This window comes from Lipophrys pholis, assembly GCF_963383615.2.
Source record: "Lipophrys pholis genome assembly, chromosome: 20".
Taxonomy (NCBI): Eukaryota; Metazoa; Chordata; class Actinopteri; order Blenniiformes; family Blenniidae; genus Lipophrys; species Lipophrys pholis.
This window is the reverse complement of record NC_137648.1, coordinates 16,017,797-16,139,572: the sequence shown is the minus strand read 5'-3', so window position 1 is coordinate 16,139,572 and position 121,776 is coordinate 16,017,797. Positions and strand designations below refer to the sequence as shown.

Here is a 121,776-nt window from a genome sequence, read left to right as displayed (position 1 = left end):
TTCTGCAAAATATATAGTGGTGACATTTAAATTGGCTCGGTGATTGTTTAAAATTCATGAAGCAAATCTCATTTGTCTTCACTTGAAGAGCACAGCGATGAGAGCTGGTGTTACAGAGCTGCCGTGTGTTTCCCACGCTGTGGACCTCTCTGAGGGGAATTTGCATGTTCCCCCTGGGAGTTTTTATACTTCGGTTTTCTCCCACAGACATTGTTGTTTCTAGACTTTCAGGGGGCCTCAGGTAAGCGGAACCCAAGCATAACTCATGAACCATTTGTAATGATAGTTGTAAAAACATTTTTTTTTTTTTAAATTTTCATGTATGCTTTTAAAAGTTGAATACGCATAAGCCGTGAACATCAAAACAAAAAGCAAACTTTACTTTAAGTATAAAAGAAAACAAAATGCGCTTCATGTTCATCTCCCACCTCAGCCCATACCCACACAGGAACATCAAGCGGAGGGCTCATTAGGGGGATTCCAGACTTATTGCAGTAGTTGTGGACAATGTCTAAGTAAAAGCGCTCTAGCACATTAACACTGATATGGTTCGCCCCTTCCACCTTATCTACCAACACCTCTGCCCACAGCTCAAAAACATGTCTACAATGGATGAAATATATAGTTTTCTTTGCCTGCATTTTTTTTTAATAGCTTGCCATTCAGCATACTCAGTCTGGGTTGGATCTAATGTTGGTTTTAGGACATATTTTGTTCATACATATCGCCACATCTATCTATACATCTTCCTTCCTGCTTCCTATATGTAGATAAAGAAGCTCAGGCATCCCTGTCTAACTTACTTGAGCTCCTCTGGTTGACCTCTAGTGGCAAGTGACCAAATACCTTAACTGTTGCTTCTCAAAGGGGAGTTCAGTAGATTAGAGATTCAAGACATTTATTGTCATTGTATAGCTGTGGACATGAACACAACAAAATTATGGTAGCAAGATAAAGATCGAATAATAAGATAAAAAGGTAAGATAAAAATGGAATAAAATATAAATAGTAATCTACATATATACATACAATAAATTTGCAGTAATATTTAGTGCAAAATAAAAATAAAAAGAGTGAACTTTGAGTAACTCTGGGATAGCTCAAGTGCTCCCTTTTGTCATTTATATAGCAGGATACTAATTGGTATGATCAATAATAATTTATTACCTAACATGCTTGGACCTCTATTAATAAGTTATGAGAACTCCAAATCGCCTTCTCATTTATACACTGACTCATACACACGCGCATTCACACCAATGAGCAAGTCACTAATTAACCTCAAACGTGTGTTTATCAGAAAGAGGAAACCAGAGTAACAAGAGAAAACCACACAAACGTCGATAAAACATCTATTTATATATATATATATATATATATATATACATACATCCGCAAGTCTGAACACCAACCAGAGACGTTTTTGTTGTAACGAAAACTAAAAGCTGACAGAGGTTTAATCTTCTTGCTGTCACGATGGACAGAAACGGCCTTGAATTCATCACAAATGTTGCTGCACGTTGACAAATGTTTACATAGTTATATATCAAATCTGTCAGCTGTACATCCCCATGCAGTGTGTATTCCAAAGACGCTCTCTCTTGGATTGAGGCGACTGTGGAAGTCATTTGAGTTCAGGTCCAGAAAAAAAAGGAGCTTGAGATGACTGGAGCTTTGTGACTGCATATCATCCTCCTACACACTGCCATAAAAAGATGACATGGAAAGAGTTTTACATTCTTTATAGAGCATAATTTAACACTTGAGCAGGTCGAAAGTCCTTTACGTGATCTGTCATATTCACACATTGAATTATTAAAATAATTTAGATGCTCTGCAAGGTGCTGACATCTTGGAGTTCAGCCGGGTGTCCGAGGTCATTTTCATCACCAGATTTTGAATTAAGACAAAACTGACCGACTTACTCTCATAGGCTGCGGCAGTATGATGTCACTCTGCTGGTACAAAGAGGAACGAAGCAAAAGACGAAAGTGTGAACTATTTATTCAAGGAGTGAATCATTCATGCAAAACTCAGCTCTTACCATCGGACAGTAGAAACTGAGACTCAGTGGATTAGACACCGGTTGATCAATATTCTATTGAATACTTGTGGTCAGCTAAACTTGACAAGATCATAACCAGACTCATCTGCCTCATCATCAATATGCTTTATGTGATATTCTCATTCATATTGGAGTTAGTGCTGCTTTACTGTCAAAGCAAGCAAAGTCTCCCTTATTAGGACTCGTCCAATGGGTGCAAAACTCCTTCCGGTCTCATTGTATCATCCGTATGTTAGTAATTTTAGTGAGTACTACTATTCTGTTCTATTCGAGACAGAGAATTACTGCAAATTAGAATTTACAAAGTTTGGTGCAAGTAAGGAAAGAGGGCTAGAACGATAGAAGGATGGATGGCCATTGTGACTTTTTACATATATAATCCAACACGAGTGTTTATTCCATTTTTGGTGCTTGTATCACAAGATGTTCAATTATCTCCTGCACTTATTTCTGCTTTATGATTGGACACTTAACTAACTTCACTGAGGAGCAGCTGAACAGGTGTGATAGTGAATCGACTTCTTTTATAAACTATTGTTCTCACAGTTTCAGCAGTAAGGCCACGTTTACACGGACCCAGGATTTTACAAAAACGTATGTTTCCCCCTCTACGTTTACAAAGAAATCTTCATTGACACAGACCACACTGGTTCAGGGCTACTATGACCATGCCAAACCTGTAGGGGGCAGTGTAACGAGAAGCATGAAGCCATGAGAGCCAATCAGGATCCTGGAAAAAACGCAATGTTAAATGTTAAAATAAACTTTTCTGACTGGTGAGTCCATCTATAGGACAATGTTGTTGTTTTTTTTTCCCACATCACGATGAAACACAACTATATAATCAACAGACACATGACACATTTTATACCCATCTGTATTTTACGTGGCCATGAAGTTTTGCATGTTATCCTTCGGTTATCGTTCGGTGGTGCTTTTACCAGAACTCCTGTCAGTTGCTTGAGTAAATCATTAGTTTGGAGAGGAAACAGTGGAGTTCCTGCAAACACAGATGTGCCTTATCTAGCTACTGATGCTCAATATGCAGCAGAGACACACAGTTAACAACGTTGTATGTCACGTTTGAAACTGCCTGTGTAGGAGAGGTTATTGCTGTCATACTCAAACACTGTTTGATTCTGTTAGGCCTTTCTTCCTAATATCAGCAGAATGTTTCCAGTTTCCATCCAATACCTGAGTTGTTTCCTCTGTTTGGGACAACAAAACGTCTGTTTTCACCACTTCCATGCTGACCTGCCAACGCACAGCTACAAACAGGACATTGAGCATTTTGTCAAAGTGAAGAAGCAGACACAGGAGCGATTGCAAATGTAATTTCACACATTAAACTGTTGTTTGTTTCTTTTTTTAAATTCGTGTTAAACATACAATGTTTAAAAGGAATTGTTTAAACCTTCCTAATCGTGACACTGGCAGTACGATTGGCAAGACTGAGCCAAAATATAGTGGGGGAAAAAACACGGTTTTACTTTTATTGCTTCTGTGTGAACGAAATGAGGAAGCTGTCTTCAGATCCCGCTGCTCTGCTTTGACTTACAGGCTTCAAATTAAACATTTTAAATTGCTCAATAATGGAAATGGAAAGGGTGTGGGCTATTACGCTCGTCCTATTTTTAATCTCATGATAGATTATTATATAGCCGGCTTATGCCGACGAATGCGTGACCTCTCTCTCTCTCTCTGAGTCTCTCAGTTGCTCTTGAGCAAGGCAATTACACTGCAACCGAGCAACTCCAGCAACAAAGTGAAAATAGAAGACAAGAGAGCAGCTTCTCTGCACAAATGTGAGGCACAAAAATGCACCTGCGAGGCAAATTACTGTAAAGCTTTCATGGATCCCCGTTGGGCTATTAGCACAACAAAAAGCAACAAGCTGCACGTACACTGAGGAGGTGGATAAACAGTGAAAAAGTTAAAAGCAGTAAAATACACCGCAAGGAAAACACATGTACAAAGTAGAGCAGGCCACGTGGGCAAAATTCACAATCCACATAGCAGAGACAGGAATCTGAGTGAATGAGACATCGGATATGTGAAAACTAATACAAAACCTCTGAGAAGAACGCGCTGGGAATCACATTAACAGTGCCAGAGTGTGCTGCTCCTAATGTATGTGCAGGAATGATGGAGGAGATGAATGACACACCTTACAGATTTATTTCATTTCCAAGAAGGTTCCCATGTATGTAGAGCACGAACGTCGGAATAAAAATAAATCCCAGCGTGGCGATTGTGGGCTGACGAATTCTGCCAAGTGCATTTACATACAATGACTGAACACACGAGCCCGGGCAAACAATGCTGTCAAGATTAGTCTCCTGCATTTTGCTGTTGTAATTCTTCCCTCTTTTCTTCATCCCCACTTCTTCTTCTTCTTCTTCTTCTTCTTCTTCTTCTTCTTCTTCTTCTTCTTCTTCTTCTTCTTCTTCTTCTTCTTCTTCTTCTTCTTCTTCTTCTTCTTCTTCTTCTTCTTCTTCTTCTTCTTCTTCTTCTCCTTCTCCTTCTTTGCACACTTGTGCAAAGGATTTGGATGAATGTCAGAGTGGGAATGCCTGCAGGAACGTCTCTTTCTGTTTACTCCAGATTGTATTTAAATAAAAAATGGGGAGAAAAAAAATGAAAGGAGGTTGTGTGGTTCAGCTGTGAGCATCCAGCTTTGTCTTCCACAGGCTGCACATCGGATGGCATGGCTGGCATAACACAGATGACAGGAGAAGTGGCTGCGGTGGCCGGATGCTGGCGAACCTCTCAGCACCTCTCAGCACCCTTCTCCTGTTTCAACTTCCTCTCTCTGAGCAGACAGCCGTGCAGCCTGACAATTATCAGAATTCCCCAGAATAGGAAAATTATATATTTGTCACCATGGCGACAGAGGTCCCCGTCATCAATCTGCAATCAGTATAGTCACCAGTTTAAAAAGACATTTCTAAAAGACTTTACATTAGCTTCCAAAGGATAAAGCATAATGCGGAGTGGTTTCTTTCATTACACCATAAAATAAGAAAATACATTAATTATCACCTTGAAATTGCATTCACACACATCTGCCAAAACCCAGCGATCCGTTGACATGATGACGTACTTAAAGCGCCGTGGCGTATGCATCCGAGCGCGATGTCAGCGTCTTCAATTTTCCATCAACGCACAGATGAGGGATTCGCTTATTTCTGGGTTATTTCACCTGGGAAATGGCCAAATTTGAAAGGTAATGGCCAACCCACGTGAGCCTGCCAGAAACAGCATGATTATGTCTGTGCCCATATGGTAGATGTGATGTGACTGCCAGGATTTTCTGTTTCCAAATCACTGTCACAACAGCTTAATACTTTCAATCAACAATCAAATGTGAAAAGTACAAGTTTTTTGGCTGCAAAACTGGGGCAGAGCAAAGAGACAGAGTACAAGTACACCTTCTTCCAAAAACCTTTGTATTTTGGTTTTGTTTTCGATTGGCCTATATGGATGTAATGCAATACGATTAAAATGTATTACCACCTTGTGAAGTAATGCATGGTCAATTTTTGACATTTACATAAAGTTGCTTCATTCTTAAATTTTCTATAGTTTTATCATGAATCAAACATTGTTCACATCCAGAACCAGGAAACCCTTTCATCCATCTTCTTTGCTCCTTTGTCCAGTTCGGGGTCACACGACTGTGGAATCTATACCAGCTTAGAATGGGCAAAGTCACCTCTCCACTTGCACAGATGCACGCACAGGGAAAACATGCAAACTCCACACAGAAGCAGTCCGCTGGACCACTATGCTACAGAGCAGCACCACATAGAACTCAAGAGATTGAGTGAGTCAGCAAACATGAGCAGAGATTGGAGACGAAGCAGAGACTGTATATATGAACCATATATGACTTTAAATATGAATGACACCATTAATCAAAACATTGTTTGTGCAAAGGGGTCAAGTGTGAAAATCTCAGCACCATCGTTAAACGAAATGTCCCACATTGCGATTATACAATTCTACATTATGTAGTCATGAAAAAATATTTTAAAAGCTACTTTAGAATGAAGGAACACTATTATCATGTCATTATAACACGCTGAACTCCTAAGACCTGAAGTGTTACCGTACAAGCGCAGCTCAGCGTTGTGCTCAGGTCAGCGTTCGTGTGCTGCGCCTTGCACATTGTTACGCTCAAAAATGTTGGCGTCCGCGAACAGAGCAGCCTCTCCGCCTTCTTCCAGCCTCTCTGCCAAAAAGCCAACCTCGCCGAAATATGGCGAGGCTTTGCAACATTGCCCACACTCCATCAGGATCATCTTGCAACTCCGCCGGCGTGTAATTTATAGAGCGTCACCCTGCTCATTGTGTCATATGATCTGACAGTGGATGATCTATTCGTGCTGCCCTTTCATCCCCTCTTTGAAGGGCACGTTATCGTTCTGCCAGAGAAAGCAATTCATGTCCGTTTTTTTCTGCAGATTTGCTTTGTGAAGATTTATCTTGCAGCTGTACCTCTGACGTAATGTATTCACATAAATGTAAATGTTTTAAAGCATTCGAAGAGAACCTCACTTGAACTTTTTCCTAAGTATTACCCACTGCACGCCTGAGCAAATTTCAGTGCAAATCGACTCAGTTACAATTCTGGGTTACAATAGGTTTTAGTACAAATACGGTTCATACCTCTGGAATGACATCTGTGAACATAAGCCCAGGGCTGTAGCAGCTTTGGCTTATTGTTTTCCAACTGCTATTGATTGTCCGACCCTGCCCAAAGCACTCTATTTTGCTGTTTTAGGGGGCCAGAAGAGAAATCAATGGCCTGCGATACTCATGAGAGGCCGGGGATAAGTGGCGACCGGCCAGGTCTTGCAGGGTTTCATCAGAGCTGCAGAGGTGGAGGGGATCAGCTGGGAGCCGTCAGGGTGGAGGCAGTGGAGTGGAAGACTCACACAGAAAGAGAGGATGATGAATCAGAAGGACAACAACATTCTATGAAAGCCATTTCAGCGTATAGTAACTTGCCCTCTGGTGTTGAAGGAGTTTGTTCAGTGCAAATGAACCTGATAAAGAAGTGTTTAAACTATTGAGGAGTTTAATGTCTTCAATATGAAGTAGATTTTTGAAAATAAATTGTCCATTTGTGTTCTCTATTGGCACAACAAGCCCTGTGGTAGTCACGTCTCTTGACATTTTGGAGGCTGGTCATTAAAGCACGACCCGGCAGTTTATTTGGGAAATTGTAATGGAAACTGTCATTACATACAGAATCAGCTCGGTAAAATACAAAAGGAGCATGAAAGGTGCAATCAAAAATGACAAGACTTGGTGATTGGGCAGGTGAACACCGACCCAGCATGTCACGCATGACCAACTTTCATCTGAGCCAGCAGAGATCACATTTATACATGATGGAGGAGAAAACTGCAGGCATAGCAAGAGGTAGCAAACACAAAAAAAGTAAATAAATAAAAAAGAAATGAATAGAAACATCTACCTATATATTGCTTTTGAAGGAACGGCTAAGCATGTATTTTAATGAATCGGTGCTTTGCACAGAATACAATGACATGTTGTTGCATGTGGCGTAAGTTGAGTAATCTTAAAGTATTATTTCAAGTAGAATGTGTGATTTAAAAATCTAGTCACCCTATGCTACTTTTCACAGATAATTTTCATTGCTGCATGCTCATCCCTGCCCCCAGTGGCCAAATGAGGAACAGGCCTTTCTTTTTGGCAAAATTCCTTTTCATGTTTTCTTGACTGGTCTCTCTGGTGTGTTGGTACTGGGAACCCATCAGCCCTGTGTTTTAATACCCTGGACTAGATTAAAAACGTCGCCACAACAAGACTTGACTTGATCGGGATCTTGAAAATACAATGTCATGACATGAAAGGACATATTGATGTGCCAGACAGAACCTTTTGACATAAACCTGCTCAAAACCAGATGGTTCAGAAAGGCTCATGTGTCATGGCCTGACTGCAGAGTCCCGACACTGATAAGGGTCAAATTAGGTGCAAATACCAGCAGACTCAGTCAGCTTTCCATCAGTCTCAACAAAACAAATGGTTTCTTTAGACATCTTTCATAAGGGTTTATCTGAAATTACGGAACACTTGCTCCCTGTGTTGTGATTGGTTCCTTCTTATCATGAAGATCGTGGTGCCTCCCTTTCACCAGAAAACAGCCACTGATACAACGCTTCAAGTTGCACGCTAAAAAAAGTGAAGACGCATCCTGAAGGTAAGGAGGAACAATCCTTTGATTATCAATAACAAAAATATATGATACATCATATCGGTTAAAAAGTTTTCTAGAACTTTATATATGGAAAAAAAAATAGTTTTTTCTTTGCATATAAAAGATTTAATGTGTCAGAGTAACTTTCATCTTTTCGTGTTGTACAAAGTTCTAAAGTAGCTTTTCACGTGAAAACAAATATGAGGAAACTATGCAGATACAGTTACATCACAAATTCAAGCTCAAACATCACAGTCTATACCAAACTGCTTCCAACATCAACACCAACAGAAAGCTGCATTTCTATTTCTTTGATTGGGACTGCAGGCACGGAATGTTTTTGATATAATAAGAAACTCGCACACTATTTCCTGTTTGCACTGTGTGTCTGTGATGAAAACAGATGGCCCTGACTGTGGAGGACAGAGCCATCGGGGCCATTATTGGGGCAGCGGTGGCAGATGCAGCGGGTAAGATAAACCGTGTGTGATACAGATGCTGCAAGTGATAACAAGGGACAGTTTCCCACCAACTCTTTTCAACGTTCCCTACATTTTCCGTGAGGGATTAAAAAAAAGGATCTCCCCTTCAGGACTGGACAAAACACATCAGATGCATTTATTTTACAATTCAAGCAAACTGTCATCATCATTAAGAGTTTCTCCTTTAACAAGTAACTCTGAACTCACATGCTGCGTATGATTTACATCATCAAACTTATCAATTTTGGCAGAATTTAAACCATCAATTTAATTTGTCTTTGTTACATTTACATTGCATACGTTTTATTTTTCAAAATAAATACGATTTCGATCTATAATTCATATAAAGTTTTACAAAGAAAGGTGCCTGCTTGGAAAATATCAAAAAACTCTCATGTTTTTTTGTTGTTTTTTAGAAATCATATAATGTATACATGCAAGTTTTATAGTTTGTTTTTTTACTGCACTTGTGATATAAAAGTCTTTATGAAGCGTTTTTGGAGTTGTTTGCAATTCAAATTGTAAGAGATGCCTTTGTTGACTTTGTTTCTTATCATCTTTATCAGTTACCCATGAGAAACATCTGCACTTACAGATAAAGCAGAGGGGCGGTGCCTTCAATTCTGTAACAAAGCATGTTATGAAAAACACAAACAACTTTTTGGAATTTCTTTTCTGGGGGGGTACAAATTATATAATTTTCAATTCCAATTCATTGGGTTTGGAAATGTATGTCCTAATGGTTTTTTATTCAAATGTACTCAATAACAAGTGGTAGTAATTAGAATATATTTTTACATTCAATTTAACTGTATAAAATCTCTAGATTAAAAAGAATAACATTAAGAAAAAAAAATCTACACAATTCCCAAATGAAGTTAATTGGTCTTTGAACAAAACTACTTATTGGGTTTCAACATACAATAAAAGGTTTGAATTTTAAATCACATTCGGGGTTAAAAAAAATATTTTTTTAATTAAGTCTCCTTAAAGTACCCAAAATAATAAACATTATGTTGTTCCTCTTCCGTGCAGCCCAGCCCATGCACTGGATCTACAACCCTGACAAGCTGAAAGAAGTCCTCTCTGATCTGGAGCCCTCTCCTGAGTTTCGGCCTCAGTCAGCAAATCCTTTCTACCGCCGGACAACAGGCGAGCAGTCCTGCTACGGAGATCAGGCGTACGTCCTGCTGGAGTCCCTCAGTCAGTGTGGAGGTAGGACAAAAGCAGTGAAAGCTTGTCAGTCTGCATTTAGGCAAAAGTAACATTATAACAAGCTGAATGAATCGAGAAGGACACACAAGGGGTTTTCCATATTCCCTGTTGAGCTGTGTCCTGCCTTATGAATTAAATAAATCCTTTCCAAGATGTCCATTTATTGTGTTCAGTCTGTCTAATAGTCACAAATTGTTAGTGTCAAGTTAATCCCACGTCAGTCTGGTCAGAAGATTTACCTTCCTGCAGTATTTCTTCAGAAATCTTGCAGTTTGACGATTTTGTGTTTTATGTAGAAACATTCATTTCAGAGCTTGCCAACATATTGCAGGACCACCAATCGACAAGCTCTTGGGATCTTATTTGCCAATTTACTTCCAGATAAATATGCATTTTCAAATATGACATAACTACTCAAAATGTAGGATTTATCTTCTTGTCCTTCTTTGTTTTTCTTGTCTTCTTTTGTAATTTAAACATGTAACAACTGCTCAGCAGCAAGAAGCCCTCAATAAACAGCCATTAGCACGTCACCATGGCAACATTTTTATAGGAGAAAATGGTTTTAAATAGGGAGCTGTTATCTGTATTTTCTGTCACATGATGTTTCATAATACGTGCCAGAAAAGTTGGGGACATTAACATAATATCAAGGTCATTTCCCAAAAGCTTTTATAGGCTTCAACAAAAAAAGCAACTATCTGAAACATAATTCATTGAGGGGCTTGTACTTGCGCTGGTTTGAGGTTTGATAATTACAGTATATCAATAAGTTCTGGCTCTCTGCAGGCTTTTGGAAGTTTCCCATAAATCAGCAAAAAGACATGCATTTAAAGGGGGGACTTAAGAGAAATATCATTTACAGGCAGAAGGTATTTCGATTTTTCTTTTTTTAACCTGTGAATCATGCTGAATTACAGAGTTCTCGGATAAAATATAGAACTATGATCGCATTAAAATTGTGTCTGTTGGATAATGACAATCACATGTGCGATCATTCCTTCTACTTTTGACAGTCAGTGTTATATTTTCCCTTCGCTTGTTCATGTAAACTCAGAAACCTTGTATGCGGTGAACGTATTCTTTAACCTTCAGCAAAAGATTAAAAAGAAGAAGACGAGTATGTTACATGATCATGCTGTCGTCACGTTTCCTCAGATGTTAATGTGGAAGATTTGACAAAGCGCATCTACAAGTTCTTTGGCCCGGGAACGGTGTACGATCTGCCTCTCAACGACCCGTACAGGAAGAAAGGAGGTAAGCACCGTCACCAAACGTCACGTCAACATTATGATTTCCATACGTGTTAATGATCTGCTAACAGGCCTCAAAGGATGTGAGAGCCTCTGTTACTGTCTGATAACGCTGTGCGATGTGCGTTTCTGCCCATTGGGAGTTCACTTTCCGTGAAAATGCGCCACACAGAACTTCCCTGTTCTGGGTTAGTGTCCAGGGCTTTGAATATATGCTGCCTTTTACGGCCAGGATGTCATATAAACACAGTGCTGCAGTAAATCATCACATCACCACAGGGCACCTCTGGGTACACTAAAGTGCAGATGGCTTCATGTCGATCTTTATGTTGTCGAGACTAAACAGAGAAAAGACGTCCGCGTACACTAAACCTTGATTTGCAGGAGAGAGTCCGACCAAATGTTTCTTCTCTTTTGTTTATCTTCGTCTCAATGATATTCATGTGCACCTGTTAAACAGCTGTCTGTTGTATTTGCCAGGTCCCAAGGCTGTTCTCCCCATCGACGGCCCATGGAGGAACGGGTGCCTGAAGGCTTTCTTTAGAAATGTCGATGCCGGCAAAGAAGAATCTGGTAACAATCCCTCGTAGCAAAAAGTACAAAGGCTTCTGAAAGCATGACGCTCAGGGTATAAACTCTGTGTGTTTGTGTGTCTTTAAGGCTGTGACGTGGACTGTCAGATGGACGGGGTCACTAAGCTCGCGCCAGTGGTGGCCATGTACGCCGGGCGACCGGAGATGCTGGAGAAAGTGGAGAAAGCCATGAGGGTCATCCAGAACAATGACATGTGTGTGGCTGTGACTCTGGCAGCGGCAAGGTGAGGAGACCGTTCTCTGCACCAGGTTTTAGGACAGAGGAATCATTTCTGAAGCCCTGTCTGTCTTTGTCCGTTACGTCAGGATCCTGGAGCATTTCATTCTGAATGGTCCAGATCCCAACGCTCTGGACGCAGTTCTGGCTCAGATGAATGACCCCAACAGACAGAATCCTCAGGAGCTGGACAGGGCTGTCATTGGTATGAAGCTTTTATCATTTTTTTTAATCAAGCTGACTTGTTTGTTTTGGAATAAACTTTTCTGGAAATTATCCCATTGAACTTCCTTATTCATTCAAAAACATGCATGATATGAGTTTTTGGGATATTTCACTGTATTTTGCATCAGAATGTTTCATTAGAATTCGCTTTCTGTTGAGATTGTAGTGATTCATGGGTTTTCCAAAAATATAGCCATTTCCATCACATATACTCTGTGCCAAAACAAAGAAAAACTTTGAAGTTTAAAAATAAAAGGTTTTTATGACACTATTTCACAAGCTCGGCCCACTCAAGATGAGAGTTGCTGTATGTGGCCCCTGAAATAAAATGTGTTTTATCCAAATAACAAGAAAGAACTGAAAAGTGAGGTGATGATGCAAATCACTGCACCCCGATCCCTGTCCCCAAATCACATCAGAATGCATTTGTTCTGTTTTTGTATGGCAGGACTATGGACTACGTCTATGTTTTTGCAGGTTTGGTTGACGTTTTATGCTTTCAGAGCAAATGTTATTCAAAAGAGGAGACACTTTCATGCATCATAGTTTGAGTGTGCAGTACGGAGCAGAAACCTCGATCCGTCCTTTCATCAGGCACAGCAAGGGATAGTCAAAGCACAACCCAGAAACTCACAGGTCTTATGGGAGATGTGGTCAACGGTGTCTTCAAATGAATTACTTACTTCATGAACACGCACGATCTATCAAGTTTGCTAAGTCAACCTGCAGTTCGAGCGAAAGCAGGCCAACTAAACCGTTTCCTCTGTTTCTGCCTCAGCACATCTCCACCAGGTGAAGGACAACCTCGCCAAGTCGTCCCAACAGCTCGTACCGGCTGTGTTCACAAACACATGAGGTAGGCCAGGCGTAGCAGCAGGAGTCAGGTCTGCAGACTTGGCGTTGCCCGCATACTCTTCCTGTCAGTGTATCCGTTGGTGCGTCCTCCAGCCTTTGATCTCCTGGCTAATGGTCTCTCCCTCCGAGTTGCTTTTCATTTTTCCCATCCCGCTGAGTTCAGTGTCTCAGGTTTTACAAGCCCAAAAGGTCAAGATAGCTAACGTTTATGTGGCGAGTCTGTTTTTCAGATCTGCTCAGGTGCCTCCTACATGAGCAAATTGATGATAAAGTGAAGAAAATTACAGTGTTTTATATGGAAAAGATAATATGCACGGGGATATGATTCCATGTACATTACTGCTCTCCTCATACTGAATCTGGGCTTGTGTCCAGCTTTGCCCGGTGCGTTCCAGGGAGCGCTACACGGCGTCCTGACACTGAACCAGCTGGATGAAGCTGTCAGGGACACCATGCGCCGCGGGGGATGCACCGCCAGCCGATCCTCCTTCATTGGAGCCTGCTTTGGGGCGCAGGTACTGTAGGAATGGAGCCATCAGCCACATAGGCCAACCAATTACCACTGATCCATCTCAGTAGGGCTGCAAAAAATGTTTTTTTTTTTAAAAAGTCCCTGATTGTTTGCAAGAATAATTTGCAGCTTGTTCACATAAAATTGCACAAATATATATGTTTGGACAGTCTTTCAGAATTATGCGCATCATTAATCACAGTCTAAATGTTGGGGGGTATTATGGCTTTCTTGGCTTGCTACAAGCACCATCTGACCACAAATGTATCTGTGATGAAAGCAGGAAAATACATTAACTTTGCCTCGTACGTCCGACACCACATGAATATGAAAACACTCCAGATGCACGACTGCTAATAGTTGTTCAAGATCACGGCCACAACCTGAACGCTCACAGCAGAAAATGTAGAGATTTGCTTAACATTGGCTTAGTTTGTAGTTTCTCAGTCTGTCTATATACCAATGTGTGTTTATAAATACAGTATACAACTAAAGGTCTAAAATGTATAAGTGGAAATATCCTTGGTCTGATCTGATTGGCCAACGTGTGTGCCCTTCCACGCCTCATTGGTCCATAGTGATGCAAATCATTGAGTGCAGTTGAAACCTCTCATCATAAACAGGAAATAAAGAACGACTTATAGAACTGTGTTTTTCACTGTAAAATAAAAAAAATAAAGAACTGAAAGGTTATATACTGTGATAAATGACAATGCTCATATAATCTTGTTTTGCACCATGTAAACTGTTTAGAATTCTGCCGAATAGCTTACATCGAACAATGAAAAAGCAGATGTTAAAGAGAACAATACAGCCAGGGGGGACATGTCCAGCCTCTCATTAATGTTAACCGTGGAAAATAAAGGTGAGATGCACCTTCTTAACTCAGCCATCCAAAGAAAGACAAAGAAACTAACTAACTAACACTAACTGAGCCATTGAAACTTTTCTTGTTTCAATAGCAAACATATACATCAGCGGGAGTTTTCTCTCTTCCTTTGTCATTCTGTGGCAGTAAACTCCTGCTTGTCTTTTCTGATGTGCTTTTTTAGAGTGGTGTCCAGGGCATCCCGGAGTCCTGGAGGAAGAGGACGCTCAGATACCCTCTGCTTCTGGAGCTCGCCCAAAACATGGTCAAGAAACAGCAGTAATTAGCTCAGCTTCCCACGTGTTTAGAAAGTGTTGTATCTTAAAGGTATGTCAACAACTCTCTGAGGTTCTAGATTGACTTTGACGGAGGAATTAATGACAGTTGCATTCGAAGGCCTCGTGCTGAGTGAAACTCGAGTCCACTTCGCTCCGTTCAAAGCCTCTGGCTGTAAGGAAGTTTGTCCAAATAAAAACACTTCTATGTCACCGACATGTCTGAATTGTTATTGTCTTTTGTTGTGAAGGGGACTGCGGGGGTTTTATAATCCGAGGAAACAGAAAGTGGGTTTTCCGATGTCGAGTTTCAGCCGGGTTTCACTCTTCTCATTCCGTGGAGAACTGTCTGTTTTGGGTGAAGTGAAACAGCAGATTCGCACAGATTTACTACTGGAACAACCAGAGTCTGAAATCTATTCCTCCCTCCGAGGAGCTGTTCTGCCTTCCTAAAAGTGCTGACTTCCATATCCACGTTTTAAAGCGCCCGCCCCAACAGCCCTGAAAGTTAGCCAAGCATGAAGCACCGCCGCAGCCTTAATATCTTCGACACAGTGCGGCTGTAAGAAAAATGCAGGGAGTAGGCTACCGTTTGAGTCTTTGAGTTTACTTCACTGCTTATATTTGCCTGTTGAATGATCTGTACAAAGAGCCTTATTTAGAATTGAAAACATGTCATGGTTAACCAGATGTAGCAAGTAACAGAATACTTGACTCCCCACAGTAGAACACACATTTCTACTTTCCCCTCATTACATTCATTCCTCATTGCTCATCACTTGTCTAAAGCTCTTTGGATTATGATTCAGAGTTACTATGAGAATCCAAGCAGCTGACTGCAACAGTTGTTGACTTAAAAAGTAATCAACTTGTATTTACAACAATTGATAGTGTTTCATATAATAAATATTATACCATGTAATGCTGCAGCCAGCTTGCAGACCACAAGAAATGAGAACGACTGTGGAGGCGGCTCCGAAAGTTAAACGTTTATTAAATGTTTAGACCATATATAGTGCGGTGGGGCGTGGAAGTCAGCTTTAGTGGCGTGTGAAGGTGCGCGGACGTGTCGGAGGATGTGAGGCGCATGATGTCAGTGCAAAACAGAAGACCGGGGCGTGAAAACGGAAAGCAGCACGGCTCGAGGAGGGGGCTGACAGGAGTGTGGCCGCAAGCGACCACGTCTACAACAACTGCTATTGGTATCGCCAACTCCGTCCAACTGAGGCCCTACAAGACGCAGAGCACACACATACATTACAAACGGCAACTGTCTTTTCATTGAGAAAAGAATTAAGGTCAACAACTGACCTCACATAAATGTTTTTGGACTGTGGGAGGAAACTGGAGGACCCAGAGAAATCTTACGAATGCACAGGGAGAACATGCAACACAAAAAGGCCCCTGTCGGTATTTTAACCCGGACCTTCTCACTGTGAGGCAAGAGCACTGACCACTGCACCACAACATACATTAATAGTGTTTTTAATTGAATACATTTCAAACCTGTACTTTTACACAAGTAAAGACGCTGGATCTTTATTTAGACTTTGTCCTGTGTGTAATATAATAAACACAGTTTCGGCTTTGCAGCCTTGATTCTACACAGTAAAAACTGTTTGCATGAGGGAATCTGTGAGCCGCTGCTTAGGTGAGTGGAAAGGTTGCGGGCTGGGGGTGAGTTGGAAGCCTGCAGCGGGGAAGTCATTTGATTTCGCTCCCCGCTTGACTTCCTCCCACACAGCAGGTAGCGGGCTCGCTCTGGCATAATTAGAACCAGACCTGAGGATTGTTTGTGTTTTTTCAAAAGCTGCCAAACTCTACTCCCAGAAGACGACTGTACAGAAAGACGAGAGGGTTCAAAAGACATGGCGGATGAGTTACTGGAGGAACATCTAAGCATGTAAATCTTTCACAAGCACCACTTATATGAGTGATTTATCAAATGACCCAAGGAATCTCTCACTGGCTCCCGAAGATGTTTTATGTGTTCCGCTGCAGATTTGAGCTTTACTTTAACTTAAAGATGGGTGCTGCAAATAAATTCAAAGACAGAATTTATGAGCACAGAGTAAATGATAATAAAGTGTTGGAAATACTAGACCAGAGCATTGCACGACAAAACAAGACCAACATATTGAAAATGTGGTCACGAGGCCAAGCTTGACTTCTGTAACACTACTAAAAAGTTGTCCATGTATTTATAAAGTTATGATTCAGTCTTATCAAGGCTAGTATGACACGCTGACCTGAATGGTCACTCGTGAAGCATAAACGCTCCAAGACGAGTTAGCGAGGCGAGAAATGATGCCTGACTACAGACCCTGCTGCTGTAATCACTGACAGACATCTGACCACTCAGCGTTCAGAGCAGACACATAGAGGGGAAGAAAGGAAGACAAGAAGAGTGTTGGAATCCGCATCAAACTAAACATGTGAACGATTGTTTATGTTCATCTCTTCATCTGCTATTGATGTTCACCAACAGCTTATAAAGTTCTTAGTAGTGTTGCCTGTTTGTGCTCCAGAAGACCTTTGTCAATATTACATAAAGGAATCGACGGTAAAGGGTGTCAGAGGCGTGAAGTACAGGCAGCTTGGGTGTAGATCCAGGGCAGATAATAATTGAAATTCTCTCTGTCCTTTTACAGGGTCAAAATGTGAGAGTTAAAAATAACATCTATTGAATTTGCATTTTATACTGTTTGGTTCATTTTGTGTCAAGTGTGATGACAGATAACTTTTTACTTGTGTAATATGTATTATTTTTGGGGAGTTCCCATCTCCGTTGCATAACTTTTTTTTTTTCCACGTGTGTTTTTTTTTCCGCTTATTGATCCGTTTTCAATGTAAAAACAATATTTCCTGGTGACGTGAACGCAACCGAAGAGTATACGCTTCCATAGAAACATACGGAACAAGATACGTATATGCGCACTGGGTATAGTTTGCTTGAAAGCGCCGTGTCTCATCAGGGTTTTTCAATTAGGGCGTCTATTCTCCTGCGTTACCACCTTCACTTAAATCAAATACTATTTTTGCCTGGAATTTTATCAGCAATATATAAATTTTGTTTTGTTTTTTGATTACGTGACATTGAGCGCGTCGGATGTATGAGCATGCGCAGGATTTGGCCACAGCTGTCCCGTCGGGGTGGAGAGGGTAACTCTCTTGTCGCTCTTTCGTCTTTGTTCGGATCAACAGCTGGGTGGAACTCTGACAAAAAGTTGCTTCAATGACATTTTCTGTAGGGATGGCACTGTGAGTGCGAGCCAGGCCAGCTTTTTTTATTTTCTAACTATTGACTCATCTATTTCTCCACGATGGATTTTAACGTCAAGCGGTTAGCCGCGGACGCCGGTACTTTCCTGAGCCGCGCGGTGCAGGTACGTTTATCCGTCTCGTTCGTGGACGTCGGCGCTAATTAGCGTTAGCTTCGAGGCTAACCACTCACACAGGCATTAGCTCGCAGGCTAAAAGCAGCTAACGTGGCTAGTATTGTGTATCTTGTCGCTAATTATTACCCGATTTCCAATGATCTGTCGCGCTATATTATCAATATTGTGTGAAGCGGTCTGTGTAGTGTCTCTGTCTTTCGTACAGCCATCACTGTTGTTGTTCAGAGCCTCGATCAGCAGGCCTCAGAAACCATCTGATTTTGCTATAAACAGAAGCTAAGCCACAGCAGTGTTTTGTAAACTCTCCTACCCAGCTTTTATATTCTTATAAAGGCATTAACCTCTGTTTTGTTTTTTCCTACTGTTAAGTTTACAGAGGAGAAGTTCGGCCAGGCTGAGAAGACAGAGCTGGATGCTCATTTGGAGAACCTTTTGGTGAGAGCTGAGAATACCAAACAATGGACAGAGAGGATCATGAAGCAGACAGAAGTGCTCCTGCAGCCCAACCCAAGTGAGATCCAAGCACTTCTTCCTGTGTAATGACTATGTGTAGAGTGGCACTGGACAGTAATAGTGACAACATGTACACATGCAGATGCAGTCTGTGTTCAAACGTGTGTCTCCAGTCATCAGGCTGTTTCCTTTCACGACACATTGTCCTACTTTTCCAAATAGTATATGCTCCTCCAGCGAGCGTCTTTGTCAGTCTATAAATGTTTAGGTGCCAAAATTAAAGCTAAATGTTTAAAATTCCGACATGCATCGGTAGGTAGGGCGCCTGTGAAGTCTGTAAGCTCAGCTGTGCGTCCTCCTCACTTCACACCATGATGCCACGCTGCTGCAGCATGACCACAGCACAGGCACAACAAACACAGACGGACCATCTGCCGATCGCGGCCTTGTGTAATAGACTTAGACATGGTGGACTGGATTTGTTCTACTTTATTTGCTGTGCTCACATTAAACATACCACCCATAAGCAGGCTGCAGGTTGTTGTTGAAGGAGCACAAATTAATCCAATAAGAACTTCTCGTGAAAACTAAAAAAAGGGGTTGTTTGGCGCAACCGTCCTGAGGTCACATTTAGCTCTTTTAGTGTAATCTCATGACTTTGTAATTGAGTTTTCTCGTTTCAATTTGCAGATGTCCGACTAGAAGAATTTGTGTATGAGAAGCTGGAGAAGAAAGTCCCCACGCGGATGAACAATCATGAGTTACTGGGCCAGTCCATGATCGAGTCGGGCGGTGAGTTCGGTCCTGGAACGGCCTACGGTGAGTGCAGTGTTACAGAGGGGAGCCGGACCTGTCGAGATCACGTCAAAGTATTTCTCCGTTTGTGGCGTAACTTTTGGTCACGAATCCCAACAGCTCGACGACAAACAACAAGCTCGTTCTGCAGTGTTCTCCAGCGCAGGCTGAATGCTTCCATTCTTGTGCTGCTTCGGAAGTGACCTTTTGTTTCTTCCGCTGACAGGAAATGCTCTATCAAAATGCGGCGAGACCCAAAAGCAGATCGGCGGAGCAGAGCGGGAGTTCATCCAAAGTTCTGCCATCAACTTCCTGACACCTTTCAGAAACTTCCTAGAAGGTGACTTCAAAACCATCCTGGTGGGTTGAATCACAGTTTCTCTCTTTTGGACATTGACACTTTCTCTGAAGCTAATTAGTTTTTTTTTTTTTTTTTTTATTATGGCCAGTAATGTCAGGTGAAGGACACGTTTGAAGAGAAAATCAAAAATAAAGATGGAACAAGTTCATAAATAGCATGAAAGTAGTTTTCTAAATCCCCCAAATTTTATCCAGTAGGAAATCTTTAAAACCAAAAGTCTCACAGTCTGCACCAAATGTTTGGATGTGCTTGACTGGAAATTATAAATCAAAAGATGGACTTTATTACATTTAAATGTTCCATTTATTCACGTTATTGATTCATAATTGGTCTCTACGTGGTGTCTCCCTCATTGGCAAGCAGAAAAACAACCATACCTCCCACATTTGGTGAGTCACAGTGAAAAAATAAATAAAATATTATTATTATAAAAAAATAAAAATTTTATTTCCTTATTTAGATCAATTGAATCACCATTACAAGACGAACACTGTGAAAGACTTAAGTAAACTGTGACACGGGGGAATAGTAGCTCATATAGATAAAGACACAAACTGCTTTTTTTCAAGAGATAATTTTCTTATTGAGCAAAACTGAACTCCGCTTATGTCTCGGCACTCAGAATCGGTCCCCACCCCTGGTTTACACAGGAGTGGGCAATTCATAGAATAATACTAATTCATAGAATAATATTTGAATCGCATCCTCGCTTCGAAATCCAAACGCAGAGCTCAAATCGTGTCACTGATGGTTTTATTCCTGTTGTGTTCTGTGTCCAGAAAGAGCGTAAATTACTGCAGGTGAAACGTTTGGACCTGGACGCAGCCAAAACCAGGCTAAAGAAAGCCCGGATGGCCGACGCTCGCGCTGCGGTGAGTTGGACACGCGCGCGTTCTACCGCCAGTTCACGGACAACTGCGGTGGATTCCTGCTGTAGGATCATTAGCGAACTTCCTTTCTGTGGAAGAAAAGCCGCCGGGGCGTTTCCCCATCCATGTCTGAAGTCACACAAGCGACGACTGACACACTCGGTTACACAACGCGAGGCTGAACGTTTTATCTCTTGTGACTTGCGGACAGTCACAAGAGCGGCGATGGGAAGTTTAGAGTTCCCTTTTTGAGGACGGCTGTTTTCTCAGTATCATCGGGCCCTTTTCTTAATTTTATATTCGCCTTGTGCCTCTGGGTTTGGGAAACAAGCTGTGGCGGTTAACGTATCTACTTCAATTTTAGTGTGAGTGCTATGAAGCTGCTTTTAAGTGAACTACAGCCTGAAAGTGGTTATATGTAATGTTTTATTTTTTTGTTGTGTTGTTTGAATCCCGAAATCAGCAAGCTTTCCTTTACCATTGTGTTTAATAAAGTTTTCACCACACGGTGGTGTATTGAGCCGGCAGGAGGAAAGGGTTAACGTAAATGAAGTTCTTGACGGTGTAGTCACCTGTCAAACTCTAAAGTGAACCACAAAAACACGCTTTAGATCATCAGATAGTGCCGCGTCAAGCGTACATCGTTTCTGTCCAATCTGCCAGAAGATTAAGAGAAGTAAAGAAGACAATGCCTGTTTTGCATCATGTTAGTTAGCAGGCCAAGCAGGCTTCAACCAGGAAAATGTGAACACATCAGAGGGTGAAACGGCATTACTGTCCTGAAATGGCAACAAAAAAAGGTGAAAAACTCACCCAAGATACTTAGTTATGCTGACTTTAACTACTTTTTGCACATTTTGTGTTCCTGCCACGGAAAGCTTTGCGTACAGTGACACGACTCCTCCACTCTGTGTTTCATTTGACTGAAGATGATCTCCAGTGACCTCAGTTTTATCGACTGAGCCGGGTCTAGGACACGATCCTTCCTGGAAAACCTAACCCCACCCCACCACACACACACACACACACACACACACACACACACACACACACACACACACACACACACACACACACACACACACACACACACACACACACACACACACACACACACTTTTTCCTGACGCCCGTCCACACAGAGAGAAAAACTGTCTGGGTGTGCCAATGAGGAAATAGATAAAGCGTGTATTCAACCAAGCTACTGATAATCTACAAGTACAGATAATCAGTATCTTTAAACATTTAAGCATGTGTTTGTCTTCGGGAAAAAGTAAATTACAAAGTGTTATTTGAGTAAAAACTTTCTCATTCTTAAATAGTAAGATTGTCTGCCTGGTGGATATTTTCAGGATAATTCTGAGCTTAATCTCCAAAAACAGCATTTGTGCGATGGAAGCCTGAGAGAAAGAAGGCCACCTACGTACAAGAGGTGTATAATAGTAGTTTCTCTTGGTTAACACCAGCAACCCCTTCCTTTGAATCATTCTTTCAATCCTGCTCTCACCCCGCACAAACATTGGCCGTGAGTGTGAGGAGAGCCGAGCGATGCTTGTTGCGCGCGGCGCTGCGTCACTATTGCCGCTGTCGCCTGGCGAACGCCGAGCGTGAGGATGTGCTGTGTTGGCCGTGGCCGTGCAGCAGCAGCTGTAGCTCTAACTACTGTGTCACTGTTTTCACAACGCAAAGCAGCAGATGTGAGCAGAGGAAGTGACCGAGGTGAGTGGAATGTTGGAGCCATCTTTGAATCGAACACACACACACACACACACACACACACACACACACACACACACACACACACACACACACACACACACACACACACACACACACACTGAAAGCCCCCTGGTGACAGTGTCAACAGCTGCTGTCTATTGCTTTCTCCATCCCCTCCCTGCCGCCGTCTTCGCGGACGAGTCCGACAAGAACCCAAAACCTGTTGTGGCCTCTCTTCCTCCACACTTCTTCCGTGTGCAGGACAGCCAGGCCATTGTCCGCATCTTTGTTGGACTTTTATTTTCCAGCCATTATTCCATCGTATTCAATCATTGGGCTCAATATGAGGAAGGGGAAACGCTTCCCCCTCGACACACAGCCAATCATTGCTTACGTCTCCCCGCTTCCTCCATGTTTCCATGTTCACGAGTCCGTCCTGTGTTTCTTCATCCTGTCCTTTTTAAAATTCCTCTAAACAAGCGTATTAGAGGAGGATGATGAGTGACTGGTTGTTTCTTCGCTCTCAGGCCGAGCAGGAGTTGAGGATGACCCAGAGCGAGTTCGACCGGCAGGCGGAGATCACCCGGCTGCTGCTCGAAGGCGTCAGCAGCACCCACGTATGTGCCAATTAACCGCCGGTGAATTGTTGTGGTGGCGTGGCCGCCTTTTGCCGGCACGCGGCCTGTTAGCGCTCAGCTGAGCTCCCTGATGCCATCTGTCCCTGTGCGTCACCAGGCGCACCACCTACGCTGCCTGAACGACTTCGTGGAGGCCCAGACGACGTACTACGCTCAGTGTTACCAGTACATGGTGGATCTGCAAAAGCAGCTCGGCAGGTAAGAGGCATTTTAACGGTTGATGCGCGAAACACCGAGATGAGCCGCGGAGGAAAACTCGATCCTCTCCCTCTCGCCAGCTTCCCCTCGTCGTTCTCCAACAACAACCAGTCGTCGGTGTCGGGCGGGGCCAGCATCTCCGTGCCCACCATACCCGTGTCGGCCTCCCTGCCCAGCGTGTCCGCGGGCCACGGCGGCTCGGCGGCGTCGGGCGGATTCAATGAACTGCGCAGCTCCAATGGCAGCCGCAAGGCCCGGGTGCTCTACGACTACGACGCCGCCAGCAGCAGCGAGCTTTCTCTGCTGGCTGACGAGGTGAGCGTGACAGCACGCAAACAATGATATTAAAGGTCCCTTGTTATGCAGAATTATCTTAACAGTTGTATGAGCAACAGCGTTTATACGAGCCATAGCGATAAATTCACTGTAAACATTAGAGCATCGTGCCGGTGTTTTGGATTAACTGGTTTCCTCGTTAAATGGTGACCGACTTGGTTTGCTGTCCGTGGTTGCCGCTAGTAACCGCTTAAGTAAAAATAAGACTCACAAAAGGTACGACACTGGGGAAACTGCATTGTAAACCCTGTCGAATGGGGTTTTTTCAGGACAACTACAGATTTCTGTCGCGTCTTTAATGTCTGTTATTGGCAGATACAAGGGAGGATAAAAGGTCACCAGTTAACAGGGAAACCACTTCATTTGACACACCAGAAAGCTCTTCTCCCCATGGACAGACAAAGAAACAGCCTGTTCTCAGTAGAGCTCACTAGAGGGACTTTTAGACCATCTGAACTTCAAGACCAAGGCTGGATTTGGAGAAATACACTTTGAATATTATTTTGGAAAAACTGTATAATATGGGGCCTTTAAAAAAACAAGCCCAATGCTGGAGGGGTTGTTGGGGTTGCTTGTTAGTATTAGGTTAAGCTGTGATGTGGGTTTTATGACCAATTATTGCAGAAAACTATAAGTTTCACATGATTTTTATATTTTGAGCCGATTTGAAGCAAGAGAGAAATCATCTCGGTCGTCGTTGCCCTCATGCACACTGGATGTGTTGTTGTTTTTGTCTTCAGTTGTAATTCTTTTCATAAAAACTTAAAACAGGAAGTGGAGTCTAAATCCGGACCAGTAGTTCCTTTTCCTTCTGCTGAATAAAACCGAAGCCCCGCCCTCTCCTGGAAACGCTCCATTACAAGCTTGTGGTCGATTACCCACGAGCCTTCATGAGCTGTTGGTTTATTGTTTTAATATCAATTTGAGTCTTGAGGACCGTCAATCTTGTTTTCTGTCTTTCCAGGTGATCGCGGTCAGCAGCGTCCCCGGGATGGACACCGACTGGCTGATGGGCGAGCGAGGCAGCCAGAAGGGCAAAGTGCCAATCACCTACCTGGAGCTGCTGAACTGACGGCGTCTCTGCGGCCGCGATCCCGTATTTATACCCGAGGCGGTGGCGGCGCGCCTCGCTTTCTCTCCCATTCAGTCGTTTCAGTGAGTGAGGGTGACCCATGAGGAGGAGAGGGGGTCTCAGCTGTAGCGGAGTCTGCGCTGGAATGACTAAACACGAGTGTAGGGATGAAGCATATTACGGACCCTCATTTGTTTTGCAGTACGTTTCTAAAAAAAAATCTGCTTCCATGCCTGAAATGCGTGCCAGAACATCTCCCGAACCGTAACTTCATAAAGCTTTTCTTCATTTATCTCCGACAGTGACCTTAATGCTTTTGATATGACTTGTGTTTGAGGACTTCTTCTTTTCTTTTTTTTTTTTTTTTTTTTTTTTTTTTTATTGCAAAAAAAGAAACACTTTAATTTGAAGTGAAATTATTTTGGATAATCTTATAGCTCGGTGGCTGTACTGGTTATCTTCAACATGAATAGTATTTTAACAGTATCAAATGTGTTGTGTGTCAGTTTCGTTCGACGTCAACCAGCCTTCCTCTACCGAAAAGACTTTGAAACAAGCCTTTGTGCAGCTACACCAGCAGTATTGAGACTGCCCCTCCAGTCTCCTCCTACAATAATAAACCCAAATATTCCCTAAATTAAATTATTTACAATTGGAAATGAACTTTTCTATATTTCTGTCTGACATTTTCCAACCAAAAAAAGCAACTGTGTAATCAGAAATACATACTTTATTATGTTTTTGTACAAAAGGAATGGCAGAAAGTCGAGGTTTTACCTTCACAACGATGTTACTAACATCTTCCTCTGAATTTACGTTTCAGCTCCACATGTAAATTTGTCTCAATATTTTGTTCCTTCCTGGGAGATTTAAGTATATTATTGCACAGCCGCTTCTTCATTTCGTGTGTAACTGATAACGATGGCATACGACTGTAAAATAAATTTACAATATGATGCATTAAAGCGAGCGCTTGGAGAGCTTTTATGTGTGTGAGATGCGTTTCATGTTTCCTGGTGTGGACACTAGAGGGCAGTGGAGACATGAGCTTCATTTTTTTTCTTTTTTACTTTGCTGGCATCAGACGGGTTCTGAGGCAAGTGAGATGATAAAAGAAATAGATGCAAGGGGAAATTTGTTACATGTAGCTGTGAATGGAGTGTGTAAAAGTATAGAAAATGTATCTTCACAGACGGACTCATTCACATCTACAGACTATTTAAAGTCACCAATTCACCTAAATGCACGCTCCAAATCTGCTCTCAAACCAGAGATAGTCTTATTGTGGGGAAAGAGTGCTAACCACATCAAAACTGTGCAGCCAAATACACAAAGACACTTTCTTTTTTTCTTTTTTTTAAACAAAACATTCAATGGGGTTACAGCTTTTTCGGCTTCATTTAGCCATTCTTTAAACACAAAATAACTTCCTGTTGTTTTGTCATTTTAAAAAGAGCATCTTGATAATGACATCCTGAATTCGGAGAAGGTTACTGATTTTTTCGCCAATAAGTGCGTGTCCCGCACTCCCTTGACATTTAGCACAACTGCGCCTTACAATCAGATTCATAACTAGTAAAATGAGTCGGTCTGCACAATGCTCAGCCGGCGGTCATGATCCTATGGCTCGAACAGGAGTAACTTCTCCCTACCATGTTTTATTGGGACTCAAAACCATTTGAAATGTTATTTGAGGAAAATCAATAAGGCGTTGGCGAGCTTTTTCTGGAGTGCATTGACCAGCCTGTGCAACAGTTTTGTCCTTATTTGACCTCTTGCATCATGAGGGCTCCTTGCTGATCATCTTCCTTTAAAGAAGCCAGGAAAGCCCCCACTGATAAGTTGTTTTTTAAAACACTTATATTCAGCTTTGCAAAACAGCCACACATAAAATAAACCTCCTGGTCAAACAATAAGTCCAGTGCACAGAGCAACATCCCTGCCTGTCATAAAAGCAGGAAGGGGTAAGAGGAAGTGGGCTTTTGCAAACTGCCTGTTGACTAAGAAGCTGCCTGTGCATCACATTACAAAAACACACCAAAAAATTGGGAACATGCTGGAGTCAGCAGAAATATTGAGACCTTTGACCTCAGTGGCATTCTAAAACATTTCAGTATTTATTTAGTCTTTTTAGCATTTGGTAAAATTCATCTATAAAGATTGTGTCAACAGTAAAAATGTTAAAATATATATTTGTCTCAGAGTAATTAAATCCATACCTAACAGAAGCATCATCACAAAGCTGATCATCTGAGGCTCGAATGGTTCTCATAGCGCCACAGCTGATTCATCACACAACGTCCTTCTAAACCTCTCGCATTTTCCTCTTTCTGAAGCTCAACGCCACCCGGTTAGGTAAAGCGCGCTTCAACCAGTTCTCACAGCAGATCAGATGAGCGAGAGCTCGCCTGAGAAAAAGGACTTCCTCTGTGGTCGGGCCTCATTCTCCCTGCAGATGCTGCTCAGAAAACACTTCTGCCATTTCAGCCGGGCACCTTCAAAATGTAAAATTCACTGGACACTTTCTATATGAACACAGAACTTTTTAGTGTCAATAAATCCTGAGGAACACCCCTGGTTGATCAATACAGTCTTACAGTTCAGTCGACTGACATTACACTTGTTGCAGGGCGAAAGAGGTTAAAAAAGTGAAGTGGTAATCTGATCTGAAGATTTGATGAAGACGCTAGTTCACACAGTAATGTTCATTTGCGGGGTGATTTGTGGTTCAGTGAAGGACGATATTAAAGTTTGTGCAGTCGCACCTTATACCATTCCTGACGCTTTCAACAGCCGCCTGACATTTAAAACTGTCATTGATTCAATCGGAGCGTCGGGTTAACTCCACAGAGGGCCAGTACTCATACAGTATATAGTAACTTCTGCAAGGGGTCTGCAATCTGCTGCGGCTCCGCAGCCACATGTGGCTCTTCGGTCCCTTTGTAGTGGCTCTCTGAAGCTTTCACTAAATTATACCGAAACAAAGATTTATTTTTGTTTTTATTTTATTTACACACCAGAGTCATTTTCAAAAACGACTTTTACCTCTTGGATGAAACAGAAAAGGTCTAAAATGACTAGATTTAAAATAGGGAAAAAACAAAAAAGCTCAAAATTGAGAGAAAAACAAGCAAAACTACTTAGCAAAGAGATAAAATGGTTAAAATGGCGAACTTGTCCTTCCTTCCTGTGGTCATAAGACTATAACTCCTCCCTGTTAATCGTGTTTGCTGTGTTTTGGTTAATTTCAGCCTTTCTGTGCGTCTATTAGTCAACATTAAGCCTTGTACTTACTTATTTTGTTTTGGTTAGTTTTATATCTTTTCTTATATTTGATATTCAACCTTCTTTCTGTTTATTCTGTGTGGAGCAATGCTTAAAGGAATTTCCCTCTGGGATTAATAAAGTATTTTTGTTCTATTCTATTCTATCTTGAAACGTCAAAATTGCTTTAGAAAATGCTCGGAAAGAGAGAATCAAACGCTCGTCGTCTGTTCAAAATGAATCCATTTTCACCACTTCGGGTCCGATTTCATTTATTAGTGAAGTGTGACCACTACTGAAAACAAAATGAACACGTACTTGCTTTCGTAGGTACTGGAAGTGCGCGTCCTAACCGCAGCTGGAAACAACCTGCATCGGTGTGTGTGTGTGTGTGTGTGTGTGTGTGTGTGTGTGTGTGTGTGTGTGTGTGTGTGTGTGTGTGTGTGTGTGTGTGTGTGTGTGTGTGTGTGTGTGTGTGTGTGTGTGTGTGTGTGTGTGTGTGCGTGTGCGTGTGCGTGTGTGTGTGCTCCTGGTTTGCAGCTTGTTTGCATGCGGTGTGAACTTACCTCATAAAATCTTCCAAGTGTGTTAAATAACCATGAAATGGACCTCTGTCATTCTGTGTGATTACCTTCTAACCCAGTTTATCAAGCTGTGTGTTGACTTCTGACCTGACCTGAGTAATCAAATTAAATCCTTTTGGTCAACAATCTGTGGTTTCCTCCAATGATACATGTTATTTTTTTTTTGCTTACAAGGTCCTTTACTGATCTCATTCTGCTTGTGAGTTGTTTAGTCAGGCCAGAATCAGCACTTTTATTTCTGCAGCTTCCCTTCTTGCTTTCCAAATGAACTTACTCAGTCATCTTAATTCAATATAAACCGCTCACCGTTACACTCGGAGTGTTGGAGTAACAAAATATGCAGAAAAGTAATGGCGCTTTGAGGCTTTGGCGAAGATTCGCTCTGGTTTCTCTTCTTATGCTACAACCGCCATGACCCTGAACATCACCACAGTGGTATTTTGGTTACTCTCTGGTTTGCTCTCCTGCACTCTGTACAGCTGCACACTGATCCACCAGCACGACTGCTGCAGAGAAACTGCACATGTTGCTCACAAAGATACATAAATACATGTATTGTTGTTGTTTTTTGTTTTTTTTATTAATACAAATCTGATGTGTTTATTTGTTTGTTGAGTATGTTTGTGAAATTCGTGACAATATCTGAATCGGTTGGCATGAAGTTACCAATAAAAACTATACACAACACGATAGATGAGCCGGAGTCGGCCCCTAAGCTGGAATTTGTTGTCAGTGGTGCGTCTTCGTTTCGCTGGTGGGAAGGAAACTTCAAACCCCTCCTTTGTGAGATACAGAACTGGGCAGTTGCTGCACATCTCAGCAAAACAGGAAATTTCATGTTTCCTTTGCTGCTTATAGCAACAGCTTGCATCGCACTACTTCTGCATATCTTCACGTACACACACACACACACACACACACACACACACACACACACACTCACACGCCCACACACACGCGCGCGCGCGCACACACACACACACACACACACACACCCACAAACACTCACACACAAGTCCCACAAGAACCAAGAACCAAACTTAGGTTTTTCACGCCACATTTCACCTAACACCATGCAGCGATGTCAGACAGCGGACACCTCCTTGTTTGAATTCTTCACAGTGCAGAGCCAAAACGTTTTATGGTACAAATGCATTTATTATGAACACACATTCAGTTCCATTTTTATTTTATTTTTTTTCCTTCATCAAAAGGTTCATTTCAGGGTTTATCAAGTGTCACTAAGACGTATGCTTAAATATTTCTTCTTGATTGATTTCGGCAGGGTTTTGGGTCTGGCTGCGAGCAGAACAAAAGCTAAAACGATCGCAACAAAGAGACACCCTGAAACAACAAGTAGGATGTACCACACTATTGATTCCCCTCGTTGGTCAAAGCACAGGAACGACTCGGGGTGCTCCACACGGTGTGTCCCCTGAAACAGATCTTCACATTCCATGTCTGACCGCCCGACCATGTCGACGAACTTTGCCGTTTCAAACGTCCTGAACCACTCTGTTTGGCAGCAGTTGAACGGGTTTCCTGAGAGGAACACCGTCTTTAGATTGAGTGCTAACACGTTGGCCTGTCCCGGGGGGATCGTGGACAATCTGTTGTCCCTCAAGTCCAGCACTCGGAGGTCAAGATTCAAAAGGGACGGCGGGAGATGCTCCAGAGAGTTCTTTGAAATGTTCAGAGACTTTAGACTATGGAAGTGTGAAAAGTCAAAGTCTTGTATGTGAGTGTTTCCTAAACCTAAATGCTGTAACGTTCTGCTCAGGCATTCTATTGACTCTTGCAAAATGAGTCCGGGGTTATCGGACAGTTCGAGGTGCGTCAGCGACAGCCCCGTGAAGGCAGACGTTGGGATCGTCTTGAGATTGGACCCCTTGAGGTAAAGCTGCCTCAGAGACTCGATGTTGTTCCACTCCACGCAAGTTGAGCTGCTTGTGTTGACCTCCGCCTCCTCAGGAAGGCAGTGATCTATGTTGTTGTAGCTGACATCCACTGACCGGAGGCTTTGCAGCGAGGAAAACAATCTCACGGGCAGCTTGACCAGATTATTCAGGCTCAAGTTAAAGTACGTCAAATTGCCAAGACCGGCGAGTGTTCCGTCGTCCGCCAAAATCTGGTCCAGCCTGTTGTTGCTCACGTCCAGCTCGAACAAATTGCTCGAGAACCGTTCTGATGTTAGATTTAAACGTTGGAGGCAGTTTGTGCACATTCGGAGTCTGGACAAGTTTGGCATTTTCTGGACGAATCCTTCGGGGAAATACTCCACTTGATTTTCTCTCAGGTCCAACGTCTCCAGAGAGGAAATGTCACCGTGGAGGCTGTCGTCCCATAGCCGAGCGGTCACATTCGCAGCTTGCGTCTTCAGATTGTAAAACTCAACAGTCGTGCTGGAGTTTGGGAAGGTGACGTTGTTGGCAAACAGTTCGTAGAACCTGATGACGTTGCGGGACAGGTACAGGTGCCGCAGGCGGCTCTGGCTGGGCAGGAAAGGGAAGAAGAGGAGGTTGTTGTTGGAGAGGTCGAGGGTCTCCAGCTGGAACGTGTCGTTGAGGTCTTGTCTCGAGATGAACCACTCGAGGGCGTTGTGGCTGGCGTTGAGCACCACCAGCTGCGTCATGTGGAAGTCGGTCAGACAGGGCAGGTAGTTGAAGGCCAAGTTGAGCCGCTGGAGTTTGGGAGAGTTCTTGAAGGCTGCATCAATCTCAAACATGATGTTCCTCTGCAGGTCGAGTTCCCTGAGTTGGTGGAGATCCCTGAACGACTCCTCGTCCAGCCTTTGCAGGAGGTTTCCGGAAAGATTGAGATATTCCAAGGATGTTAGATTTTGAAGAAGAGCGACAACCATTTCGTTGTCGAGCTTATTCTCAGAGAGATCTAAAACCCTCAGACGAGGTAACTTTTTTAATGCGCGGCTGGTTTCTTGGTAGCCAATATAAAGATTGTTACTTGCGAGATTCAGACTCTCTAACAATTTCAAGCCTTCAAAAGTCCTTGATTCTAATTTCTCCAACTTATTACAGGCGAAGCTCAGGCTGTTTAGTGAAGGGTAACGGGAGAGAGAAGTGTCCTTTAGTGTTTGGATAGCGTTGTAGTCGAGATGAAGCTCCTCGATGTTGTCGGGCAGTGTGGACGGCACTGACGAGCGCTCGCCGTTGTTGCAGAGAGCCATTTTTAATACCTGCAGAGAAAGTGAGAACAAACGCTTTTAGGTCTGTGAAATGTGGAAGGTTAACTCTTGAACCGCTGGAACTTTTTACAGTAAATGTCACTCAGAAGACGATTGTCTTTCAGCTGTTCCCTTCCGGGTAAAAATCTGCATATTTCGATTTGACACTGGTCTATTTTTAAATGTGATATAAATGTCTGATTGTACTTTAAACAATAGAAATTTGGCTCCTAATTCCTGTTCAGTTCCCTTTGTCACAGTGTTACCAGCTAGCGGTAGGTTAATAAACTCTCCTGGACAAATGTGAAGCTTCGAACTCTCGTCAGGCATTCCTTTTCTCATGCTGTACAGCCCAATGCTGAATTTCCTGTCCTTCATACTGAAACAGTGTGATTTGATTTTGTTTATCAATTCTAACCGACCCCTGTATCTGTATCTGTACCTGAGTTAAAAACAGAAATTGCATGCTGTATTTGTTGATTTTCGTTTCTGCTGCGGGCCTAAAATTATTACTGCATTCATCTGTGACTGACCCGTGGAGATGTGGGGACTTTGGCCACGCTGACCGTAAAGAAAGTACATTTAAACATTATGATATTATTCTAATTATGTTAACGGAGCTTCGGAGAGGCATCGCTTATTTAAATGTTGTAAGATAGAAAGAAAAAAAAGATACATTTCACAAGATAATATTACACAGAGCTCATGACACAAAGCATGAATCCACCTTTATACACAAGATGAGACGAGACTTTTCTGAAGCAAAATTGAGTGAAAGAAACACATTTCTTTACCAGCTGGCAGTGGCTGCTTCGTGGGTGACTTGAGACCGGTGTCAGGATCCTCCATATTGGTAGAAAGCAAAGCAGGATGGGAATGAGTCCGTGGATTGGCATTTTATCATCCTCACTGTTGAGACGACAGGAGAGGAGATAGAGTCACGACAGCCCGTTAACTTCTATACCTTCGTGACGCATAAATACCCTAATTTTATCTTTGAAAAGAAATTTCCCAGACAGACTTGGCATGTAGGCAGGTGTCGATGACATACAATGTGATTGCGGGGGCACTTCCACCTCCAGCGCTCTTCTTTAGGTCAAAATCATCGTTAACAAGAATTTGCATTTGGGTTTGATTGAAATGATGGTAAATGAGCCCTTTGTTTAAAAATAGATTTATATGTATCCCCGTGAGTGGTCTGGGAGTTCGTTTCTGCACAGTGAATGGACTGTGAAATGAGCAAAGTGAGGCGGTGGATCGTCATTGAAGTGTTGATTTAGTCTGAAGGGCGGACGGGAGGACAGACAGAAATATTCACAATCACAGGGACAGGCTTCAGCTTTTAGTTTTCTTCAGATTTGTATATCGAGTGCCAGGTTTTGAATTTATTCACTTGACCATTTGACAAAGATTGGTTAAGAAAACAAACAACTTTAACAACGAGCATAACAAAGCAAAAGTCACACAGGTTCTTCATCGTCTTTTACACATTAATGCCGTTCAACAAAGTCCTCATTTCTTTCACTACATTTACATCACTGTCCATTACAACTTTCCTCTCGTATGTAACATTTCTCATGAAAAGATCATATAATAGATAATAACATCATAATAAATCTTTTTTTGGTTGTTTTTCCATATTGTATTCACTGAGTGTTTTAATTCCTATTCAATTCGTAATCTACTCATTTTTCATATTTTTATCTTAAATCATTGTTCACACCTGATTTTTATTCACGTTCACACTGTAAACGACAATAAAACTGAATAATAACACATTAATAACGTTCTGATAATCTGTCTTGAATTTTTAATGATGCATCACTTGTACAGTGTCATTTTTTTTTATCTCATCTGCATTGTTAATCACTGCATATTTACTCAGATGTGCTCTGTAGGACCACAAACGTTTAATCCTTGTTTGGTATTGAATTTCAACACTTGAGCAAACAGTTTATCCGTAATGTTTAACACGTCATAATGTTGGTACTGCGTGACAAAGTTTCTAAACCTGTGCTCTGAGGAAGTGTGGACCACTCGGGAATAAGTACGTCTGCAGATTAAAACTTTCCCCGTTTTGACCCTCGCCCACCAGAAACCCACACAACCCGCAGGACAGTGAAAAACAAGCAGATTCGAACGGACATCGCATACAACATCTGACACCGTCAATAGAGTGATTTAACTTGCTTAAATTGAGTATTTCTGAATGAGAGAGAGTAAATCTTCTGGTCTTAGGAGAATATCTGTGCACGCTGCAGCCTTCAGTGCAGGTACTTACAGTGGTGGTTAGGTGCGGATTCCCCAAGCCACTGACGGTTGATCCCCTGACCATGTCGCTGGTTGAACTGCAGCTGCAGAGCACGTTCTCGTGTATGTGTGCGTGTGTGTGTCAAGTTCAGCTGCTTCCCTCTGCACTGACTGAAGCGCCGATGCCTCTTCTTTACTATTCACGGAAGCCGGCAGCCAACGGAAACCGGGTCACATGGACACGCTGCAATCAGACGAGAGCTTCCCGGGCCCCTTGTCCACGGGACCTGCCCTCTCTTGCGGCCCCGCACAACTGTTTTCTATTCTCTCTCTCTCTCTCTTTCTCTCTCTCTCTCTCTCTCTCTCTCTCTCTCTCTCTCGCTCTCTCTTTGTCTCTCTCTCTTTGTCCTCTCCTCTCTGCTCGTCTGCACTGACAGCTGAAGTCGATGGCGTGGCTTACACCACAAAAACCCAGCGAGAACACGCCCTTCACACCTCCTGCTCATTCTGATCAGTCAAGTTACTCAAGAGGAAACCGCTCGGCAAACACACCCTTCCTGCCTGATTTCTGGCCTGTCGACTGCAACACTCTAAACACATGGAGACAAACACACACATTCACTGTACCACTGTGTATTGGGCCGGACTTCGTTTGCAATCAAACAATTTATTCAACTTCGGACGAAATCTAGGAAGGTTACAGTGGCAAAATTTAAGTAAATTCTAAAAATATGAAACTATTGTAATGTGTGATCTACTTTTGAGTTACGTTTTGGTCATGACAACACTTTAATATCTCAAGGGGATGCTTGCAGTGTGTGTTATTTTCCCTGCTTATGGCCTCATCGGGAACAGTCCACCAGAGTCAATCTGAGAAGCGGCTGGTGAGTTTGATTCCAACAACAGTTTTTAAAGTCAAAGTTCAACAGACTCTTTTGTCTGTTAGTGATCTGTTAGGTAATTGGAGTTTATGTTTATGAGCACAGGCTGCAGCCACCACGGGGGAGTGAGAAGGTAAAATAGGACAATGGTACGACCACGTGAGGTCATTCCCATCAGGTAAGCCATTGTTACATTTGAATTTGCTTCAGGGGCCTCATACAACCCAATGTGATGTGTAATCCATGAACGACAAGTGTTTTCTCTTTGTTTTAGCGTTTTAGCTGCCTCTTCAGACTTTCACGGGCAAACTGCAGCACAAATAGACAAAGAAACTCCTTCTCCTGTTTGAATGAATGAACGTGAGTTGATGTTACTTGTGGGGTTTTGTCGTCGTCTGTGTTATTTTCTCAATAATATGTGAACCGCTCCTCCAAGGGATGATAAAACACTTTGAACTATTTTGTACAAAACCTGGAAATAGGTGAAATGTACTCATAAATATAAGTATTCTAACATTAGGCCATGTTTATTGATCCTGGTGCAACATGCATAAATGTAAAACAACAAAACGGAAAGAAAGCATAAGTCTTCTTTTTTTCTCTTTGGATTTTGTTACAACTAAAAATGAAAGAAATGACTCAACTTAGTTTTACGTTGACTGTCCAGATGTGAAGAAAGATCTGAAATCCTGCTGCAATAGTGTTTCTTATCAAGACACATGATTTCTGCAACGTCAGCATGCCCTTTCTTCTTCTTTTTTTTTTTTTTTTTTTTTTACAGATTCACCCTCTCTGTATGTTAAAGCTACTTCAGGCAAGACTAAGAGAGTTTTTTTTTTTTTTTTTTTTTTTTTTAGACTAAAACAGTGCCACCCCAAGTGAATATACCAGAATTCAAAATAACATATTGGAAATATAAATTTAGATTTTATTTCCCCCCGATAATTTTTATGTTCTGCAAGGTCACGCCAGATCGGAAGGTTTTGTGCCAGATGTGATGGGTTTAACAATTGAATATTAATATACGGTGGGAGCTCTCCTTCCTGTTATTGCTTACATTGAGTTTGTATGTTTGCAGGCATCCTCTTCCATCTTCTCAAGACTGGATTTATGGTACTATGTGTCTTCATGTGTTAACTTGAATTCAAAGTACTGCTATACTTGAGGTAAAACAGCCTTTTCACACATTTACAACATAATCTGAAGCTAGAAACACTCATATCAATAAATCAAAGTGTGTTTATATGTACTGTATGCTATTGTAGCATGTCTTGGTGAATTATTCCTTTTTGGCCTGGTTAAAATGCAAATGTTTATCTTGTGACAAAGCACTGACCCAAGAAAGTCAGAACTATATAGCATAACAGTTTGTAAACACACAATGAAATAGAATTCAACTATAGTGTTGTTATATACCACATTCATTAATTTGATGTGTCTTTGATATATTGCAAACCGCAGGAGAAGATGTTTAGATATATCAAAATTCTTCTTCTTCTTCTTCTTCTTTTGGGATCCATAAAGTTGCATGACCGGCATCTGCTGGGTCTATCTTCTTCTTTGAACTGTGAAAAGAGCACAATTATTTCAACATTATGGGCTAAAACATGGACGTTTTACAGCAGATTTTAGTTCAGGGTCTACATACATTCTAATTTGATCTTGAGTGGGCCAGACTGGTAACACAGTGTCATAGCAACCTTTAAATTTAAACTTTAAAGTTTTTCTCTGTGACATGAAAATGTCTATAGTTTTGCAAAACCAAATAATTACTCCCGAAAATGATCTCAGTGTTTTGTTGTGTCCATTACTCTTAAGAAATGTGTTAAAGTGAAATCAGTGTTTTGTTTGAATTATAATTTTTTTTACAATTTGCTTGGTAGTAGGGCAGATTGGAGCGTCTCGTAGAACGGTTTTGTCCCACAACGTTTTTCGACTTTTTTTTTCTATGTGGATATTCAAGGGTATAAGGTAATTGTAAGGTTGTTATAATGAATATAGTCAAAAGCAAAGCAGCTTGTTTCTAATTTAGAATGAAAACTAGAAACCAATCTTGTTTTTTTCCACCTCTGTTTGCTTAATTTAGTAGTTCTTGAAAAGAAAGATGTGGAAGCGTTAAATACTGAGTGAAGTAACTTTGCAGGGTGTTTGATATCACAAATTGTTTAAGGTGAAATCACCTCACTGCTTAGAATATTGCATATATATATATATATATATAAACTATATAAAAAAGTAAAAAAAAAAAAAATATATATATATATATATTTACTTTTTACAATTTCCTACATTTAAGGAGAAGTTTTTAAGGAGAAGTTTTTAAGACACTGCCCTTTTAGTTTAGTTTTTTTTTTAAAGTAAATCTAATTGATCTGTGCTTACAGTGAACGCCACTGCATTGCAAACTGAAAACGGAAATGTTTGTTCAGGTTAAAATAGGAAAACATTTAAAAAGCAAGGAAGTTAGTCAGCACAAATATTTTAATGACTTTAATACAGAACAATGTTCTGGGGTGGCAGAGTAAAACTGACATGTAGATGAAGTTGCATATGTTTAATTGTCTTGTGCTTTTTACTGCTGCCAACATCAGCCTTTTTAAGAGAAGTTTATGTTGTGAGTTGGATACTTCCAATCTACCCAGCTTTAAAGTGACCTTATTAAAAGTTTCTATCATAGAAAATCCACTTTATTATACTCTGTCTTTCCTCTCCTTCAGCTATAGTGAGCTTGATTTAGTTTCATTGTAACCTGCTGGGGTTTTTATTCTCTTTGTGTGTTCACTCTTCAGTGCAGGAATAGGGAATTAGGAATCAGGAAGTGATGGTGCTGTCCTGAAAGAGTCGATCGGTGATGGATTCCTTCCTGTTTTCACACAGGACATCTCCAGCTCTCACTTCTGACTCTGTTCCATCTTTGGCTGGCAATAACATGAAGTGGCTGAATATATATGCGACCCAGTCAACCATCCAGATCCCCTTTAATACATTCAAAGTGTAACAGTAACTTATGTCTATATTGTATTTTAAACATTTTTCAGGAGTTTTCTTTAATCGACAAATGTCCAAAATCCAATAGGCTGAGATACAGTTCCTGTATCATGTCATTTATTCTGATATATTATCAGTTCTTATTTAACTATACAAATGAAGCTTATTTACTGATCACAACTCCTTTTTAAATGACACATGAACAGACTTTGCTGTTGCATGAGGCTATTTGTGTATAAGATGACAGCTGCCCTCTTGTGGAAAGAGGATGTGTTGGTTTCTTTTTAAATCGTGTTACTTTAGATCAGTCCAGTAGTTTTTATTTTACTTATATATTTACTGAAATATACAGTAGGCTAGGCAAGGCTACAGTATTTGTATTGCACATTTCAACAATAAGGCGAAATTCAAAGTGCTTTAAAGAGGAAAAAAAAAACTGGACAACTGATTATGAATATATAAATTAGTTTCTCTCAATCATGCTGAGACGTCAACTTTAAAATTCCATATTCTTTGATTAAATTTATTTTTATGTTGTCTCAACCTGGCTGCTCAGACTCAAAGCCCGTGAACACACTGAAGGTTTGGGCTTTTTGATTTCCCAGATTACTGTGAACATTCCCTTTTAGTCTGTTATTGCTCTAGTACGTTTTGACAAACCCAGCGTATTGAGATGTTGGATAATGAGACACGTGTAAACAGCCAGTACAGCATCGACTGTGATCCAAGTAACTGTTGTACTTTAGTGATGTTTCCACGTGTATATGCACTATTTTTGTTCTTCTCATACCAGAAGATGTATTATAGCTATGATCTATCTGCAATACACAATTTTAGATAAGCTGTACACTGATCACCATTTATCCTGCTATTGTTCCATTTGTAAATTAAGTATGTTTACAAAGAAAAACAAAACATTTGATGAAATGGCTCCAACAACCCAGAAAAGGTAACAAATCTTTTTTCGTACCCGAGCTGAGCTCTTTTCGCATAAAGACATGCATGTGTTGAACCGACATGTCCGAAGCAAAAGCATGCTGGACTATAATTACTGTCGCGGCAGCAGCTCTCTCTCGGTGTCGTGGTGCACTTATAAGGCAACCTGATGGACAGTGGCTGCAATCAGAAGCACAGTGTGAAGCGGAGCAGACAGACGGGTGGTGCAGTTAAAAGTATCAAAGGTGGAGGGAGTGACATTGATCGACAGCTCAGCAAACAAGACGGCCGGGGACAGAGCAGTAACAAGAATGTATTAGCCGACACTCGGACGGGGAAGGGACAAATAGGCTGAAACGAGGCAGGCGAGTTCTCAGCACATATTCAATCAGTCATTTATTGGAGTGGTAACTCTCTCCTCCACTGGATGGAGGGCACTGGGGCGGAATGTCTGCCTCCTTTCCCCCGGATTTGCAGTAAATGAGTGCTGCTGTGTGGTGAATCATGAGTCATGCTGATCCCAGCCTGCATTTTTCAAAGAAAACTTGTTTTTGCGGGTGGCTGAAAGGTAAAATGGATCTCATAATGGGCAGTAAAAGCTCAGACATCCTGTACCTAGAAATAAGATTGAGTCATTGTTGTATCACCTTTATACATTATTAATAGACGGGAGCAATACAAAGCTTTTCCAATACTGTACAGGATGACTTAAAACAACAAAGATGAGCTTCATAATGTTGTGATTAGTGATGATTTATGTTTTTAGGCCCTACAATCGGTTAGTTTTCCTTTTTTTTAAATATTTTGCAAAGACAGCAGTGATACACACTGAGCAATAACAAATCGACTTCTTTTTCATGATCTATATGCTGACAACTAAAACATCCTGAGTCATGAAAACACCGAAACCATTGAGTGGTGATGGGTTTAATTCCTGTTCAGCTTTGCAATTGAACTGACTATGCCTCGCTCGGGCTTGCTCTTAAATATTAAAACACATCGCTGTCATCTCATTGTTCCTCCATTCACTAACATGGAAATTCCATCAATCCTGTCATATGCTGATGCATTGAAGAAGAGCATTGTTGTAAGATCTTGCTGTTTCTGAATGACTTATTCACTGAAGTGATCACGGAGTGAGCAGCGCGGCGGAGCAGTGTCTAAAACTGTCAGCCTAACAGCAGGAAGGTTGTGGGTTTGAACCTTGCTGATTTGCTCAGACCACAGGGTTTCTCTCTCACACTCCAAAGACTTGGCTGGAGGCTTAAATGGAAGTTGCTGTTTTAAGAGTTGAATTGTCATCTGGCACTGCCCATGTGTGGCCGATGAGCATTTGTATGATCGTGTGCGAGAATGGACGAATGTGTCCGATGGTTAGACCTATTTATTATTTGTCTCTAAATGCGACCGACTGGCAGGCTGTCAAAGGGTTTACCTACAGAGATGTAAGATGCGTTTTCAGAGCAGAGAAACTACAAACAAACAATAGAAAAATTGCTTGCAACTCCTCCAGACAATAGATTGGAGGCTGATTAATAAGAGCAAGTACACATAGTGCTGGCCTAGAGGTTGTAGAAGCGGATCTGAGGTTTGCTGGTTCAAATCCCGCGGGTCACCAAGCATGACATTTGTCCCCCTGCAGCCTACCAGGTGCTGTACTGAGGCAGCACACTAGGAAGAAATATATTCCCCAAGAGGGCTGATTCAAATTAGCTGATGCAATCAGAACAAAACTTTGTCGAAAGCATCTTGCCGCAGGGAGAAAGCAAGTTAATCATCATGTTTCGCTCAGAAAAGCATCAAAATGTTTGTTCTCACACAAGTTATTTACATTTTATGTTTGTGTGGGCAGATGTGGTGGATCTCTTATTGCGCCAATAAACTTGATTGATAATGAAACTGCTGCTGTTGGTAAGTCTGTTTATAAACCAGCCTGTCAAGTAATGATGACACATCCTCACTGTAGCAGTAGAGGCACTATAACCTTGCATTATTGAAGATGAATGGGTTGTAAACTACTCCCAACTATAAGTTTGGTGCAGCTTTTGTCACTTATTTAATGCCGACACGCTGCGTTAGAGCTCTCCATCTTGTTCCTGTGCATCAGACGCATGCATTAACAGACAAATATATATTATCTTTAATTCAGCCTAAATGTGAAAATGCTATTCATATATTTTATAAAGTCACATGGACTGTTAATTTAACTTAAGAGTGAAAATATTAACTGCAGCAGCGCAGCTGTGTGGCTGCAGGAGTCTGTTGAATTTCCACTGTGAACCCACAAAAACAAGCGTCAAGCCATTTTTATTTACTGTAGTAAAGTGGCACCGTGTAGGCTTTATTTTCAGGCCTCATTAACCAATACAGTACCATAGATAAAACAAAGAAATAAATAATGTGTAATACTACAGTAGCACATTAAAAAAGGACACGCAGCATCATGTTACAGGGATACTTTTTAACCATATATTTAAAAAGGGGGCATGTACACTGCCAGTCCATGCACGTGCATGATCTGCATGTCCTTTATATTCACTTACATCAACTCAAAACATGAGATCACACTGATTTTGCATCAAACCATTATAATCTGGTCCTCGGTTATAGATGTGCTGTGCTAAATCATAATGGGCTCTTTCCACTCACGCATACATCAAATCGATCGCGACCTTTCCTTTGGCTATTAACACGTTATCTTAAAGTATTTGCCACAGTTCAGAGTACTTTTGGCCCCGTTCAAGCAGACCTGACCCCTCATGTGAATGTTCAGCAGTGTTAGTTCGAGTTGCATGATGAAGATAGATTATGTTTCCTGTGAATAAAATAGTCCAGCAGCTAAACTGTAAAGGTGGATGAGGCCACGTTGATACAGAAATACGTTTACAAGGATCCACAATCTACAATCCTTCACCGGGCGGGCCGTCAAGTCCAAGAACCAACTCAAGGTTCATGTTGAGGTGTAGTAAAACAGACGCTCCTCCGTGTCTGTGTGAATGATGGTTTTGTTCGGTTTGGAAGCGACAACGACCACTTTCTCTCTGAAACTTCCAGAGGGAGGAATGTGCGCAGAGAAGTCAGCAGTCCTTTGACACAAACAGGTCCTGCACGCCGCGGGGGGGTTTGCGAGTTTAAATGGTGGCGGAGGACACTCTGCTTTTAGCCGTCCAGAGGTTTCCCCAGATACACCATGGTGACTTCAGTGTTGCCGTACACCGCCGAGACAGCGGGGAACAGGCAGGCTTTGGGCAGTCCACGGAACGCCACTCCGAGAAACTCGAAGCCTCGCTCGAAGGCTAACGTCTTGTCATCCATGTCGAGAATCACTCGTATTCTCTCCCCGATCTGCAGACATGACGTACAATTTCAGTGTTGTGTCAAAACAAAAACAAAAAAAACAAACAACATGAGGATCAACCAGTCATTTGTCAACAATTGAAATCTACCGATACCTGATATTTAGGTGCGTTGTTGCACTGCGGGAAGTTTCCATTGACCTCCCCGTTGTGAAGCAGGTTGTTGTCGACGAGGTTCCAGCCCCAGCTCTGGTCGTCGCTGCCCAGCAGGGCCACGTAGCCTTGGCACTGCATCGCCGCCCGCTTTGTGGCAATCCCTATCACTGCCACGGTGCCAAGCGGGCCTTCCCACCAGATCTCCCAGGCGTGCCGCCCTTCCGAGAAGCCGATTTTCCCGCGTGCGCCGTCCGTGCTCTGGGCGATGGGGTTGCGGTGCAGCGTGAAGCCGTTCTTCTTTACGTAAACGTTGCGGGAGCAGTCATGAGAGCTGAGAGCGTGTTGGAAGGCCTTGAGCTGGTCATTTTACGGTACGATGAGGAAAAACAGACAGAAGACATCGGGATGAAGTCACCAAAACTAGGTTCTGTTCTTTGATTTCTAACCGAATCACTCATTTTCAAAGATAAGTCCAAGTCTGTTTATTTAGATGGGTAAGCAACTTTAGATGTATCTCACATCACAACCACACTGTGGCCAACAAGAGCAAACATTAACAGAATACAGAGTAAAAGTATTTCCAGCTACAGTTAGGTTAAATCAGTTATAATAATGACCGTGCATCTCAAAGTAAGAAGGCAAGCAGCTGAAACATCATGAGTGATGAAGATCTAATGTCAATGGTTAGTTTATTCTATTCAGATGTAGATATTAATAAAGTTCACCAGTTGATTTCTTTACATATAGATAGAGCTGGAAAGAGTACTGATTGTAACAGGCACCAGATGTTGTTGCAAGTAAAAGGGATTATTGAAATGTACCTGCTTTACCCATATAGACAGGCTACAGCACCCTAAAGATGGATGGGTGGATTTTAAAAATAAGGTCAAGATAATTCATATGTCTACATGTGACTTTTAAGTGGATCATACATTTTACATTAATGCATAAGAAACAGACATGTTGAATCAGATGATTCACAATTTAGTACAGTCTTGTTTATACAGTTTTAAAGTCTCTTTTCCACAAAATAACTTCAACTTTTACTTCAGTAAAATATTACTTTGTTTGCCCCTGACCTGCACACAGGTCAGGGGCAAACAAAGGGCTGCATGTGGACCACTGACTGTATATTGTCCTGATCTAATTTAAAACGATGTGCAAAAATACAAGGTCAATATTAAATCGCGGCCTATAACAACAACAGGCCTATTCTCTTTGCAAACATCACTTCAACACCACTTAATAATCTGACCATTTATTTAGATTCTGCGGGTATTAACCGAATATATCTATTAGATTATATCTAGGTAGATAATACAATGGGCATTATACAATAGGCAGAGCCACAATCGGTTCAGTGGCTGATCCTGAGACCCACACGGTCGCTCATGTCGGTGTCCACAGAGCAAAACATTTCACTAAATCAGATGTTTTTAAAGGGCAGCTGGTTGTAAACGGGGAGGGCAGTACTTGAAACCTACTTTGCCCTTGTAGGTGGGCAGGTTGCACAGGATGTCAGACCGCAGGGCTTCATCGCTCAGACACCGGCCGGAGAGGCTGCGCCACACCTCGCTGTTCTCATCCGCCAGGATGTTGTTCCAGTGCCAGCACACCAGCGAGCACCGCATCAGGTCGAACATCTCCAGGTAGGAGAAGATGTGCTCCAGGACGCGGGCCGGCAGCCTCCCCGCCACCCCGGCGCCTCCCCCGGCCGCGGCGGCGTAGGGAGCGCCGGCGGAGCTGCACCCGGCTGCCGCTGCTGCACCCAGGCAGGAGGAGCCTCCTACCCCACCGGCCGCTCCGGACATCGTGTTTAGCCCACCGCTTTTCGCCGACCGAACAAGTAGCTGTACCCAAAACGGGGGGGACGACTCCTAACGTGAGCTAAATTGCGTCATTCTAAGCCGTGAAAGCGCGTACGGGTCGCAGCCGCGACACAACAGTATGGAGGAGCCTGCTCGTCCACTTCAATGGCTGCATGGAAACGATGCGTCAAGGTCCTTAAAGAGCGAACACACACATTACATCATTGTCAACGCAGCGGTCAAATTAATCTGTGAAAACATCAAGAACATTGTTTGTTCAAGGAAAGTCATCTAATTCTAACGTCTATATGCTGTCAGCTACAGAGGACTACTTATTAAGGGTAAATATTTTTTTATGACCTGCAAGGATCATGGAGCAGGCACTAACGCGCTTAGCGCATTGCTCCAGTGCAGCAGGGTTACATTATTGCTAAAGTGTTTTTTTAAACAATACCAAACAACATAATTTCACTTTATTCCAATAAATTGACAACCACAAGTCATCACAGTAAAAATAATGTCTGCGGTGTTCCACAGGAGTCGATGTTGGGTCCTATATTATTATCAACAACATAAACGCTGCATCAAAATATTAATTTTGTTATTTTTCCAGATGACACAAATATTGTATGCACGGTGGATAACATGCAGGGGGTCCTAAACATATTTTAAATGAATTACATAAACTTAAGTTTTGGTTAGAGTATAATGATATACCCTATAATATCTATTTGGATATAGAAAAAAATAACTATTAACAACATAGTTAGTAATGCATAATGTCAATATCCATGTAGTCACTGAAATAACATTTTAAGGTGTTTTGAATTATCCTAAGCTGTGTTGGCATTTGTGTACAAAATCATTAAGGAGCGGAGAAATGAATGGTAAAACCAAGCTAGTTATAACACTAACAACATTGCACAGTGAAACAGTGAATTTGTAATTAGGAACTATATCGAGATATGTTGTGATAAACTGAGGTGATAAAACTAATTTATAATTAAACGATTGTATCAGAATCTTTGTCAATGCACAAAAATGCACGAACAAATTACATATAGTCCCATTCAGGAAGACAACCGACCAATGAAATGAATACATTTTGTATTTTATTAATTTTCAAAAGAAGGCACATTTCTTTTCTTCGCCATTGGTTCTCTTAACAATTTGGAATCGTTAGTGTGTAGTGTGTTATAATATGTATTTTTGGTGAATAAATTGTAATCATTGTGTGATTTACTTTATGTTACATGTGGTGACATACTGTGTAATCAGTCAAATCCATCCATCCATCCATCCAAACAATGAGTGACAGAAATATTACAATAAACTGTTACTAATTTAATTTTGTGCTGATCCAATTCGTTTGAATTCTTCAGGTTTATTTAAGATAGATAGATAGATAGATAGATAGATAGATAGATACTTTGTTAATCCCGAGACCAATTCAAGACAATATCAGTAATAAAAATATTTGTTTTAATGTAATTATTCACAGTTTTACCTTCTTTTCCTCGATATTTCTTCTAAAAAATTGGTTCTTCGCACACATTGAGGAGCCCTGTATTATCTAAATTGATAATACTTCAAAATATTTTTTCTAATTCATCAAGACAAAAAATAAAAAAATAAATGCAGCCGCTATACCACGTGACTCCACCCGGAAGTGACGCGAGGTGCTGAAAAGAGTTCATCAAAGCATCTGGGAGCAAAACACCAGCGAGCTACATCTCATTTCTTTCCAGGACACCGCAGACAGGGACGAAGGGACGACCGGACTTGTTCACGGTAAGCCACCGCGGGTCACTACCGACACGGAGCGGCGAGCGGGCGGTCCGCGGTGCCGGGACAGACGGCTGCCCGCTCGCTCGCTCGCCCGCCGCCTCCGGAGCTCTGCGGCCTGTTGACAAGGCTGCCGCCGGCTGCGCGCTGTCCGGGGACGGAGGCTCAGGAGCGGTCAGACAGGTGATTAGCGGGTCATCCCGCCCGCCCGAGCCAACCTCCTGCGGTAAACAGGCTCCTCTCCCCCCGCAGACAGCGCGGCTCCGCAGCCGGGGGAGCTAGCAGCTAACGATAACAAAGCCCCACCGCCGTCACCTTTCCAAATTCTTCTACTTAAAGGTTGCCATCTTTTTTTTTTTTTTTTTTTTTTTTTTTTTTTTTTTTTTTTTCATATGTAACGTCCGCCACCTTTTAAGGCAAAATGCACCTTGAGATCATCAAAATGCACCAAAACAATCAAACTGCACATTATTTCCCACGTTTTAAAAGAAAACCATCAATCTCACGAGCTGTTATTTCTCTGTACTTTTCCCCTCTGTGGTCGAAATTAGTCCCTAAAAATAGATGCAACATCATCCTGAAAGTAAATTAAACTGTTTTGTTCACTTGTTTATGGATAATCACATAAAACAAATATCAGATTTTGAAATAAATTACAATCTGTACTCTGTCACGTCGCACCTGGCATGTTACTTACTGCATATGCACTTGAAATCATGGTTTAATTACGTAGAAATAATTATTTATTTTACTTGTGAAGGTTTCCTTGTAAAGTGATGTAATGGTGCAGGAGCTGCCGACAGGGGGCAGCACAGAGTCCCACCTGAACCACAGCATCTCTTTAATGAACATCATGTGGTGCAGGAGTCAAGTCCTCCTCTGGAAATTGAGTTATGAAACATATATGAACATTGAAGGCAAATTTTAAAATATGAACACATTTTACAAAGTTGTTTTAATAATGCATGAGTGATTCTAATTCAAACGAACTGGATATATAAGACATAATGAGGCCGCCGCTCTCCAGTAACAAAAATTACAAAAAGGTGTTATATATCTTATATAAAGGTGTTTTATATTATCTTCATGTGACCCTTATATGTACATAGTTTGACAATTCACTAGTAATAATAGTGATCTCTTTAAGTACATTCAAACCAGGTATCAGATGAAATTAATCAAAATTTCTGCATTTATTTTAACGTAAAAAAAATATCAAATGAATGCATTTATATTAAAATTAAAGACCTACAATCACTCCTTTCTTTTTAATTAGTTGCCACAATTGAAATAAATCCTACTGTTGGATTTTATAGGTCGATATTTGACCCTCTAATGGTCGAGATTTTTTTTTTGTCACATCTCTGCTGTAAAATAAAGACGCTGTGAAGCTGGAAGTGAACAAACCAGGTATTATATCAAGTATAAGATAATCCAAACTTGGTTTATAATCACTGAGGTAAGGGTGTGCAGTGAATTTTTTTATATAAGTGGTGGACATTAACAACCACAACAAAAGATTTTATTCTTTAAACATTAACAGCAATTTCTACTTCTGGATTAAAAAAGAAGGAAAAAACATCTGGTCTTAAGAAACATTCTAATAATTTGACATTGCATGTTTTCTCTTAATGGTTTCTCAGACAAACTATTAAGAATTTAACAAACAACGGCTTAAAACGTTTAAAATAAGTTAAAATCAAAGACATTTTCAAATTTTTAACAAAATAATGGCTAAAATGACATTTCCATGGTGTTTTTTTTTTTAAAAACTGTAATTTAATACATTTTGTGGCTACTGTTGTTTTATGTAATATCTGACCCGGTGGTGTTTTGTTTCCATATTTTTTGTCTTCATTATAGTATCTGTGAGTAGTCGACCACAATGAATCCAGTATACAGCCCTGGACCAACAGGGGTCCCCTTCACCAACACCAAGGGCATAGGCTACCCAGGTAACGCCACACGTCAATATGAAGTCTCGAAACAGGAAAATGGCCCAAATGAAAGCTGTTTTGTTTTTGTCTGTTTTATTACAGCAGCTGGATTTCCTGTTGGCTATGCGACTGCTGCCCCGGCGTACTCTCCCAATGTCTACGCGGGAGCGAACCCAGCCTTCCCCAACGGTGAGATGCAAAAAGCTATGTCAAATATCTTGAATCAATTTGTCACTATATTCCAGATTAGAAACAAAATGGACTCCTATCGTTTACTTCCTGCCTTCCTGAAGCGTTTTGTTTCAAAGCAATCGGCACTAATGTGAAGCGTGATCCTGTTTCTTCAGGCTACGCTCCGGGCACTCCTTTCAAAATGTCCTGCTCTCCCAACACGGGGACAGTCCCACCTTATTCCTCCTCACCAAACCCCTACTCTGCTGCGGTTTACCCCGTCAGGAGCACCTACGCCCAACAGAACCCCTACGCACAGGTCAGTATGCTGGAGTCGTGAAGAGATGAGACGGCTATTCATCGGGTTCTATAAAAAGAACCTGAAAATACATTTAAAAAGATAATTGAAAAAGCAATAAAAATGGGAAAAACGAGATAGTGAACTGTCATGAGACACCTATGCTCTTTTTGAATAAAGAAAAGTTACGGTGGGACTGTTAACCAAAAGATTTATGTTCCCACAATATATGTTATTTTTAAATAAATGTTTGTTTTTTTTCACTTTCATTTAAAGGTGGGGAGGTTAAATATGGTAAAGTGTGGTACACATCTTGTAGTTATTAGTCCAAAAGATTAAAAGAAAAAAACAAAAACCTCCCATAGTTATGGTACAGTGGATATGAAAGGTCAAAATGTTAAAGTTCATTATAAAAACACACTTCCTCACTTTATTTAGTACCACAGCCAAAGATGTCAGTGATTACACCTCAGAACTACACACATCTCAAAAACAACAGCGACAGACGATCAAGAAGTTACAGAAGTTCAGTAAATGATAAACTACAGTCAAATTTCAAGCCCTGATTTATTTTCATTTCATTAATTTTTTCCCCAGAGTTTCACTCATACAACAATGATTTTGACTTGTGCATGAATTATGTGAAATTTTAAAAAAAATGACACCCCCCCAAAAAAATCTTGTTGGGGTCCAACGTGATAATTTAACTTCAGAAAAACACGAGGCTGCTTCACTTTGTTTAATTGTTGTTTTATTCTTTGGTGGATGAAGTCTTTGTGCTTTTTTGTCTCCTTACATAATTAGTTTGAAGCTTCACAAAGAGGTTTGTTTTTGATCCAGGCGTTAATACCGTCACAACAACAAGGCCCGTACTACACACAGCCTCTCTATGCTGCCCCGCCCCACGTTATCCATCACACGACAGTGGTCCAACCCAACGGGATGCCCGCGGCCATGTACGCCCCGCCCATCCCCCCGGCCCGACCCAACGGCGTCGCCATGGGCATGGTCGCCGGCACGACTATGGCCATGTCGGCTGGTGAGCCACAGCTGTTCGGTCATTGTCACTGTGGAATCGGCACACACACACACACACAATTAAACTTTGTTTACTTTCCCGCTCAGGAACTCTGTTGACGACTCCGTCGCCAACGCCCGTCGCCCCCCACCCGGTAACGATGCCCACATATCGGCCCCCGGGCACGCCCAGCTACAGCTACGTGCCGCCGCAGTGGTGAAGGGAGGGAACTGTGAGTGAACGGTTGTGATTCATAGTAGGCACTCGCAGGCGGGAGGCTTGTATTGACGTCTGCTTCTTCTCCCCGCAGGTCAAGAAGATAGTAGATATGCATTCACACTCTACTCCAGTGTTTTTTGCTCTCGGTTCAGCACCTGCCCGCTCGCAGCGCCTGCAACCGATTACTCTTCTTCCAGCATAATGTGAATCTAAAAACCCAAATACATAGAACGAGGCCCATTTGGATAGGGTGGTGATGAAGAATAGGCTCATTCCCATGCCCCCCCCCCCCCCCTCCCTTAACGGAATAAGGCTGCATTCCACCCCCGCCCTCCCCCCAATGCCAGCACTTCTACGACCTGCTGCGTATCTCACATCAAACTGCAAAGCCTCCATGCAAACCTTTTGTGGGCCGTCATTGCAGGTTTTTATAGCTTAAACCCTAAAGTGGTGAAAAGGGAGTTTTGACTTGTTTCTTTTGTCTTTTTTTTTTTTTCTTTCTTTTCCCTTTTTGGTTTTGATTTGGGGAATAGATATGACGTTGAATGCATGTGTATATATAGCTATATGAAGTAATGCTAGCTCAATCTACCTGCTGTGACAGATGCAAATTCAACAAAAGGCACACATCCAAAGGAACTTAAAAAAAAAGAAAAGAAATAAAGAGTAATAATCTGCAATGCTGACTCACCAGTGACCATGTCTTAAATGTGAAAGTAGAAAAAGACGAGAAACATTTGTTCATGCAAAAAAAAACATGCCTGCGTCATCAAGTGCAGGGACGAACCTGTACTATTTCCACCGCTTTGTGTTTAGGTAAGTGATGCTAGGGTTTTAATGTTACTTTCAGCGATGCATTATGTGTTACCATTTTGTATTTTACGGGGGGGAAAAGACGTGAATTTTGAGTTTGTGCCTCCGCTGACGGCCATTCCAACATTCTGGATGTTTTTCATTTTCCTGCTGTGTTCAACATTTTAGAGAGAGAGAGAGAGAGAGTGTCGGTTTATTTTATTCCAGAGGTTCAAAAGCAGCTCCTGCTTGGATGTACACGTTAAAACGCTCCACCTGTTTTAGCCAGAAGTGTTCTCGGTGGGAGAATTATTCGAGGGGTTTAATTTTGCACCGGTTTAATGAGAGTGAATGAGCAGGAGTGACATTGTTTGCGCGTATGCAAGTGAAATAAAAATACAAACCATTGAAAATGGTGCCATACGATATGACATGCTTAGAATCCGTGACTTACATGTCACTATAATCAATTTGTTCTTAGGTAGGTCTGAAGCACTACATCATTAAATCACCGCTAACTGTGGACATGCTCGGAAAAAAGAAAAAAAAACGTAGTTGAACTCCATTTGTGAATAGCACTACTGAATAAAGGCACTAATTGAAAACAATTTGTAAAGATAACTGACGTTCTGACATTGCTCGCTGTTTTACCTCAAGGTTCCAGGCTAACCCACAAATATCACTGTTTCAGAAATGCTTTTCTATGTTGCCTCAGTCACCTCAGTTACATGATCTGTTTTGTAAATGTTATTTTTGTGATTTTGGTTCCTGTTTTGTATTCTAATGAAAGACCAAAAATAAAAACAAATACAAGAACGATCAATGCATTTCCTGTGTGGCCTTATTAGAGATGTCGGGGTCCAGAATAAGCATGCGGCGTACATCACACTATCAAATGGGAAGGATTTGAGACGACCTGCTTCACTGCTGGAAGTCAGATAACAACAGAATTCAGAATCTCGTATATATGTTCATACGCAAAATGTGTACCTATTGTGTCAGTCATTTTTCAGTTAGGTGGCAATTTACAAACATTCACACCTGTAACCAATTTCCTTTTCTCATTTCTTTAGAACACTGAATGTATTGACGAGAAGTGCAAAGAGCTCTGTCAACCACATATCGGCGTTGTGGTTGACGCTCGTCCCAGGGCGAGAATGACTTGGTTCAGGTCGAAAAACATGCATCAGTTAAATGGTGATTCTAAATTGTGACTGACTGTATTCCTATGATGGATTGTAACCTGTTAACTGGCAAGCCTCCTGAAACCTTGAACAGGATGAAGGGGCTCCGGATGATGGATGGAATGAGTACTGAAAATCTGTAGTCAAGTATGACTGCTCAACTACAAGTAAAAGAAAAAACGGACACAAAATTACTCATAATATTGTTTACCGTCTAATCGGCATTTGATTGCATCATCAATATAAATCATTAAAATTTACTTGCATAAAACGAAGTTGTCGGCACATTTACCACAAGTACATATAAATACCAGGGTAATAATTTGTATTCGTCACTTTTAATATCAGAAGTGCAGTGGTAGAAGTAGAAAATACTTTACTAAATTCAGCCAGAAGGGGCGACAAAGCTTCCGGTCGAAGATTTCTTATTTATTTTATTTCCCAAGATGCATTGCGGCGAGCGGGAACCTGCCTCGACGTTTGATGGCGTGAAATTGGTGAACAGTCCTCGTAAACTTTAGTTTTAAACTCTAAAACGGCTGTTTGTCGGAAATGTTGTGAGTGAATAATGAGCAACGGCACAGTTTCGCCCTCTCGCCTCTTTGAGGAGCTTTTGAGACAACTTGGAGAGTGTCACCACGGCGCGCTTCAAGGTAAATCACCCCACTTTGTTTATGTTCGTGATGACTGACACACACACACACACACACACACACACACACACACACACACACACACACACACACACACACACACACACACACTAAATATTAATCTGATTAGTGTTGCTCTTTCATTTCTTTCCTAGAATTGGAGGCAAAAGTGAACAAGCTGAAAAACGACCGCTGTCTGTGAGTTTATTTAACCAGCTGTGTTGTGTGTTTGACCTGGTGTTGACAGTTTTGTTTTTTTCCCCTCAATATCTCTCTGGTTTGTGCTTCACAGAGACGCACAGAAGCTCGAGGAGTTTTATAATCGCAACCGGCAGCTCAAGGAGCAAAACACAAGCCTGCAAGATGCCGTCAGTCAGCTGGAGGAGAGGTGAGATCCTCACACTGTGCTGCATGTTGTGTTATGATCATTATGAACATGTCAGAGAGAGACGTCCTCTTCACTGTTTCCAGGCTTCGTGTAGGACAGTGTGAACGATGCACTTCATTAAAGAAGAATACTAAAAACAGTCGGGATCAAAATCTACAGATTGTCACCAAATCCAGTAAGTTCCATTTGGCTCTGTTCGTATTTTTCCTGTCACCTTAAAATGTGGTTGTGTTCAGGGTTTGTATGAATGCATTTATGTCCTTCTTGGGGTTTATTTTGTGTCTATATGATTAACGTAAGTTTTCTGCCTCTTGTTTGATTTCCAGAGAGCAAAAGAATCACGTTGGAGGATATAAACACAAACATTGGACAGAGAAAGATGAAGATGGAGTCGTAGGCTTCTCTTTCCACATTGTTAAACTACGTATTCTCCGCAGCCTCTTCCTATAGAAATAACTACAAATACTGAACTACTTATGTCTCTTTTTTTTTTTAATCAGCTTTGACAGCTCCTCGGAGCTTGAAGACGGCATCATCCCAGACTCCCCCATCCTGACCAGCTCGCTTCCCATGGGAAGCAAACTGAAGAAGCATAGAAATAATGACAAGAAGAAGAACATTCGCTACGCGGAGAAGCCTCTACCGGGGTTTAACAAGTCACTTTTCTACGGTCAGTCATGTTTGATGGAACCTCCTTCTCCTATGAGGGACGTTTGTCTAACTACTGTTGTCCTTGTTGATATAAAGAGGCGGTTTGCACCACGAAGAAATACGAACCAGACGAAGTGCTTGTACTGAACACATGTGAAGAGGACGCGTCGCAGATCTCCAGTAAGATTTTATCCACTGTACTCTTTTTTATTTTATATTAGGACAATAAAACAGAAACAACTGTCTTCCGGTTTAAGCCAAGAGGAACTGGAAACTTGATATATACATATGAAACCTTATCAACTACAGAGATGATATAAGGGACTATTATCTATGGATGCTCCTCATATCAGTTTAGTTTGTTCTGCTGTGCTGCACACTCAAAAGTCTTCCTGTGAATTTACTCAAGTCACTGGTTGCAGCCATATTTCTGATGAGTATGTAAACTGAGGGAAAAATAGGTTTGGTGTCTATTTCATTTTAGAAGATGTGGACGGTTTTGCAGTGGAGGTGATTGCAGACACATGTGCTTTTGATCTTCTTGAGAAGCATCCAGTGGTAAGCGGGCGAGAGCCAGAATTATTAAGGTGTTGTGGCTGTTTGAAATCATTTACTTTTGTTTTTTCTTCAGAAGATGGAGAAAACTACAAGTCAGCAAAACAAGCATGACAGAAAATTGAAGTAAGCACCAGCAGACACATTAATCGGTGTCACGAATACTAAATACTTAGAAAAATTTTCTTTAAATTAACTCTGACTTAATGTTGTCAAATCTCTGATCTTTTTAAGCTCCGGCGCTCTCGGTCGTGCATCCACATCTGTCCTTCCAGTCGTCAACCGCTCTCTGCAGGTCACTGATCTCACGGCTGAACCGAAAAAGCAGGAAAGCAACGCAGAACAGATCCGGGAATCCTCGGACACGCAGAAGGGAGACAAACACATTCATTTTGGACTGCCGAACAGAATCTCCGAGTATGTGAGGAATCAGGGTTTCAAGAGGAAGCCACTGGATGATGAGGCAAGACACGCGTCCAAAATGTTTATTAAATGTGTGCATGTTGAAGAAAGAAGCTACATCTGTTCAAGAAAACTGAAACTCCTTATGCGATGTGTGGTGCTGAAATGCTTAAAAAAAAAAATCTTTTTTTATGTTTATATCAGGAGGAACCAGGATCTGGGACTTCCAGCCAAGATCCACCTGTTTCTTATTTAAGTCCTGTGTTTAAGAAGCCGAACATGACGTTTAAGAGGGAGGCTGAGGTTGTTGGGAGGAAAAGCCCGATTCGGGAAAATCCAAATCCTTCACACGACCAACCCGCAGCAAAACATGGTAATAAGCTCCCTGCACATCATTTAAAGAATGAAAGAAAAAAACTAAACTATTTATGGACAGTTGAGCAGCTGAAAGTTATGTGTATTTTTTTGTGATGTCAATTTAACCACAAAAATAGCAGATAAAAAAATAATGCTGCTGATATTTGAAAAAATTTATTTTTCCAACCTTCCTTGGCATGTTTGGTCTTTCGCCACAAGATGGTGCAGTGAGACGAAACATTGAAGGCACCTCTTACAGAAGCTGCTTGTTCACACACAGAGGAATCAGTGAAGCCAAAACCCTGAAGGCTCAATTACACATGAAGTTGAACTTGAAATGCAACTGTGTTGAATATGAAGCAGAAACGAGGCACCCGGTGGAGCTGATGTGGAGCGTTGACCCTGCGTTGGCTTCGTCCATGTACGACAGTGAGAGAAGAGACGAGGTACGGTTCCCTGGATGTTGCATGAAAGTGGGTGAGTGGTGGGTGGGGGGGGCACATAAATGGAGAAACCCTGCAGTCTTCAGATTACTGAAGGATCAATTATTCTGAGATTATGAAGAATTTAAACACATCCACCGGGCTAAAAGCAGCACTTTTGCCTTGAAGTTATCTTGATAAGAGAAAATGCAGCGTTGTGTGACCTTTTGATGCTTTGATGTTAACATGAGATGGAATCAAACGGTGTCTGTGTGATAGGAGGAGGCGGAGGAGGAGCTGATAGACTCAGATTGCACCTGGGTCAGTCACAGCTTACTTCAGGGTGGAGGCCAAAACAACCGGGGCAGAGGAGGTGGAGTTTCCAGTGAGTCTACTTTCATAATCTATCATTTTTTCACACAAGTCGGAGACGTGATATCACCATTGATCAAACATGTTCCCGATAACTTGACCCACTTCTTCTCCCAGGACTTGGCCAGAAGGCAAATGACAGCTTGGAAGTTATGTTTGATAAAACAGTTGATGAGGAGTACAAGTCCTTCATCTGCGAGAGCCAACCCTGTGCTGATGATGATGAAGAGGAGGAGGAGGAGGAGATGGAAAAAGAAAAGCATGGTAACCCCAAATCATACAATTGTGGATGTGTAATGTTGGATGTCAGCTCTTCGTATTAAACCCAAGACTTTCTTTTATCCCCTGAAGCAGGACAGGATCCTCCTGAGAAGTCTAAAGCACAGTAAGAAAGAACCTTCCAACTCGCTTTTCACCTTTAAAACCTTGTCGGGTCTCAACGGTTGACGTCCGTTCTCTCTTGTCCAGGGCGATTCCATATCCGCACATCGCTGTTGTGCGCAGGAAAGATGAAAGGAGGAAGCTGAAAGGCACAACCTGCAAGGAGTGTGAAACTGTGAGCATTGATTTGATTTGAGGAGAAAGTCTGGATAAAGCCGTTATCCTCCTCACATAAATATTGATTCCTTGCAGTATTATTCCCATCTACCAGAGGAGGAAAAACAGAAAAAGTTGTCTGCATGTTCGAGGCACCGTTTCCACTACATTCCTCCGTGCACTCCTGAGAACTTCTGGGAAGTCGGATTTCCTTCGACGCAGACGTGCATAGAGAGAGGTGAGGTGACGATCTCCGGTTATATTTTAAATAGTTTCAGATATAGTCTGGGCGCAGTTGAACATCTGTCTTCCCCTTTTAGGCTACATCAGGGAAGAGAAGAATCCTCAGGAGCGTCTGCGAAGACGACGACCATTCAGCGCCGCCTTCTCCCCGAAGAACAGCCCGGAGCCGAGCTGAGGCGTTTCTCTGTGGGAGGACCGTTTGAATTGAGCCGTTTATCTGAAGCCGGCGTGGACGTCAGGTTTTATTACTGTGATCAAAGCTGCACTGGCAGCGTACCCGATTCTGCTTCATCCACAAACACTAACTCGGGGGGCCTTATTCTTTAGAAGCACCGGGATTTGGACACAACAGCTGCCTTTGTTTCTCTCATAAATACATATTGTAGAAATAAAAATTGAAATATTTAAAAATAATATGTAGATTTTGTCATTGGTTCTTAATGATTAAGTTTCTGGGAGATGCAGTCAATTTTGATGACAGTCAGGAACATTAAAGGAGACGATGGAGAAACACATCGAGCTGCTCGAGCAGGAAAGTGAAACATTTTAGTTCAGGAGCCACATAACAGTCCAATTTCATCAGGAGTGGGCTGGACTGGTCCAATAATACCACTTAAATGCAAGTATTTCTTTGTTGTGGTGCCGAGTATATGTGATGAAAATGTCTATTTTCACAGAAGGACAAAATGACGAATGAAAATTGCTACAATCTCAGCGTAGTCGATATACACTGTGGCGCTAAATACAGTGAAATGTCAAAAAACAAACAAATAAACACCTCACCCCGACAGCAGTTTGATAGCATCTAGGGACGTAGTTATCTTTCATAGCAGCGTCACTGATATCTCAGTTCAGGTCTCAGTGTTGATTGATGAGGGATGAGCCGAGATACGTTTCTGGTAGAGCTGGGAACGATCCTCTGACTGTACCGGGTTGAAATGACTCGTACAAATATCAATGAGTGCATTAGAAAAGAGGGACTTCAAAAGTTCCCGTGAACATCTGAACTCTACGTCTGCTTGAATAACGCACCCAAAATTTAATTCCCTTTAAATTCTAACTTTACAGTTTTTCCTTCCTTGTGGCTTCAAGAAAACCTTTTGAAAAAGTTGTATGTTTTTTTTTGCAAAATGTTTCAGTTAGTACTGGAAATAAGTAAATTCTCAACATAAAGCCAATTTTTAATGAAACCTGCTGCAAAATTCTGGAAAATTGTTTAAAAAAACAACTCTTTTCTTTGAAATGTTTACAATTTGCTTGGTGGTTTGGCCGGATCGAAGCCCCTCGTGAGCCGGTTTTGAACCATGGACTTCATGGTCGACACCCCCGCTCTGGAGTCTACTCCAATGATGACCGTCTAAATATTTCATTAGTGTACAATGAAAACACGACATGCGAAAAGAAGGTTATTTAATCGTAACAATAATAACAGCATCAGTGTGGAAAAATAATCTATAAGAAGAATCTCATTTAGTTTGGATGGAGTGTGAGATGTAAACTCATTAAGGCGAAGGCGAAGTCACAGGTGGGAGTCTCTCTCTGAATACACCAGCAGGGCCTCGCCGACGTGGCTGAAGATCACACTGATGGAAAAACGGCAGCAGATCCCAGAATAAACCAAGCGCCTCTTTGCGGCGGCGGGTCAGTGACGAGGCTTCTTACCAAGCGAGAGACGCAGCGTTGACGTCCATGTTGAAGATGAACGGGGAGAGGCACGCGGCTGTGACCTGAGGAAGGAGTCGTTTATCTCTCGGCTTTGCTCCGGTCGTCACTAATAAAGCAGGCAGGACGTCACACTGACCTTGGAGAGGAAAATCCACACCCTGAAGTGCTCCAGGGACAGTCTGCTTTTTAATTTCACCGTGGCGAGCAGCAAGAAAAACCCCAGCAGAGCGCTGCAAGAGAAGACACAACGTCATGTGAGGGCTTATAGGAATCTGCTGTGTCTGTGTGAGCTGGACTGGCTCCGCCCACACACGCCCATCTTGGGAAGAGGAGGAAGTGCTTCCTGTCATGGTGCCATGTGCCGGAGCAGAGCTGCCTAATTGTGGGAGGAGTCAAAGGGAGGGCCTACCTTGACTTGGATTGGCTAAACCCACGATGACACTATATAGGGTTTGAGTTCTGATTGGCTGGTTGGAGCAACACACTTTAAAAACTGAAACAAGCCAGGGAGAGAGAGGACAGACTTTCTTCACTTCTGGGGCGTCGTTCCAGGTATTGGGACGATTTTTACGGTTGGAAAACCATTAGAAGGTGAATTTTGCATAATATGACCCCTTTAAAAATTTAATTTCCAACACCAGAAAAAGATAATTGACCCCTAGAAACCAAGTCTTACATGAAATGAATCTTTCTAAAAGACTTAAGATTATACAGCCACACTAGTGCAGGAGTGACAGCCAGGTGCAGTGGTGAGCACTGCCACCTCACAGCATAATAAATCCTGGTTCGAGCCTGCTGGCTTCAGGCCTTTCCGGGTGAGGGTTGAATATTTACTAGTAGTTGGTGTTTTTGTTTTTCCTTCACCTGGCACAGCAGCCGCAGTGAAATGTGTAGGAGCGAAGGGACGGGAACTCCAGGGCGCCGGTGAGGTCACCTGTCAATCCACAAAGACGCACCACATTGAGGTTCACCTACGGACCGCGGAGGCAAAGAGGTTGACCGTTTGTCAAGAGACTGATCCGACCTGTCGGGTGGGCGGCGGCGGCCAGCAGCAGCACGCTGAGAGTTAAGATGGACAGAAAAGCTGCGGTCAGTTTGGTCTCCTGGTTAGAAACGTCTGGCGTCATCGACAGGCGTCAAAATCTTACCTGAACAAGTAGTTGATGCACTGCTGCTCAAGATCGCTGCAACGAGACCAAAGAAAATAAGACCTCAGAAAAACTAAAAAAAAAAAAAAAGTCCTGCTAGTTTAGGAGAAAATGCAAAAAGGTCTGAACTTACCTCAGGTTAGTGGACTTGTAGTGAACTTGAAACACTCTGTATGCACCTGAAAGTCAGTCGTTGTTAATTAGTCTTCTGGCAATGAGACGTAATTCTGTGCATCAGGCGAAGACAAACTCTGATAGTGGTCAGTTTACATCACTTTGAGAGGGAATGCATGCAATAGAGATAATTATGTGGAGTAGATGGAGGTTGCCGGGTGGGGAAAAAAGTCGTAATTCAACATATATTAGCTGTCAGAGATTTAAGTTTCCCTTAACTGCAGCCGTTTATTTAAATGTTTGTGTGTTTTCCCTCCATTTTAATGACTCTCAGACACACCCTGCATCTGTGCCAGAGCGGGAACATCTTTACAGACGACTAATGTTATTCTGAGTGAGACATTTTGAGATTTGAGGAGACTGGAAAACACTACGAGACGCAACGCTTCAAATGATCTGAACTTCTAACACACCACTTTGTTTTTAGGGCGTCTTCAGGTGCAGTTTAACAGAATCAATATCCAGAATGAACCACTGTGTTGCCCCTTTTATAATCTCTGAGATGTTTCCTTCCCGTTTTTGGGAACTGTGTCAATTTGCTGTGAGCAAAAAAACCCCCAAAACCCAGAAAGAAAACACAGAAGCAAGGCTTTGGTGTCCCTCAAGGCTCACAACTCGGGCCACAGTTCTTCCGGATAATGAATTTTTGTCGGCGGGGTTTGTTGATATCACAGATCAGATCCTTCTAAAGAAAACCTGCAGGACTGGACTGAACACAGCCCGATGTGTTTAGGTTGAGACTCACCGACGCAGAGCAGGTGGCCGACGGCCCACAGGTAGCCACTGCGATCCGGCTGCAAAGCAACAAGTTCTTACTCCATCTGAACGGCCGACGGCGGAAAAAATTAAATAATCTGAAACTTTGCTGGTTGGTTCTCACCTGAGGGTCGTAAAAGGGAAGGTTGACGGCCGAGAGCAGCATGACGCCGATGCTGGAGAGGAAAGCACATTGTGAGATGCGAGACGCGTCCATCAAACAGGCGAATACCGCAAGACGACACTCTCACACACCTGATGAGCTTCAGCCACGGCGTCTTCTGCTGCGAGAGAGAAATCAGTGGGTGAAAGTGGAGCAGTCTGAATCCTCTTTGCTCCCCGCAGTGGCTGTACTCACCTCTCTTTGCACAACCCTGAGGATGACGCAGCTCACGACATGAGAGGAGTTCTGAAGAGTGAAGAAGAAGGGGATGTCCTGCACAGAGAGGAGAAGGCGACTCGTGGAGATCTAGACAAAGCGCGTGAACGACGGTGAGCAACCACGTGGCCTTACGATGTGCGACAGGGCCCTGGAGCCGGCGTAGATATTCCCCACGAACAGGACGGAGCCGGGGAGCCAGGAGACGGCTGCAGATCTGGAACAAAAAAGCACGTCTGCAATAAACTGGCGGGACTCTTCGGCGCCGACCCTGCAAGCGAATGTTCCCGGAAGAGTACCTGCTGATGCGGCTCATCTCCACCCACCCCAGCTTCCCGGACAGGAGGAGCAGCGCGGCGCCGATTAACGTCTGCCATCTGGAAACACACGATTAGATCGCCGGCGTTTAAAAAATCAAGAGGAGAAGAACTTTTTTTAATTTTATTTTGAAAAGCGCAACATTTGGCTGCTTCTACGAGCTGCTGGACTATTTGCATTCAGGTACTCACCCTTGAAATAAGGTGGGGTAGGTGAAATTTAACACCGACAGGACAAACTGCAAGAGAAGAAGAGACGCAGCCGACAGGTCAGCGATCCGTCAGACGTAATTCCGCATGACTTCTCAACTTACATGAGAGAAGCCGTTTCTTCACAAAATCTGGGTGTCAGTAGCAGAGGACAATCTTACGATAAAGAAGCTTACAAATAAGTTGAGCACACGAGAATCCTTTTTTTTTTTCTTTACCAGAAACTGGGGCAAATAAACGATAAACAAAAGAGACTCTGTTATGACCTGAAATGTCAAGAGGACTGAACCGCCCCACATTTTCAAACTCTGCTGAATGAATGTCTTTTATTTTAGTTTCAGTTTTGTTCTGTTTATATATATATATATATATATAGTCTCATGATTTTGAGCCTCATGTACAGACAAAATGAAATAAAAAAAAGTGGGAGAAAGAAACTGTTTCCTTAACTATTAACTCATTTAAACCTTTTCCACCGTGAAATACACATTTTGCAATGTTTCTTTTACGAAGAAAAACTGTAAAATGTGGCAGGCTAAAGTGTATTTGGTTATATCTTTGGAGCTTTGTAGGTCTTGAGACTGAAATTTTTGCCCATCCTTCGTTGCAAAGTAGGAAAAACTCGGTCAGATTGAATGGGGATTGCCTGTAAACAGCAATTGTTAGTTGTCTTTCAATGTGATGAAGGTCTGGACTTTGACTTGTCCACTCTTAACACATTTCAGCCAATCTAGTAAGTACCTATAAAGATCATTATCCTGGTGGGACGCAACAATAACTAGATTATTGATGATAAATGGGACTGATTGGACAAACTGCAGCTGCATGGATCGTTTCTTTCCTGCAGGAATGTCTCGTCTCCGTGTCCTTTAGTACCACTGCATCACTCAGCAGGGTTACATTGTGATTTCCTGCCTCGTTTCAGGCTTTAATCCTCCGTACGACCATCAGTGATGCCTGTCTGGAGGATCGGAGCCGAACTTTTAACTCGGGTCATGTTTAGTCTCCTCGCGCTTCTTCCCCACCTTGTTGGTGAAACACGACACGACGAAGACGCAGCTGAAGACGAGCCCGGCGACGTGTCTCCCCCACTGCATGTTGGCCCGCAGACAGTCCGCCGAGGGGACATGGCTTCCCGGGGGGACTCGAGCAGCGCCGCGGGAGGCGGTTGGAGTCAGAGGAGAAGAGACATGGTTCAGGAGGAGAGAGAGAGAGAGACACTTCCTCCTCTGTCTCTGTCCTCCGCTTCCCTCCTCCGGGTCGCCAGGTGACACGTCAAGACGTCGCAGGACAAAGATCGTCTCCGCATGAGGAGCGCTCACATGTTCTCCAGCATTTCTTTTTGACAATTTGGACATTTTAGCAGTCATAATTATACTGACTGTTTTTTTTAAAGCAGATTTGCATGTTTATGTCTTTATTTTTCTTTTTACCAAAATTTATTTTTTTTCCCCTCCTTCCTTGTTGTTTTAGATATTTTCCCCATTTTAGTTGTTGTGCCTTGTTTAAAGCCCCTTTTAGCCAAAAGATAATTTTGAAATTGTCTCTGATGTGTCAATAATTAATAAAAAGATAAAATAAAAAAATTCATGGAGTCAATACAGAAGCTGAAAATGTATGGATTGGTCATTTGATTAAATTCTATTGCAATCTTTTTACAGTGACAATCAAATAAACATCCTCAACGTGAAATTGAGGCTGTGACAAATCTCCCTGTATTGTTTCACTTGATGAAATGAGGAGTTTATCTTCCTTTTCATGATTGAATTAAGGTGGAAACTTTCCACAGTGATGACAGTCTGCAAGAGTCCAATCAGATTGAAGGGGGCGGGGCAATGCGGAAGCATAAAACTAGTGCTGTGGTGCCCTGAAAATGATAGGAAACTCGATTCCTTTTACTGACTCCAGTTTTTTATGAGTAGTGCTTGAACATTCCCACACTGATGGGAAAGAGTCATTTGAGTCAGTTGTGCTTGAACCTTTCCACATCGACGGGAAAGAGTCATTCGAGTTATTTGAGTCAGTTGCGCAAATGCATTACTTCACTTACTCAAAAGTCTGAGTCGTTTGAGTCATTTGCACATGCTCACCATTTCTACCCACTCCAGGTGGTCGCTCATCAATTGCCTCGATCCTGACCATAAAGTTAATAATGTGACGTATTAATAGAAATGCCGTTGGAGTCGCAGCAGCACAGCAGTGGCATTTTGTGTTTTCTGCTCTTTACAGTTCGTCGGCTGTTGCAGGAATGACTCAGGGAATGACTCAATGATATACGTGATTTTGAACGATTCGTGCATGACTCGCACGCCACCAGTGAAAATCCGGTGAGAGTGAGACGTCCTCACGCTCATGTTGTTTGTGGGGTGTCGGTCACGTGGTGAGCGGCAGGTTTCCGTGTTTTGCTCCGGAGTCCGCCGCTCAACTGTCCCGAGGAGGATGCTCCGCAGCCATGGCGTTTCTCAAGACGCAGGAACGGACTAAAGAAAGGTTTGAAGCCGCTTTAATCCCCGTTTGGCGTGTCACTCTGCCCCCCCCCCCACCACCCCCACTCCGCCGCCGGCCTGGAGGTCCTGACAGCGGGCTTCTGTTGTTGACCTCCGTGGCCGCGGGGGAGCGCCTCGAACCCGGCCAGTCTGCTAATGAGAGGCTCGGTGTCAGCTGGGAGAGTCGGTCTTAACATTAGTGTTCAAATCCCCACCAACACGGAGGGTAACGTGTCAAAGCGGAGGAACTCCTTGACAGGACATCGAGGAGTTAATTAGTTTATCCTCTCGGTGTTCTCGTGCTGCAGCCACAGAGAGAAAATGGACAAAAAAAACTAAACGTCCTTAATGACTCATGAGTGTAACTCACTGAAACCACCAGAGAGGAGTCCTCCAAGCTTTCAGGCTCGCCTCCATATCTGCCTGCAAAGAACTAATCAACTTTGAGGAACCGGGAACGATAAGTCGCATTTTCTCCTGGCCCCACCAGGGGGCGCCACGGAGGCTGACTCCAGGGATCAGGGGGAGGCCTTTTCCCCTTGCAGGGGATTATGGCTTATATCTTTATACGTTTGCAAAGGAACCAGACTGCATGCATGTCGGCAAGTTAACGCAACACAACATAAATGTATTGATTATTTGATTGCATGTTGACAGCATCCATCCGTCCTGCCACGTCAATAATAAACAACAACGAGCTGCGTCATTTAACACAACAAAAGTGTTTTATTTTTTAATTGTTTGTTGCTTCATTATCACCATTTTTGGTTGTTTCACGTCAAAAGAGGAGCGAGGAAAAGAAACTATTGCACAGAAGACTAGATAAACAAATATAAACCATATTAATGAAAAAAGAGGCAAAGTATTTTTGATTAAAATCGGCATTAATTTTCAGGATTCAGGTTTTTTTTAATTTTTTGTCTTGATATGCTGCTCTGTATTTTATTTTAACGCTGATGCTTCTCAAATTAGGATTTGCAAAGTCCATCAATCGTTGATTGCATCAACAGATCTGCCCAAGTCCCACAAGGTTTGACTTCTGCGTTCACGCTTTGGCAGTTTTCCAGGAGATCTCTCTGAACCGCTGAAGATGAGGGAGTCGACTCGGCAAGATTATTATTTAAAAACACGAGTCACTATTTTACCATCATTTCTTCTGAAGAAGCGGTTGTTGTGTGATGGCGTAACGGGTCGAAAGGCTGAATGAATGATCTGTTGATGATGAGAAAACAAAAATCGACTGGTAAACAAGGATGAGCAGGAGAAGGAAGTGGAACGGAGGAAACACAAAGGCTCATGGGAAATGTAGTCTTAGATATTTAAAGACAAAACTAAATAGATATAAAACCTCGTTCACTTTTATGAGAGTCTACTCTGCTTTGACCTACTAGTAGAAACATTGTCTGGATCATTTTTGACAATTCGTGTCTTAATCTACATTTTCTTGAGTATATTTTTAGAATTCATGCGCTGCAGCTGCAGAATGTGACACAATGAGAAGGGATTTTCCCACGCCTGCATAGAAATAAGAGAAATACGACGGTAAACAGCCGGGGGGGTCAAAGGTCAAATGATCCAGGAGAGGCGGCTCACTAGATTATCTTTTTTTTTACCAGATTGAATTAAATTCAATCAACATTTTTTGCTGCCATTTGAAATCTAGGAGTTCTTGTACTTTTTACTTGGATTTTTCGATTCAATGCATTTCTTGTTTTAACGCTGCAGTCTGACTTTGTTGCCTCACATTCTGCAAGCGCAACTTACCAGACTTTTATTTATTTATTAAATAAATAAATAAACCATCTGCCGGTTTTCCTTATTGAAACTGGGTTCGCCCTCGTCCTTAAAGCTGCTCAACCGACTTCTGGTGTTTCAGTCACTGCGAGTTGAGTTGATCGAGGTGTTTACAGATATTTACCATCAGCTTTTCGTTTATTCAGAGTTCATTTTTTTCCCAGGTTTTCTCTCCTGCTGCTGGACTTGGAGGAGTACTATTTTGAGCAGCACACTGCGTACGACCTGACCGACAAGGAGAGGTGAGACGGCCGAGGGAAATGCTATTATTCATTAAACACCTTGAGAGAAAAACAAGCTGCAGTGAGTTTGTGTAGCACGAGAGCAGCTGTGTGGTCCAGGATTTAGTAAACACACCTTTTGTGTTTTTATTGTAATTGATTCTCGTAGACGTTTGACTGTTAAACCTCGTTAATGTCACCGTTTCATTAAAGTTTTATTTTTTCCTCTTCTAGAAAAAGGCGAGGTTCCTTCAAGGTTTGTTCCAGATCCATCATATTCGATCCAGAAGATCTTTCCGAGCCAATTTTAAAGGTTTGTCCCTTCATCATTTTGACTTCCTGTTTCTGCTTTTTCCTCCCTAAAATTCCTGAAGTCGTAATTTGAAATGGTTTTCTTCAAGTTCAGCCAGGTTAATTCCTGTTTTCTTCATTAATTTTTTCTAATATTTCTATAATTTGTAACTCAATCCTTATTGTAGCTGATCAGTCTTATTGCTGAGTATATAGATACGGACACATAACCAACACATGACCACCAAGATATTAAAATGCTTTAAAGAAAAAGAGAAAAAAAAGACGATTGTCATTATAGTTAAAATACCTTTTTACATCCACCAAGGATGTAATAAAATCCTCACTGTATATTTATCTGTTTGTATGTCTGTTAGCAAGATTATGTCGAAATAGATATTAGGCCGTGTAAGATTCCATAAAACTTTGGATCTGATCTAGATTCTGGATTGAAAGGATTTTAAGAATTGCGTCAAAACAACATGAACCATTTTGCGGATGTCAGAACTCTGATCGCTCTCGTTTAACTTGTACTTTTGTTCTTCTCATTACATAACCTGCACATTTTCACCTTTACAAGTACTTTTACTAAACTACCTGTACTTCTACTTAAGTAAAAGTACACTAAAAGTACTTATAACTCTGCCCGCTTGTCAGTTTTTGGTTGAATGCTAAATTGTCAGAATATTTCTCACATAATAAGATGCTCTTGGCATTTCTTTTTTAGGTAAAAATAAAAAAAGCCTGATTCTTGTAATGCAAGTTAGATGAGTTTTTTAATTTTGCCCTGATTTCAATCCAAAAGATCGAACCAATCAAACCACGTGTGTAAAAGTCTCCCGGTGAAAAGAAGGAAACGTCATATTTCGATCTTAACAAGTTCAAACGTTTAACGACGAAATGGGAAAATTAAGCTGGTTAATATTGAATCATTAAATTACAAAAATAACACCAAATGAGAGGCTTATAAGAGAGAAAACAAAGTGTTTGATGTGGCCGCAGTGTCAAATGTTGTGAAATGACTTTTCCTGATCCACATGCATGTAGCTGATGATTTCTCCTCCTCCTGTGCAGATTCCTCTGCGGGACTGCAAGAAGATCGAGTTTGTGGAGAAAGAGACGAACCCCTTCCACGAGTGAGCTGCTTCACACCTTCAATTATACTTTGAGAATTTGAGAAATTTTTTTTTCCTTGCCCTATAGCCGCACGTGGCTCTTAAGCTGTCAGAACATTCTTTGTAAGTCCGTTTTGATCCTATTGTTGTTGATTAATCAAAATCTTCAGAACGACTCTTATCTCTGGGCTGAAAAATAAAGCTGAAATGGTAAAACTGTTGAAAGAAAGAAGGGAATACACTCAAATCTAAAGAGAAAATCTGCGGAAATGGCTAAAAATGGAAGAAGAAAAAAACACTGAAATGGCTTAAGCCAGGAGGAAATGAAAACAAGTTTAAAAAAAAAAAAAAAAAATCACTAAAACGAGTGCATTAAAATTGCTCCTTAAGCAAAACGTGTAATAAAATGTTCTTAAATTTTATGAATGCAACATAAAAAAGTTTTCAAATGTATAACGACTGATCTTCCAACTTTATGAGCTTTTCTTGTCATTTTAAAGGATTTTAAGACTTCTAAGCTTTATTAAGCCGTCTTTTGCAGAACGATGCGGTTCTATTGGAACCAGCTTCTCTGTTAATTTACAATCAAACCGTTTGCTGCATTTTGTTCCCACACTGAACCTCATGCTTGTTTCTTCTTTAATCCCCACAGGCCCCGGCCGTCGCTTCTATCCATCTCCTGTGGACAGGTGAGTCCTTCCTCCTAACTTTTTAAGGCGGCGTGTTGATCGCTTCTAGTTTTCAGCTACGTTGTTGCTGCAGCGATTCGCCTGTGACGGTTCTGTGTCCGACTCCAGGTCATCTCCATCAAGGAGAGCAGCGTCATCGCGCCGTACAGGAATGAGCGGGTGAGTCGGCTGGACGCCACCGCCGTCGTATTTTTTATTAATAATGTTCATGTGGTTCGGATGTCGTATCGAAATAAACCTGCAAACTGATATTTTGTCTTTTATTACTGTTGCTTTTTGTCGAATACTCTGCTCTGTTTGGCAGGGAACTAAAACTCTGACCTTCCAGCTGGAAGTCTGGAGTAAAACCGAAGACGTGGTTCAGACATTACTGCAGGTTTGTGTCTCGTTCAGACGGACGCTCGCGCAGAAATCCAATAGTCACAATAACACAGTAAGTGTTGCCGTCTGTTTTCACTCTTGCAGCTCCACAGAGCGTCTTGTCTGGAAAGACTCGGGGACCAGACCGCAATGGTGAGTTTAGCGTCACTTGAAAGTTTTACTCCAAAGCCCGTTTCACGCTTCAATCTCTCTTTGTGTTTGTCGTCTTGTGGATTCCTAGATCGCCGCCAACCTGCAGTCCCGACTTGCGCGGACGTCGTTCGACAAAAACTGGTAGGCATAATGCACAAGTCTTCATTTGTGGATTTGAATCCAGAAACGGTCGCCGCAGTGAGCGGGCATTTCCCGTGTGTTAGTTTCCAGAGCGTCGCCGAGAAGCCTCACATGGAGTGTGCGGTGGAAATGGTGATGCCTCTGGTGTCCAATCCAGGCCACGTGTGCATAACTGATGAGAACCTCTACTTCCAGCCTCTTAACGGATACCCGGTAAGCTGCGGGCCGCCGGAGTGCCACATTCCTGTACCCTTTTAAAGTGCTTTTAAATCAGTCTGATTCGTTTCAGGAAAACGTGATTCGAATCCGATTGCACAGAATTCGGAGGATCTATAAAAGGCGTCACAGTCTCAGGCCCCTGGTGAGCGACGTGCCGACGGAGTAGCTGCACCCGATCGTCCCTCCTCACACCGACGGATGTTTTCCACGCGTGTTTGTGTTTCAGGGTCTGGAGGTTTTCTGCACGGAGAACGATTTCTGCTCGGACATCTATCTGAGGTTCTACAACACGGCCGACAGAGACGAGGTCTACTATTACATCGCCACGTTCCTGGGTGAGGAAGAAAACGCGACATGAGACGCACTGAAGGATCCTGGGAAGTGTTTGACCTTCAGCCGGGCGACACGGCTGTTTTACTGAGTCCTTCCTCTTTTCACAAACCTAGAAATTAAGGCTTTAAAATCAAGTTTTCCACTGTGAGCAAAGAAAAACGTGCGACAGACTGATTAGGAGCCGACAGGGTGTAGTAGTGATGGAGGCGTTTCCTTTCATTCAGCAAATTCTCACTATTTTCACACTCAAATGGAGCTTTTATGTTTTCTTCCCACTTTGCTTTAACACACACAAAATGTCTGAACTGTTTTTTTAAAAATCATTTTCGTTGTTTATCACGCATCAAAGAGTAAGGTTTAACAATACAGTGTTTGTGTTTTTTACAGTGAATTAATGCACTTTAATATTATTATTATTAGTAAATCTTCATTATATCATTTAAACTATTTTATACTGTTTAATGTGTAAAATCTGAGGATGCGATGTGTGCTGCAGACCTCTGGGTCACATCACCCTTGTAAAAATAGAGTTCGATCCCAACAGTGTTGTGTTTTTTTTTCCTGGTTAAATAAAAATATTAGTAATGATAAAAGACCTGAACTGTAAAGCGTGTATTTGAAGGTTTTTCAGTTTAGAAACCCATTCTGTCTTCCTGAACCTTCATTTAATTCCGGCTTCTTCATGATTTGCAAAAACCGACAGGAAAAACCACCTGCAGGTGGTCATGTTTGATTTAGTATAAATTCAATGCGCCTTACTTCTACTATAATCTATAGCATTTACATAGATTGGAGCATAAAACGGTTCAGTTTTTTAATCTTAACTTTAATCGTAACTTTTCTATAGAGTTTGAGTCTATTAGAATACCTTTTGTCATTGTAAAGTTGATAAGATTCTTGTATTCTGAGAACAACCCCATAGAAGCCTAAAAACTCACCTGTCAAGTCTGTTTTTTTGAGATTTTAAAGAAGCTGACATGTTGTTTTTGTTTTGTTTTTAAATGCTCAGAGAACCATGTGACGGAGCACACGGCGGAGAGCTACATGCTGCAGTGGCAGCGCGGTCACCTCAGTAACTTCCAGTATCTCCTGCACCTCAACAACCTGGCCGACCGCAGCTGCAACGACCTGTCGCAGTACCCCGTCTTCCCCTGGGTGCTGGCGGACTACACCAGCTCGCAGCTGGGTGGGTGGGAACGCCTCCGCCTCACAGTGACGTGGTTTAAAAGGAAATGGGGGGTTTTAACTCCTCAAACTTCCACACTTTGTTTCCCAGACATGACGAACTCTGCTACGTTCAGAGACCTGAGCAGACCGGTGGGGGCGCTGAACCAGGAGCGGCTGGACCGACTGCTGGTGAGCTCCCGTCCAACAGGGAGGGTTTTAGTTAAAAAAAAAAAAAAAAAAAATTCATTTCCCTCTTTTGAGATGCTCCTCAGTCACACCGGTCTGTCCTCTGGTCAACAGGCTCGTTACAGAGGCATGCCGGAGCCTCGCTTCATGTACGGCAGCCACTACTCCTCCCCAGGATACGTCCTGTTTTACCTGGTCAGAATCGGTACGTCAAACATCAGGTTTATTTTTTTTAATTCGTTTTTCTTAAATTTGGGAAATCATAGTGGGACGATCCTCCCGCAAATTTCTGAAGTTTTCATGACTGTAGATTTTCAAATGGGTTGTGCTCATTCTCTTAATCATACATCGATCTAATCGAACACACCAAGCAGACCTTTATAAACTGTTTCTGTTAAGAATTTCCACTCTGAAGAAGTTTATTTTTCTTTAATGGAGATGTTTTGAAGATGTCCGATGTGTCGATGCTTTCAGTATTTACATAATCGTAACTCCCGTCTCCTCCTCAGCTCCGGAGCACATGCTGTGTCTCCAGAACGGCCGTTACGACCACGCAGACCGCATGTTCACCAGGTAGCTTTAGTAGAGGCTCTCGCTTTATAATTACATCGCTTAAAGGGGTCATATTATTCAGCTTCTCAACACTTTCACATGGTTTCGTTGGTCCAAAAACCTTGTATTCAAAGTTTATTGCCCCAAATCCAGCTTTTCCTTTATTTTCATCAATTTGAATGTTGGATCATAGGCGCTACATTCAGAATCTGCTGTGTCTGTGAGAGCTGGACTGGCTCCGCCCACACATGCCCATCCTGGGAAGAGGAGGAAGTACTTCCTCTCGTGGTGCCATGTGCCAGAGCAGAGCTGTATAATTGTGGGAAGGTCAAAGGGAGGGCCTAGCTTGACTGGGAATGGCTAAACCCCCGATGACACTATATAGGGTTTGAGTTCTGATTGGCTGGTTGGAGCAACACACTTTAAAAAGTGAAACAAGCCAGGGAGAGAGAGGACAGACCTTCTTCACTTCTGGGGCGTCATTCCAGGTATGGGGACGATTTCTTCTGCTGGAAAACCATTAGAAGGTGAATTTTGCATAATATGACCCCTTTAAATTGATTAAATCGACTTGAGACGTGCCATCGTTACTGCCACTATAATAACGCAGTCAATTCTACACTTTTGTGGCACAAACGTTCGCTGAGGTCATGTTTTTAAAGACTAAAGTAGAATTCACTGAGTTGTGATTCTTACAGCGTAGGCGAAACATGGAAAAACTGCTTAGAAGGAGCAACTGATTTCAAAGAGGTGAGCTTTTCTTTTTTTCACATTTTCAACTATGCAAACACGTTTGTGAATCTAAATCAGAGGGTTTCAGAGACGACATGCACTGCCTCGCTGTGGTTTCTCTTTAAGAATGTGTTTCTCGTCTTGTCTGCCTTTTTTTTTTTTTTTTTTTTTTTTTTCCCCTTGCTGTGTGCAGCTGATTCCAGAGTTTTATGGCGAGGACTCCAGCTTCCTGGAGAACAGACTGAATCTTGATCTGGGCAGAAAGCAGAACGGGAAGCTTGTTGGTGACGTTATTTTCCCGTCGTGGGCGGAAGGTAAAACCAGCCCGTAAAATCACAGACGTCCCGCTTCCTCCCAAGGTTGTCAAATATGAGTCAATCAAACATTTAGGCTGTGCTGGAAATAAAAAGTATAATATACATAAACCACTGAATGCTATTATTATTATTATTTAATTTTTTTTAAGTATTAAAAGGCACACAAAGGTTTTGTTTTAGAAAAATGGTCAAACTTTTATATGTATAAGTATTGATCCATTTGCAATACTCAAAATGTTTAAAATATTTAAGAATACATTGTGCGCATGCTTGTGTATGTTGTTCAAATTTCATGATGGAGAATTTCTTTAAACACTTTAAGTTTTGAAAAAGTGTTAAAGGATATTCAGGAATGCAACCTGCACATTTCATCAACCAATGACTGAATACCTGCATTCCATAAAATCATTTTGGCTTTTTTAAATGTAATAAAGCCTAAAAATATAACCCAGCAATAGTGTAATATGATATTTGATCACATTTTGGCAGTAATGTAGTAATTTTTCAAAATGCAATAACTATTTAAATATTTAGCAGGTTCTGTGCAGTTTTCTTGTAAATAAAGATTGCCATGATATTCATTAGTTGAGTGTACAACTCTCATATTGCTTGTTCCACACATGCTCAAACACAGAACGTGCGTTCAGTGTTAATTTGTTTTTTTTAATATTTTATAACTGAACTCGATCCTATCCTCTGTCCCGAGCCCAGATGCCAGTGATTTCCTTCAGAAGCACAAGAAGGCGCTGGAGAGTCAGTATGTGTCGGAGCACCTTCACGAGTGGATCGATCTGGTCTTTGGCTTCAAGCAGAAAGGCAGCGAGGCTGTCGCGGCTCACAACGGTAAAACTGCCACCGTCGTGTCTACAACCTCTGAGCTCACCGACTCCTGGACTAACCTCCATCTCCTCCCCTCTCAGTGTTTCACCCGCTCACGTACGAAGGCGGCATCGACTGCGACAGGTATTTCCTAGAAGGAATTCAGAGGTTTTGTCTCTTGTGTGACGGCTTGCTGATGTTCTGCCTCGTGTCTCTGCGAAGCATCGAGGACACGGATCAGAGGATCGCCATGCTCACACAGATCCTGGAGTTCGGCCAGACGCCCACGCAGCTGTTCACCAGCCCTCACCCTCAGAGGATCACGCCCAGGTTTCACAACATCACCCGAACCCCCAGCCTCACCTCTCCAGTCAGCGAACTCTCTCCAGGTAACCAGCTGCATAATGGCGCCCCCTGTTGGTAGTCCGCCGCAAGATTTCAGAAAATTACACATTTTGTCTTATTTTAGGCAAACCAATTGTTTTCAAAAAGACTCTTATCTCTTGGCCAGAACGGGTTTTGAAAAAAGGCACAACTGCTAAAATGGGAAAACGAGCTCAAAATGCAAGAACGGCGACTAGAATTTTTTAAAACAAGAAAGGCTTAAAACTGGAAAACAAAACATGCAATGTGACTTAAAAAGGAGCCAAAATTGTTAAAATGTCAAAATTATCTCAAATGCTGAAAGAAGCACCTTTTCTCAGTTCTGGTATTTTTTTTAATTTTTTTATAAAATTTTTTACCATTTCGTCACATTATTGAAAGGTTAATGGCTTTATGACATTTGAAATGGCAAAAATTATTGCGTTATTAGCATTTAATAACTTATTGGTTGCTTCAATTTCATTTTGAGCGAAACTTGTGGAATTAAATATAAACATTTTAATAAAAAAAAAATGTATTTATTATTTTGCACAAAATGTGTGTGTGTGTGTGTGTTGCAGCCTCTCAGAATGAGGACTTTTCCTTCGAAGACCTGACCGAGGAGAGCAGGAAGTTATCGTGGACTAACATGGGAAGCCTGAAGCTCGTTTCAAGCCACAAAATCCACAAAGAGTAAGTCGTTCACTTTGCTGCAGGAATATTTCTAGACGCTAAACTGAAATAAAGGATCTGGGTCCAATATGAGGAAGTGAAAACACAGTGAGGCTCCTGCAGCAGATTTTAACACTCGTGGGCAGCAATGCTGCACGATGTCAGCCGATCATGTGACGATCTTATTAAGGTTAAATACAAACACTGAAGTAGATGTCATTTTAGATGTCTTCTTAATAATTCTTTCTCTTGCCTCAAATTTACACCAGCTATGAACTGCTGGACAGAACCATAGTTTATTTTGCAGTTTATTAATTTCTATATGCATATGGTCCAATATTATATATATATATATATATATATATATATAATATAACACTTTAGTGTGACGACCTTTAACAAGAAGCTGATGTATTACTACATAAGCTTTTTTTAAAGTCAGTCATTGAAATACAAGGAAATTGTAGATTTCAACCCCAATGAGGTGTTAAAGGTTCAAGATCAGTTCATTTTTATCTCGGGATGAAGTTGTGTCATCAGCTGTCCTTCATGTACTATAGAAGAAATGTTTGAAAGACTAAAGGCGAATACTGAATGGTACCGATTCCTCACTGGATACATATAAAACATGAAACGTGACGGTACGAGTTACACTGGAGGTTATTTAGTGCAATTGCCAAACTGTTCAGTCCCTCACATGTCATTCTTTTGTAGTTTTGTCATCGTCTGCTTGCTGTAATACCTCTAATACATTCACCTGTTGATTATGACATATTTACGTGCGTGTTGTGTTTTAACTGAGGCTTTGTGCTCGCTGCAGAGCGGTGACCGGCATCGCCGTAACTCGAGACGGAGCAGCCATTTTCTCCACCTCACAAGGTCTGAATCTCACAAACGACTGTAGAAACACAGAAAGGATCTTTTTTTTTTTTTTTTACTTTGCAGATCAGAAGGTAAAAAAACAAACAACTTGCAGTAACATTATAGGGAGGATACGTCAAGCCTTTTTAAGTTTTATGGTCTTGTGACTTTTTAAAGTCGGTATAAATCCTTGAAAGTGTTGGAAAGTGAATAAACACAAATTGAAGCCTTCATAGTTTGAAAAATGTCTTTAAAAAACACATTTCTCTGGATTTCATTGACATTACTGGTACATGTTGTACTACAGAATGCATTGGACAGGGTCATTGATCATGTACAATAAACATAATCAAGAATGTTAGTTTTAATGACAATATTTAAGAATAAATACATCATTGGAGGAATAAGAGATTCTCTGCCACGGCCAACTGGAATAAAAGTATGAAAAAATGTTTGTTAGAAAACAACAAGAAGGAGTTCAGTGGTTACTATGTGTATTTTATTAAAAGGGTGGTACATTTTCCAAGAGTGTAAAATACTTTTAAGTCCTGGCCAGAATATTGTATACTTTATTCAAAAAAACTCAATTGAGTAGAGAAAAGCCAGAAAAAAAAGAATCCTCTATAAGTGGCATGTTTATTTTTCTACATTCACTAGTCCCTCTTAGAATTTCCTCACCAGAACATTTAAATCCTAAAGTTTCTTCTTGAAGTATTTATGGATCTTGTGTCATCAAATTGTCTCCGTTTGAGCAGAAACCTCAAGAAGCAAAATACTTTCACAAGTATTGAAAACCTAAACACCCTCTTGATTCCAGACTCGACACTTAAAATGTTCTCCAAAGAGCTGACGGACTTCCAGAGGAGCATGTCCTTCTCTAACATGGTGAGCTCTCCTCTCCTCCCCTCGTTCTTCCTCCTCTCCGAACACTTCAAACTCAAGAGTGTTTTTCAGGCGCTGTCGTCCTGCCTGATGCTGGCCGACGGTAAAACTGTGGCGTGTTCCTCCTGGGACAACAACGTGTACGTACACAAAACTCAGCTGCACGTCTGATGAAGGTTTTAGATGAGTCCTTGCTGACCCTCGCACTCCTCCCGTCTTAGTTACTTCTATTCGATCCCGTTCGGCCGTCGCCAGGACACGCTGATGGGTCACGACGACGCCGTGAGTGAAATGTGCTGGTTTGATGACCGGCTCTACACGGCGTCCTGGGACTCCACCGTCAAGGTACAAATCAGCACAGCTCTGAGTTTTGTGGGTTTGAGTGCGAGGTAAAGATACTGACATGTTGCGTCTCCTGTTGCTGCAGGTGTGGCTCTGTGCGTCCAGCCACTTGGCCTCTCACAAGAGATGCCAGTTTGAGTTGCTGGCTGAGCTGGAGCACGACGCCGGGGTGAGGCTACAGACTCTCTATAGTGGCTCCTTTCACTTTTTATTTGTTTGACAGACAAGGCAATTAAAAAAAAAAAAATCTTTCACTGGGACTTATCTTGGAGTTTAAGGTAGAATAAGTATGATGGTTAAGTTAAACGTTTGGCTGGGGGCCGATCCCAGCTGACTCTGAGTGAATGAGTCACAACTTCATCTCAGGGCAAATACAGAGAGAAACACACACACAATCACACAATTTACCGTAATGTCCAGACTATAAGCCGCATCTTTTTCCACACGCTTTGAACCCTGCGGCTTAAACAATGATGCAGCAAATTTATGGATTTCTATTGGTTAATGAGCTTCATGCCGCTAAATACATGGGTGATGCATTCAGGTGCATCACGTGACTTCGACCTTTCTTTTTTTCTTTTTTAAGTTAGTGGGTGTGGCTTATATTCAGGCGCTCAATATTCCGGAAAATTACGGTACTTCAGTTGTCTGTTTCTGGACTGAGGGAGGAAGTAACTGGAGGAGTAACTGGAGGAAACCTAGGAATGCTCAGGGGAAAAGCCCCAGAGTCCAAGAAAGACAATTCTTGAATTTGTGATGAAAACACTGAAATGAAATGAAAACATTTGTGTGTTATATTTATTTCAAAGAGTGCCACTTATTTTATTTTTTCAATTTTTTCTTTCTATTTCTTGAAATTTTTTTATTGTAATGGCTAAAAACAATAATAATGATTTCCTATTGCAGTTCTTTGATTTGATAAGTGTGGTTTGTGTTTTTATAGCGAAGGTATAAGGAAAGTCCTTCACTCGAGTCTGTACAGAAGTTTTCACTTCAGAAAAACATGACGTGAGGTGAATGTTGGTGTTTGTCTGACGCCCTGTGAAGGATGAGCAACCAGTGATTGTTCACTGCCTCTGCACATGATCACCTGGGATCTCTATATAGTTTAATTAGAAAAACTGTAAAAGACCAGAGTGAGTTGTTTGTAGTTTAGGTCACAGATCCACAGAGAAGCTCTGGAAGCCTTTATAGAAGAATCATAAAAACACTCTTGTCTTGTGGTTTCTTCCTTCCTCACGCTCACGTCCAGGTGAACACGGTGGCTCTGAACCCAGTGGGGACTCTGCTGGCGTCGGGCTGTAAGGATGGCACCGTGGCCCTCTGGGACACCATCAGCTACACCACTCTGCAGCAGGTCCACTGCCATGCCGGGAACATCCACCACACGGCTTTCAGTCCCGGTGGGTGTGAAAAATCACATATGTCTGCTTTTAGATTTATTGTTGTTACAGCATTTGTTTTGATGCTTTAATCATTGGAATTTTGATTTGATTTTCAATTCAAGCCATTTATTATTTCACAATCATTCACAGTATAATGTTTTTAGTACTTGTTCTACACCAAAATGACAATTTTGATAATAAGAGTAGAATAGTGAAAAATTCAAAGCACACAAGATGTATACGTGTGTGTGTGTATGTAGAAAATAAATAAATTAAATCAAACTTGAATTATTGCAAAACGTAGATATACAGGCAGTTTCGTTAACTGTCAAATAAAAGACACATTGAGCAACTTAAAAAATAAGAAATATCTAAGCTAATACCAAAAACGCATAATTAAAGGATATAAAGTGTCAGTAAAAAAAAAAAAAAGTAGAACGAGTAGAAGTCCTTGTCATTAACTTCCTTCCTGAAATTTAGTAACGTCTTGACCTGCTCTTAGATGTTAATGCTGGATTTATGCCTGTGCAAAAACTTTAGTTAAATGTACTTGAGCATCATGTTTGATTCAGATTTTATCGTCGTGTTTATTACAAAGAGCTCTTGATTGTGTTTAACTTGCTGCTTTGAAGTGGCTGGAAGCTGCTTCGTTTATTCGTTAACTAACCTTCAACACGAGGAGGAATGTCCTTGTGTCCAAACCCCGGTTTACTGCAGCAGCACGTCACACCTCGTACGTACAAGATTATCCTCCACAGGAACGTAACCGCGCGTCGGCAGGAACCGAGAGTCTCCGAGCCAGAAAGCAATGACTGGGATGTTTCTGTCCCCAGATAGCCGACACGTCCTCAGTGTGGGTGCAGACTGCTGCATGAAGGTCACCGACGTCCAGACGGGAATGGTCATCTCCTCGGTGAGAGCCGGGGAGGAGCAGAGGTAGGAGACTCGCCTCGGAGTACTCTGATTACTGCACGCCTCCGCCCTGCACTGTCTTTGTGAAGAGAACAGGCAGGTCAGGTGTTTTACTCCGAGGTGTATTTATTGAAGACGATACGAGCTCTGAGACATAGAAGTCTGGACGTTTGCTGCCGCAGCAAACCTGAGAAACGGTTTTCTCATTTCCTACTTATACAAATAATAACATGTAGAGTTTGGGAGTAAAATCTTTGGTTACACAGTGTTTATGAAAAAAAGTCTTTAACGTGTCAATAAAACCGTTGTTGGCTGTGTTCCCTTTACATACAAGACATTCATTAAAAATCTACTTCTGACTCTGGTTCTGCCGGTTTCTTCCTGTTAAAAGGAGGAATTTCCTCCTCTGCTTGCTGATTTGTTGGGTTTTTCTCCGTAAAAGTGACTTTGTTGTATCGTCGATACAGAAATATATTGAGTTGAAGTGTGTATGTGTGTGCAGGTGTTTCTGCTGGGACGGGAACTCTGTGCTGTGCGGGGGCCGGTCTGGAGACCTCCTCCTGTGGGACCTGCTCAGCAACACGGTGACCAAGAGGATCTCCGCTCACTCAGGTGCAGCTCCGACGTCACCTCAGTCACTCGGAAGCTTAGAGAGAGACGACGACCGAAACCTGTGAGTTGAAGTTGCTGTTCAAGTCGTGGCTGGTAAATGGTCTCGTCCTCACGCAGGCGCCGTCACGACCATGTGGATGAACGACCTGTGCACCACGGTGATCACCGGCGGGGAGGACCGACAGATCATCTTTTGGAAGCTGCAGAGTTAAAGACGTGTAAGACGGGTCCATCCTGCCGTGTGGTAAATTAAAAGACTTTCAGTGTGACAAACTGCACCACACAGACAGAGGAACTGAGTAACAAAGCAGAAGATCTTCTCTAAACGTTCAGCCCACATCGGCCCCTCAAGCTTAATGTGTGCCGTCATGTTGAGGCTATAAAACAGTACGTTCGCCTTATTCTCTCGTCTCTTCTGTTTTTAGCCTGTCGAGCTTCTTGCACTTCATGTATCAGGTTTCTCTGCAGGATAAAGCGGGCACAGCTTTTTTTTCTTTCTTTTTTTTTTAAACCAGCATTCATGTTTTTCAAGCCATTAGTGCTTTTTATTGCTTGAAGTGGCCTTTGCACTGTCTATCGAAGCTTCATGCTGCTCAGGTGTTATTACAGATGTATCTTTACCTCGCAAACATGTCCCATCCAGGTTTTTCTGTCCTTATTGATTTCATCTTGCGCTATCCAGTGTGAGCAATGTTTCCCTATGGCAGCGATGGAAAAGCTCAGTTTGATCCCATCAGCAGGAACCCGTGTGCAACGCTTAAACCAGAAACTGTATTAACCCGGTGAAGGACCTGCAATCTGCATCGAATGACGGCATAAAAACCTATAAATGCAAAAAACTTCAAATGCAAAGCTTTCATTAAATTTCTTTTTACAAAACCTAAAATGGTTTGAAGTGCATCTTCTTACAAATTCACTCTGTGTGGATTTAATGTGACATAACTGACCACTGATCCTGGCTTTGTTCACTCCAGTGACTGAAGCCGTTTGATTCCCAACAAATTTGTGTTACGAATAGATGGATCATAAGGCGGAAAGTGTTTCTTTCTTTCTATTCTAGTCGGTGGTGTTAGCTGAGGATCTCGGTCTGATAAGTTTAAACCTCTCGGGTCACTGGCCAACGTTTCAGGGACTCTGGACTGGAGACATCGTCTTCTCTTCACACGTCTCGATCCTGGAGTCAAACGTTTTCTCTCCCGTCTCGAAGTCCTTTAAACAAGCGTGACATTTTTAATCCAAAAATACAAGTAAACTTTTAAACTCGGAATGCCTTAATATGTCATAAAATAAAGTATCCGTTGCATTTGATTTATTTTCCTGGAGGTTCCGACCTCAGGCTAACCACGAATAAATTAAACGAAGAGAAAATTTCCGCAGGAAAAAAAAAGTTTGAATATTTAAATGAAGAAATAAAAAAATGTAAGTTGTTAAATTTAAAGCAGCTGTTTACCAACTATCAATTTTGTTTTCTTTTACTACGTCAGTGATGAAATGTAGTCAATTGTATAAATTTTAGTTCATACTCGCCACATAAAGTACAGTTTTGGTAGAAATAGCATTAATATATAAGTATAAAAGTGTATAGTGCAGTGCCAGATACATTTTGTTTGGTTGGATTGGAACAAAATGTCTCTTGATTAAAGAGCTCAGTTTTCCCCACCATCTTGTAATACTGCTTTGTACCACAAGATGGTGTGAGAGTCACTCGACCACTGTTTCCTCAGAAAGCAACAGATAATGAAATGATGGAAGGCTGAAATTATGGCTCACTGCTGCCACCCACTGCTCAAAGGTGGTAGTAAACACAGTACGTAAGATTTATCTTTAAAGTCCTCCTTGTATTTAAACTCCACACACAGAAAGTACCAGTGTGTTTATTTGCTTTCACATGAATAATGAAGACACATTAGGCCCAGTAATGAAAATAAAACCGACGACATTTCGTAGTAAACATAACCTTGTTTTATATGAAAATAAAATCACGTATTTTACAGTGTGCAATCATAAAGTTCCCCTTCAGCTGCTGACAGATCAGATTTCTATCTCTACAATGATTTAATGTGAGGGAACCTGCTGGTTTGTGTTGATTGTTTAACAAAAAGTCCCACTACACAACTCTTTAAGAGTAGAAACACACGGGATGAGCTGGCTCTGAAAACGATCACACGTCCTGCTCTCAAGCTTCATTTTCTTTCTGTGGGCAGAAGAGAAGAGAAAAAAACGTGGTTATTGTAACACAGCGAGAAGACCGAGCAAAATCCAAATGGCGATTGTCACCTTCTGTTTGAGCAAGTTTCCAAAGAGTTTCATGATCTTGGGCGTCGGTGGTTTTGGTCCAAACATGGTGAGACCTTTCGGCTTTTCCTCGTTGGTTTTTGTGACTGGACCTTTGGCTTTGACCAGTTTCCTTTACACACACACACACACACACACACACACACACACACACACACACACACACACACACACACACACACACAGACAGATGTATTTAAATAGGAGTGTCAAGAATAATTCCCAGCATACTTGGGAAAAATTTTAAGAAAAAAAGACTTTAGGCCATGAGTTTATGAAGATGGTTAAAATTCCTAGTGTGGTTTCAGCTTGAAACTGAATCGTTAGTATTTTTGAGCAAATAGCGATTTACAGTTCTGGTTTTTAACTTTGTCTATTCTCACGACGCCCCGCCTAAAGAGCCTCCTAGTGAAAAAAAAGCGTCTCACCGGCCCTTCCTAGCCAGGACTTTCTCCGACTCCGGGTAGTGGACGAGGATGTCGAACAGGTCCTTCTTCTCCAGGACGAAGAGGTTCGCGAAGCCGTGTGCCCGGACGTTGGCCGTCCGCCGGTTTCCGCCGTCTTTCGCCGACTGGAGTAAACTGGCGGGACAGAGGGAGCATGGGTCTACAGCGACTCGACGGGCCGATCGTCAGAGCGAGCCGCCGAGTCCGAAGCCGCACACCGACCTGATTTCTCCGAACACGCAGCCGGCCTTCAGCGTCACGAACACGATGCTGTTGTCGGGTCCTCCCACCACCTGCACCGCTCCACCTTTTATCACGTACATCTCTTTGCCGATGTCGCCCTGCAGAGGAGCAACTCCATTTTAACGTGGCCATAGCGGTGGACTGGGAGCCTTTTAAATATACAAGAATATTACTCTTTTGTTTTAGTGCAAAGTGATAAGAATGCTTCATGAAAGGAGCGACGTGTTTTATTTATCTGCACAAAGACCTGAACTCATAACGAATGCAGGATTCCCCCTGGACAGGTCGTCAGTCTATCACGGTTACATAGAAATATAAAATATGAAGCAAAAAGACGTATATTTTAGTATTTACATCGGCAATTGCCGAGGAAATCGGAAAACAAAAAGATTGATGGTGCTTGTAAAGGAAAGTGACAATAGACACACTCAATTAAAAATTTCAAGCTGTAATGTTTATTTGTTTTACAGTTTTCATTAGATTTTATATAAAAAAAAAAAAGGTTCATAATGGTTTTAATTAGTTGACTAGATTCAACTGACATTTGCCTTTCCAAAAGTCCCCATGTTGTTTTTTTTGTTTTATTTTTTTTTACCTTCTTCACTACAAAGTCTCCAGGTAGGTAGATGATTGACTTGAGCCTCAGTAACATGTCCACCAACATCTGCTGGTCGCAGCCCTGAGAGAGAGCGAGAGCAGGAACTTTAAATACAGATCTTCTTTTTCTTTATTTACACTAAACAGACCTGAATTTGTCAAACATTTTTGAATTAAAAAAAAATGTAATAAAAGTTTTTAATTCTACCTGAAACAGTGCGATCTTCTGGAAGGTTGCCAGGTTGACGTCGACGGCGATGGCGGTTCTCATCACCAGAGGCATCTTATCCAGGAGCTCAGACTCGTCTGGGGGGGGCGGCAGAAGGCTCAGATTGAACTTTCAGCAGCTCCAGGCTCACAGTAACTGAATCTGTGCTGCTCTGCAGTAGCGCTCCTCTCAAACCGACAAGGACGTACCAGTGAAAATCAAAAGGTATAATTTTTGCCCAAATCTCATGCGTTGAGTGGCAGATTTTTATTATTTTTTTTGCAGTGCTTTATGGAAACGGTTTGTCGAATTATTACCAAATGTCATAGCACATTTTGATGTGTTTTGTATTTACGTGCACCCATCTTTTGCTGAATCATTGTTATAGCATTATTCCAGAATTTCCCCACACGTTTTGATGTGCTTTGTGTGTAGGATAGTAATCTTTACGCCTTGCCTCTTAAAGAGACAGGCACACAGGATGATTCACTTCACTACTTCAAAAGTAAGGTTTTATTCATGTCACTAATAAAAACATGTATGAGTTTAGTTTAAAGAGTTTAAAACAGATTTAAAAAGCTCAGGTGCAGTTTGTTAAACAGCCTCAAGTCTAATTTATATTTAATTCAGAGATAAGCCCGGGTCTTCTCTGTGTTTTTAAAGAACCCCCAGTTAGTCAGTTTATTTTAGAGGACAGGTTTGGTTTTGGAAACCATTCTATCATTGCTTTTTTTTCTCAAAAAGGATACAGAAAATACAATATCTGAAATATAACGATATTTAATGAGATATTTTTCACTTTTCTAACCAAGAGTCTTAAAATATGACAATTTGAGACGCATCTGTAACAACTGATTGTTTTCCATCACATCGCAACAAATGAGAAAACACTCCTTTCTAGCGTTTGGAGTGATTTACGGTTCTTACCCAGCATGCCCTGAGAGGCCCAGGTGTAGTTGTACCAGGTCCTCACTCGGTTCTGGACATGCTTGGGGATCGTGTACGTGTTCATGTACTCGACGCAGCCGTCCATCGACGCCCGGAAATACGTCTGACCCGCCGTAGCTGCTCCGATCACGTCCCTCATCTGAAGGAAAGAGAGAGGATCTGAGGACGTATCAACATTTAAGACGCTGGAGGTCCTGGACCACATTGTCGTACCTGTCCGATCAGACTGGAGAACACGAAGACGCCAATGAAGAAGTTGCACATCTGGAAGGTGATCTCGAAGGTGGTGACCGGTTCTGGAAGACCCCCGATGTTGATCAGACTGCGCACCGCATAGTAGTAACAACGCAGGTACCTGAGGAGGACATTTCTTTTTAAATCCAGGTCCTTATGGACTGAAAGGAACTTTTTAAAAAGTCAAGAAAAATGTAGGAATTAAAATTTTTTGTTTTGCCGCCCAAAACCGCTTCATTCCAGTGAAATCAACAACAGTATTTTTCAATATGAATGACTGTTAGAAGATGAACTTTTTTTGTATATTTAATTCCAACAGAAAAAACGGCATCATGTTGAATTTGCACTTATTTGACTATTAAATGGAGTAAATATAAACCAGACGTGACAAATCGGCCTGAACACATTGTGTTTATCTACACTTGAGACTTCTGAGCAAATCGCTCTCCAAATCAGGGCTGTCAAACACGTGGCTCACAGACCGAAACTGACCCGACTCGGTCACAATTCAACTTCGACAAAATGATAAAAACAACGTTCGAGTGATATCTTGCAGTTTTAATTTGCAACAAAAAAGAAAGGCATGCGATTCAGACTTTTTACTGCATGTGGCACAATGCAGACTCTCGAAATTTCAGTTCTTTTTCTTTATAGATTTAAACATTTCTACTTTCAATAGAATTTGAAAAGGAGTCATAATTAAAGGTATATCTGGAGTTTAGGATAGAATTATTGTTTCATTAAGACGAACCTTACTATGTGAAATCAAGACGAATTCAATGGTGGAATAAACTTTAGTGGAAACGGCGAAAGATAAAAGTGAAAGTCAGTTTTAAACCAGAAAATAGTAGGAAACAGACAGAAAATCCCATCTGCAGAATGAGAGTCTCAATAAAAAAACCAAAAAAAACCAAAACGTACGCTGTTCCGTTCCCGTCGTACACCCACGTCGATGATGCGAGGCCTTGGGACAGCGAGGCGACGTAGTAGGCGCAGGCGTTGAGGTGCAGCATGAAGAGCAGGTAGCCGGTGGTGCGGGCGACTCTGCAGGAGGCGGATAAGAGCAAAGTAAACGGAGATGGAGGGAAGGCTGCGTCTGCTTAAAGGAGAAGGAAGAAAAGAGAACTCAAAAAGTCTGACTCCGTTTGAGTGTTTACCTCCAGATATAAGCTTTGGCCATGATGCTCTCCAGTCGATCGCTGAACTCAAAGAAGGAATTGATCTGAAACACACGAGGACGCAGTCGGATCAGGAAAAGGGTGTAATATCGAGTGCTTCAGATGGGAAAACTAATGTTACCCTGATGCAGCGGTTCAGTCGATAAATGGAGGAGAATTCAATCCTCAGGCAGAGAAGATCGAAGGGGACGATGCTGAAGATGTCAGACTACACAGACACACAAGGAAATGGATCGTCATTTCAAGACAAAACAAATAAGTTCATCTCCCTTCATTTGTTTATTCAATTGTCTTCAAAACGTGGAACACTGTTTATACTCCTCAGTAAAGAGAAGGCTAGAAATCAAGACAATAAACGGCTTTTCTATTTTTTATATTGACATTTTTGCAAGTGAATGTAATTTAAATGTAATGGAGACTGATTCACACTTATAAAATATTCCTCTCGTGTGCGATCTTCAGATTAGAAATAGAAGTCGCTTCACTTTCACTTTAATCATTGGCAGCTGAGCTTTATTTGAATTTTACAATGAAAACGCGATGTGTTTTGTTTGATTTTATGACGGTTATATTTTTGCAGGTAACAACTTGTTATGCAAACGTCTGTATAGATGAATTCTGTTCGTATTCAACCACAGTATTGTCATGCAAAATATTAGATGACCTTCAGTCATACATGGAGAAGGACTCATTCTACCCTGAAAGATTGCCAAAATTTAGTATAATTTAGCCATAATGATCACAATTATAAATTCGCCATTTCACACGTGGGGGAACTTTTTTTTTTTTTTCTTTCTTCAACCGAATGCAACGTTCAACGTCTTCTTAGACATCTGCCTCTAAAACATTTCTTTTCGAAGATGCACACCACAAAATTCTAAGTCTGTCCCTCATTTCAGGCTCCTTAACTTCCCCTCCTCATGTCTGATTGCCGCTCCCTGCCCTGATGGCTTTCACCTGTGCCTGAATGTGTGATTGTCTTCACCTGGTGGCTGCAGGATTTACTGGCCGATTCTTGTGCGAGTCTCATTTGCCGGTCCGTCGTGGCTCTGTTGGCTGTGATTTTTACGTTCCTTGTGCTCCGGGCTTTTCTCTGTGTTTGTTTTTTTTTTGTCTTGACGGCATGGCTTTGCCTCTAGTTAAGAGGCTCCTGTAACTTAAACAGCAGCTTCTGGCCGAATGATTCCTTCTCCAATCAGCGATCCCTGACAGATTATATTATATTATATGTCTTCTTATTTGCTAATAAATATTGATAGAATGTATAAAGTCTGAAACGGAATATGAGAGAATGAGACGTTTTCGATGTTCCTCCAAAGTCTATTCCAGAAAAAAAAATAACCTTATGCTCACCTTAAATCTTACTGATTTCCGGTAATGCACCTTCGACAATACTTTATCTTTCTGCAAGAAACAAATATCTCAGTTCACAATGTTGGATTTCGATGTTCTCACAATGTTATGCGACTTACGATAATGTCTCCAGCTTTGACAAACTGAAGTCGAGGCTGCCATATCACGATGTCAATAACGTTGACGATGTCGCTGAGGACGTCGAAGAACACCCAGAACGGGTTGTAGGTTGCGTTATGGAACGGGAAAGCCAGCCGGGCGGTGGCAAACCAGGCGTTGTAGTTGTAGGCTACGGCCACGACGCTCAGCCAGGCAATGTAACGGCGATCTGAAGCGAGAACCGGTCAGGATTTAGAGGATTTGAATGACGGGATAAGGAAACGTAGAATATTGATTTCCACCTGCCTGTGAAAGGGTCGAGGGTGTTTCCCAGCATGGTGTCCATCTTCTCTTCCAGCGGGCGGAAGAGGACGTCGAAACAGGAGCAGCTGAGCTCTGGGAGGATCTTTGCTTTCTTTCTGGCCTCCTCCGCCAGCCTCTCTTCCTCCGCCTTCTTCTCGGCCTCCAGTCTTTTCTCTTCATCTTTTTTCTTCTTCTCCTCCGCCCTCTTGGCAGCTTCCTCTGCCTTTTTTTTCTCCGCCTCTTCCTTGGCTACCCGCTCCTCCTCTTTTAGTCGGATGTAGTCTTCCTTCTTATAAATGGGCGCTGGTCGGACAAAATCAGACAAGAGGTTGAGAAGAACTGTCACACAGCTGTGATGTCACTTGTTGGTAGTTTTTTTGTTCATGTTGGTTACTTACTGACAGGCGGAGTGATTTCTGGAGACGTGGCGTAGGGGTCACCGACCTTCTCTTTGAGCGTCTGCTTTTTCTCTCTTAACCTTTTGATGACCCATCTCATGGTTTCGTCTGTGTAGCGGCTGTAAACCACAGGTGGAGGGACGACTTCGCTGAAAACATCAACAAAAGTTAAAACACTGATAAAATGAGCACCACTGAAAGATTCCATTGACGTCACATAGCGATATTGATAAACGGAGACATTTCTTTACTGGTATACTTCATATCATTCATCGCATACACACATAAGCACAACCGAAAAGACACTAATCAACTTCTAATGCAACCTTTTGGATCACGGGAGGAAAGAGAAATGTCTGTGGATACTTGGACTACAAGCTGTTTCGCTGCACAGCCGTGAGCAGTGATATGAAACCAATATGGTTCCTGTGGTGATCAAGAAAATCCAGTTAATAGATCCATTTAACCAGATGCAACAAAGACTTAGGGTAGAGAGATGCACTCTGCATGTGCTTTATGGATGGATGCATCCATCCATCCATCCATCCATCCATCCATAACAACACATTGCATTCTTTGAAACCAGCTGCAGCTCCGTGAAGGCTATCCTTGATCATTCTCAGTCACAAATACCACTAATCTCATAATCTCCTTTGCCGCTTTGGGAGTCACATGCTGTGGCCGTGGCTTCTCCGCTGCCGCAGCAAACATGCTGGATGGCCAGAAGCCCCGTCTCACTGTGAGGACAGGCCAAATGTTGGGGGTGGCGACAGGAGGACAGGCCCAGCGCTCGCGCGTTGAAGCTGACGTGCTGATGTAGTTCAGCAACACACAAGTTATGTTTACATAGCTGCTAACTAACCACTGCTTGGGACTTGATGTGCTTCTGCTCCTCTCTAGTTCAAGTTAACAAATATTTTTTTCCAACCCTTTTAAACACTCAAGAGGTATTTTTTTTAATATTTTTTTATCTTTGAGAGATGAGACACAAAATAATACAATTTAAACGTTTACCATCCTGGTCTGGACAAATGGGAAGGGGAGTGCACTGTATGTAAACACTCTATGTGGAGATAGCAGGTTCTTCCTGTGTATGTGTTTATTTTCTATGGGGTTTCTGGTTTTCTGTCTATTTTGCTGTGACAAAAAAAAGGTTCTGTCAGATTTGATTTCATTCCCAATCATCCTACACAACATTCATGCATTCATCTGCTATCCGATCCACAGAACAGGAAGCAGTGAGACCCGACACAGCTGGAACGATGTGACTCTGGACAATAAATCCAATATAAAATTACTTCAAAGCAGGAAAAAAAAATCAAAGTGCTGAAAACACACTGACATATTTAGTCATAAACTACAGTATATCGGCTCGCGGGCTTGCAAGTAGCTGGAAACTATTGAAACTCTCTCAGTGTGTTTACCATCAGTGTGTGGCCCATTCTTACCCTTCAGCCCCCTCTGGTTTGTCGGGAGCAGCTGTAGCGTCAGCAGGAGCAGCAGTAGCAGGAGCAGCAGCAGCAGCAGGAGCAGGAGCAGGAGCAGGAGCTGGAGCTGGAGCTGGAGCAGCAGCAGGAGCAGCAGCAGCAACAGGAGCTGCAGGAGCTGCAAACAAAGTCTGTCTTCAGTCTTAAAATTAACACTGAAAACATCATCCCGAAAAAGTGTTTCAAAATATGTAAAGGGACATCAAGTTTGATAAAGAATGTATAAAGCATGAATGTTTAATAGAAGTGAGTTAAGTGGACAAGGGCGGTACGGTGGTGTAGTGGTTTACACTGCTGCCTCACAGTGAGTCCAGGTTGGCTTGGGAGAGTTTATGCATAATCTTTATTGAAGACACAGGTCCTTATAAAACAAAAACGTAAAAGTACATAGAGAAAGTAGAAAAATGCCTTCTCAGTTGAGAGGTAACTGCAGCAGCTTCTCAATGGGCTGACCAGGGCTACTACAATGTGCTTCTCGGACTCGTCCAGTCGACGCATAAAGCCGAACATCAGCCGTCTTAATCGTGCCTCACATGTTGGCACACTAGAGGACACGAACAATCGACTGGCACGATGCCACCTTGGAACTCGGAGCAGCAGCTTCAGAGCATCATCGTAGGCCACTTTGAGCCTCTGCACGCTCAGCTTCTTGTGGTCGGACCATAAAGGAGCAACCCTCGCCCTAAACAGTGAACATTCGACCGAATCCGAGCACATAGAATACGTCCTAATCAGCACGTTAGCCTGGGAATATATTTCACAACGCTGCTGATAGACGTCTTTGAGACAACACCTTCAGCATCTGTTGCAACTATAAAAGCGCAGTAGGACCAGGTCATCTGCATACATAATATCATTTACAATGGCGGTGCCCACCTGACAACCTGTTTTAGACCCATTTAACAAATTTGATAGGTCATCCATGTAGAGATTAAATAAAGAGATAGTATTGCTCGTTGTCTTACTCCGTTACATAACATAAAATGGACCACATAAAGCATTATCCTATTTAACTTGAAAAGTTTGATGGACATACCAAAAACACTATAATTCTCACTAAAGATTTAGGGACACCTCTAGCCAGCAATTTTATAAACAGTTTTTCATGATTAATTCCATTACAAGCCTTAGATGCATCAATAAAACATAAAAATACAGTACTTAGATACAATCTATTTGAGAGCATAAATACAAATCCTAAATATCTTCTGCCCTAACTGTCATATCTACAGGGAGACCAACACGATCGTGATCAATAATAACTTTACCACAATTAAAAAGGTTGTAGTAGTGCTCACGTCATACCTTGGATATTTTTTCTGGGCTGCTAACACCCTCAATATCAGAAGGCAGGGGAGTATTATTGCGATTCATGACTGAGATTGTTATTCTGAAGCTTTTTAGCAAGTGACTCGGCTCTCACTGTGCTTGCATGTATTCCCTATGTGTGTTTGGATTAAATGTTTGAGCAAGGCATTGTCCACATAACAATTCCAAGTTTCCAAACAGATGCTTTCAGTGAGTCATATTCATGTACTTTTTCTGTTGCAAATAATACATTATATATAGGAGAGTGCTGCACGACAAATTTAGAGACTTTATAAGGAATAATTGTGTAAATATCTGTGTTTTTGGTCACTGTGAGGCTTTGTTTCAATTAATGCCATCTAAAGTTAATCTTAAAGATCCTTGAGACTGAAGTTAGGTCAAAGAACTTGGTGTTTGCACAACTTTGTTGAATTTACACCGAGAACTTGGGTTTACGATGGATAAGGGGGATGCCGCGCCTTCATCTATCTCGCACACAGTTAGTCTCGGAATAACTGTGCACCTCAACCTTCACTGGACTGCGCTCACTGACTGTGTCTTTTCCCAGTTTACTGTCCACTGCCTCCTGCCAGCGAACATCCTTCTCTTTGTCTTTGTACGGGAGAGAGAATCAGCACAGATGGAGCAGTTAATGATCTGCCCTCAGCCATGTTGGCTCAAAACAAAAGCTAAGAAAACAAGGCAGGAAACAACACAATACAGACACATGGAGTGAAGTGCATACGAGGAAGGAAACACAATAACCTGGTTCTGGTTTTGTCTCTTCTTTCTTGGGCTCCTCTTCCTTCTTCACTTCTTTATTTTCTTCCTCTTTCTTTGGCTGCTCTGCTTTTTCATCTTTCTTTTCAGGCGGTTTCTCCTCCTATAAATACACAACCAGCAGCATGCAATGGGAAACCCTCACGCTGATGTGTTTTAACTGGCTGACGGCCCAAATGACGTTACAATTATTCCTTTCTGCCTCTTTTATTAAACTCTTGAAGAAGCAGCTGTACCTCCCGAATGGATCCAGACAGTGTTATGAAGGATGGGACAAGACTGAAAATTAAAACTCAATGTCTTGATCGCTATTTAACTGTTGTGACATTTTAAGGAGAGTAGAAATAAACACAATTACATAGGACATTTCAAACACTTCAAATGCCCTAAATCACAAATATATTCACAATTTTATTGCTTCAAAATGTCCTGAATTGACATCAAATTGTCTATGGAGATGCGCAAAAGAACTGTTATATATACAATGTTTATCCTGTCAGAATTTAGTTTGAACGCGTCAGCCGGACGGACTGACTGGATATAAACTGACACTGCCATTGGTGGTCATTTAAGAAGCAAAAAAGTGCATTTTTCTAAGTTTGATCAAACTCTGAAATGAAATCCACAAAAGCAGAATCTCTAAGTCTTAATCAAATTAGTGTTTGAATCATGTATTCTGTCACTGTCATCAGTTTACTGTTGTTTGGGTGGAAGATAAAGGGTTAAAAAAAGAGTGATTAAAATCTCCTTAATATTTAAATCACAAAGAGGAAATGAACTATTTGAATTGTTCCGTGTCATCCAGTAACACGGAGCCGAACAAATCGAAGTAATCGTCATTGCTCTTTGTCAGCTCTGTGATCGCTCAGCTAAAAGGTCCTGCACTATTCTCGGTTCTTACCTTCGGTGTCGGAGCCGAGGCCGAGGGCGGAGCAGCATCCTGGGCCGGGGGAGCCTCGGGAGCGCCCATCCATCTTTTCAACCTACCGAACATGGCGTGGCTCTGTGCGTGGCCCGGCACGTCTGCTCCAGTCCTCCGAAGAAACAAACCTGAGAGCCTTGAACTCCTCACCTCGCATCCAAACAACAGATTGGGGCAATTAAATTTCTTAGGCGCCATTAATTCCCTGAAGACACTCCCTCTATCTTCCTGGAGCCGACAAGCAGATCAACAATCGTGGCCGCTGCCGACCTAATGCCTGCGCTGCTATTTTCAGCCCAAACACAGTGACTGAAGATTTAAAAGACCTCAACCACCTTCTATTATCATCATAAATAAATGATCATTAATATAGAAGATAAATTCCTTGCTGATATCTCGTTCAAAAAAATGTGGAGAAACCAGCTTGAGTTTACACGAATGAGAGAAATTCTGAGTTTGAGGTACAATTTGAAAATCCGTTGGGTCTGACTCACAGCTGTATAAATGTAACCGAGGTGAAACTAGACGTGCGCGAGGTTATTCCAGGCCTCACAAGCGGAGAGCGACCACTTAGTTAATCAGACCTCGACACGTCCCCGTCGGGCTAACAGGATTACCGGCGGCCTGCCGAGCAACTCGGGCTGCGTCAACACAAGCTGACGGACGCGCGCAGAAACACATCAGCGAAAGCAATTAGATCAGGTTCTATTTATTCACGCACACATTAGTCGCGATTAAAAACGTTGCTGCCACATATCAGGGCAGTTGATCATGTCTGCCACGGCTGGCGTCTTGCAACCTTTTATTACCGGAGGAGCCGCTCTTTCAACTTCCCACCAAATAAACTTGTATGAAGTTGCAGAAACATTCCACATTCGACTGCATCTTAATCTGTTTGTTTAATTTCACAACTGAAATTCAGAGAGGTAGATTACATTTTTAGCCGTTTCAAGTCGTTTGAGCCTTTTTTTAGGCGAGACTACAGAGGGGGGTACGAGGTGATAAGGTTGCAGACCCCTGCACCACGGCGGACATGTGAAAACTGAAACAACATATAAAGCCGGAGTTAAAAGTCACTGACAGTGTCACGGTTCTAATATTGCCATCACAACTTTGGAACATTTTGGAAATCAGTGGGTTAACACGTGTGTCACACAGGGACGGGCGGACACATTTGATTCAACTCGTTTCCATTTGATCGCGTGTATCTCGGTGCTCGGTCTTCCTTCAGTGAAGCACTCAGAAATCAAATCAAACAAGTGAATCGGTCCATCTCAGTTCAAAGAATAATCTCAGCGTTACAGAAACTGCGTTCGGTACATGCGAGCTGTAAAAGGCTGACAATGCAAATGTACATTTCCCTCCCAAAAAGGAGTTTTTAAAAAACATATATATATTTTTTTTAAATCAAGCTCATTATTGTCTTCATTTGACACCCGCCGAATTCTGTGGAAGCAGAATAGAAAACACAGTCAGCACCACGGCGATCCTGCAGTGAGAGTTTTTTTTCCTGGGAGAGATTATCTAAATGTAGTCACCTTCATTCGTTCGATAAAGCCTCTGTTGATATTTCCTCCGACGGCTCGCAGCAGCTTGGGTGTGGCCGGTTTGGGTCCGAACAGCGCCAGTCCTTTCTTCTTGTCCTCTTCGGCTTTAGCTGCGGCCGGGCCCTTGGACTTCATTAGTTTCCTACAGGCAAAGACGTTTCATGAGGAACACGGCAGAGATGCTCTAAAGCTGCAGTCTTTGGATTCTCTGTTTCTGTGAGAATGTTTGCATCGGAGCAACAGTTTGTCAATAAATGATTAGTTTGTACATTATTGAAGCAGCATTAATAAAATGTAAGAACTTATTTTCGTGTACAGTTTTCACATATATTTATTACATCGCCAACAAAAGTCAGGGCGAAGTTTACGTTTTTGTCATTGTGTATTTAGTATTATCATGTATGTATGTACCTTAAGTATTTTACAAGAATTTCGCAAAAAAACCATTCTCCCGAATTGCATGACATTTTCAGGGATAATTTGTCCCTATCCAGGGATGGTTCCATTGCATTTTGAGAGTGATCGGGTCAAAGGTCAAGGTTTAGGTCACAGAAAGGTCATAAACACAGTCAGCTTTAATCTGATTGATGTCCTCAATCCCCTATCCTCTGATATGCCATGTGATGCTGTGACGTGATTTCCCTGGTTAGCGGTTGGGGGTCAAAGGTCAGGGTTTTTTTTTTCGCCATAAAGCGATCAGGATAGAAAATTGAAAACGGAACATTTTGACCTTTGATTGACGTCAATTGAATTAAAATTGAGTGCATTTCCGTGACCCGGACCTTGACCTTTGACCCAATCCCACTCAAAATGTAATGGAACCATCGCTGGATATGGGACAAATTCTTGAAAATTTCATGCAATTCGGGGTGGATAGATGTGCTTGATGTGCTGTGTGCTGACTGGCTGTTAACAAGTCGATAAAACTGTCCTCGCGCAGCTCCAGTGACCAGTGGCAGCGTCGCCTCCCGTCAGAAACTCACTTGCCCTTCCTGGCCAGCACTTTCTGCGACTCGGGGTAGTGGATCAGGATGTCGAACAGATCCTTCTTCTCCAGCACAAAGAGGTTAGCGAAACCGTAGGCTTTGACGTTGGCCGTCCGCCTGTTGCCGCCGTCTTTCGAAGACTGCAAGAGACTTCGGTGACGGGAAGTGTCAATTAGTGGTTTGGTTGATTGAGGTCACAAAGTTTCTCTCTCAGCAAACTATGCTTGTGTGACCAGCTCTCTTCTTTCAGGAGCTGTTCGCAGACATGGCTGCTCTCTCATTGTGTGCGTGTGTGAATGGGACTAACATTGCAAAGTGCTTTTACGTACTGCTGAATCAGCGAAAAAGCAATGTAGCAGTAAACTCCATCAATTCTAGAATTTCTAAGAAATTGTCACATAATTAATCAAGCAATAAAAAACACAAAAAACTAAACATTGTGTGACGAATATTCTCATCTATTTTTCTGGATGTGATTGATTATGTCTTATCGGTGTTTAAGTTCAGAACCCCTTGGTGGACACTCTGAGATACCGTACGTGCAAATTCAGTGTAAATTCAAATTTTACTGCAAAATGGACAAACATCATTATACCTATATCGGGTGATCGTTAGTGACAATTACTTAAAAAGATATTTAAGATCTCTTTCTGTACGATCATCAAATGTTTATAACCGGATTTCAACCAACAACTATATATTATTTACGAAGTAACAATAATTATGTGTCACATTTAGCAGCAACTACTACCAGTTATTTTACACCTTTCATGGTCACTTGGCCTCATTTATAAACACATGATCCTCAAAACTTACAAATTCTCATGCGTCTGAGTGAAGGTGTGTGTTTGTGTGTCTGTTACCTGATTTCTCCGAACACGCAGCCGGCCTTCAGCGTCACAAACACGATGCTGTTGTCGGGTCCTCCCACCACCTGCACAGCGCCACTTTTGATGATGTACATCTCTTTACCGATGTCTCCCTGCAGAAATGTGAAAAATAATAATATTGATGTTGGGAAAAAAAAAAAATACAATTCTTTTTTGAACTGTACAATATTCAGACATCTACTCACTTTTTTCACAACAAAGTCACCGGGTAGATAGATGATGGACTTAAGTCGCAGTAACATGTCCACCAACATCTGCTGGTCGCAACCCTGTGGAAATATTCAGCAACATTTCTGAGACTGATCTTCAGGATCGTCGTACGGCTGCGTGGTGTTGGGTACCGGCTGTGCTTGCACCTTGAACAGATCGATTTTCTGGAAGGTTGTCAAGTTGATGTCCACGGCAATAGCGGTTCTCATCACCAGAGGCATCTTATCCAAAAGCTCCGACTCATCTAGAAATGAGAAGATCGATCACTGATGTCTCTTGAGTAGCACAAGCTGCACATAGAAATATGCTGCTATGATGGTTGAATTTCTCAGAGCGGATATTAAATATTTTCATTTGCCAAACAATGATTATGGATCAAACTGCTTTAACAGCAGGGCAGCCTCCCTAGGTTGAACTGGGGGTAAGAGTCGTGTTAATAATCACTTTCTGATACAGACCTAACATGCCCTGAGCATCCCAGGTGTAGGTGTACCAAGTACGGATTCTGTTCTGCACCATGCCTGGAATACGGTTGGTAACCATGTAGGCCACAGTGCCGTCCATTGAAGAGCGGAAATATGTCTGTCCTGCCGTAGCGGCACCAATGACGTCCCTCATCTGAGATGGAAAGACGACATTATCAAATACATTGAGTTACGCCCAAGCCAGCCTATATATTGTACATTCTGAACAAGCATTTTGACAGCAAAGACACCACAGGAACTCAGATACACACTAAGATAGTTGGGCGTTAGTCTGGTTTAGAGACTAATTCATGTCAGTATTGTTGCTCATGACTCATCTCCCACTCCATCACTGAGACAAATGAAAAACAATACTGATGATGAATCTACTTCACAAATGTTAATTCGGGGGATTTTTCTCGATGGACTGAGGATGCTAGACGGTGGACTCACGCTACGGACTCAACGAGTCGGTTACCTGTCCAATTAAACTGGAGAACACAAAGACGCCCGTGAAAAAGTTAGTCATCTGAAAGGTAATCTCAAAGACGGTGTGGGGTTCGTTAAGACCCCCGATGTTGATCAGACTGCGAACGGCAAAGTAGTAAGAACGCAGGTACCTGTGAAGAGGGTGAGGGGGGGGGGGGTCAAACAATTTTACTCTGTGTTTATGGGCGGCGTAGGATTTTTGTTATTGAGTCTCTGGGTTCAAAAACAAAAATTGTCATTCAATTTGGACTCATCTAATATTCCTTTTGATTCCCTTGAGGTGAAATGTTTTTTTTAAACATGTTTTTCTTTGTGATTTTTGCCGCTCAAGACACAAAAAAAAATTAAAAATTGAAGTTAAAAGATATAAATAAATGGCAAGTGATCACAAAGATCAAGTAAGAAAAGAACTACCTGGCCGAGAATGACGGACATAAAGAATGCCCCAAAAAGGTAGTTCACCATCTGAAAGATCTGTCCAAACATGGAGTCTGGAACAGGCAACTCGGCGATCATCAGCAGGGACTTCTCCGCATAGAAGAAGCAGCTGAGGTAACTGCAGCAGCAGCAGCAAAGATAGAAAATACAATGGAAAGTCTATTTTTTATTTGAATTCCTCAAATTCTGGCACTTCAAAAGGAACACATAACTTTCAAATGGTCCCTATTGTTGTACCCAGAAAAACTGCGGTGGGATTGTTTGTGAATGCATCAATTTATTTATTTATTTTTTCAATATCATTAATAAAAAAAAGCCACAGATTCAATTCGGGAGGATGGATTTACACGTATGGTACTCACGCGCTGCCGTTGCCAGAGTAGACCCATTTCGTTTGGCCGATGCCCTGATAGTCTGAAGCCACATAGTAGAAACAGGCGTTGAGGTGGAGCATGAAGAGGAGATAACCGATGGTGCGAATCACTCTGAAAGAAGCGTCAGACACTCCAGTTTCACTCTTCTTGCTGATTTCCCATTGGAATTTGTTACATGAAGGCAATATAGTCTCGAGGATCTGTGGTTCATTCCATGTCAAGTCAGGTTTTGGTAAAATTTGGTCATTTCAAAGTACAAATACTGTAGTAGTAGTAGGGTGTAGGAAATTTGCAAAATGAGGAATGAAGAAATACTATACTCAAGTGATAAAGTGTCTGTGGCGAAAATCACCACTTACCTCCAGATGTAAGCTTTGGCCATGATGCTTTCAAGGCGATCGCTGAACTCAAAAAATGTATCCGCCTTGGAAACAAATGAAAAAAACAAAGAAATGAACCAGAAGCCAGACAAACGTAACCAGGAGTTCACGCGTGAGCAAACTTACTTTCAGTATCCGATTGGCTCGGAAAAGAGATTTAAATCCAAACAGGAAGTAGCACAAGTCAAACGGTAAGAGAGAAACGATGTCAAACTGTTGAGGAGAGATGGTGGCGTTAGGTCGCTCCCTTCATTTACACCACACGTGTCGAACTCCAGGCCTCGAGGGCCGCAGCCCTGCACGTTTTGCATGTCTCCCAGCTTCAACACAGCTGATTGCAATGAGCAGCTCGTTATCTGGCTTTGTGCTGAATGTGGTGATGAACCATCAGGACATTCAGGGGAGGGAGACATTGAAAACGTGCAGGGCTGCGGCCCACGAGGATCTGAGTTTGACACCCCTGATTTACACCAAAGTCCAAAGTACGGAGAATTTATGTTACAATACCAGGAATCGCTCAGATTCTCTGTAGTGACTTTTCGTCTGTATTCTGTCTTTCTGGAGAGGAAAGCAAAAAAAATTAAGTTTTTTTTTTTTTTTTTTAACAATATCTTGATGAGCCTTGATATGTGTATGTTAGGATTATTTCACACTTACGATGATGTCTCCGCCTTTGACGAATTGCCTGCGGGACTGGAAGAAGACGGAGTCAGAGAGGTAGATGAGGTCAGCCAGTGTGTCAGCGCCGAACCAGTAAGGGATGGTGTCCTCACTGTGGTACGGGAACGACAGCCGCGCCGTAATGAACCACAGGTTGTAGTTGAACGCCAGAGTCACCACGCTCAGCCACGCGATGTAGCCGCGGTCTGTGAAGGGGTCGATGGTGTTCCCCAGCACGCTGTCCATCATGTCCTCCAGCGGTTTCAGCGTGGCGTCCACCAGCGTCCAGGTGCCGTCTTTTAGCCTCGTCTTCAGTGGCACCGCCTTTTTCTCCACGAGGGCTTCTGCTTTCTTCCTCTCTTCCTCCTCCAGCTTCTTCTTCTCCTCGGCCTCCTTCTTCTTCTTCTCCTGTTCCTCTTTCTTCTTCTTATCGTCCTCCTCTTTCTTTATCCGGTCCTCCTCTGCTTTCCTCTTCCTCTCCTCGATGAGTCTGGCGAAGTCATCTTTGCGCAACAGTGGAGCTGAAAAGGACAAACCAGACAACTCCAACATTTTCATTCAGGTCTCGGGGGTCAAAGGGTCAAATTATGCTTCAAAATGTGTTGGTACTCACTGACAGGAGGGGTTATTTCAGGCGATGATGCATGTGGATCAGAAACCTTTTCCCGGTAGATTTGCTGTCGGTCTTTCATCAGTTTAGCGATGGCTCTGAGCTGGTCATCGGAGTACCGGTTGATGACTATGGGTGGAGGAGGGGCCTCTTCCTGCCTGAAAATGTCACCAACACAGTCAGTTAAACCAAACAATGGTGCGCAGGAGTTTTCCCACTTTTGTATTTTTCGCAGAGCAATAGTTTTGCTCCTACTGTATAATGTATTTTTAGAGAATAATTTGCTTTTACAGACTCCAGAATGTGACTAAAAACAAACATGTAACCTGTAATTACTAATGGTTCCCCTAGAAGTAACCACACAGTAATACTTTAAATAATTGCAGGTGAAATATTGCCCTTATCTTTAAAGTCAAAAGTAAACACTTTAATTGTCATTACAATGTACTAGTAGTAGTTTTCTTTCCTTGCAGTGGGGCATTTAAGAAAAGATTATTAAGGTCTTTGCAGATGAATAACATTTTTTTTTCTTGTATTCCTCTTTTTGGAAACTTCTGCTCCATAATTATACACCATTAAATTAGAAAACGCTATTAAATAACAACAAATACCAGGCAATTACAACAACATCAACTGTGCCATTGAAGTTTTGAATTGCTTGTTTGTTTTACTTGTTAAGTTGTTAAGTGTTTGTGCATGTGTGCATGCAATTGTGCACTGTGCGTGTGTGTGTTTGTGTGTGTTTGTGTGTGTGTATGTGTGCGCATATGTGTGTACAATCTGTCTAGTGGGTGAGTTGTTTGCAATTGGGGCGGCAGGATGGATGGTATATGTCACTGTTGTACTGTACTGTTACTAATTCATACTGCAGTCATCTACTGTACAGGTTTGCAATATCTAAGTTAATTAGTTTTACTCTCTCCTAAGGATCTAAAATAAAAGAAGGGGACTTCTCTTTCAGTCAAAGCTGCAGCTGAGGCTTCCCTCTGGTGGCCGATAGAGAAACTGCACTGACTTAATGCACCCTGATGGACGCAGTTTTTCATTTTGCTGATGCGCCTCCTCAAGTATCTGGCAACACAAAACAAGCTCACATGGTGTTTCCTAACTCGAGTTTGCCCTAAGAAAGAGAGAGGAAAACATAACCTGGTAGAAAGAAAAGAAAGATATTACACACTATAGAGACATTTAAACTAGTATAAACTAGACCTGGGGATGTTTAGGCTCTTGACACTCACATCGGTCACATCAAGCAGCGGCCCACTGCCCCCAGCTTCTACCACCACTGAGCCATCGCCAACTGATGAAATGTGCCTGTGTTTATAACACTGTTGATCAGCTGTGGCAGTCTACCTGTTGCCTTTGTGGCTTTTATTTCCACACCACAAGCAGACCTGGGGTGAGCCCCTTAAATCTATAAAGCTGAAAAGCCTTTAATCCACTTTGAGGTCGTCCCTCTGTTAATATGCATGTTGCATCGGGAGGATAAAGATCTCGCACGCTGCGCTCATCTCTGAGGGTTTTCTCCTCCTGCCATGTCTTCCAGTGAATCTGATTAATTAGTGTCCGCAGGGTGATTAATTTGACACTGGATTGCGGAGTCAGTGTCTTGGCAGCCATTTGTTTTGGTAAGCTAAAGCACAGTTCAGACTGTAGAGGATGGATACACTGTAGAGGTGCTCTATATAATTGCTTATTACGATCAGGGCATCTTCACCATGATTAAACGCAGCAGAGCAAATCAGGTATAAACGCAGTTGGTGAATATGATGGTTTGCATATGAGAGAGTGTGTGCAGGAGTAGAAAACGGATGGAAGCTGGAGAGGCAACCCCCCAAGGGGCTTTGTCTTACCCTTCAGGTGCTGGCTGATCAGGGTTAGATGGGGGTGCAGGAGCGGGTGCTGGGGCCGGTGCTGGGGCCGGTGCAGGAGCGGGTGCTGGGGCCGGTGCAGGGGCCGGTGCAGGGGCCGGTGTAGGAGCGGGTGCAGGGGCCTGTGCAGGGGCCGGTGGTTCTAAGTAAGAGAATGACCACAAATAGGTGGATGTCCAATAATTTGTACACAGAATTAAAATCTCTCACATTTTAATCCAACAAGTGAAACTTCCTTTACGCTTAATTCCTAATTTTAAAAAAAGAACAAGAATCGCTGCCTCACATTGAAATAAAACAGGAATTCATGTGGTCATTGATACATTGATATTTACATCATAATCAGACAAACTCGAAGAAACACCATAAAAATTGATCATTTCCAAGTCTCTCCAAATAACGTTTGTTGAAATGTACAGACACAGCAGGGCTGAGTAAGTCTCTCTGAAGTTAAACTTCTCCTTTTGAACATCTGCCATGTGTTTGCATTACCGGTGTGAATACTGTTCCTGGTCAATTCCCTTTTTTCTTCCCTTACAGGTGCACAGAAAGACTAATTATAGTTATTTGAAGCGTCCCAATTCTGTTCAGCTTCTGTTCTGGTACTCACGGTAAAATAACTGAGTGAGCAGCTTCAGACACCCGGTGAAGCATTGAACTAGTTATTGCTGTCAGCCATTACATTATGACTGGCATGGAGGAATAATAACCTTTACTGGAATATATGAGACAGTAAAGGAACATATTTTCGTCAAAGTTGATGTCGAAGAAGTGGAAAAAAATAACAAGGTTTCATCAAGTTTGATAAAAGGCTGTTAGACTTAGGTAAAAAAATAAATGAAAAAAAAGTCCTTTGTCTATACTGATATAAATATGGAATAAGCAAGTGTAACATCAGTGATTTAGCTGAGAGAGAAATCTTGTCCCTCCAGCTTATCAAGTGACTTACCCTGGGGCTTGTCCACTTTCTTGGCTTCATTCTCATTATCACCTGGCTTCTCCTCCTGCATGACAAATCAACATTTCCCCACAAAGTCAGACGCTTGGATCCATTAGTCAAACCGCCGCCATTAGAGAGACATTTTAATTTCCAGAGCGCTTTTCAAAGAATAGTGAATTTAGCGTTTGACAAATTGCACCCTCATCTGACGGACACTTTTAAAAACAAGCTGCGCTTGAGATGAAATGGATTTAAAAGTGCATGTTGGGTAATGAGCAACTTCAATGAGGTCTGTGTAATGAAACTATTTCATTTGATTCTTCTCTGGCACGAGTATTGGGCGGCTGAATGGATGGAGGATGAATTGAGAAGCCTCTGCTGTAATCTTAGGAGGAATAAATGTAACCAGTTTGCTGTATGAAAAAGCTGCATGTGCACCGTTTCATTTTTTGGTGTGTCAGTCCTGGCTGCTGCGGTGCATGCTACCACAAAGTGAGTAGTATTAAAGCTCATCAAATATACAAATGAAAAGGTTCTTACCTTTGCAGGAGCAGGAGCAGGAGCAGGAGCAGGAGCAGGAGCTGGAGCAGGAGCTGGAGAAGGAGCTGCAGCTGGCACCTTTGGGCCACTAAGGAGGGCTTTAAACCTTCCAAACATATCGACAATCTAAAAGTGCATTCGCTGTTTTGTTTGAGAGTAAATCTAATACCAAAAAAGAACCACAGAACAAGACTTGGTTGCTTTAAAGTAGGAACGTCCGCATACCCAAGTTGGACCTGCAGGTATTACTGCATTTAGCAGCACTAATGCTCTTGCCGGGAGAAGAGCCCCCACCATCTCCAGTGACATTATAAGCCCATCACCATCTCATATAAGAACCCAAGAGGCTTACAGGTGACCACTAAAGCAGGCTGGGCCGCCTCGACGCGGTACGTGTGTTCCTCACACATACACAGGATTTTCTCTGTGTGTGAGAAGATGTAACGCATCACAGTTGTGACCGTTACGTTATTTAGGTGAAAACTATTTTGGAAACTACACTGAAAAGTACATTTGAAAGAACAGTGCATACTTTTCTCATGTTCTATGTTTGCAGCTAAAACACTACTACATCTATAATCACCTCTCACTCTCACAATCTTTTCCCTCCTTAATGTAACTTTGGTGAGACGTCACTGTGATACATAGAAACATGCCTGTATGGTCTTGATTTGTATTTGTGTGTAGTAGAAAGAAAGGAAACCATCTACACAAAGCGTACATTCTACCATTACTCCTCACATCACTGGCAATCCCACATTGTTTGTTTACTTGTCTATTTGTATACATCAGGACTCTTTTTTAAAATGCAATATTGCAGTATTCCTAGAAATGCCTGTAAGAGCGGCTACTTCTAGTCATCAATCTTAGTCATATTCATTATCTTCATACATTCCAGTTTTTTAAAAAAGTCCTTATCTCACGGAGACATTCATGTGCTGGCCTGTTATGGGGAATAAAATCACTCAGCCCATATTTTGCTGTTCCACTCCTCTTCTCATGGCCGGGAACAACCAACAAAATGAGACGGAGTGCTGACGGAGCTTGACTCTGCTGTGGGGGTCTGTGTAATGTATCTCCAAGTTACGTGAAGGACCATTGACTTGTCTGGGGAGGAACAGAGGGAAAGAGGAAACAGACGAGTACCCGCGTGTTTTTTAATGCCTGTCCAACTTTCCGCTACCCTGGGTTGCAGTGAGAGACGTCATATCGCAATGTGTATCCTCTCTAAGTACCGCCACTCTGACCAAGCTGAACATACAGCAGGAGGCTTATCCAACAGCTACGGACAGTCCACAAAGGAGACATGTTCACGCCGAGTATGAGGATTGTTTTTTTTTTAATCATTTTGGCCAAATCTTCACACTGCAACCTCATAACAGATACTTCAACTCATTTTAACAAGAGTAAGCCACATGAAGAGCAGCAGCAGTTTTCTTAACCAAATATACAGTAAAATATAATACTTATTTTAAGTATGAAGTTCATGTTTGGGGCAGTCACAATAGCTCACCACTGGCATCACCATAACATCAGCTAATTAATGACACAGCGTTTGATACAATCTGCCGGTTAAATTAAGAAAATAAAATGTACAACTCCCAAGCTGAACTGTACCTGGATATGCTTGATATTTAGAAACAACCCCCCCCCCCCCCCAAAAAAAAGTAATCAAATGAAAAACTATTGTCCATTTTATTGAAATACACACTTGCATTGCAGATACGTCTGTGAAAAGACGAAGATTTAGTGCAAAACCATTCGAGTAACGGTTGTGAACGTTGCACATTATAAAGTAAGTAAAAGCATTTAATCAACACAACGGCACTGGTTTTTATTGCCTTTTATTGCCTTATTGCTGATAGAACCCCGAGAGATTCGTGTGGTAGAAATTCTAACTCTGTCTCTTGTATCAGGCTCTTTGACTTCCCCTCCTCCTGTCTGACTGCTGCTCTCTGCCCTGATGTGTTTCACCTGTGCCTGAATGTGTGATTGTCTGCAGCTGGTGACAGCGGCGTGTTTATATATATATATATAAGGTTTGAATTGTGCTTCTTCTTGTTTGTCTGTCTGTGTTGCTGGGTTCCTGTGTGGGCGGCGTCTCAGTCTGTGTTTCTGTCATTCCCCTGCGATCTTCATGAAAAGAAGCAAAATTAGTACGTAGTGTGTGACGAAATAGTTTTTCAGAAACACACAAAATACAACAAAAAAAGTCAAAAGAAGCGTGAACGACTACGACTGCACTTGCTAGTTGTTTGGACCTCGACGGTGGTACCAGACGTCGAGCAGGCTGAGCGGAGAGATGGTCCGTGACATATGACTCAACGCTCTAATTGGCGTAATACAGAGCCTGTCTGAACTGGAGGTCCGGGAATTACAAGAATGTCTAACCAAGGGAGGTCCATTCATAGAGTAATCATTGCGACAAATGTCTTAATGAGTACTGCTTTTAACAGCGCTATAAAAATCAAGCAGTGTTCAGCTATAACGGAAGGGGCCGGATACAAAAGAGCAATGAACTTACAAAAAAAAAAAAAAAAAAGGCTGTTTGAAGGAGAGCTTAATAAAAAGTTATGTGTCGGAAATATTCATTTATGTGGACCTATTGAATCGCCTTAAACGACATAGTCGGGTGGAAAGAAAATGGACAAACTACACAAGGAGAAGGTGGTTTGAAGATTTGTTTTTTGTTTCAGATTGTTGTTGCCCTGAAATAATCGATGTTTGGCTTGCGTGGAGAATTCTGAGTTATTCTGCAGACACACTGCAGCATTAGCATTCAAGTTAAATGCCGGGTCAATACTCGGTCTCCTCACAATGTGCACAAACCAGTTTGTATGAGTACATCTCACGGTTTGGTGCCGGGGAAAGTGGGAAAACCAAAACTACAAGCTGCAAGAGGCTAAAATGCTTCTTAAAACAGCATCTTTAATGGGTTAATAACCACGTGTGATCTTTTTCCACATCCTGCTGTTTTTGGAAAGACCACTTTTCTATAAGATGCAAATGTGATACAGAAAAGACCATAGTCCTGGAAATAGTCCAATTTCTCTGAGCCTTTGCACTGCAAATGAACTCGATCAGCCACTCCGTCAAACCGAAATGTGCAGAGCAGATGTCAGAGTTTCTGAGCGTGCATGGTGCTGTCTCCTTGGGAGGAGGTGATATCATCCCAAACATGGTCTCTTACTGGTTCAAGGACATTAGGAAAATAGTGGTTCCCTTCAAATTGTTCACTGATTTTCCAAAAACATAGTGAAAGTTCAACTGTTACTCTGAGCTATGCCTCGATAAATCTTTGAGCTGAACTTCCCCATAAAAATGTAATTGACTAAAATTCACAACTTTCAGTTTTCCTTTGTGAGGAAGGTCCTGATTACCACCAACAGTAATCTATTCAAAGTTTTTTTTCGACATTAATTGTAATGAACACAACTGATCTGTGAGATCACCAGCAAGAATATCCCCTTCCTTTAATCAAATACATTTTTGTCTTATGTTACTATCTTCAACTTTCTATTTATACCAAGGAAGGACAAAGCTCCACGTATGAGTCTTCAGCTTATCGTTTAATAGTGACTTTCTTAGTGCTGGAGTACAAGAAATCAGGGCACGGCTGAGATTGAAGTTATTGGCGCCGGAACATCATATTTACCTTTGTTCGACAAGTATTATACCTTAAACCCCGAAGCAGGTTTATCGGGATCAAACTAATAATCCTTCAATTCCCCGTGTGTGTGTGTGTGGGGGGGGGGGGGGGGGGGGGGATTCAGGAGTGCTTAGCAACAACAGTTATGGTGAGTTGTTGCTAAGTGTTCCAGTATTTCTTGAAACACATAATCTTAAACAAATGATCTTTAATCCAGACTGACACAAGATCTTTTCATACGGTACAGTCTCTGTCTCAATTATTGGAATCTCACAGTGTGGTGGGAAAAATGGCAATACATTACATGCCAGTGTTTAGCAAGGGAGTAACTCAAAATGTTACCTTCAAAGGGAATATCTGAAAAGTTAAAAAGGACCGAGTGCAAGCTCTCTCTACTGTGTGCTGCATTTCTGTCTGCCGCCAAATGAGGGCAGAGCCTCCTTTCAGATCTCCTCATTTCTTCTCTCCCCCAACAGATGATGAAACAATTTTCACTGGAATTAGCCAGCTGCTGCTGAGAATTAGTCCCGTGCTCTGAGAAACAAAGAGTTGGGGACACGAGCGTGACTTATGAACATTTTAAAGGCAACAACATCTGCTGCCAATTCATCTTTTGTCCCATGAAATTAGAGAGAGCAACACATTTGTCCCCATGCCCACCATCAATGGTTGTATCTGAGGCCCATTCCAGGCTCGAGGCTATTCTTTAGAATGAATAAGTTTTGTTTTTAATGTAATTATCCTCATTGAGTTGTGTTTGTATTGTCATCCCAGTGTTAGGCATCCATGTTGTATGACTACATGTATTTATTCCTTTTTTATTGGTAACCATATCTGATTAGATTTGAGATTTTCTGGCAATGAATCAATCTTGGAGGTAACCCAGCTGATTACACAGGTAGACACACAAACGGTGATTTTAGAGTCACGTTCAGAGTACCTGGACAAAACCCACATTCACACAGGAACCAGGACAAGCAACCTGCTCAACAAAAGGCTGACCTTTATAACCACCAAGTGGCCTTTTTTATTCCATCTTACATCCAAAATTAGTTTCACAACTGCATAAAAATGGCTCAAATCCGTCTTGAGATGTCCTACGTGTGTGTTTCCGACGCCAGCCGAAGGCCAGAGGATGGTGAAAACGAGGTAAAACCTCCAGTTGGAGACACGTTTTATTGGCCCCCTCCTGCAGCGAGAGTGCACATTTGTATTTTGACTGCATGCGTCTCTCGGTGACGATGACAAGCCTTGGTACTGGAGTGTGTTTCTGTGCAGGCAGGTGCACGGCGGCGAGCCTCGGAGCACCGAGGTGTGTCATTGAGAGGGCCCGCGGGGCTTAATGCCTGGTCGCCTGGCGTGAACATTAATCAGAATGAAGGGACAAAGTGACAGGCCTGTGATTTAGACTGCCCATTAAAGCTTATAGTCACATGTCCCCCCCTGTTGTGACAATGGTGCTCGGGACTGGGGAGGGATGGAACCAGCCGCAGACAGGTGGCTGAGAAGCAAGGGTATTGTAACGCATGGCATTTTACGTCAGTCACCGCCTCTTGATGGCAAACGTCTGCATGGCATCACGGCGCAGCCTCCTCTCGTCAGAGTCAGCAGTGACGTTTGTGCGTCCAGACCGGTATAAGTGTTTTTATGCATCTGGATTATATGACGGATGGCGGTGCTGGAACTCGCTGTGACTAGGAGTTTTTTCAAAGAAGGGAAAAAGCCAACAAAATGCAAAATTGGTAACAAAAGAAGGAAAGAAACCGAAAAGAAGGAGCCAAGGACTAAAGGAGGCTTGGGAAGAGGGAGAGATCTGAGCGAGGAGAGGAAACAAAAGGAGAAGACTGGAAGAAAAAAAGAGGAAAGAAAGGAAGCTGAGAGGGTGGGAAATAATGGAATGATGGAAAGATGACGGAGGGAAATTAAGGAAAGATGAAGAAGAGGAGAAACAAAAGAACATGTGGATCATCAGGGGGATGGTTACAGATGGGAGCGATGAAGGAAAGAAAGGAAAACAAACCATGAAATGAGGAGTGAAGGAAGAAACGATGGAAAATGAGACATGGAAGGGAGACAAGGAAGGAAAGAAGGACGAGGGGAAAGCAGTAGAACAGGAAAGATGACAAATGCATGAATGGAAGACGGAACGTGCAGAACGAGCCATTGAGCGAAAGAGAGATGAGCTGAAGAGCGATGGCCAGTCCAATAGATCAGTGCAGTCTGAGAAATGACAAGTGGATGCTCTCCCTTTGACACCGTCATCATTTCTCATGAATGTTAACAGCCCAATTTCTTTTTTTTCCTCCCCGTTTTTTTTTTCATGTCGGCATCCCGGCACACCCTTTGGCACCAATCAAATCTTACACCGCGAGGCTGTCAGTCGGCGTTAAGCTACAGGTCTCCACATCACAGCACTCGGAGGCAGACAAAGGTCAACCGTTTCTGAAAAATATTGCTCCGTGGGTCAACACGTCTTGAATTAGTTACACTGACAGAGGCAGATAGGATGAAATTAAACTTTATGGATGCCTGATGGAAAGTTACAGCAGTGAACACCCACAGGATGTCGAGGAGAGGAGGGGGGGGGGGGGGGGGGGGAGTAGAGAATATAAACATTAGAAAAGTGGAAGTGCCTCAGGCCTCCACCACTAAACCGAGTTTGACTGAATAGAATAAATGAATGAAATGTACACCCTGAAAGATGGCTACACTGAAAGATCTGTAGACATTCGATGGCATTAAAGGAATAGTTTGACTTCCTGGCCAAGAGCTATACCCGAGCAGAGCTTTATGGGTGTTACATGTGGAAACTATTTCTTGGATGCAGCAGTGTTTGCCAGGACACCAGCAGAGGCGGCAGGAAGTCACAAGGCAACGGTTTGCCAAGAAATAGTCCCAGCCCATATACAGAGGCACGCAAAGGTCACTGTATGAATAACCAGGCAAGTACAACACTTTGAATCAGAACAATAATGCACCTTCGTGACACATCATTAAGAGTGTAATAAGTATCTTTTCCCAGCATGCACTTTTTCCGTAAATATTCACAATAACTCACAAGAAAGGAAATAGAGAAAGCCGTTATACTTGTTATTAAAAGACACAGTTTTGGAACTGACCATAAAGCAAATGTAATTAGAATGTTATTAACAACCATAAATGGGATAAGTATATCAGTTGAAAGTCTGTTGGGCCTTTTTAAAGAGCCATCCATGTCTTCCACTTTAAAGAAAAATACTCCCCAAGGACAAAATCAACCCCCCAAAAAGACGTACCTCAAGACTTTATTACAGGGGTCTGCATCCTGTAGGCCTTCTATGGTGGCTCCATGAACCATTGATAACATTAAACCTAAATAAACATTTCATCTTGTTTTTATTATATTTCCGCACACAAAGTCATTTTCAAAAGAGCTTTTAACTCTGGGCTAAAAAGGGCTTTTACAAAAGGCCCAACTGAAATGGAATGAATGTGGAAAAATAGCTAAATCCCACCAGAAATGTAAAACACCAACCACAATTGTTTGCCAGGTTTTGTCTGGTCTGCTGGTGAGTTGGTTTTAAACGCTGTAATGCAACATATTTTAATCAACTGCCTGTGAGAGATACTCTTATCAGTCCGACTGTACACATTGGAAACCACTGAATTCGCACCGATCACACGGAAAAAAAATCTTTAGCTTCCCTTTGATGAACGATTCGACATTTCATTTCCACCCGTTTCGCCCTGGAACTTTCCACGGCTCACTCCGCCCATCTTTTATGTGCCACGTAAACAAAGGCACACGTAGGCACACGCGAGAACAAGGGGAGGAAGGTGAAGGTTAATGAAAAGGTGTGTCTCCCATCTTGCCTTGTGCCACCCTGTGCAGATGGAGATGCTGATAATATCCTTCCTTTTCCCCCCCTCTCCGCATTCTGGCCCCCGGCAGCCTCCCTGCAGAGCTCCACTTCCTCTGGATAAGAGCTGTTTTACACACTTATCTTCCCATCTTGGCTTCGGATGCCAACTGCAATCTGTGTGTGAGCATTTCATTTGTGAAGGATACAGGACAGTCCTTTTACGGTGGCCTGGGAGATGGGAAATAAGGCAACGTGTGCTAATGCAATATTGCTGAAAATCATCTCGAGATAAAGAAGCCGTGTAAGGATAACAAAGGGAAGTTGACCTCAGCTGAAGTATTTTCTTTGTGCTTCCAATGGGTGTTTTTACAATGATAAAGGGCTTTGAAAAGAGCACATTAGGAGGCCTGTGCACACGATTCAGATAATTCTGCACTATTTCAGGCCTTATTTCTACAGCTTTTTTGTCATTTGCAGAAATGCTGGAGCCTCTCCCTGATGTCGCTGTATCAGTAATAAGTGCAATAAAACACTATGTGGTGAGTGTTGCAAACACACTATATCGACAAATGTAATCGATAGAATTAAAATGTTGAACATGTTTACCAGGAAAGTTAAAATTTGAAAAGTTCCAGTCAATAGAGTTCTTGGCTCCGTTATGGTACACGTTTTAATTTAAAAAATTTTGGGGGCTATTTTGTGATTCTGACTCTTTCTCTCTTTTCAGGCTCCTTAACTTCCCCCTCTTGTGTCTGATTGCTGCTCTGCACCCTGATGTGTTTCACCTGAGGGTGCGATTGTCTTCAACTGGTGGCAGTGGTCTATATTGGGCGTCTTTCTTGTTGTTGGTTTGTCTGTGTATCTGAGTGGGTTGCCTTCCGGTGGCTTAGCAATAGTCTCCTGCGATCTCCAGGACTTTCTGATTGTTGGTGTTGGTGTTCTGGATTTTTGGTTTTTGTAATGGAACTATCCGTCATCTTGAGTCCACCTTCCATCAAACCATATAACAGGCTCCACCTTGCACACCACTTCTGTCCAGTTAAGGGTCGCGCATTTGGATGCAGATCTCGGCAAAGCTTGAAGGAATTTAGCTGGACCAGTTCTCCTCAAATGTATGTTTTAGGGTGGTGGGAAGAAACCAGAATCCATAGAGAAAACAAATACTCATAAGGAGAACATGCAAACTTCCCACAGAAAGGCCCTAGAACCCAGATTTGCACTGGGGATAGTTTCGGTGTGAGGCGATGGTGTAAACCACTACATACTATGTTTTATATGTTTAAAATGAGAAAAGACCAATGACAATTACATCTGAATGCTAAACTGATGTAGTTTATAGATTATCTCTTTCTGCTCTCAGACTCGTAGCAACAGATTAAATACAAGCATCCCTTTTCTATCTGTATCATTTTCATTCAAGCACATTTCAGAGATTACTTCAGGCGAGCAATGTCATCGACGTCGCCTTTGGAAGTTTTGTAAATATAGTCTTTGTTCCTGTAGGTGGATGATTTCAGTTGTGTATTGTTTATTGAGTATAATCTCATGGTAACCAGCTGCAGTCCTGTTTCCAAAAGCACCAGGAAATGTAAACATGCCGCTTCCTGCGAGACTCCAGTTCGTCACACAAAACCAAACGCACACGAAACGCAGAGGGACAAACGCAAACAGTTCAAATTACTATTTGTGATCCGCGTCATGAGTCAAAGCGACGACTGTGTCTAAAACTGGTTTTCAGCTAATGCTAAGTCAGTTGGAGGCCTGCTTGCTGGGAAGTGTAAAGCAGAAAACACGTCCATGACTTTATCATGTGTGTTATATTATTATCTCCATATGATGAAATGGTTTAGTATAATCGTGAACAAAGTTCACTTGGTAATTAAAACAAGCCAGTGTTGCAATGCAGCCTCCAAACGTACCACTCTAGCGGATTGGAGAGTTTCAACATGTGGGGGATTGACGCCATGTCAATTTAATTTAAAAATAACTGGTACATTTTTGTGTAAAATGTGCTTGGAGCTGCTGCTACTGTCTGCTTCCACATGAAGGTAAAATTTGCAGCGTCACGAACAATCTTTGCTAAATTGCTCATAATGACCACAAAATAAAAACAACCAATGTCTTTCATGCGGTTTCACAAGTGATCCTGATCCCCTAGCGTCATGCATACAGTATATATCAGACTTTATATCAGCTATAGTTTCAAACCAAAGGATATTTTAGGATTATAATTCAGCTCTATTCGTCTTAAAATAAGAATAATTCTGAAATGTAAAAAATCCTTTTTATCACAATTTCCTCTCAAAAGTTTAAAAGGGAAAAACATGGCATCTCCTTGGCTGCATTGAAAGGGTTTTCTGCGGCCCTCACAAATCCACGATTCAATATAAATGTGGCACTATGCTGGTATACCAGTGGCAAATGGACCTCATGTATACACACATTATTGATGATGGCTGCCATCACAGGTGCTCAGACCCCATTAAGTTCAGTGTCTTGCCCAAGGACACTTTGACACATGGAAAAAGGTGAAATAAAGGATCGGACCGCCAACCTTGGGATTGATAAATGATTCGCTAGACCAAGCGAGCCACAGCTGATGACTGTTAGCAGTGTGGCTCAGGGGGCTCAAGCTGCCAGCGTGCTCTGGGGACAGTGGCAGGTGGAGGCAGTACACCTGTCAAACAGTAACAGTGGTGTCCTCAGGTGACCTCAAGGGGGACAGAAAGCTCCGGAGAAGGAAGGTATTCAGTAGGAATATGGACCGTGAAGGGGTGGGGGGGTGGGGGTGTTATTCTGGCTTTTAGGATTTGACGCAGGAAGTGTCAGACCAGGTAACACAAGGTAAAAAAAAAAAAAGAAAAGTCCTTCGATGTTGGCTCTTCTTGTTGTGAAATGTTGAATTGTTCACCCACTAACAGGGAACACAAGCTGGGATAGACCCAGCTGGTTGAAACTGAAAAATATGAGAAGTAATCTTTTGCGATACAGTAAGTCAACTTAGGCTACCAAGTGTCACCAAAGCCTCCTCTTCCTCCTCCTCCTCTTCCTCTTCCTCCAACAGTCGACACAAAGGAGTTTGACTTTCATCCATACTACTGTACTCCTCCTCCTCCTCCTCCTCCTCCTCCTCCTCCTCCCTGCGTCTCCACTTTAGCTCCCTCTTAGCCCTCAGCACCCCAGAGGATCACTTTAAATTCTGCCTTTCCAGTACAAACAAATAATGGCAGCAGAGCTAAAACAAAGCCTCTGGCGTGGCCCAAAGTGCAGAGTGCACCTGCAGGACTGCAATGACTCACAGTATATAATATTTGCCTTTGAGGGGAACTGGAGAGTATTATCTCCAGAGTTCAGATTTTTCACAGTGTACAGAGGGACACCTTGAAGTTTCATGTTTATACCACTGGATGCTTATTTTTATTTTTTTACCTCCCATTTTCCCATAAGAAGCACATTTCTGAATGACTGGGAGGAAAGGCACAGATCATTACATACAATACAACACTATTTTGCAATCGGCAATGACATTTTTTATGAGAGGATGCAAAAACTCATACTGGCCTATTTTTTGTATATGCCCTCTTTTGCAGCTCCATTCTGACGTCTGCCAAAACATTGACACTACAATCATTTATCTTTAGGATCGGACCACACTGGCCAGGCTTTGCTCCCCATTTTTCTCTATCATGACCACTGCATTCTGACTCATTCATCCAACAATTACAGTCTGGTCTTCATCAAACACAAATCATACACATCAACTTTAAGAACAGTTGTTGAGTTATTAATAAAGAAGTCAATATTTTCTTTAACAAAGCTGCCATAATGTGTGCAGGACTAAATGTAATCCACTGAATGATGGTAATTCCTCAGTTAGCACCAGTACAGAGGATCTATTTTCAAAAAATATGGTGCTTCTGACTCCAGTCATGTCTCGTGTTTGTTTGGTTTAGAGCTCTTTGGTTCATACTGCATTCATATATCTATCAAATTTTAATCGAACTGCACCACAGTTTAGTGGGAAGTGGACCGAAAGCCTCTTTTCATCCCATTCTTACTCTGCCTTGTTTGTTTTACAGTGTTCCAGAAATGGGCTGCTCTCACAGAACAATTGCACCAGCACTTTATTCAATCGGTGAACCCCCACCCGCCCGCCCGCCCCAGGGATTGTGGGAAATATTAAATATAAGCAGGGGAGGGCTCCTGTAACATACCACTTCAATTATGCTACCCCTCCACCCCCTTTAAAAAAAAAAACAAAACATCATAAAAGCATGATTTATTACTTCTGCCTCTGTCCAACATATCATCACCTGGCATGACCCCACATTGTTCCTGAATCTGGAAAGCCTTTAGGACTCGCAGCATCTGAGGTTTTTCTGATTTCATAGTCCGTGGAAATTCCTCTAACTCCATTTCCTTCAAGTCAGAGGCAGAGTTAGAGGATAATGTAACTCAAAAGGATCACTTGACTTTTCTAACAGACCCACGGAAAGGCATTTATGGTCTGTATGTGTGCCTGAGTGTGCATATATAGTACTGCTGACCTTATGTCACATTCAAGTGCTTTGCAGGGTTTTTTTTTTTTTTTTTTTCCTTCCCCGCTATGCATGCTGCCCGGCCAGATTTTCACTTTCAAGCAAGAACACACATGCACGCACACGCACACATTTTCCTGTTCCCGTGAGAGCCTGACTGTGTGCCAGACAGGAATTGCCTCCATTGTCCCTCCTGGCTGTTGCACTGCAACGGAGGACGCAGCACCTGCCCCTCCACCTCCACCTCCACGGACGTTGCATCTCTTCTGGAACAGGATGGGACGGTTGTCCAAACCGCGGTGCTCATGGGTAAGTGCCAGAGGGACAACGGCCGTCGATGCAGAGCGGAACTCAATGCTTGTTTTCTGAAGGAAGACGAGATTCCGTCTGCTTTGTCTGCACTTTCACACAGTTTTTCTTTCTGATTCTGTCTATTTATGTTTCTTTGTGAATCATCCTCACTTCCCTCTAGCTTAGTCTCTTTTTTCCCCCCAGATCTGCTTCCTCTTTTCAACCATTGTCTCATTGGGACAGTCGGTGGATGATGAGAAAAAAAAATCACTGTTTCCCTTCCCTGTTTTCTCAGGTTTCTGCCTTGTCCAAAATCATTATTCCCGAGTGATCGAAGATGTTAGAAGTTAACATTACTTTGTCAGTCGTGCTCTGTCCTTGGTCAAAAAAAACCCTCAATACCTTGAGATCAATTTTTTAAATCCCAATTGACATCAGCATTTATTTCGAGTCAGTCTGATAATCTGCCCTTTTTTATTTTCTGTTGCCACAGATAGTCTGTGGTACTTTTCACCTCAACACTATTGTGATTTTTAGATGTGACTGTGCTGTTTTGGGTACATTTTATGAGCTCGGCTCAGCAATCACCACAGTGATTAGATGCATCATTCATTAGATTCGCGAGATGCAACATTCAGCATCATAAGACAGAAAACAGTGAAAGAAATCTAAAGGCTACAGTATTTTCAGTCATTTTTTTGTTTTCATTATTACAATAAAAAAAACAAAAAAAAAGTTAGTCAACATAGCATTTCATACTTTTAATGTAATTATTTGTGCGGTACGACTTGAAAAGAGATCATTTTAATACAGTTGTGGTTGGATTTTTCTATATGAAAGAGTCCTTAATTCTTTGTATGAGTGGATAAATGCGTGTGACAACATATCTAATTCATATTTTATCCACTCGTTTAGGAAACCCCTTTAGGGCAAAAGGTTTTGCCTCCTACAGAGAAGCTGTAAAGAGGCCAACAAAGAGGACTGAGAAGTGAGCCGCTCGATAAATGTCGCTCACAAACTGTCACCGCGTTCTGAATGAGTGAGGACCTGTCAGTGGGATAGAAAGGAAAAATAATTAAAGAAATGGAAGCTTGCCAGACAGCCTGCTGTCTCTGTGTTGTACACGGCAAATACTTTACACACATACGCACGCACTATTCATTTCCTTATTTTCTCCCTCCCTGAGCTGATAGCGCAGCTCCTCTTAAAGTCATCTATTATCATTACGCCTTTATTGGCCTCGACACCATTATCCAAGATCTTGAGTCTTTATATATTATATATTTAATCTTTATTAGAAGGTAATGGCAGGTGGTCCTACTTAGAGCAAATGGGGAATTTACGCAGCACAGGGGATCCATATTGAATAGATGGAAGCTCGGGGGAAACTCCAGCAGCCGTAGCAACAAGGTATTTATTAGCAGCCATAGGGATGAGTGCAATCAATGGGCACCATCATGTTAGAGTGGATATGGTAATGTGATAGCCGGCCGGCTCTGGCTTTGTGTCTGTGTTTGTCGACTGAACTAGAGGCCGTGATCAATATGCAGCAAGTCCCGAGGCATCAGGAGCAGTGACTCTCGCTTTAAAAGCTGAACTCATTGATTGAGCCGGCGTAACCTGGCGGCTGCGCTGTGGTAGCGTCGGGTTCAGAGGTCTGCTCCCTCCTCAGATCATGTGAAGGGCCGTGTAGGTTTGGGTCAAACTGTTGAGAAATGAGGAGCACATAAAACATTGAGTACAAACCTTCCCATGCAGTAGGTGGCACCACTGTTCCCAAACTCATTGCATTTTGTTACTCAGGCAGCAGAAATCGCCATAGAAACAGAAGGAACATACACATCTATTTTCTTATCATTTCAATAAAACTGATTCGATACTTGTGTCAGTTTCTATAGATGACACCTTTATGTATGACATCTAACGACACAGAGCACAGTAACAGAGAGCGTCAGCGCATCACCCTGTAAAATGTAATTTTTCACGTTTCCTATTAGATGTTTTGCACAAGTTCAACAAAACTGTCCTTGTTACATTTAAAGGCACAAATTAACACTAAGGTAAAAACGATCAAAGCAGGAGAAGGTAAGATTTGTGCATAATGAACATACAACTGTTAACAAATACAGGACGAAGATCAATATCCATAACTACTATAAATGCATAAAAAAGTTGTATGTTTTACATTCAGTAGAGCCTGTTAAACAGTCCTTTAAGTGGACAGTAATTTAGTTTCTGATTGAAGCTGCTGTGAAAACCTGTTATTTGTTTGCAAATAATGGGCTCGAATATTCACTTTCACGTTTGTACTTCAGTAGATTTCAGAACCTGTACTTTCTCACATTTACTATAACTTAGTTGAACAAAGTACTTGGGGTGACCCTTGTGACCCTAGATAATGGTCGTAAAGAAGATGGATCCATGTGGTTATATTGAATTTAAATTGATGTGCCCCAAAGTGTGACCATACTCCTGTTTACACCCTTGCAGTCACTTGCACGCAGACTTTTACCTTTTCACCTTGTGGGATCAGTCGAGCCCACGAGGGCTCAGGGCTGATGCCTTCAGGTAGTCGGAGATTCTTAAAACTGATCTGTGTGTCTCAGGTTTCTCCCTCTAAGATCTTTCCTGTGTGACAAAATGTGTGTCATAGTGTGTTTCTCTCGCCGCGATTTTCTTGTGCAGCAGCAGTATCGAATTCTTAGCTTTGGCTCCATTGCTGAGGTACTTTACAGGGAACATCCAGAGAAGTGAGGCTGGGTGGGACCTGATGGTTAGTCTCATGAGCGAGTGATTTAAGCTCAGCCACGTCGGTGTGAAAGAGCGGAGCGTGCTACATGAATCAAAGCAGGGAGCCGGCATGTGTTCATAATGCAATATACATCAAACCACTGTTAAGCTGATTATATATTTGCACACTGTATGGGAGTCAAATCCATGGCCGCCTTATGCGAGGCTTATGTGCAGTGGGTAAATGGCTTTAATGCAGCGCTATATGCACGGAAGAGGAAGTGTGTAGGTGCCCGGGAGATGGAACAGATAGCCGTAAATATGTCTGCCAGCACTTTCCCTGCCACGGCAATGATAAAGTGCACAACACTGGGAAGCAGAGCGTCACTTTCCAATAGGAGACAGGTGCTTGGAAGCCATGGTGTAACACCAAGACCCGGCCAGTGATAAAAAAAAACAACAAAAAAAAACCCCTCCTTGCAGCCATACTGGATTACAATATCCTTCCAGACTTCTTCCCACTCCACCACTCTCATCCTGTGGACTTCATTTTATGCTCCCCGTCTAATTTTAGTGCCTGCCACTGTGCATTAAGGGGAACGAAGTAGGACATTTATATGTCATTGGAGAAACCTCAACACTTGAAAGAGAGGAGAGACAGGAGCTGCTGATGGAAGAAGGGAGGGAAGTTCCCAACTCATCTGGTTCTGGAGGAGGAAGAGGAGGAGGAGGAGGAGGAGGTGGCGGAGTGAGTCACCCTGAGAAACGCCATAACACTAAATGACTTTTCCTTGCAGTGTCTACTCTGTGGGTCACTCAAGGTAGAATGTCTTTCAAGGCTCGTCAGGTGCATGGAAATCCTATACAGCTCACCGCCAGGCAAGAAGCAGTGCGATGCATCTCGCTCACCCAGCATGTGCAGTCATTTCAGGACTGTGCAAAAGGCCAATGGATTTGGCTGCGTCACTCATTACAAGCCCATGAACTCCTGACTCCTCAGTTGCCTGTGGAGCGCCTCCAGTCTGGTGGTGAAACATGAGAGAGACTGAAAGTTCCCCGGGGGCAAAGGAAATTATAGGGTAGGGCTCGGCTCAGTCACCTAGGGAAGAAATGGAAGTTTTCAGGACAAGTGAGTTTCAAAAAGGTTTTAATTTGATCTAAATGTGATGTGACAGCCACATTCACCTGAAAAACACAGCAGAAGGTGAGAGCTGCGAGCCCTTTCTTTTAATCTATGACAGTTACCCGGTATTACACTTAGATTGCTCAGTATGAAGCTAATGTGTCATGATTGCGGTTGCTGGATACAAATAAATTAAAATCTCTGAGCGGCTTATTTGGCCAGCAAGCCTCGTCATCTGTGAACACCATCAATCTTGACTGTGCTGATAGAAAGACACAGAATCATGAACAAGACAATGGGAGTCGCCCCTTTACATCAACTCAACAACACTCTTGCCAGTAATGGAAAGAAACTCTGAACTGCCACATCTTGTAACAGGACCAGACGGATGCTCGAGGCAGACACGTTACCCAAGTCAAACAGACGAAGTCATGCTGGTCGACTGCTACCGTTAAAAATGATATTATGTCCCTCGCGTCTCAAGGTGGTGGATTAAAATAAGACACGGGTCGAGTTTGAGCATTCATGTGCTTTACCACTTCCAAATGAATTTTTCACCTGAATGACCTCAAATCCAGCCACGTTTCTGCAGACCGGAGTCCAGGTGGGCTGTCAGGTGGAGTTATCCGAAAACAGCAAACACTTAGAAAACGATCTCCTATAATTTGGCGTTTGACAATGCATTTTCTTGTTTTAGACGGAAACTGTCCAAACAAATTACCAACTACACAGTAAAGTTGACCCACATTTTCTACTCTTCCTGAAGTCCCTCTTTATCAGATCATCAGCTTTGATAAAAGCTGATGAAAATGCCTGTGAAATATTATTGGAGAAGTACAATCAACACAGATCACCCTGAAGGTAGAACACGTTATAAAAAGACATTCAAAACTTAAAAATAAGATAACAGTGAAAGACAGACATGATTTGATTTCATTATTCAGGCCCTCCAGGATTTTGCGATGTTGCGGTCGCAACTATTAATGCAAATTGCAACTCTTTTTGGAAAGGAAAGAACGTTTTGTTATATATATGTAGTCTTGGTAATCTTTTCTTTGTCATGTCAAGGCGAGAGGACCATGTTCTTAAGTTAAACTATTAATTCAAAAATATTAATTACTCATTTTCTAAAATAATATTGAATTACTGTGAAAAACGGGGGAAATTGCAACGATTCATTGAAACTTTCATTTGTTGTAACTTCAAAGCAAATGAAACAGCTAAAAAACACTGCAACTTTAATCGCAATTTTCTGGAAAAGCTCCCATGAACTCAGGGATTTTGGGCCACAGCAATCACAGAAAAGGCCTGCGAAATCCTGGAGGGGCTGATTATTCCCATGTATTCTGTTGTTGCATGTTTGGGTAATGAAATTAGACCAATAGAAAAAAAATAGTAGGTTGAATAGTAAGCACAACACAGACTGGACTTCTTATGAAAACCAACTCAACAACAAACTTTCACGATTCAAAGAGCTGAACTGAAGACAAACGGGTAATATTGTGACTCATTGCTGACACCTAATGCACACAAGTGGCATTTCTTACATTTTCCGTACTGCACCTTTAAAAAGTCAACCATTCATGCTAAATTCTCCATATTGCCAAGTGAAAGCAAGATTTTCACATTTAGGTTCAAGTATATCTGTACCAAATTAACATGCCACCATGAGTTTAAAAAAATTAAAATAAAAAAATCACACTCTATCCACCTATCCCTACACTCACTTTGTGCAAGTTCGTTTTTCTGGGACTGGAATCAACTCAAACCAACGCTGAACGCATTTGACCATCATGTGGCTAATAGAGGTGTTTAAATTGAGGAACCATAATCCATAGAAATCCCAGAGAAATGCTGCTCACAAGGTCAAATTAAAGCTTAAACATTATATGAAGCTGTGCTCCTGATCCAGTCCGGGAAAGACGGTGTGTGAAAGTGAGTCTTGAAAGTATAAACCATCGTTAGCAGCAGTAACATCACATAAATACTGCACAAATACTCTGTGCGTGTATGCGTGTGTAGTTCAAATGTGTTTGACTTGTGCGAAATAATGAAATTTGATTGATTGGTTGTAAAACTCCCAAATTTAATCATCCTTATTCCATGAAACTAAAGCTTTGTAAAATCTGAACTATTGACTGTAAAGTTAAAAAAAAAAAAGAAGTCAAACATTTCTTTTGATTTGAATTTGATTCTTCAAAACTGGAAGAACTAATCCAGCCGGGCTTTGTGTTCTGGGCACCTTTTTCTTGGCTCCTAATGTTTATGTGTATTTTCATTATTTGATCCAAAGGAGCTCCCCGTTCGGAGGCTGATATATTGCTCGGCAGGAATTCAAGAGTGGAATGAGTCAATGTCCAACTTTTATAGGCCAAGTTGGACACAGATGTTTTGCTCTGGCCAACAGGTACCGGCTCTCCCAAAACTTGAGATTCAAAATAAGTATTGGCTTACTGGGAGTGTTCAGAAAATAAATAATTTCCACAGCGGGAGAATAATGGAAATCTGTTTATATCCCCAGGTGAGATTTCATCCATCCCCGGCTGCACACAAGTGTGATATGACTATCAGAGGTGAAGATAACTGTATATTCACCATCATATTTATTACATTTACTCTTGTCTGTGTGTACATTTTCATTCCCGGTCACAAAAAGCGATAGTGATGTTTGTTGTGAGAATGAGGTCTTATCTCATGTATTAGTGTGATTTGAAATGTTATCTCCCTCCGCTCGCTGTCACAGGTTTCCGTGCTGAAGATTAGACTTCACGGGGTTTTTCTTGCAAACTCTTTCATTAAAGAGAGCTTTGGTGTTTTTTTGTTTTTTCCTTCTGCCTTTATCATACTGTTTAGAGCAGACATTATTGCCAATAACAAAAAAAAACTATACACTCTGGCTGTTAGGTAATATAATCGACCTGATCTTTCTCATATTAGATTCAGAGAAAATGAACAGTGCTCCTTTTTTTTTTTCCAACTTCTTTTTCCTCCAGTCTCTCACCCGCTCTCAGACTAGACGCAGCAGAGTCTCATTTCAGCTGAAATATTATCACTTTAATCTCTGTGGCGGATTTCTTTTTGCCGAAACCCAATTCCTTCTGGCAGAGATGGAACGTAACCTCACATCCCACTGCCTGCTCTTTCTTTCAGTTTAAAGACAGCTGCTGCTGCCGGGGAAATCCCCCCGAGGAACCAGCTCTTCTAAACACCCATTCTTTTCTCTCTTTTTTTTTTTTTTTTGCTTTTTTGCTTTTGGCCCTGATTGTTTTTATCCTCTGGCTCTCTATTTCTCTCACTAGCTTACAGTGTGCGGACTGGAGCCATTAATCATAGCCGGTGTTCCAGTGCGGTGGCTGGGCGATGGGATCTGCTCCAGACCGGGGCGATGCTGGTGAACGCTGCGACCTTACTGGTGCTGCTGGTGTTTGGCCCCAATCCTTGATAAAAGATGTTTGCCAAAGTGTGGGAAGGGTTTGAAGGATCTAAGTTCTGTATGTTTTTTAGTTTTTTTTTCCTACTTTGGTTTCGCCGTTGAAATTACGCCTACGTTGAGGGAATAGGGCCGTTTGAGGACATTCACTGGCTCTTGTCTCCTCACTATACATTATCTAATGACAGAGGTGTCCCGGGGCCTGCTCTCTTTACCATGATGGATGGCCCTTGGCGTTCGGTTGCGGCCGCCGTGATTGGCTCGTGCTGATAAAACACTAAATGGCTTTGGTGGGATTCTCATTCTCCCGAAAATCCCCCAAAGACACGACCAAGCGTACAACTTCCTCTGTATTCGCCGGTGAAAATTGAAACTGAACAAGGCTGACTCTTTTTTCCCAGCTGACATTTGACCCGTCCGAGTTCTTTTTGAAGAAAAGGCCAGTCAAAGATGCCATGAAAAAAATAATGGACCCTCGCAGACTGAAGCTCAGGACCTTCGTTTTTCTTGCCGGTTGTAATCCTACTTCTTCCAATCGTCTCGTCGATACAGACTATTGCTCCCTAACTTTCTTCCAGATAGCTCTTATCACTGCTGCCAAATCCCTGTGATTTATGTCGCTGGCCGACTTTGCTTCAGCAGACATTTTCTGCTGCTACGTCCACAGGAGATAGTGAAGAAAAGGAGGGTGTTTTGGGGATAGAGAGTCTGGAGAGAGGCTGCGTGATCACCCCGCTTACTGTTACACCCGAAAACAAAGATGT

The 121,776-nt window shown here is 42.1% G+C and overlaps 10 protein-coding genes and 1 long non-coding RNA gene across 19 annotated transcripts; 6 read left to right on the top strand and 5 right to left on the bottom strand.

The window, feature by feature from the left end:
* The first annotated feature begins 8,085 nt into the window (after nt 1–8,085).
* LOC308125310 (crystallin J1B-like) lies at nt 8,086–15,008 on the top strand. Its single transcript, XM_080488960.1, has 10 exons — nt 8,086–8,300; nt 8,701–8,767; nt 9,815–9,994; nt 11,153–11,251; nt 11,728–11,820; nt 11,908–12,064; nt 12,147–12,262; nt 13,061–13,138; nt 13,513–13,652; nt 14,701–15,008. The coding sequence occupies exons 2-10, from the start codon at nt 8,701–8,703 to the stop codon at nt 14,797–14,799; spliced, it is 1,029 nt and encodes a 342-aa protein (XP_080345086.1). The 5' UTR covers nt 8,086–8,300; the 3' UTR covers nt 14,800–15,008.
* Nucleotides 15,009–17,974: 2,966 nt separating this feature from the next.
* sh3glb1a (SH3-domain GRB2-like endophilin B1a) lies at nt 17,975–25,615 on the top strand. Its single transcript, XM_080489482.1, has 9 exons — nt 17,975–18,177; nt 18,559–18,700; nt 19,333–19,461; nt 19,664–19,797; nt 20,578–20,670; nt 22,914–23,003; nt 23,122–23,222; nt 23,303–23,537; nt 24,523–25,615. The coding sequence occupies exons 1-9, from the start codon at nt 18,115–18,117 to the stop codon at nt 24,628–24,630; spliced, it is 1,095 nt and encodes a 364-aa protein (XP_080345608.1). The 5' UTR covers nt 17,975–18,114; the 3' UTR covers nt 24,631–25,615.
* A 3,445-nt stretch (nt 25,616–29,060) lies between these two features.
* Nucleotides 29,061–34,393, bottom strand: nrros (negative regulator of reactive oxygen species). Its single transcript, XM_080489728.1, has 3 exons — nt 33,941–34,393; nt 32,454–32,568; nt 29,061–31,671 (listed from the first exon to the last, which is right to left on the bottom strand). The coding sequence occupies exons 2-3, from the start codon at nt 32,553–32,555 to the stop codon at nt 29,710–29,712; spliced, it is 2,064 nt and encodes a 687-aa protein (XP_080345854.1). The 5' UTR covers nt 32,556–32,568; nt 33,941–34,393; the 3' UTR covers nt 29,061–29,709.
* Nucleotides 34,394–34,519: 126 nt separating this feature from the next.
* LOC308125303 lies at nt 34,520–36,622 on the top strand. The gene is made up of 4 exons (XR_013936367.1): nt 34,520–34,793; nt 34,896–34,968; nt 35,065–35,150; nt 35,869–36,622. It is a non-coding gene; the product is annotated as an uncharacterized lncRNA (long non-coding RNA).
* Nucleotides 36,623–41,005: 4,383 nt separating this feature from the next.
* fbxo45 (F-box protein 45) lies at nt 41,006–44,145 on the bottom strand. Its single transcript, XM_080489413.1, has 3 exons — nt 43,651–44,145; nt 42,167–42,523; nt 41,006–42,059 (listed from the first exon to the last, which is right to left on the bottom strand). The coding sequence occupies exons 1-3, from the start codon at nt 43,975–43,977 to the stop codon at nt 41,874–41,876; spliced, it is 870 nt and encodes a 289-aa protein (XP_080345539.1). The 5' UTR covers nt 43,978–44,145; the 3' UTR covers nt 41,006–41,873.
* Nucleotides 44,146–45,635: 1,490 nt separating this feature from the next.
* Nucleotides 45,636–51,019, top strand: fam168b (family with sequence similarity 168 member B). Of its 4 annotated transcripts, none has more exons than XM_080488992.1 (7): nt 45,636–45,765; nt 47,623–47,714; nt 47,799–47,885; nt 48,044–48,186; nt 49,006–49,204; nt 49,291–49,415; nt 49,494–51,019. In XM_080488992.1, exons 2-6 carry the CDS (start codon nt 47,645–47,647, stop codon nt 49,401–49,403), a joined length of 612 nt encoding a protein of 203 aa, XP_080345118.1. In that variant the 5' UTR covers nt 45,636–45,765; nt 47,623–47,644; the 3' UTR covers nt 49,404–49,415; nt 49,494–51,019. The 4 variants fall into 4 exon arrangements, with proteins under 4 accessions (XP_080345118.1, XP_080345116.1, XP_080345119.1 ...); XM_080488990.1 differs by having other exon boundaries at nt 48,970–49,204; nt 49,494–50,987; XM_080488993.1 differs by having other exon boundaries at nt 45,649–45,765; nt 47,802–47,885; nt 49,494–50,987.
* An 809-nt stretch (nt 51,020–51,828) lies between these two features.
* On the top strand, nt 51,829–56,364 carry rbbp8 (retinoblastoma binding protein 8). 3 transcript variants are annotated; one of them, XM_080488982.1, is made up of 18 exons: nt 51,829–52,031; nt 52,187–52,229; nt 52,324–52,419; nt 52,503–52,594; nt 52,746–52,812; nt 52,920–53,089; nt 53,167–53,250; nt 53,555–53,628; nt 53,702–53,751; nt 53,860–54,088; nt 54,232–54,400; nt 54,745–54,830; nt 55,086–55,191; nt 55,296–55,442; nt 55,530–55,563; nt 55,647–55,734; nt 55,812–55,953; nt 56,036–56,364. In XM_080488982.1, exons 1-18 carry the CDS (start codon nt 51,947–51,949, stop codon nt 56,131–56,133), a joined length of 1,860 nt encoding a protein of 619 aa, XP_080345108.1. In that variant the 5' UTR covers nt 51,829–51,946; the 3' UTR covers nt 56,134–56,364. The 3 variants fall into 3 exon arrangements, with proteins under 3 accessions (XP_080345108.1, XP_080345110.1, XP_080345109.1); XM_080488984.1 differs by having other exon boundaries at nt 51,832–52,031; nt 55,831–55,953; XM_080488983.1 differs by having other exon boundaries at nt 51,832–52,031; nt 55,533–55,563; nt 56,036–56,344.
* Nucleotides 56,365–57,351: 987 nt separating this feature from the next.
* On the bottom strand, nt 57,352–61,906 carry tmem241 (transmembrane protein 241). Of its 2 annotated transcripts, none has more exons than XM_080489040.1 (15): nt 61,633–61,906; nt 60,590–60,636; nt 60,380–60,457; nt 60,216–60,297; nt 60,060–60,137; nt 59,957–59,985; nt 59,826–59,877; nt 59,691–59,739; nt 58,905–58,950; nt 58,772–58,807; nt 58,648–58,682; nt 58,488–58,557; nt 57,760–57,853; nt 57,621–57,685; nt 57,352–57,541 (listed from the first exon to the last, which is right to left on the bottom strand). In XM_080489040.1, the coding sequence occupies exons 1-15, from the start codon at nt 61,702–61,704 to the stop codon at nt 57,478–57,480; spliced, it is 897 nt and encodes a 298-aa protein (XP_080345166.1). In that variant the 5' UTR covers nt 61,705–61,906; the 3' UTR covers nt 57,352–57,477. The 2 variants fall into 2 exon arrangements, with proteins under 2 accessions (XP_080345166.1, XP_080345167.1); XM_080489041.1 differs by having other exon boundaries at nt 59,957–59,982.
* Nucleotides 61,907–62,928: 1,022 nt separating this feature from the next.
* On the top strand, nt 62,929–79,094 carry nsmaf (neutral sphingomyelinase (N-SMase) activation associated factor). Of its 2 annotated transcripts, none has more exons than XR_013936389.1 (31): nt 62,929–63,097; nt 65,052–65,129; nt 65,343–65,421; nt 66,474–66,535; nt 67,167–67,203; nt 67,312–67,362; nt 67,508–67,579; nt 67,669–67,716; nt 67,805–67,857; nt 67,941–68,070; nt 68,147–68,218; nt 68,303–68,411; nt 69,419–69,595; nt 69,686–69,765; nt 69,877–69,967; nt 70,272–70,335; nt 71,013–71,064; nt 71,240–71,360; nt 72,075–72,206; nt 72,284–72,326; nt 72,405–72,571; nt 73,127–73,238; nt 74,038–74,096; nt 74,896–74,963; nt 75,033–75,100; nt 75,182–75,305; nt 75,388–75,471; nt 76,555–76,705; nt 77,525–77,623; nt 78,102–78,211; nt 78,329–79,094. XR_013936389.1 is itself a non-coding variant. In XM_080489429.1 (31 exons), the coding sequence occupies exons 1-31, from the start codon at nt 63,060–63,062 to the stop codon at nt 78,421–78,423; spliced, it is 2,730 nt and encodes a 909-aa protein (XP_080345555.1). In that variant the 5' UTR covers nt 62,929–63,059; the 3' UTR covers nt 78,424–79,094. The 2 variants fall into 2 exon arrangements, 1 of the variants encoding a protein (XP_080345555.1); XM_080489429.1 differs by having other exon boundaries at nt 77,521–77,623.
* Nucleotides 79,095–80,069: 975 nt separating this feature from the next.
* Nucleotides 80,070–91,134, bottom strand: cngb3.1 (cyclic nucleotide gated channel subunit beta 3, tandem duplicate 1). Of its 2 annotated transcripts, XM_080489785.1 has the most exons (18): nt 90,990–91,134; nt 90,074–90,191; nt 87,962–88,118; nt 86,514–86,662; nt 86,119–86,418; nt 85,833–86,041; nt 85,714–85,764; nt 84,482–84,568; nt 84,340–84,404; nt 84,104–84,226; nt 83,162–83,303; nt 82,928–83,087; nt 82,001–82,098; nt 81,791–81,874; nt 81,175–81,293; nt 80,935–81,087; nt 80,489–80,618; nt 80,070–80,405 (listed from the first exon to the last, which is right to left on the bottom strand). In XM_080489785.1, the coding sequence occupies exons 1-18, from the start codon at nt 91,080–91,082 to the stop codon at nt 80,388–80,390; spliced, it is 2,256 nt and encodes a 751-aa protein (XP_080345911.1). In that variant the 5' UTR covers nt 91,083–91,134; the 3' UTR covers nt 80,070–80,387. The 2 variants fall into 2 exon arrangements, with proteins under 2 accessions (XP_080345911.1, XP_080345912.1); XM_080489786.1 differs by lacking the exon at nt 85,714–85,764.
* Nucleotides 91,135–92,435: 1,301 nt separating this feature from the next.
* On the bottom strand, nt 92,436–101,526 carry LOC308125927 (cyclic nucleotide-gated channel beta-3-like; the record flags this gene model as incomplete). Its single annotated transcript, XM_080489968.1, has 17 exons — nt 92,436–92,456; nt 92,549–92,699; nt 93,541–93,693; nt 94,407–94,525; nt 94,619–94,702; nt 94,790–94,887; nt 95,102–95,261; nt 95,586–95,727; nt 96,397–96,519; nt 96,768–96,832; nt 96,915–97,001; nt 97,296–97,346; nt 97,446–97,969; nt 98,062–98,216; nt 99,912–100,071; nt 100,879–100,933; nt 101,410–101,526. 17 exons carry the CDS (start codon nt 101,524–101,526, stop codon nt 92,436–92,438), a joined length of 2,265 nt encoding a protein of 754 aa, XP_080346094.1.
* Between the last annotated feature and the right edge of the window lie 20,250 nt (nt 101,527–121,776).

Excerpts from the sequence above, each read along its gene's own strand:
- sh3glb1a (XM_080489482.1), top strand. The coding sequence starts at position 18,115 with ATGGATTTTAACGTCAAGCGGTTAGCCGCGGACGCCGGTACTTTCCTG. Across the intron at positions 18,178-18,558 it reads TCCTGAGCCGCGCGGTGCAG|TTTACAGAGGAGAAGTTCGG; the intron begins GTACGTTTATCC and ends CCTACTGTTAAG. Across the intron at positions 23,004-23,121 it reads AAGGCGTCAGCAGCACCCAC|GCGCACCACCTACGCTGCCT; the intron begins GTATGTGCCAAT and ends GTGCGTCACCAG.
- nrros (XM_080489728.1), bottom strand. The coding sequence starts at position 32,555 with ATGCCAATCCACGGACTCATTCCCATCCTGCTTTGCTTTCTACCAATA. Across the intron at positions 31,672-32,453 it reads GAAGCAGCCACTGCCAGCTG|GTATTAAAAATGGCTCTCTG; the intron begins GTAAAGAAATGT and ends CTTTCTCTGCAG.
- fbxo45 (XM_080489413.1), bottom strand. The coding sequence starts at position 43,977 with ATGTCCGGAGCGGCCGGTGGGGTAGGAGGCTCCTCCTGCCTGGGTGCA. Across the intron at positions 42,524-43,650 it reads TGCCCACCTACAAGGGCAAA|CTCAAGGCCTTCCAACACGC; the intron begins GTAGGTTTCAAG and ends TAAAATGACCAG. Across the intron at positions 42,060-42,166 it reads ACAACGCACCTAAATATCAG|ATCGGGGAGAGAATACGAGT; the intron begins GTATCGGTAGAT and ends TCATGTCTGCAG.
- fam168b (XM_080488990.1), top strand. The coding sequence starts at position 47,645 with ATGAATCCAGTATACAGCCCTGGACCAACAGGGGTCCCCTTCACCAAC. Across the intron at positions 47,886-48,043 it reads GAACCCAGCCTTCCCCAACG|GCTACGCTCCGGGCACTCCT; the intron begins GTGAGATGCAAA and ends CTGTTTCTTCAG. Across the intron at positions 49,205-49,290 it reads GACTATGGCCATGTCGGCTG|GAACTCTGTTGACGACTCCG; the intron begins GTGAGCCACAGC and ends TTTCCCGCTCAG.
- rbbp8 (XM_080488982.1), top strand. The coding sequence starts at position 51,947 with ATGAGCAACGGCACAGTTTCGCCCTCTCGCCTCTTTGAGGAGCTTTTG. Across the intron at positions 52,230-52,323 it reads CTGAAAAACGACCGCTGTCT|AGACGCACAGAAGCTCGAGG; the intron begins GTGAGTTTATTT and ends TGTGCTTCACAG. Across the intron at positions 54,831-55,085 it reads ACAGTGAGAGAAGAGACGAG|GAGGAGGCGGAGGAGGAGCT; the intron begins GTACGGTTCCCT and ends TCTGTGTGATAG.
- tmem241 (XM_080489040.1), bottom strand. The coding sequence starts at position 61,704 with ATGCAGTGGGGGAGACACGTCGCCGGGCTCGTCTTCAGCTGCGTCTTC. Across the intron at positions 60,138-60,215 it reads CCAGGGCCCTGTCGCACATC|GACATCCCCTTCTTCTTCAC; the intron begins GTAAGGCCACGT and ends CTCTCTGTGCAG. Across the intron at positions 59,740-59,825 it reads TTCCCTTTTACGACCCTCAG|CCGGATCGCAGTGGCTACCT; the intron begins GTGAGAACCAAC and ends GTTGCTTTGCAG.
- nsmaf (XM_080489429.1), top strand. The coding sequence starts at position 63,060 with ATGGCGTTTCTCAAGACGCAGGAACGGACTAAAGAAAG. Across the intron at positions 68,071-68,146 it reads AGCCTCTTAACGGATACCCG|GAAAACGTGATTCGAATCCG; the intron begins GTAAGCTGCGGG and ends GATTCGTTTCAG. Across the intron at positions 71,361-72,074 it reads TTTCCCGTCGTGGGCGGAAG|ATGCCAGTGATTTCCTTCAG; the intron begins GTAAAACCAGCC and ends TCCCGAGCCCAG.
- cngb3.1 (XM_080489785.1), bottom strand. The coding sequence starts at position 91,082 with ATGTTCGGTAGGTTGAAAAGATGGATGGGCGCTCCCGAGGCTCCCCCG. Across the intron at positions 90,192-90,989 it reads CCTCGGCTCCGACACCGAAG|GAGGAGAAACCGCCTGAAAA; the intron begins GTAAGAACCGAG and ends GTGTATTTATAG. Across the intron at positions 86,042-86,118 it reads CACCCTCGACCCTTTCACAG|ATCGCCGTTACATTGCCTGG; the intron begins GCAGGTGGAAAT and ends TTCTCGCTTCAG.